We start from the raw sequence: 144,179 nt of genomic DNA on the forward strand, positions 1-144,179 counted from the left end.
CCCCCGATCCGAGTCACGGCACCAAATTTCATGCGCGTCTGTGTGAAGAGACCACCAAACAGGCTTTGTGTGAGCAATAAAGCTGTTTATTTCACCTGGGTGCAGGTGGGCTGAGTCCGAAAAGAGAGTTAGCGAAGGGAGATAAGGGTGGGGCCGTTTTATAGGATTTGGGTAGGTAAAGGAAAATTACAGTCAAAGGGGGTTTGTTCTCTGGCGGGTAGGAGTGGGGGTCGCAAGGTGCTCAGTGGGGGTGCTTTTTGAGCCAGGATGAGCCAGGAAAAGGACTTTCACAAGGTAATGTCATCAGTTAAGGCAAGGACCAGCCATTTACACTTCTTTTGTGGTGGAATGTCATCAGTTAAGGTGGGGCAAGGCATATTCACTTCTTTTGTGATTCTTCAGTTACTTCAGGCCATCTGGGCGTATACATGCAAGTCACAGGGGATGCGATGGCTTGGCTTGGGCTCAGAGGCCTGACAGTAACACGTTTTAACTTTGCAAAAAATGTTTTGGCATTAATGGGCTCAAAAAGTGAAAGGAAATGTGTAATGGAAAATCAAATACTTTGTTCATGAGAATGTTAATGACAAACCTATAAATCCCAAACTGTTTATCAACACTTACCATGGGGGCTATGACATCACTCACCACATGAAAAATAGAAAACATGAATCTGCTAAAGTATTAGTATCTACTCTCATTTGAGAGTACATTTGAGATACATACTGTGCATGAACACGAGGACTTGACACGTGCAGACGAGGAAAGTATCCTGTGAAGCATGGCTTTTCATTTGGATCAAATGACTGCCTCTCTAAATCTGCACTCTGCATCTCTTGTACACATACAAAAAGTGAAGTCGATGGGGTTCAGGGCATGCTGCTCCAAAATATGGTTCCTTGGCATATTGAATATTTTAAACGGAAGAAATTTGAGGAAAAGAGCAGAAGCGGGAAAGTGTCTCTGACTTTCCGCCAGCCTTCTTCCCTGATGCAGTTCATAAAACCTAGGAAAGATTTTCTGACCTTCCCCTGAAAGAGGTCATAGACTCTCATGTAAGATGTGCCCTCTCTATGCCAGGAAGAAAGGAACATCCTTATCCCTGAAAACAAAAGGTCACAGAAGGGAAACTGAACAAACCGGCCTTGCTGAGTTTCCCCAGTTTATAATCATCTTGTCATACTTTTCACCCTATTATATTTCTCTACGACTCTCCTCTCTTCATCAAACCCAGCATAAAAATACACAGGTTTAAAAAATACACAGGTTTAACTGTTTCTTCAGGTATTTATTTCCTTATGAAAGCTCCCATTTCATGTAAAATGCATGTTAAATAAACATGTAAGCTTTTCTCTGGTTCATCTGTCTTTTGTTATAGGGGCCTCAGCCATGAACCTAAGATGGAGAGAGGAAAAGCTGGTCTCCTCCCCTACAAAGCGATAGATGGTAAGGTGCCGGATCCAATGGCAGAAAAAAAGTTTCAAACAATTAAATGATGCCACTTTTATAGAAATGGAGTCAGATGCTTCATATTGGAAAACAGTTATTTTCAACAATGATTCCTTTTATTTTCATCCAATTCATGGTATCAAAGTAAAACATTTGGAATTTTATTTTGCTGACGGTAAAAACATCTGATATTACTAGAGTGAGATGTCATTGTAAATCCAGTTAAATGAATCAGTGCTATCATAAATTGTTTTTAAAAGTTCAAACTAAAGTTATCTTTGTGTCATAATTAAGTACAAATTTTGGTATAGCACAGTGTCATTGTAAAAGCATGTTTTTCTAAAGAATTATGGAGCAGAAATGTACTGGGAATTAGATGTGGTGCAACATGATTCATACTTGTACTCAAACAAGTAGTGATAATCTACCAATCGAAATAGTAGCAGTCACTAAGAATTTATAAATATGATATATACGTATACACTTAAAATATCTAAGCTATAGTTTTTGCAAAAATATGATTTTAAATACAAGGCAGTATCATGTGTTTTTCTCTCTTTGCTGTCTGCCATAAGGAGAATTTTAGAAATATTTGAGCATTGAAGAAATAATTTGTAAATCAATCTAAGTATCTTTTTGTTGAATTCTTTTTAAAAATTAGCTCTCTAAATCTGGGCTGAATTTGTCCAAATCAGTTAGAAATCTTTGATCAACATTTTCAATGAATAGAGTTTCAAAAAACTTTAGCTTTCCACATGTTTAAACAATTGGGATTATTAGTAACAAGTCTTAAAAACAAGAAGACACCAAAGTGTATCCCCACCAAAGCATGAAGAAACTAAACAAATTAAGTACGTTAAAAAGAGTATATTCTCAATCCTGATATGGTCTACAGAGAAGGTTCATTTCAAATTTATTAGTCATTAAATGCAAATTTGAAGAAAATATTGGACAATTTTATTTAAAGTTTTAACATAGCAAGACCATATAAGGAAAAGAAAACATTCTTTAGAAAAATAGAATGACATGGTATTTGAGACAAATGTGTTTTCAAAAAATGACTAAAGGGGTAATTATTCTGATTATATTATTGTAAAATTTCTACTTTTTATATATGTAAAGAAGTTTTAAAAGTTTTGTTTGGTGTACACAGATATATGTTATTCTACTTTCTAGAAAAAATATTTTTGAAATAGTGTTTGAAAATAATTATTTGGCAGATCCATCAAAAAATAAAAATGTATTTGTCAGTTAGTAAATTTTTGAAAAAAGATACCAGGATTTTTAGCACTTCATTTCACTCTTAAAAGTGTCCTGATTTGAAAGATGAATTCTATGGTATCAACTTAAAAATCACAAATTTAGAAAGGAGACTTTATTTGCTATAAAGACTCGCAGCCTACAATGTGGCCATTCTGACAGACTGAGAAGTGTAGCTTCTGTGAGAAGCCTCTGTCAGTTAGTGGGTACTTCGAGGGAGGGAAGGATGAGACATACATTTTGTTGAACAGGTTGGCCAAATATATGTATATATTCAACAGGTTACAGGAGGAGCTATGCAGTCTTTCGTCCAGATATTCATGAAGGGGGAACATGGCACGCATACTGAATAAACATGCATGTTACATGCATCTCATGCTTCCCTTAGGTGGAGACTTAACATTGAAATATATTACAAGTAAGCCCTATATGTCAAAAGGTGAAGCAGGGAAAGGAAGGCACTCAAATGCACAGCATCTGTAACTCGGCTGGAACTAGTCCATCTGTGGGTGGTCTCATAGCAGGAGAAAAATACTGAAACCAGTCTTTTATTCAATCAAAGCTGTAGTTCTGGCTTGTGGAGCAGGGGGCCTCAGTTAGTCAGCTCTGCTGGTGGATGAGCTGCAATTGTTTAATATTGCTTATCTCAAGGCCAGCGCGTGTTTAGCTGCTAGAGAAAAAGAAAAACCTTGTGGCAGTTGGAACACAGTTTCTTCTTTAACTGTAGGAGTCCATGACTTAACATGGCCTTCGGTCCTGTTTATAATGTGGTATCTCATTGTGAACAAAGAGTCTGTTCTGACAGTCTCGTGATCTCTATTTTAACATTAATGCTGGTCAGATGTTGTGTCTAAACCACAAAAGGGAGGGAAGATAAAGAGGTGCATCTGACCTCTCGTCCTGTGATGGCCAGAAACTCAGTTTTTAAAAGGTTTCTCTGGGGTCCTCTTGGCCAAGAGGCAGCCTGTTCAGTTGACCGGGGAGCTAAGGACTTTAGTTTCAGTTCTCAATAATCATCCTAGTTACACAGTCATCAGACTCACCACACCCCAAAGAAAATGAATGTTCTGTGGTGCCCCTTTCTAGGGTCTCATAGGATCAAAGTTTCCCCAGGTTGAAAGGGCTCTCAAAGAAAAGGTATGTTAATTCTCTTGAAGTTTTCAAATTTCAGTGTACCTAGGGATTTCCTTGAGAGCCTGTTATGCAAATTCCTGGTCCCTGGTAACAAGATTTGTGATGTAAGTCAAGGATGGGGCCCAGGAGTCTGTATTTTTTCCAAGACCTCACCCTCTCCCCAAGGGATTTCTTTAGAGATGTACCTGGTCAATTCTGAAATCAACTTCTAAAAGCTTTTCTTGGCATAGAGTAGAAATCTATGTCCCTAAAGTACCACCCACTAGTTCTAACAATCACATAGAAAAAAAAGAATGGATTTCTCTTCCTATGACAGACCTTTAAGTATGGGAGATGCCTGTCATCATTTCCAGAGTTCTATTTTATTCAGCCTAACTACTTCGGTCTCTTCTCCAACTCTTCTTCAATACACAACACACACACACATAAACTCATACAAGGTTACCGAGAATAAAACGTATGCCAACAAGTACAGATTAGGGTGATATGACTCAGGAACAATGTATGTGAAAAAGTTTAAAGATTTTAGCTGATAGTAAACTCAATATGCGTCAACAGTATGAATCATTACAAGAGAGTAGGAGAAGGAGCAGGAGAAGAGGAAAGAGAAGAGAGAAAAAAGGAAGAACAAGAAAAAAATCTCTGCCTCTGGTTGTTGATGGTATCAAATGAGATGCTGATTATGCAGACTTCCCCTAATGTACTCTGCTGTCATGTATATTTCTTTGATCAAATATCTTCCACTTCCTAGAATACCAGCTCCACTCCTCCCCTAAAGCAATGAGCTATTTTCAAAACCATTCATCTTTCAAGATTCAGCTCAAACATCAAGTCCTCAACTGCCCCGGGATAACTTACCTCTCTCTCCTTTAAACTCCCACTGTTCCTTACACAGCTCATCATACTCAATTGTTTACACATGGCTTACTGCACTTACCACCACCGCCCGCCCCCCTCCCCCCCGCCGCCTTCTAATGTGCTGCCTGCATGATTTCCTTAGATATTCTTACTGTTCGGTGTCTATCTGTCCTAGAATATGAGCTTCATGAGGGCAGCTTCTGTCTTATTTAATGCTATATCTCTGGTGCCTGGAAGAGTGCCTGGCACATAGTGAGCACTCCTGGGAAAATATAATTAAAAACGAAATGTCCTCCTAACCCAGAAAAGCTTTCTACAAAGGTAAAAGGAAAACTATTTTATTATTAAATAAGCATTAAACCAGAAAGTGATGCCCATCACAGGCAATCTGCTAAAGAAATGGCAAAGACCAGAAAGAACTCTCACTCTTTTATAGCTAAGGGGATACAACCCATCACCATTAGTTAGGCTTTGTAATTTGGAGTCAGACAACAACTGAAGTTACACCCCTCTCCTCTTAGGAAACCGGAAGCTAAAGCCTTAGCTTCCTTGATGATTACATCAAGGAAGAGAGGACGTCCAGGTCCTTGAAGAAACACTCCAGATTGTGAGGTAGCCCAGAGGCTTATTTAGCCACTAAAAAGATTCACATACATAGAAAAGGACAGGGAAACCGTTTTTCTTTTGGTTTTTTTTTTTTTTTTTTTTTGAGACAGTCTCGCTCTGCCGCCCAGGCTGGAGGTGCAGTGGCGCAATCGCCGGCTCACTGTAAGCTCCGCCTCCTGGGTTCACGCCATTCTCCTGCATCAGCCTCCCCAGTAGCTGGGACTACAGGCGCCCACCACCACGCCCAGCTAATTTTTTTATTTTTTAGTAGAGATGGGGTTTCACCATGTTAGCCAGGATGGTCTCGATCTCCTGACCTCGTGATCCGCTGGCCTTGGGCTCCCAAAGTGCTGGGATTACAGGCGTGAGCCACCGCGCCCGGCCAGGGAAAACATTCTGAAAGAGAAAAAAGGAGTGAAGAAATTTCTTCCCTTATTTTCGACAGGAAGATTTAAGCTTCTCATCATACATTTTTACTTGCTCTTTCTGCACTTAATCACTACATGTTGAAAAAGTAAAAACTAAAAGATGGTTTTCCCTGTAATTAACTATAAACACCTAAGGGCAAGAGCTATGTGGTATTTTCCTACACAACACAAATATAGTGTGCACTCAACAAATGTTTGTGGAAAGAGGAAGGAAGGAAGGAAAAGAGAAACAGGAAAGAGAGAGGGAGAAAGAGAAGGAAGGAAAAAAAGAAAAGGAGAAAGATGATTTTGACAACTGTAAAACAATCTCCACATTAAGGACTAAGCATTAAGGGAAGAGAATCAAATACCAGACAGATAAGCTGGGCCTATCATAGTAGTTATTGACTCTTCATAAACCATCTCTACATGTACATTTAGTTATGCATCGGGTAATGGTTGAAATAGATATCTAGGGTCCTTTCCAAAACTGGATTCTACAGTTCCTAGGACACGGACTTGGCTTGTCTCCAGTTGGCCTGCTTTTATAACCGCCCAGTGGGTTTTTCTTGTCCACTGCCCAGATAGAGCTAATTTATGAAGGCAGGGGAATTGCAATAGAGAAAGAATTTTACACACATAGAGCCAGCTAAACAGGACACAGGAATTTATTATTACTCAAATTGGTCTCCTCAAAAATTCGAAGGCTAGGGTTTTTCAAGGATAAAGAGACGGGGACACAGCTAGGCAATGGGTGCTTGCTGCTGATTGGTGGGGGTACAATCATAAAAGCGTGGGAAATGGTCCTCATGCACTGAGTCACTTCTGGGTGGGGTCACAGGAGCAACTAGTGGGTCCAGGTGGAGCCATCAGTGTCAGACATACAAAAAACTTGAAAAGACATCTCAAAAGCCAATCTTAGGTTCTACAATAGTGATGTTGACTGCAGGAGTAATTGGGAAGTAGCATATCTTGTGACCTCCGGAATAATGGCTGGCCATCGTTTATGACTACACTTAGCAGAATTCAGGATCCTATCCTCCTACTAGCCTGGTGGTCTCTCATTAGCTTTGCAAAGGTGGTTAAGCTTGCGAGGAGGGTATTATCATTTATTTTTTTTATTTCTTTATTTTTTATGTATTTTTTTTTTTGAGACAGAGTCTCGATCTGTCGCCCAGGCTGGAGTGCAGTGGCGCGATTTTGGCTCACTGCAACCTCTGCCTCCCGGGTTCACGCCATTCTCCTGCCTCAGCCTCCCGAGTAGCTGGGACTACAGGCACCCACCACCACGCCCGGCTAATTTTTGGTATTTTTAGTAGAGTCAGCGTTTCACCGTGTTTGCCAGGATGGTCTCCATCTCCTGACCTCGGGATCCGCCCACCTCGTCCTCCCAAAGTGCTGGGATTACAGGCGTAAGCCACCGTGCCCGGCCATTTAACCTATAAACTAAATGTCTCCCAAAGCTAGGTAGACCCAAGCCAAGGGATAATTAAGGGCAGTTTGAAGGCTAAAGGCAAGATGGGGGTTGGTTAAATCAGATCTCTTTCACTGCCATAATTTTCTCACTGTTACAGTTTTTGCAAGGGAGGTTTCACTTTTCTCTCCTCCTCCACCTCCAAAGCTCCCTCCTCTTAAGTAGGGAGAATTCATTCGCACGTTTTTCAGAGCTCTGCACTGTAATTCATTCAGATCCAGACATTTCGGCTCATTTACAGCGGATGCATGCTCTTGCATAATCTCTACACCCATCTTGGGCTTCAATTTTCTCTTAACAATGTTCGTTCTACCCTTTTCAGTCCAAAGATCACTCTCCTTGACAGAGAAGACAGGACTAAATGGGAGGAAAGGAGTTCTGTTTTCTTCACGTCATCCATCAACATCACACCACTGGCCTCAGGCAGCGAGCCTCTTCCTTCCTTATTCTTGCTCTAAATTTAAGAGCCCTCCGTTATCCTTACTTTCTTTTCTCTAAGCCTCAGCTCACTCTGGTCTTTGGTCCTTCTGATCTGTTACTGATCCCTGCCTTTCTTCAGCACAATCTTTGGCAGCGTGCCTCTTTCCACTTTTTGGCACATCTTTTTAAAATCCGAGTTTCTCAGTGGGAGTGTGCAGCCACCTTGGCTCCGAATGTCTTTTCCTTTTGTCTGCAGCATGAACAACATGTGTGATTGCAAAGATAGAATTATAATTTTGAAAGCTTACCAATTCTTTTGAGTTTCCTCTTGAGAAATAGAGTTAAAACAATCTTTTCTTGAATTCATTAAAACCTGCCTTCTCCAATTGTTGAGTACCTGTCTTAGCATTCCAAGCCTCCTCCCTGCTTGGCTAGCACAAACCTTAAAACGACACACACACTTCCTCAAAAGATTCCTTTATACCATAGAAGTGAAGTGCAGGAGGCAAAAAGATCCAATGGTTTTTCCTGACAATAGTCTCTGTAAAACATCTCAAGAAACCAATTAAAGAGGATGGTAGTAAACCTGAAATAAAAGGGAAAGTTGCTAAAGATATTGTGGTGGTCGAATTGATAATCCCTGCCAATCAATTATGCAGGGATAATTATGAGAAGGAAGGAAGACTGTTGAGGCCTGTAAGTGTACATGGCCAGGTGATCTAGAAAATGGTGATAAGGTAGGAAGAAAGAAGGACCAATATTTTTAGTAATGAAGAGAGGAGTTGAGAAAGTATCTTTTCATTTAAAACTAATATAGTATTTCCCTTGCTACTCTCCTACCTTGCATTCCCATTTACCTCTTAAGAGCATTTATCCCATCAGTTTGTCTACAACCTATCCTGTGAGGTAAGGTGGAGATAAGAGATTTGTCCAAGGTTTCAACATTAGTGAATGGCAGAGCTACATTTTCATATCTTCCAGAAACCCAGTGGTTCCCCTTTCTTTTCCAAAATGCTATGGCTCATGGCATTGCTAACCATCTGCAGGGATTAAAGGACAGGCATTGCCATCTCCCTTTTTGCCTATAAAGGGGCAAAGCCAGCCCTTTGGTTTGCATCAGCAGCTGCTGTTGGCGGGGTTTGGGTTTATTCATAACTGATTAGCTTAATATGATATCCTTATCCCAAGAATCTTTCTATCCTTGATTACCACACCTGGGGTTGGCCAATTAACTGGGACAAATTCCAAAACATTGAGAGAAGCTCTCTTCCAGGGTGTTTCTCCTCTCCTATATCTTGTCTCCCACTTCCAAGCAACAACCACACTAGTCTCTCTCTCTCTCTGTGTGTGTGTGTGTGTGTGTGTGTGTGTGTGTGTGTGTGTGTGTGTGTTCCGAGGTGAGCAGGCCTATACAAACCTACTTCCAAAGGCCAAGGAAGGTGAGGAGCTGAGGAAAGAAGCTGACAAGTCCAGATTCTCAGAATGAAATACTTAATAGGGATTTATGAACAGAAGCCATATCTCAAGCGGCTGCGAATGGTGGATCCCTACAGTACACTGTTACCCCACAGACCCACGGCTTACAAATCATAGGGAATTTGCCTAAGGGGAAGATATATGTGTTTACGATAACATCAAGGTTGTTTTGACCTAAGGGCAGGAATTATTGGTAATTATACACCCTTAACAGTAGATAAAATAGAAATTTTAGAGGCATTTTCCGAACTGGGGTTAATCAGAAGTCAACATGGCCAATTAGTATACAAGATGGAGTTACTCTAGCCTGAACATTCTTCCTCCTCAATGTCCCCCAAACACGTGCTTACCACCATCACTGCACCACTGTGGCTGCTTTAAATGTCCCTGCACTCAGTCCTTCACCAGCCACCACCATACTTATTTCTTTCCATCTGTAAACATTTTCCTCTTTTATCAAATCCATTCATTTACCAAATACTCATTGAATCACTACTATGTGCTAAGCACCGTTCAAGGAACTGGGAATACAGCATTGAACAAAACAATGTCCCCGAGCTCATGGAATTTTATTCTATAGTCTTTGAAACTCTTTATTGACCACACCAAATCTCCCTTCCTCTGAAATACTATAAATTTTGTATATATGGCCACATCACCATCAATGTATTTACACAGGCTAGAAATATGAAACTCATCTTCGATTCATCAGTCTCCATCTATATCTAGTCATTTACAAAGTCCTGACTTTATAAAATACGTCTACATTTACTATAACTACAATGTAATTTTTCTGAAGATACTTTCTGAAAGACAACCGAATCTCCAAATTAAATATGTAGGCTTCTTATCTTGATTTAATATCCTGAGAATTCCACATGCTCATTCTTTTGTCCTCATCCACACTCTCACGGCTCTAGCTCAGGACTCTCATCACGGGTCACCTTGAACTGATGTAATCACCTCCAGCCTCCTAACAGATTGCTCTGCTTCTGGGCTTTCCTCCCTCAAATCTCTTTCTTGGGTTCACTCATGATTTATTTAAAATAAAAAGCTAAATCTAATCAGGTCCATGTCCTGCTTATAACCTTTTAAAAGTTCAAGCTACTTGATATGGCACCAAAAGCCATTCGTGTTAGGTTTCTTATCTCATTGCTTTGCATAGCTTCTATCTCATTTTTCCTACATTCTCTCTCTCTCTCTCTCTCTCTCTCTCTCTCTCTCTCTCTCTCTCTCTGTGTGTGTGTGTGTGTGTGTGTGTGTGTGTGTGTGTGTGTGTGTGTGTCTAACTCATACTAAAGTTCTTTAGTGGCTGGTTTGTACGATATTGTAGTCTCCATGCCTAGCATAGTGCCTGGCCTATATTAGTTCCTTACTAAAGTTTGAATTGAACTGGGTTTTTGCTATTGTTTTGAATTTGTATGTGTCTTTGATCTTAAGCTTTCATATGTCTGTGTCTTCTTCAACTGTAGAATGTGTTCCTTGGGGGGATAATTAGGGTTATTTACAAATGTTCTTGTTCTCTTCCTCCTTTGTACGTTGCAGAAAATTGTAGGATTTTCTTTCCCACACCTTTAAAATTAGGAATAGCCACATGATTTGTTCTGGCCAATGACATGTGAACAGAAGTAGCGTGTGTCATTTCCTGGAGAAAGCATTTCCTGGAGATAGCACAGAATACTGCCACTATGTCCTCCTCTTGGTGTATGGAAAGCATAAGAACAGACAGAGCCTTTCTCAGTCCTTGACTAAGGTGAGCAGAGGCTTCTGCTGACCTGTGCATAAAGTGCAGCATGAGCAAGAAACTACTGCTAATCCAAGAAGAGGTGGGGGCTGCTTATTGTGGTCACCATAACCTTGCCTATTCCGACTGCTCCATTGCCTGAGGACAGGACCTGTACCACTTAACTTTGTGTCTCCATTGTGCCACATTTAAAACAGACTATAGACATATATTTAAATGTTGATTTCTGATTTTTCTTAATTCACAATGTCCAATTTCAAATATCCCTCTCCCATCAGTTTCTGTTCTCTCCATACTAAAGCACAATTTCTACTCATTTTAGCTCAACTATGGTTTCTAAAACAGAAATTTCTAATCAGTTCATAATCTGGTGCCAATCACTGGTGTAAGGTTTTGTAGGGAACGAAATGTCACCCCCGATGACTGACGACGATTCCTTCAGCTCAGCTGTGGTCAGTGTCCTCCAGGGACGGTGAGAAGGAATGTTCGGAGCACATGCCCTGCAGCTGAGCAGCAAAGCAAAGGGGTTGTAATAAATCAGCTTCCTAGGGGAGGTGTGTGTTGCAGTACAGCTGTCCCTGTAGCCTCTGTCCCAGCAGATGGCACAACATGGCAATAAATGTCATGAAAATGCTTCTCCCATTTGCCTTCATATGCCTTAAAAAAAACCCTTCACTTCTGAGCATGTAATTCTGTGAGCAGAAAAAAAAATGATAATCCTCTGTGATCCTTTTTAAACTCTATTGTTAAACAAGGGAATATTTTTAAAGGGAGGGAGGAATTCCAAATCAGAGCCCCTTCCTTGAAGGAATGCCTAACATGTATTTATTCTCTATGCAATCCTCATGGTAACTGGAGAGGCATATTCTTTCTCCACATGTAAATTTTATTATACCTCACTCCGATATTATTTCATGCACATCAGCACGGAGCTAGTTTCTAGATGTGCTAGTCCACTGAGTTATTAATAAAAACAAAGAGCCCACAACCTTCTATTTTCTTCTACCTGCTAATAGTTCCAGAACAATTCCTTTTACTTCCTCTGGCAGCCACACTTCCAAACACGTCCTCTCATAACTGGACAAACAAGTCCAGCTAATTACAACCTATCTGCTTAATATCCTGAAATTTAAAATTAAGATTGTAGGCACTGTTTTTATGATTACATGTTTTTAAAAATTAGTTTTTAGCCAGAGTTATCACAAAACTTTGAATTTTAACTTGAAATTTTTGGCTTTATAAATGTCAAGGGTTTTACTTTAAAATATGTCTACATTTACTATAACTACAATGTAATTTTTCTAAATATACTTTCTGAAAGACAACCGAATCTCCAAATTAAATATGTAGACTTCTTATCTTGATTTTTAAAAAATCGACCTAAAGAAAAAATGCAATGTTTCCTTTGAACATAAAGTATTTAGGGACCACAAGAAATGTCTCTAGTGTGAAAACATACACAAAAAAACATACAAATAATGTGAGTTCTTAGGCCTATCCTGTGAATGGAATAAGATCTCCTGACCTGTATTATCTACAACTGTTAGCAGCAGTGAATCCGTACTGGTTGCCCCAACCTCAATTCTTGCCTCCTCAGAAGAAATTCAACCAAGGGGCATAAGGCAGAGAGACTGAGACAAGTTTTAGAGCAGGAGTGAGAGTTTATTAAAAAGTATTAGAGGCCGGGCACGGTGGCTCACGCCTGTAATCCCAGCATTTTGGGAGGCCGAGGCGGGCGGATCACCTGAGGTCAGAAATTCAAGACCAGCCTGACCAACATGGAGAAACCCCATCTCTACTAAAAATACAAAATTAGCCGGGCATGGTGGCACATGCCTGTAATCCCAGCTACTCGGGAGGCTGAGGCAGGAGAATCACTGGAACCCAGGAGGCCGGGGTTGAGTGAGCCGAGATCGTGCCATTGCACTCCAGCCTGGGCAACAAGAATGAAACTCTGTGTCAAAAAAAAAAAAAAAAAAAAAAAAAAATTAGAGCAGGAATGAAAGGAAGTCAAGTACACTTGGAAGAAGGCCAAGTGAGCAACTTGGGAGATTGGGTGCATGGTTTGGCCTTTGACTTGGGGTTTTATATGTTGGCAATCTTCTGGAGTCAATGATTCCCTTGGGGTGGGCTGTCTGCATGCGCAGTGGCCGGCCAGCACTTGGGAGGGGCCGCAAGCCCAGTGTGTTTACTGGAGTTGTGCATATCCTTCTTGAGGCGTTCTTCCCTTACCAGTCGAATGTTCCTGTAAGGTCATGTATCAGTTAAACTCTGCCATTTTGCGCCTTAATGCACATGCTTGAGCTTTCTTGCCCAAATCCTGAGATCTTATCAGAAGCTGCTGATCACCAGTTTCAGGTGTTTCTATCTATTGGGAGACTGCCTTTCCCTGGCACTGCCTGCAACCAATTATTATTTTAGAGAGTCAGCTTAACAACTGGCTGGCCGGCTGGGTGCAGTGGCTCATGCCTGTAATCCCAGCACTTTGGGAGGCTGAGGCAGGCGGATCACCTGAGGTCAGGAGTTTGAGACCAGCCTGGCCAACGTGGCAAAACCCCGTCTCTACTAAAAATACAACAATTAGCTGGGCGTGGTGGCGGGTGGGAGACTGTAATCCCAGCTACTTGGGAGTTTGAGGCAGGAGAATCTCTTGAACCCGGGTAGCAGAGGTTGTGGTGAGCCGAGGTCGTGCCACTGTACTCCAACCTGGGCAACAGAGTGAGACTCCGTCTCAAAAAAAAAAAAAAAAAGAAAAACAACAAAAATAACTTGGCTGACCATCACCTGATGGTTGCCTGACATTCCTGGTAGGGGGTGCCTCTCCTGGCCTGCTCCTGTCTGCCTGACTATCTACTATAATATAACTAAGCCCAGTAGTAGGGGAAATCCTTTGTTTTGTTAAAATAGGCCACTGGGTAGAGGTTGTTGCTTTGCAGATTTTAGGATCTATCAACAAGATACCAAGAAGAAACCACAAAGGGAAAAGTGGTAAATCCAAATACAAAAGTGTTTAAAAGTTTATTAAACATTTTATTACACACCTGTATTGCCTAAAGTTTCTATAACAAACATCTTACATTGGAACGATTTTCTTGTTTTTATTTTCTACAAAAAAAAAGCGGGGGGGACGTTAAATTAAGCATAGAAATGGTGGAACTTTCGGATTTCCTGTCCAGTTACCTGAGAGTCAGGTTTTATTCCAATTGATTCAACATGGCAGATTAAATGTGAAAAGTAAAATGGTGGGCTCCTTTAGGCAGCAACTCTTGCTTCTTTCCTGGTTACCTCTGCCTACATAGATATTTGATTAAGCAAGATGTTTACACCCCCACACATATTCTAGATAGTTTTGGTCATGAAGTCACAATTGTCCATATCTGCACAATTTTTAAAAAATGGAACTACCCATCTGCACAAAATCTTTGGGAGTGCAGGGTAGGCCAGGCAGTGGAGGAGAAATTGACACCAACTTCCCTGAGAGCTTCCAAAGTAAGAAAGCATCCCTTTTTCCTACATCAACTCCTGGTTGCATGCTGGAAAATGCAGCAAGTGAGGCACACCAAGCATAGACGCAAAAATCGGAACACAACTGTAAGGTAGCCAGGCTGGCAGGTGTAGGGCCAAAATGGCTGCACACCACCACACTAAAATGTCTGCTACAGCCGCACATTTACAATCAGTTTGGTGATGTTTCCAACACAGGCTGGGGGATTGAGTTTCCCCCATATAAGGCAATGACAAGGATTTCAAATGGACCAAACATTTTATATTAGTTTCAACAGCACTAACACAGCTTCAGCTGGCGGAGGAGAGGGAAACCAAGAATATCCACATTATTTACTCCAGAGAAACTTCCTGACACCATCTGTTCTCTGTTACCCCCCACCCACCAATGTGGCCCTTTCCTAGTGCACCCTTGCCTAGCTCTGCGAACCCCTCAGTTGTGTCTCTTGGCCCAAGAATTTCAAAACCCCATGTTTTCCTGAATAAAGAGATTTGGAAAGTTCATTTCAACAGAGTGATTGGTAACACAGAAGATCTCTTAATGCTGCAAAGTATTATTAGTTGTCCAGCTGCAAAGATGATGTGTATTTACCTTTATTCTAGGATTGAATGTAATGCTTTTGCTATACAATGTGGTGGCTGGGGGACGGTGAGGCGGAGGGGACAGAGGGATTGAGCTAGATTACACAGCATAGAAAATCAATGCTCTTACACTCTAGGGTCTGAGAACTGGTTCAAGGTCACAGAAGTGAATAAGAAAGCCAACTGAACTAGCAATAGGAAATAGGTTGCACAGAGCAAAGAAAAAACAAGTTTCTGAAACATGTACAAACTACATATGATGTCTATATTTGTGTCTAGCTGATGTGTATACAAACATTGGCCTTTCTGGAGATAAACTGTCCCCCTCTGAAAATCAGGGTAACACTATTAGTAAGTCAAGACCAAAACAAGAGCCAACAGTAATGACAGTACTATATTTGATCTATATGGCCTGGAAAGGGGAATTAAAATGAGACCCTTCAAGAGAGAAAACCCCAATAACTTTTCATTAAAAATAAAAATGACCCATTTATACAGAAGGAATTCAAAATTTATTTATAAATTTGTGTAAAAGAATATAAGACCTTTTACATATTTGTACCATAAAGAAAGTAGGGATTAAAATCTAAAAAGACCCCCAAAGCTTTTCAAAACCTGATCTGAGAATTAGATAAGAATATGTCACTTAGAAAGACAAGCCTGTAGCACCCATAGCTCTGATTAACCTGAAAGCATCAAGTAACTCCCTCTTTTTCTACCCTACCAATATCACTCTAATTATACTTCCAATTAGAAAAATAATGTAGCATTTCCCTGGCAGTAGAGATTAAATATGAGTTCACGAATCAGCTCCTCCAAACATGCATAAATGAGGACAAGGAGAAGCCAGTCACTCCTGACTGCACGGTCAAGTGTGTGGGCAGTTGAAATTAAGGTAAAAACAGTGAGGCTGAACAAAATCACATTAAGAAAAAGCATCTCATGAGGCTTTTTGAGGTCAGTTGATGAAGGCCAGATAGGAGTCAATATTTTCTCATATATCCTGGAAGAAAAAGAAAACAAAAATTACTGCAAGCAGCAAAATAAAATTCAAAGCCTTTGTAGTCAAAAATGAAGTTCCTGCAAAGAACGCTCTTACGCATCAAGCTAAAATGACCGTTTTTTAAAATTAACAACTTAAATGACCATTGAAACGATTTTATTTTCAAGTCACATTGCATTTGATTCACAAAATAGTCTTGGTCAATAAGGTAATGGCTTGTCAAGTGATGTCTTATTGGCTGTGTTCTTAGAGATAGACTAACAGAGGTGACAAATATACAGTTCGAAAATGTTGTCACCCACCTACACAGTTACAGCAAGGACAGGATGAACACATGTGGAACAGAGCAATTTAAATGGAAATGTCTCAAGTAGGGTTACGCTGTATTATGCAGCAGAAAGGTGACTTCTAAGAGGACCTTGATGTAGGGAGATAGATTGATGAGTCTCCACTCCTACCATGTGCAAAGGGTCAAGAAACCTCCATCAAGCCTTCTGCAGTGCTGGGCCACGCTACGTATGGAATACACACCATTGCTGTTTCTTCTAACACTTTGGGAAATTAAAATCTCAGGTTGCCTCATTGGTCATAGGAAATGCTTAACTGCCCTTGAAGACATAGGATTTAGAGTTTCCACAGCATCCCAAAGAGCCTCACCTATTGTATCAGAGGGAATATTATTTAAAGGGATTTTTTTTAAGTGACCCACCTTAGGTGCCTCAAAAAAACTAATAGAGAACCCTAGAAAAATAAAAAAAAAAACGTATTTTTTACATATAAAAGCAATTATTGAAGAATAAATGTATATGTTAAGAAATATGAGAACACTGATTTAAATTAACAATGATTAAAAAATAAAAATCAATCCACCTAACATACACACTTATTGGGGACCTACTGCTTAAGTGTCTATATGACATTTCAAGAAACCACTGCTTCTTTCCATGGCTTGGTTTTATCATAATTTCTGCCTTCCTCCTTTTTTATTCTGTCTCTGGCTTTTTTACTGGTTCCGATATTTCCTCCAAGCCTCTGTGAATTGAGGCATAGCTTTCCTCTTTCATTCTTTGGAGAAGCTCAGTCCTCATCTATCAGTCTTTAAATGGTGACATAGCCTTAATTTAATAGTAATTTGAATATATTGATATAATTTAAGTTGCTAATTCTATATATTAATTTTGTCCACTTGTTATTTGCAGAACATGTCCTAAATAAAAGTTTAATTTATGGCCTGTCTTCTTACTTTTGTATGATATTCTTTTATGAACACGTTTTAAAATTTAATGTAGATATAGTTATTTTTTTGTTATTGTTGTTTATACCTTGGGTCTTACAAAATCCTTTCTCAGCTCTATTTTATAAACAGCCTCTCTTATTTTCTAAAATGTAAAAGTCTTCCTTCCTATTTATAAGCTTTAATCCAGTTAGAATTTTTTTATGAATTATGTCGGGACCTAATTTCATGTAAGTACTCAATTGTCCCCACAGCATTTGCTGGAGTCTGTTTCCCCCCAGTGATGTGCTCTGCCCCATCTGTCATACAAAAAACTAAAAAATTCAGAAATGTTGGGTGTGCTGGGCCAATTGCATACCGCATTAAATACACAATTAAGTCCCCATATATACTTCTTTATCTTTAGGAGTGAATTGGTTAGTCTCGGTTCTTTGCTTTGATTCCAATTTATGTGAATCTATAGCTTATTTGAGAGCTCATTCCTATCTATTAACAAGGTATAACTCTCCATTTATTTATTCCATAGCATCTTTCTACAAAATTTAAGAATTTTTTTTCTTTTCTTTTTTTTTTCTTTTTTTTGAGAAAGAGTCTCGCTCTGTCACCCAGGCTGGACTGCAGTGGCGCAATCCCTGCTCACCGCAAGCTCCGCCTCCCAGGTTCACGCCATTCTCCCGCCTCAGCCTCCCAAGTAGCTGGGACTACAGGAGCCCGCCACCACGCCCGGCTAATATTTTTGTATTTTTAGTAGAGACGGGATTTCATCTTGTTAGCCAGGATGGTCTTGATCTCCTGACCTCGTGATCCGCCCGCCTTGGCCTCCCAATGTGGTGGGATTACAGGCGTGAGATACCGCGCCCGGCTAATTTTAGAATTTTTTAAAAAGGGTCATTCATATTTTTGGTTGGATCTTTTTATTAGATTTTTTATTTATTCCTAATGTGTAGAAATGTAGTTTTTACACATTGATCTTATATCTACTAACATTGCCAAGCCTTTTTTTCTTCTAATAATTTGAATGTAAATTCTTTTGGATTTTCTATGTAAATAATTGTATCATCTGTGATTTATAAAGGCTTTTTTTTTTTCCCCTTTTCAATCCTTATATCTTACTTAACGGAAATGTTTTTAATGTATTTTTATTATTATTATACAGTTTTAATCCCTATATGAGGCAAAGAAATTTCCCTTCTATTCCTAGTTTGCTAGAAGATTTTACCACAAGTGAGTATTGTAATTTAGCAAATGCTTTTCCTGTGCTAATTGAGATGATCGTATGGAGTTTCTTTTATAATTTATGAGGTGAATTATCTCAGTAGGTTTTTTGTTTTGTCTGCAATAAGCCAAGCTTGCAATTCTGGAACAAATCCTATCTCATCAGGTTATGTTATGCTTTTTCATATTTATTCTGTCAAAATCTTGTGATTGTTTTGAATCTATGTTTATGAGTGATAGTGAGTCTATTTTTTTTCTATACGGTCTTTGTCTCATTTTAATTCAAAGTCATGTTTACCTGCTTAATCATTTTGGATAATACTTCCTTCTTTTTAATCAGAAAAACTTTCTAGACATTTGAAATAATCTGTTCTTTGAAAGTTTAATAGAATTTGGCTCTAATATGTATAGGCCTGGTCTTCGTTTAATGGGAAGACAGTAAGACATTGATGTTGATAGTGTTTGTATCATTCTGCATGCCCACCAATAATGTGTAAAGTACCCATTTCCCCACAGCCTTGCCAACAGAGTATATTGTCAATATTTTAGGAGGTTTTTTTTTGCCAAATAATTGATAAGAAATGGCATTTTGGTTTAATTCTTTTTGAAGTCCGCTTGGTTGTCTTTCATTATCTCCTATTTTTTCCTCATTATTTCAAATCCAATTTTTATTTCATCAAACGTTTTATACATCATGATTTTAAATTCAGTATCTAATCATTTTAGCATATGAAATCATCTGGCTCTAAGTCTTTCTGTTGTGTTTGTGATGTTGAATCACAACCACTTGTTTCCTTGTGTGTGTGTGGTAAGTTCCAGTTATTGTTTTATGCCTGGGATACACCAGTGAACACAACAATCCAATGGCCCCACCCTTGTAGAATGTGGAACATACAACACCACAGGGAGAGGCGAAGAGTAAACAGTCAACAAAACATACAAGGAAATTATGTTTTAAAAGTATGTTAGAAGTTGAAGAGTGCTATAGAAAAAGGGAGGGGAGCCTAGAAAGGGGACTGCAGGAGCCAGGGTGAGAGGACAGGCAGCAGCTTTAACTAGGATGCCAAGGTAACCTCACTGAGACCGTGGAATTCAAGAAAGTAAATGAAGGAGGACAAACCATATGGATATTTTGGAGACTAGTGTAGACAGAGCACCCAGTGCTCTCAGCAAGAAAGCTGGTGTGGCTAGAGAGAAATGAAGAAGGAGAGCAGCAGGAGAGCCAGAGGGCTAAGAAGGAGTCTGGATCATGCAGCACCTGGTAAGCTGCTGGAAGGACTTTGGCTTTTACTCCAAGTGATTTGGGGGGTGGTGAAAGCCATTGGAGGGGTATGCAGAGTCAGAATCTGACTTCTGTCAGTCTTGTATCGAGAACAGACTGTAGGTAAGTAATTGTGGAAGTAAGGAAACCATCTAGGAGACTACTGCAAGCATCTGGATGAGCACTGAGAGAGGCTGGAAGCAGGATAATGATGATGAGGGTGGTGAGAAGCTGTTGGACTGGATGTATTGGGAAGGAAGAGTCAAGAGGATTTGTTGATGGCTAGCTGTGTGGGTGTGAGAGAGGGATTGCACCGTTATGGAAACAGGAAAATGTGCAGATAGAGCACTAGGGTAAAGGGGATCAAAGTTTACATTTTAGACATGTTAAGGCTGAAATGTCTATTACACATCTTGGATAAGTAGAGATGTGTTGGGTAGGCAACTGGGTACACAAGTCTGGAGTTTGGAGGGTGGGGTCTGGGCTGGAAATAGAAACTTGGGAGTCATGAACATATAGATAGTATCTAATTTCATAAGAATGAATGAGGTCATCATGGTATTAAGTGAACATCAGTTCAGAAAGTGGTCCAAGGTAGATCCCTGAGGCACTTCACTGTTGAAAGGACAGGCAGATGCAAGGAATTCAGCAAAGAGGGATGAAAAGGGGTTATCACTGAGGTATATGAAAACCCAGGAGAGTACAGTGTCGCAGAAGCTAAGTAAAGAAACAGTTTCAAAGAAGAGGGAGTGATTCACCATGACAAAGAATGGCGATCAGTCAAAAGATGAAGATTGAGAAATAATCGTTGGATTTTGCAATGTGAACATTTTTAGTGACCATGAAAAGAACATTCTTTTTGATGGGTAGATTCTAAAACCTTGTAACAGTGGGTTTAAGAAAAAATAAAGAAATTAGAGATAGCAAGGAGAGGCACCTTTTGATGTTTTACTCTGAAGGAGGACAGAAATAGGGCAGTAGCAAGAAGGAAATGTGCTATCAACAGAATTTATGTTGATTTATGTTTTATGCTGATGGAAGTGTTCTAGTTGAGATGGAACATTCAGCAATTCAGTAGAGAGGAGAGAATATTATTAGAACAAAGTCCCCCAGGAGGTGGAGAAGATAAATCATAAAGCAAAGCAAGCACAGAAGTGCAGATGTCTGGAGGTCAACAGAGGTGAAGGTGCGAGCCTGAGGAACTTCCCAGGTTTCCCTTGCTGCTTCTTTTAAGTAAGGAAAGCACTGATAACCCCTTTGGACTTGGATATGCCCATCCTACTAAAAATTTCACCCAATCAGCCTCACTATTACATCATGAGGAAACAATGCTCCTCTCTTTGATCTGTGAGGAGTCTAAGCAGAGATTCATGGCTCACTAAGGCCTGCCAATAGTCATTGGTGAGCCAGATTGCCACATCCTCACATCCTCAGCAGAAGCCTATGCGATATCCATTTATGCTCTCCCATCATCTTCCCCTCAGTCCCAGATAGGTGCTTTCTAAGTTTTAAGAGCGGTTCCATAGAGAAGAAATGACAACCATACAGTGTGTTTCCAAGCCCTGACCAAAATCTAAATTCCAATTGTGTTTCACAACTAAGTTATACAAGCTTGGATAATGTCTTCAACTCACAATGGCCCATTTTCCACATGACTCCTACTCACATAGTGTTACAAGACATTATGTGTACTTTGTATCACACAATGCAAAGATCCTGCGTTTCAATTATTTTCTCTGTTCCATACTGTCCCTATTCTGAATGCCAGAGTGTACAAATGAGCATATATTACGGATAAATAGACACATCCAGGCAGCGTTCTCTGCAAATTTGCTTCTGTTCAATTATCTTAAATATGTATACATTTATAAAATCCACTCATCAATGTAAACTACTAGATTACTAGATGTCTTTCAAAGATACATGCTGTAAGATTTCTAACAGATTGACTTCTCAAACATGATCTTTTTTCTGTCAAGTATTTATTAAAGGAAGATCTTCTCTAGATTTTCTAGGTCAGCAAGCACTTGATTATTTTGTTGTATTTTGACCAGTTTACAGATTTCTATCTGATGTGTGTATATAAAGGGAGTGAGTGAGAGAGAGAGAAGGTAGTTATACACTTGGGCTTCAATTAAACTGTAAGACCTATGGTCTTTAGTTTTGATTTTGTACACATTGCAAACCTCACAATTATATATGTTCCAAAGCTTTGGTGCTCGTTCAATAATATATCATGCACACAAAATACATTAAACACATATTGCAACACAGTTGCAAGGTTTTCATCACAGAAATAGGTAAGGACATTTCATTTTTTAAAAGTGCCTTTTGCTATAGGGTTTTTAAAAAATCATTTCATAGTGAAAAATTACTGGTTTCTTTGATGTGTTAGTTTGACTGAAAGAATATATTACTAGAGAATGTTTATTATTTTTATAACCATATTTCATTTAAAATCTTTCTGAAAAAAAAAAACGTTCATTTGTTTTTTTGTAGGTCTGGGCAAGGGATGATAAAAACCCTTAGAGTCCAGGCAATCATGCTGAGAACAAAGGGCAGGTGTCATTTTTTACTGTGATTGGCCAGAGCTGAAATCAGGACTTTCTCCCTCTAGCAGAAGCTACTGTGGAATTTACAGTAATCCCCCTGGCTGACTGCCCATCACACTGCCAAACAGCACAACAACAAAAACGTAATATCTGGGGAGAAGGCCAAAACATATATTAAAAATTCTCATTGTTTTTATTCTTCAACATTGAAAGATGATTTTTTTAAGAGAAAAGAAAAAACTCACCCAGCTGTTACCGCTATTCATATTCCAACAGCCTCCAGATTGCTCGAGGCCACCTGGTTGACTTTTGCCTTGGAGTCGGTCCAGAAAAGCATTATTTACCCTTTAAAACAATGAAAAATGTGTGTGAGTAGAAAACTTGCTGCAGGGCTGAGAGATTTCTGAGAATCTAATGTGTTGTATGAACTGACCGTGGGGATAGCTTCCTGGCTTCAGCTTAGAAGAAATCCACAGAAACTTCTCTTCACACTAACCATATGACATGCTGTTAACCCCTCTTTACTGGAGCTGGTGTCAATCTTGGCTCAAGCCAAAGGGGGTACAAATTCTTAACCTGAGAGTTTCAGGCACTCATCTCCTGCCAGTTCAGCAAGACCCTAGTTCAAGAAAGAAACTACAGCCCTCAAAATCATGCCAGGTATGAACCTCAGAGGCTGGAGAAAGAAGCCTCAGCATGAACCAAAACATGAAGAAGAACCAAAGATAGCTCTATGGCATTATTGTTGCAAGATAGATGTCCTTCCCATATTCCCTGCACTCCACTGCCAGTCTTGCTAAAGTAAACCCCATATATGAAAAGCAGAAATGGAAGGTGAGCTTATATTATTTTATTTCTGGAGCTTGCTACCTGGTTGTTCACTTTATAATTAATCACTATAAATATCTGTTTTATGGACCTTTCTGTGTTTCATATTACAGTTTTTAAATTTAAAATAATAAATCACAGGTAACGTCGTGCTCTGAGTTGCCCACGTATGGCTGAGTAGAGTCAGGGACTTGGAAGCTGAAGAAATGGCACTGCAATAGGTACCCTATGATATCAACAGATTATTTAGGAAGTGCAGAAATAAGACTATAAGCTTCTGGAAAGCAGAAACACAATGCCTGGTGCATAGCAGCAAATATACATTTATGGAAGGAAGGGAGGCAGGAACCAGTCACATGAGCCTCCTGTTCAGTCATGAAGATTAGCAGAATGTGGTCATGGTGAGTGGCTACAGGCCAGTGACTGTGGGAGATTAGGGAACTTTGAGGCAAATAAAGGCTGGGTAGCAAAGTCAAAGGCTGGAGGGGGTTTCTGGCTGTCTGCACTTGCTCAGTGCTAGCTAAGATGCCAGCTGTGTGTGGGCTCAGTTGCTGTCTCTCAACAACTTTAGGTCCCATCGGGCTGTGGTTCCACCTCAGCTATTATAAAGCTTCTTTCCCATCTTACCATAAAATCTACCCAAGTGCCATATTCTAGTCAGCCTGCTTCACTGCCAAGCTCCATGTTTAAGTCACCTTCTCTGAATCTCTCAGCATGCAGATAGAATAGTATCCCACTTCGCTGGAGACTCAACTATCAAGAAAAGGAAAGTGACCCTGCTCCCCATTAAACAACACAACCACTGGTATCCTGGACTGCCTGCATGCCTGGAGCTGTTCTTATCCAGTCTTTTTGTCATTAACAAAGATGGGCTTTCACTCAGCATCCTCCACCCCACACCCAAACCACTACAAGGCTTGTTTGCTCTACCTCCTGAACACAACCTAAATTCACTCATTTCTTTCCATGGATACCATTCTAGTTCAAATTATTATATCTTCACCTTGCTAGTGCTTTCACTCCCACCTTCCGTAATCTAGTCCCCATACAACAACCTTACTAGATTATGAAAGAAATGTCTTCCTTTTGCTTAAAATTCTCCCATGACTTCCCATTGGTCTTAGAATAAAACTGGCTTATAAAAGGTTGTGTTATCTTGCTCCTGCCTACCTTTCCTCCCTCACTGAGTATCATTCTCTTCTTCACTCACTATAATCCCATCACATGGGGTGATGTGTGGTGGCTCATGCCTGTAATCCCAGCGCTTTGGAAGGCTGAGGCTGGTGCATCACTTGAGGTCAGGAGACCAGCCCAGCCAACCTGGCAAAACCTCATCTCTACTAAAAACACAAAAATTAGCCCGGCATGGTCGTGGGCACCTATAGTCCCAGCTACTCAGGAGGCTGAGGCAGGAGAATCGCTTGAACCTGGGAGGTGGAGTTTGCAGTGAGTGGAGATGATGTCACTGCACTCCAGCCTGGGCGACAGAGCAAAACTCTGTCTCAAAAAAAAAAAAAAAATTCCCATCACTTGGGACTCAAACAGTCCAAGCTCATTTGTACTTTAGAGCCTCTGCACTTGCTCTTCCCCTCTTCGTAGGCCATCTAAGTCCATGCATCTGCCCTCAGTCTCTATGTGGCTGGTTCTTCCTTGTCCTTTGATGTCACCTCTGCAGTGAGGCCTTCCTAAGTAACCTATCATCTCCAATTTCTTCCTTAACATCACCCTGTGATATGGTCCTCACAGTACACATCACCATCTGAAATAACAGTGCCTTTGATTGTTGACTTCCATTTCTCTCCTCCAGATTATAATTTCCACATGGTGAGGGACCCCTTCTGCCGTGTTTTGCCCTAGTCCCGGAGCCTAGAACACAGCCTTTATGGAGTGTAGTCTGATAATGTAGTTACTGAATGAAACAAATCTTCCTGGCACACATTCTTCACCCCTGAAAACAACATGGATGATGAGTGTAGACTGCAAAACAGCTCACTGGCAATTGCTCTCAATTCACTCAAACCCTGCGAAGACTGATGCCTTGTCATGAAGACATAAGGTAATGTGATTCACTTTTGAGCATCAGTTACTAAGAGGACATCAGAGTGGTTGAGCACTCTTTGATACTATAGGAGTGTCCTCAACTTGCCTATGTCCACAGCAGTGTGAGTCAACCAGAGATAATGGGTGGGAAAGAGTTTGCTTCTCTCAATTCCTATCAAGAATCTAAATGGGAGGGAAAAGAACCAATTTCTATTTTTGTTTAATAGTTTTAGAAAGTACGTACATGCTACTGCAGTCGAAATTGTGCTCTGGGTTTTCTTCTGAGGGTTAATTTGGATAAAAACTATTATTCAGGGATGGTTCAAGTTTGAATAAATCAATTCAGTTCATCCCAGTTTTCACCTCATTGCCCAAATCCTTTCAAGTCCTTGACCCCCATGCTCTGTCGTTTCTCTCTGGAATTTCTACTTGTCTTCTCCTACTCAAATAGTTACAACGGGTCAGGTGCAGGTGCACTCAAGCTCATTACAGGTTCATTGAAAAGCTTGTCAGGAATCTCAGTGCTTTCTATTATAATACTCAGAGTTGAGTTTTCTGCAATGTGAACTTTTAAACTGTAGAAAGCACGTTGTCCTTTTGATGCCAATAAAATCGTGCCTTTGGAGAAAACCTAATTTACATCCCCTACACACACACTATATAGCTTGTGTTGTTGCCTTGAGTAAGAATGGACACGGCTATTTTATTAAGAGTTCATTGAGTATGTATTCTCACATGATAACATGGGAAACCTCATTGCACACTTTAAAGGCAATACAAACGTAAGCTCTTTTCAAAAATTGATGAAGAGCATAAAATATATATTTAATGACTTGATCAGATACTTCAAAACTAATTACTGAGTTTATTATCTAGAAAAATCTCTTCTTGGATTAAATTTGGAGCTATACATTTATTGGATCTATTTAAGTAGAATCAAAAGAAAGAAAAAATAACGCATAGAAATTAAACAGCCCCACCAATATTTAGGTATTCAGTAGTACGGAAATAAAGAATGAAAGCCAAGATTCCTATAACAAAAAAATTATCTTTTCTACCTCTAATCAAATAGCTTGGGTGTTTATTAGGTGCCCATCAAAGATAAATATTACAGCAATGGAGCCTATTAATGTGACACATCACTACGTTTAAGATGCTTAAAGTCTTACAATTCAATTAATCCTCAGAAATCCAGAGAAATAACTGGCTACTACTAGCAATCAGTTTACAAATACAATATCAAGTGTTTTTTAAACAGGAAGTATTTTAAAGAGAAAATAGGGCAGGTGCGGTGGCTCACTCCTGTAATCCCAGTACTTTGGGAGGCTGAGGCAGGCAGATCACCTGAGGTCAGGAGTTCAAGACTAGCCTGGCCAACACAGCGAAACCCCGTCTCCACTAAACATACAAAAATTAGCTGGGCATGGTGGCACGTGCCTGTAATCCCAACTACTCAGGAGGCTGAGGCAGAAGAGTCACTTGAACCCGGGAGGCAGAGTTTGCAGTGAGCCGAGATCCTGCCACCGCACTCCCACCTGGGCAAAAGAGTGAGACTCTGTCTCAAAAAAAAAAAAAAAAAAAAAAGAGAGAAAATAATAAACAGCAATAAAATGGCTAAATTATGGCCTACTTTATAATAAATAAGTCGTTAGCATGCTTCCCCACCACCATCTTACCCAACAATATAGCCTAACCGACATATCAGAGTTTTGATATTTCCTTAAATAAGAGAAAAAACATATAATTCACATTTGTAGTTTCAAAACTATTTTGACTGGACTCTGGGGACAACATAGTTCAGTCAAATAAAAGTGAGCTCCCCGCCCACAGTTACAGGCACCATCAGAATAGGGAGCTTCCACTGAATGCTTTTTAAAGTCTCTCATTTAGAAAATGAAACCAACATAACTTAAAAATACAGTTTAGTGACAGTGGGAAGGTTAAATACGTTCCAAAAAGCCATTCACTATCAAAAGAATTTGTCCCTTTAAATTGTGAAAACCCTTACATTCTTCTCCAAGATACTCAACTACACCCCTAATGAACTCAACCCGTGTCCCCCTAGAAATCTTAGCATAATAATGGCAGACAATATGGTGCTTATTAGCACTGTCCCAACAGTAACATGATATTTTACTAGGTATTCTTAAGTCTGATATTAGGATTAAGATGGAGAGTGCTTAGACTATTTGAAAATTACTTAATGGTTCTACGATTTTTTTTCTCTAATGTGTCAATATTAAATAATGTTAGTGAGTTTTTGTCTGAGCTTTTGCACTCAAGTATGGGTATCTGACCGTCTATATTGATGTAACTGTTATAACGAAGTCTATAAATGGTAGACCATCGTCTCCAATTAGGATGTTTTGTCCTATGGTAAGCAAATTAAATATACCTTAATTGAACACACAACTTAAGAACATGAGTCAGTTTTCTAATGTGAGTTTATAATGCCATCTATCCAAGAAAATTGTGCATGCACATATGTACACACATGTGTGTACTTATATATGTAGCAGTTGGCATACCTCATACATATATCACGTCCCAATAACAGATTTAAAGGTAATACGCATTCCAAAACCATATTAATAATGTTATAATGTTTTCCTAAAACACTGTACAAACTTTCTAGGTAATTGATTTAACCAAGGATGCTTATTTTATTAGCCAGTTTTACCTCCTGTGTTCAGTCTGGTGGATTTTGGCTCTTTCTTGCTCTTGCTGCTGCCGTTTAAGTTCCAGTAATTCGCTCTAGGAACAATAAAAGTTTTAAAATATGGTTTTCAATTAACACGGTTGTACAGAAGACACCCAAATCAATTACATATTTAACCTCAACTGGTACAATATTTCATTTTTGAAACTTTTACTTAAGTACTATTTGGATGTGAAATTATTTTCTTATATACGTAGGTAGCAAATAACTGTGGCTTAGTCAAACAGAATAGCTCTGTGAGTGTAAAATTGCTAGATTAAAAGCCAATGTGCATGGTCAAGATACTAGATCAGTGGGTACAACACAAACAGAAGAAAATACAATGTAAGTCAAACTCATCTATGTCTTACAGAGAACAACAAATCAAATTAGTTCCTTCAGGAATATCACACAATACTATTTCTTGGTATTTCTCTAGCATTTCTTTCCTAATAAATTCACAGCAACTTACAAATAAATATTGGACTCAATCTTATAGTGTAATTCTGTTAATAAAACATTCTCCATCCTGGAGAATAAGCACTCACCTATTATTGATTAGTTACTTCTAATACCAGCAGAACTTTGAGATCTCTGGAGGAGATACTTTGCTTCATATAAATCACATTATTATAACTAAATCTTTAGCTTCCAACAGTCTGCTTATCTTCTTGGAAGAGGCAACTTAACTTCCAGACCTAGTTACTATGTTTACAGTATTATACCGAAGAACCAATCCCAGGATTTCTCTAATTTCCAACTGTCTACCCTAAGGCAGAATAAATTTTAATCCCATTTCAAAGACAAAAAAATGCAAAGAGAAGAAAATTATTAGGCCCAAGTCATATACCAGTGCCTGAGTCAGAGAGATTTTCTGGTAGAGAAAATACTGTCAAGTCTTAACACATACCAATAAAAGGTTGCTATTGTTGTTTTAACCCCAAACTTCCTTGATGAAAAATATACAAAAAAACCCAAAGTTCAGGCTGACATTTTATTAACTTTGTTCAAAGACCCTCTAATATTCCACAGTCCCCCAAAATAAAAAGACTTATTTCTTATACTGTGATATTCCAAATACATTGCTCATCAATCCTTAAAGCGCATTACTTAACCCTAATTCCTATATAACACTAATAAGGGGAAATCATTGAATAATATTTGAGTTTTTGAAATCAATGAATAATATCTGTCCACTCAATAAGCATTTGTTATGCACCTCGCTGCCAAGCTTTATGCTCAAGTCTCACTCTTGCACAATAGGATCATTTTTTAGTCTACCAAATATTAGTACTCTTTATTAGTACTACCAAGTATACCAATGTGAAAGAAGCTCCTGTCCTCTCCCTCGTCTCCACAATCATTTTCAATTCCTGCATGTGGTTTCATAAGTAATTATCTTCTTCTTAATAGTATGCATGTTTATTCATTTCTTAATTTTTATTATTATACTTTAAGTTTTAGGGTACATGTGCACAATGTGCAGGTTAGTTACCTATGTATACAAGTGCCATGCTGGTGCGCTGCACCCACTAAGTCGTCATTTAGCATTAGGTATATCTCCCAGTGCTATCCCTCCCCCCTCCCCCCACCCCACAACAGTCCCCAGAGTGTGATGTTCCCCTTCCTGTGTCCATGTGTTCTTATTGTTCAATTCCCACCTATGAGTGAGAATATGCGGTGTTTGGTTTTTTGTTCATGCGATAGTTTACTGAGAATGATGATTTCCAATTTCATCCATGTCCCTACAAAGGACAAAAACTCATTTCTTAATTTTTAAAAAACTGTATTATCTTTTGACTACCTACAATGGAAAAAAGATTGATGCCTCTATTACTACCTTCACCCCAATCCCAACTTCCTCTCATAGTACAGCCCCATCATCATTCTCTTACAATGTTTCTTTTTTTAACATTCAGTGTGGTAGGAGAGGGATCTAGAAATCCTATAGCTCCTCATTCAAGTTTCTAATTCATCCTCCTGTCTTCAGCTCTAGGCTTCAAAGGTACCAGATGCCTCTGATTCCTCAACTTAACCAACTTCTCTGTCTTACTGCTTCTTTCAAATGAGTACTGGCTTTTCCTGCTCCACTAAATCAGTTACCACTGACCATCTAGTTCCAGATTTAAAATTTTGGCTTATATCTTTGCTGCAGTCTACTAGTCTGTTCTTTTGCTCTTGTTGGCTTATGGCTTTTTAAAAAAATTCCTGTATTTTTAGTGGTATATGGGGAGAGAGTGATAAAACATAAGCAAATGAAATGCTTTTGATGTGCAATGTTTAACCAGAAAACCTTAATATTTTCAAATACAAGTTTTACCAGAATTGTATTACTTGATCCTAACAACAATTGCAAAGGTAGGCAGGCAAACAAAGTATTATGTGATAAATGAATGAGCAATATCATCCTCACCTTACAGATAAGGAAATGGGATCAGAGACACAGTTTTAGTAACTTGTCAAGAGCTAAATAGCTTATTAGTAGCAAAATAAAGACCAGGGCTTACATTTTCTTGTATCTAATAATCTTCTGCAGGATGCATTCAAAATAAATGGTTGGAATTAAGGATATCCTCATGGTGGCTCACCATACTCTAGTATAAACAGTCATGTCCAGAACTACAGGACCCATTCACATTCAAAAGTTTTAGCAGAATATATATAACCTAAGCACAAATCTAAATCCTTCTTGCCAAAGGATGCTGATTATTTTCACTTTCATTAATCCTATTTCTCCAAGGAGCAACTTCTGGTATCTGGCCCATTGTGAGTTTAATACAATGCATTCTGAACAAACTAACTCTCATTAGTTCTGGAGTATGACACAAAGACAAAAAAAGTATAAAATACATATATATATATATATATATGCATACTATGACATGTTACTTTAAAATAATTTTTAAGATACTTTTTTCAGACTTGGCAAAATGATCATGCAACTTGTCTGAGAAAAAAAATACAATCACAGCCATACAAAAATACTGGAAAAGAAAACAAAAAATGAGAAAGAACCAGCTTCATCAAACATTGAAAGATATCATATGAGAACACATGGATGGGGACAACACACTGGGGCCTGTTGGAGTGGAGGATGCACGGGGAGGGAGAGCTAATGGATGCTGGGCTTAATACCTAGGTACTGGGTTGATCTGTGCAACAAACCACCATGGCACATGTTTACCTATGTAACAAACCTGCAAATCCTGTACATGAATCCCTGAGCTTAAAAGTTGAAGAAAATAAAACTATAGTAATTAAAACAATTTGAGTCTAGGAAGAGACATGATACATATGGAAATGTAGTTTATCATAAAGTTGTGCTAAACCATTGCAGGAGACAGAGTTTCATGAATGATGATGGACTAGCCGACTACTGTAAGAAAGAGCAAAACTAGACCCTTAATTTCCATTAAATAAATTTTATAGAAGTCTAAGATTTGAGCCTAGAAGATGGGAATAGAAGTTTTCAAAGGTGGCACAGGTGAATTTATTTATAAACTTGGAGTGAGGAAGTTCCAGAAGTTATAAAAAGAAAAAGATTAATAAATTTAGCTGCATGAAAATTCAAACTTTGCATTTGGAAAAAATACCATAAAATTAAAAAATTAACTGTTAATGAATGTTTAGGATATGCATAGGCTAATTCAATTTTCATTTATTCATTCATTAAATATCTGAGTGTCTATTATGAGCCAGGCTTGCATCTACATGATAGGCTATAGTAGTGAATAAGATAGATGAGATCTTTGCTCCTTTAGAGTTTATATTCTAGAGAAAGGAAACCCATAAACAAGTGAGAAAAATATCCAACTATAATCCCAGGCAGAGGATTAAAACACACTGATGTGAGATTCAGTGGTTCAGTGACTATTTTAGGCTGAGACTCAGGAAATGTCCCAGAAAGTGGGTAAGGACTTCACATAAACCAATAAGGAAAAAACAACCAAAAAGAAAAAGGGCCAAGGGATAGGAACAGGCAGTTCACAGATAAACTACAGGTTGCCTGTCAGTTCAAAATGGTCATTATCTTCACTCAAAATCAAAGAAATATTAAAACGATGAGATAAAGTGTTTCTATTGTATTGACGAAAATCAGAAAAGTTTGACAGAAAACACTCTGGTATAGCATCTAAATTAGTGAAACCTAATTTAGTTTTTGGAAGTCAATTTAGCAATAAGCATCAAAACGTAAGACGTATACATCTCTTGCAGAAGTGTTCAAAGAGGTATGTGTATGAATATTCACAGTTATATTATTGAAACTGTAAAAGTTTAGGGAAACATGTTAACGCCCACCAACAAAACACTTGCACCATAAGTGAGACCATCAGCGCAATGGAATACAATGGAACAAAGACTAAGATGGATGTTTTCTAAGGTAGAGCAGGGGCTTATGGAGAGATCTCTAAGATACATTAAGTGATAAAAGATAGGTTCAGAGCCGTTTTCTTAGGACGCTTCTATATAAATAGAAAATATACACATACATTCATTTTGACTTTTATATGCTGATGTGTATCCAAAACATTTAATGAAAAACTACACAAGAAAATGTTAACTGTAATTAACACTGGGTAGCGGCGCTTGAAGTGTGAATGGGCAAGAAAAGGATGCTTTACTATCTTACATAGTTTTTGTTTTTTAACTTTTGAACCATGCGTATATATTATTTCCTCATACCATCAGTAGGAATTTATTATCAGTGTGAGAGGCCATTTCTGTTTTCTTATGCTTTCCTTTATTTAAAAATCCCAATAAATATGTAATTTTTAACACAGAGAGATATAAAACAGCGAAACACTACACATGAAGCTAAGAACTGTTAGGGAGGAAGAAAAGATGGGAAGAGAGCAACATACATCATCCTATTATGGAGGCAAGGAAAGGGGAGAAGAGATAAAGACCAGGAGGGAAACGGGGACGGGAGCTGATGAGGCATCACCATGCAAGAACATTGCTCCAGATGGCCGAACGGAAGGTGCTGGCATCGCTGCACTCAGGATTATTATCCTATAACTAGCAAAGCGTATTTACTAAGGAGAGGCTGGTTTTTCTTCCGTACTAAGAAGGATAATTTCAGCTAATTAATTTGTTCTGCTGAACTGACAGCCACCGAGGATGTGTCTGCATGCCTTATAAGCATATTCTTGGTTCATTTACTGAGATCCCACACAGAAGTTCAATATCTAGAGTTAAGCAAATAAAAAATAAGTTGTTCTTGTTTCAAGGACCAAGCTCGGGACATGAAAAGCATCAAAGTGCTCTAAGCAGGAGGACAATGACATGCAACATTTGAGGCATTGTTAAGGCCTGGCCTACTCAATGCATATTGTCACACGCCAACCATTTTCCAGATACCTAGGTTCATGCTAAAGGTACAGCTCCACCCTGAAATAAATCACAGTATAATGAGGCAGACACACCTAGAAACAACTCTGACACAGGGCAAAAAGAAATGAGTTGCTAAACACAAAATTAAGCTACATGACATGGGAATACAAGGAAGGAATGCAAACAAGAGAAGGGTGTTCAACACTTTGTGCATGTCTTATCACTGTGCTACGCAAATCCCTACATTCATACAGAGCTGCATACAAACGAGGGTACGTTGGTGATATGATAAACAAAATACCATCCTAGAGATTGAAAGTATGGAACTTCCTACAAACGTTGGCCAAGTGGTATGTGGTAAATGAGGACAACACTGCAAATAGCGCCACTGCCTGTGGCCACCCGATGCAGTGCTCACCCAGGAGGGCTGCTCTGCTGGGGAGCTGCAGGATGGCACCAATACCTCTGCTTCGAGCCCAAGTCAATAATAAGAAGAGGGGTTGCCATTTCCAGCAAGAGGTTGCAAACATCATTTCTCTGGGCTCCAATTGTCTGATGGTGCCCTGTTCTACAGAAGGGTCAACTATACAAACAGACAGGTGTGTGTAAGGCTGGATGCTTAAGAAACGTGACAAGGTTAGAGGGAAAACATGCTCCAAAGCAAAGTTTCAGTGTGGTAATTGAAGATGAACATGGGGTCATTTTAAAACCATGTCTGAATCCCAGCAGAGCATGTTCCGACATGGTTCAGCTTGACTGCTTTATGTAAACATGAAAATGCCATCGCCTGGCAAAACAAACTTCTCCCAGGAGAGCCTGTTCTCTCAACACAACAAGAAAAAAGGGATAGTGGAAGCAGGAGAGTTGAGACCATGAAGTCATGAAGTTCAAGAATGCCTTCCTTTGAAGGTTTAATACAGAAGAGCTTTCAGGGGAAGGAGGAGAGTTTAAAGAAGTCCTGGTTCTCAGGCATCCACAGTAATACCTTTGCCTTGAAGGAGAAAGATGGCCTTGGCTATCAAGAATGGGGAGAAAAGGCAGAAGCTACCACCCAAAATTTTCAGAGCACCAACCAAATCAAAGGAAATACATACTAATGGGTGAAGTAGAGTTTAAAAATAACACAAGTAATGTACACTCTCCCCTTACTATTGTTAGTTTTTAACTTTTAATTTTTTTAATTGACAGCTTGTACATATTTATAGGATACAATTTGATATTTTGATACATATGTATGTTGTAAAATGATCAAATCAGGGCACTTAGTGTGTCCGTGATCTCATGCATTTATCATTTATTTGTAGTGAGAATATTCCAAAGCCTCTTATCTAGCTCTTTGGTAAGGTACACTATCTTACTGTCAACCACAGTCACTCCACTGTATAACAGAACATCAAAACATATTCCTCTTATCTAATTGTAACTTTGTATTTGCTGTTGCTAGTTCTATCATTTTAACAGAGAGAGAAATAAACTTCCAGCTACAACAATCATGGAATCACAGCTCTACGTCTCCCACCTAAAAATATTTCCTACACAAAATGCAAGGAGGAGGTAGGTTTCAAAACTTATCTGCACTCTATTTTATGATCTTTGTTTTCATTTTCATATATGTGAGCATATTTCTATTATGTTATTAAAATGTGGTAGTAATTGCTGCATGGTATTTATTCCAAACTCCAAAACCTTCAAATCCTGTATCACTGAACAAACTGTTTCAAATTTCCCATTAATCTTATGTTAAAAATAAACAACCTTGTACATATATCTTGTCTGTATCTCTCATTATTTCCTCAGAATAAATGTATACCTTTAGATCTAATATTTTTACTTTTAGGAAACTCTTCAGAATTTGATGTTGCCAAAGTGCCTCTCAGTTTATCCTCTCACCAGTAATAGCACTTCAGTGTTTGTGGTATATATTGACATCTACTAGTGGAAGTTCTCCTTACCCCAACAAATACACAAATTATTATTCATATTTTTCTAAAGTTTAAATTTCATTATTTTTCTCTCAGTTGAAATTTAGAAACAGTATTTTCAAATTACCTCAAATTCCATTGAAATTTATTACTAGAATTTCATTAAACTTACAAGTAAACTTGGATAGAACTATAGTTACTGAAATCTTGAGTTTTAGCATTCGGGAACATTAGCCATCTCTGCTTTATTCGAATGGACTTTTATGTATAATAACCAAAACAGCACGGTACTGGCAAACAAACAAACATATAGACCAATGGAACAGAATAGAGAGTCCAAAAATACATCCACACATGCAGAGCCAACTGATTTTTGGCAAAAGGGCCAAGAACATAGGGGAAAGGACAGTCTCCTCAATAAACAGTAGTGGGAAAACTGAATATCCACATGCAGAAGGATGAAATTAAACCCTTTTCTCTCATCACATACAAAAAACAACTCAATTTGACAGTTTTCACAAAAGGCGTTAAAAAATAATCAACTCAAAATGGATTAAAGACTTTAAATGTGAAACCTGAAACTAGGAAAGTACTAGGAGAGAATATGGGGGAAGCTGGGCACGGTGGTTCATGCCTGTAATCCCCACACTTTGGGAGGCCGAGGCAGGCAGATCACTGCAGGCTAGGAGTTCGAGACCAGCCTGGCCAATATGGCAAAGCCCCATCTCTACTGAAAATACAAAAATTAGCCAGGCACGGTGGCACACACCTGTAATCCCAGATACTTGGGAGGCTGAGTCATGAGAATTGTTTGAATCCCAAAGGCAGAGGTTGCAGGGAGCCGAGATGGTGCCACTGCACTCCAGCCTGGGTGATAGAGAGACTGTTTGAAAAAAAAAAAAAAAAAAAAGGAAAAGAAAATATAGTGGAAAAGCTCCATGACATTGGGTCTGGGCAAGGAGTTTTTGGATAAGACTTTAAAAGGACAAGCAACAAAAGCAAAAACAGACAAATGAGATTACATCAAACTAAAAAGCTTCTCCACATCAAAGGAAACAATCAGCAGACTAAAGAGACAATCTACAGAATGGGAGAAAATATTTGTAAACTATACATCTAATAGGGGGTCAGTATCCGAAACACATAAGGTACTCAAACAACTCAACAGCAAGAGAACAAATAGCCTAATTTTTAAAATTAGCAAAAAGGGCCAGGCGCAGTGGCTCATGCCTATAATCCCAGCACTTTGGGAGGCCTAGGCAGGTGGATCACCTGAGGTCAGGAGTTCAAGATCAGCCTGGTCAACATGGTGAAACCCTGTCTCGACTAACAATACAAAAAAAAAAAAAAAATAGCTGGGCGTGGTGGCGGGCGCCTGTAATCCCAGCTACTCAGGAGGCTGAGGCAGGAGAATCTCTTGAAAACAAGAGGCAGAGTTTGCAGCGTGCCAAGATCATGCCATTGCACTCCAGCCTGGGCAACAAGAGCGAAACTCCATCTCAAAAATAATAATAATAATAATAACAATTAAAAAAATAGGCAAAAGGCCTGAGTAGCTATTTCTTGAAAGAAAACATGCAAATGGCCAACAGGTATATGAAAAAATGCTCAACATGACTAATCATCAGGAAAATGCAAACTAAACCCACGATGAGCTATTATCTCACCCCCATTACAAGGCTATCATCAAAAAGGACAAAAGATAATAAGCGACGGCAAGAATATGGAGAAAAGGGAGCCCTTACACGCTGCTTGTGGGGGTGTAAATTAGTACAGCCATTATGAAAAGAGGTATAAGGTCTCTCAAAAAATTAAAAATAGAAGTACCATATGATCCAGCAATCCCACTACTGGGTGTCTATCCAAAGGAAATAAAACAAGTATGTCAAAGAGATTTCTGCACCCCCATGTTTATTGCAGTACTGTTCACAATAGCCAAGATATGGAATCAACCTAAGTGTCCATCAATGGATAAAGAAAATGTGGGATATACACACAATGGAATATTATTCCACCATAAAAAGAAGGAAATCTTGTCATTTGCAACAACATGGATAAACCCGGAGGACATGTTAAATGAAATAAGCCAGGCACAGAAAGACAAATACCACATGATTTCATTTATATATGGACTTTAAACAGCTGATCTCATAGAAATAGAGTAGAATCATGGTTACCAGAGGCTGGGGTGGTTAGGAGGAAATGGTGAGGTACAGGGAGATATTGGTGAAAGGATATGTAATTACAGTTAGATATAGGGAATAAATTCAAGAGATCTATTGTACAGCAAGTTTAATGACAATAGTTGTAATTAATGACAATAAATAATGATCATTTATTATATTCTTGAAAATGCAAAGAATGTTAAGTGCTCTCACCACAAAAATGGTAACTGTGAGGTAATGCATTTGTTAATTAGCTAGACTTAGCCATTTCACAATGTTTATATACTTCAAAATATCATATTGAACATTATAAACACAAATAATGTTTTCTGTCTATTAAAATTGGACTTTTGTGGATTCCAGGAAAGTTTTTAATTTTTTTTAGTTGTTGAACAATTATTTATATAGCTGCTTTTTGATTAGATCTTTTTGTCCCATAACGTATTTTCTAATTAAGTTTTGCTTGTATTTGAGAAAGTTGTTGATTCTTGTATATATTTTTTAACCAAATCTTTTTTTTTTTTTTTTTTTTTTGGAACAGAGTTTCGCACTTGTTGCCCAGGGTGGGGTGCAATGGTGCAGTCTTGGCTTACTGCAACCTCCGGCTCCTGGGTTCAAGTGATTTGCATGCCTCAGCCTCCCGAGTAACTAGAATTACAGGCACCCGCCTCCATACCTGGCTAAGTTTTAGTAGAGATGGGGTTTCACCATGTTGGCCAGGCTGGTCTCGAACTCCTGACCTCAGGTGATCCTCCTGCCTCGGCCTCCCAAAGTTCTGGGATTACAGAAGTGAGCCACCACGCCTGGTCCAACTCTCTTATTAAACTCCATTTGTTCTCATTATTTTTTAGTTGATTCTCTTAGTTTGCACAGGCAAATTGCTCCCATGCATAAATAACAACCTACTTCCAATAATTAGAAAAGCTCTTTTATTTTTAGTTTTATCAAGTTGGTTAAAAAATATCCAAACCTTGTTCCATTCAGTAAAAACAGGGAATTTTTTTTTAGTTAAAAAAATAAGTTTTCTATCAAATAACTTTGAGTAGCATGAGGCTGGAATTCCCAGAATAATACTGGGTAACAACCAAGTTTGGTAGGGGTTGCAAACATCCTTATGTTGTTCATAGTTTTAGTTTTTCACCACTGAATATAATGTTGGTTATTGGTTTAGAAGACTATAAGTATGTTAAGAAAATATTATTTTTAGTTCACTGAAGTGTTTTTTAATTGATAGTAAAGATTAAAATTTATCAATGTCTTTTTGTGTAACTAAAGAGCCAAATATTCTTGTCACATGACCTATCCTATTGCAGTGATAAGATATAAAAAGTTTTAATATATAGCTACTTATCTTTGCATTCCTGGAATAAACTCTACTTTCCCTTGGTAAATTGCTATTAAGAGAAAAATTTCATCAGCTAGAATTTTCCTTCAGATGTTAATCTCTGTCTTTATAAGATTGGTCTATCTGTGAGAGACAGAGGGAGGGAGGGAGAGAGAGAGAGAGAGTGTGTGTGTGTGTGTGTGTGTGTGTGTGTGTGTGTGTGTGCGCGCGCGCGTGCGCACATGTGTGTGTGCACATGCTTCCTTTATCAGATTGTGACATCATGGGGATAGTGAAATAAACTTCTAAAATGTTTCATCTTTTTTCTTACTCTGAAATAATTTGTAAAGCATAGGGAAAAAAAATCTGTTCCTTGAAAATTTGAAGGAATTTGCTTCTAAAATTATCCAAGTTCAGCCTCCTGGGGGAAGTAATTCTCAGAAAACTTCAGAAATCACTTGCATTTTCATTGGTCTTTATGAATTTTAATTATGTGAGTCATTAGAGTTATATATTTTCCTAGAAAATCATTCACTTAATCCAAATTTTTAATTCATTAGCATAGCATTGTTTATAGTAACATAATTTTAATCTTTTCCAAATCTATGGTTCTAGTCCCTCATTTCTAATGACGTGTATTTGCATTTTTACTAATCTCTTCTTGATTAGACTTACCAAAGATGTGTGCATTTGTTGACCTTATCAAAGAACAAGCTGTTAGATTTTCATAAGAGCTGTTTCTTAGAGTTTTATTATCAATTTCTGTTCTTATCTTAATTACTTTCTTCAGGATCATTTATTGTTTTTGTTCTAAATTCATAGATCAGATGCTTAATTCACATCTTTTTTTAGTATTGAATGGATTAAAATGTTGTAATTTTGAGTACAGCTTTACATGAATTCCCTATAAAAGGCTCTCACTATAATTTTGTATGTGTTCTATAATAATAATTTTCTCTGTCACCCAATAGTTTGAGTATTTTCTGACTTTCAGTATTTTACTGATTCTTATATATATTTTGACTGTAAAATCAATGACTTTCTAAATGACTATAAAACCAATAACCATGCACAATCAATAAATGCAATCAGCTTATCACATATTTTAAGAAGTTTCTGAAAGAGAGAAAGGAGACAGATTACATTACCAGGGAAAACCAATGTGCAGGACAAATTGGAGCTAAGTCCACCTGCTTCTGAAGGAGCTCCAGGAGGGAATACTGGGACAGTCATTTAGATGATCAGTTAGAAAACTGCACTAAGAGCAGCTTGGTGGTGGGTTCTTTTCCCTCCCACACTTGCGCTACATAGTAGGCAGCACTATCATGGCCCATAAGGTAAGAAGTGAATGAGAGAGGCATGGCTGGGCTCAGGGAAACAGGGCAACGTCCCAAGTACCTACTGACTATAAGAGAACACGAGTCTACTCCACACAGAAGACAAGCTCCTACATACCTCATTCAGCAGCATATCCAAATACATATAAGGAAATAAGAATAATCAAACATTTGAGAAAGAATTCCATGGGAGATAAAGATTAAAATGGAAAGAAAAAAACAGTTAATATGGTAAATAGAAAACTTATGTTTGTATAGTTACAAATATACAAACATTAAATAAGATGAGATGAGAAAGAATATTGCACTTACAAAGCAGAACTACTTACCAAATCAGCAATCTTGGTAAATAAACATATTCAATATGTGCCAAATAAGCAGAATGAAAAGTCAAGAAAAACTTTAGTGAGCAGGATGATCTAGCTAAAGCTTTCGTCCAGAATCCAATTTAAAAAAAAAAGGCCAAAGGGATAAGAAGTATAAGAAAACAATGAAGGTATATACAGAACAGATCTGAAATGTCCAAAGTCCATTTGATAGATGTCCCAGAAATGGAGAGCAAAGACAATAAGGGTAAAGAGACATAAAAGAAAATTAGGAAGAAAAAAGGAAAACTGAAGAGAGACATGTATTTTCAGATTAAAAGAGACAACCAAAGGCTATGCAAGATTAGAAACAAAAATAGAAACACTGTGAAATTTCTTATAGTACAGGAAGGGGGAGTGGAGAGAAGAAAAAAAACAGTAAATAAATAAAACAGAAAATTCAGTGTCAGTAAAAAAAGAAAACTAATAAAAAGTAAATCATGCAGTAAGAATACAAATACATGCAAATACGCTACTAATCATAATAAATGAGAACATATCAAATCTACCCATTAAGAGATTCTGAAACTAGGTAAAAGGAAAACCAGACATTTCTTTCCACTCAAAATCTACTTTAAACAATGACACAGAGATGTTAAAATTAAGTGATTAAAGAAATGTCATGTAAATACTAACCAAAAAAAACTGGTAGAGGAATTATTAGAATCAGGCAAGATAGTCAAAAAAGAAATCAAGCTGAAAAATCATTAAATACAAAAAGTAGTATACTTCATATTGATAAAATCTATCCTAAAAGGTAGGCTTCCCTTAGTCTGATTGGTCAAAACTGTATCACATGTCCACAGAGAAACCAATCACAGTCAAGGAGAATGGAATTCTCATGAAGTTAGACCACTTTGGGAATAAATCCCTGGAGCTGGGGTAGCACCTGCCTTTTCTGAAACACAGTTCACGCAAAGTAGGATGGATACTTGAAGAAAAATCAGAGCTGTAGAGAAGCAGGCAATCAAAAATATTTGACACATCACTCTGAAATTATCACAATGCCTAATTTATTTCCTTGCAGCATTAGTATTATGGTTTGGCTCTGTGTCCCCAGCCAAACCTCATATTGAATTGTAATCCCCAATCTTGGGGAAGGGACCTGATGCAAGGTGATTAGATCGCGGAGGCGGATTGCCTCCCTGCTCTTTTCATGACAGTGAGTTCTCAGGAAACATGGTTGTTTAAAAGTATATAGCACATCCCCCTTTGCTCTCTCTCCTGTTGGCCATGTGAAGATGTGCTTGCTTCCCCTTTGGCTTCTACCACGATTCTAAGTTTCCTGAGGCCTCCCCAGCCATGTTTTCTGTATAGCCTGTAGAACTGTGAGCCAATTAAACCTCTTTTCTTTATAAATAACCCAGTCTCAGATAGTTATTTATAGTAATGAGATAACTGACTAATTAGTTACTACAGATTACTACAAGGTGATGAATCACTATAAAATTTAAAAGTATAATGTTGTATTTCTATGTCTCTTTTTAATTGTTTACTCCTCCCTTAAAATGTAAACTTCTGGAGAGCTGGAACCTTGTCTATCCTGATCTTAATTATAGCTTCAGCAACTTGCATAAGGCTCAGTATATAAAAGGAACTCAATACATGTTTGCCAATAGAATGAATGAATGGTGCTGGGAGAGATTGATCTGAGACAGATCAACCAAAATAATACAGTTTAAAAAAAAATAAAAGCCAGAGAAGGAAAGCTTTAAAGTGGTGTTAGTGTTACAGAGTTCAGGGAGAAGATAGGAATTACAAAAAGACCACTAAACTGTATGTTCAGAAGGGATTTTACATTTAGGAAGCAATTTCAGTAACAGCATTTGTGAATATAAACCAGATCATAAGGAATTAAGGGTGAGGTGGGTAATAAAGAAGTGGTTACAGTAAAATTACCTTTGTCTTTTTTTAAATTTGCTAGAAGCAGAAAAGGTAATATCTCTGAGGACAGCAAAATCAAGGAAGGGGTTAGCTGGTTTATTTTAGAATGGTAAGATGAGATGAGAAGTTCACGTGTGCTCTATCATCTTCTTCATGACCTACTGTCACCAACTGTGGCATATTTCTGACAAAAAAAGGAAGCATCCAATGGAGAAGAATGTATTGAAGATATAGAAAAAAGAGGAATTACAAATAAGTTTCTAGAAGAAGGAAGTGAATCACAGGTAAAGTATTTAGAGTTTAAACTTGAGGAGGCTCCTTTTGTCCCCAGAGCCAAGAGTAATTAAAAATGTGAAAGTCAGAGAGACACATAGAACAAAACTTATGTGCTGTCACCTAAACTTAACCTAGATTATTTACCTAAGAATTATTCCATAGTAGGTATCCAATAAATATTTGTGGAATGAATGGAATAAACAAACACATAAATGGATGCAATGATTAAAATGTATTGTGTTTTGTATCTTTTTACAGTAAACATGATCCTCCTGTTTTCTTAAGGTAAATCATTCAAGTGATAAGGAATGAAAGGTTCTACAAATAAAGAAATGCCTTCGGCCAGGTGTAGTGGCTCATGCCTGTAATCCCAGCACTTTGGGAGGCCAAGGCAGGTGGATCATTTGAGGTCAGGAGTTCGAGACCAGCCTGGCCAACATGGTGAAACCCCATCTCTACTAAAAATACAAAAATTAGCTGGGTGATAGTGGCATGCGCCTGTAATCCCAGCTGCTTGGGAGCTGAGGCACGAGAATCACTTGAGCCTGGGAGGCGGAGGTTGCAGTGAGCCAAGATCACGCCACTGCACTCCAATATGGGTGACAGAGTGAGACCTGGTCTCAAAAAAAGAGAAATGCCTTCAATGAACGTTTCCCAACAACAACACATCAGGCAAAAAAAGAGAGAAGCAAAAGTAAGGCAGAATAGATGGATAAATATCCTTGTGTAGTCTACTGTTACTGAAATCCCTAAGGATGGAATTATTTGTATATTAAAGCTATTAATTTTACTGAAAGCTACAGTAAGTTAAAGGAAATAATTTATGTAAAAGGATACATAATAAAAATATGTTCAACCAGTAACCAGAAAATATGTATATATCAATATTTAAGTCTAGAATAAAAACAAGATTAAGAAATAAAAAGTTTAATTTTCACTATCTAAAATAACTGCTCAACCTGAAAATTAAATCCCAGATCTAGTATCCTAATTTGTTAAGCATTCTGTTTGTCAAATGTTCTACTTTTAACAGTTTTTATGTTCCAAATATAGATATCAAACTTTTAAAAACACTATTTAAAATCCACTAGAAGTTATTTAAAAATAAATCATATCTACAACTGACTTTGCAACATTCACCTTAGTATGCTAAGTACCTCACAATTTTATGTTAAGTTAAAAGCTCATAGAAGCAGATGAACACTTTTATGTCATTTAGCAGACATCATTAAAAGTACAACATGACTATGTACCAGATTTAGCTTCTACTTGTTAACTACTAGAATCTTACCATAACATTGCCTATTTGATTGTAGATTTCAAGATTAGGATCTTGCCAAGACAAAAAGATATTTATTTAAAAAAAAAAACACTAAGGGATAAAAATGTTTCATGGTTCGTCTTTCTTACACAGGAGCTAAATAAGTAAATTTACAACTCGCATGATTTCTTTCAATGATTTAATGACAACCTATGGTGCCCAAAACAGCCTAGGGACACATTTATACCATATGCTGGGCGAAACTATGAATGAGAAAGGGGTTCCACACTGTTGGGAAGAAGATAGCACTCAAAAGGGTCAAATTATAGCAACACTAATGAATACAAATAGTTCATTTTTCAATGGAATTTTTACACACAATTGTTGTAATAAATTACCTTGTTGGGGAAAGACAAAGAAAACATAAATTAAACCAAATCAAGGAAATCAAAATGGGAGTTAGAATTCTAGTTAATTATAGAACTGAATATACAGATTTGAGAAATGTTCTATAAGAAATAGTGACAGGATTTGTTAACCACTAGTATGACAAGAGGAAAAGTTGGAAAATAATAATGAAGGGAAAGATAAATCATTTAGTTAGCTGGAGCCCCACCCCACTCCCTTTTTTTCTCGTTTAAAGGATCTGAAATAAAGTGGCACTTTGGAGCTAACCATGGGTCTTTCTCGTCATTCTCATTTCATGCTGAGCAGCTTCTGGCCTATTAAAAGCAGGTATGACCATCAAGTATGCCACTGACTATTTTCAGTTACCATACCAGAAATTCCACATTGTAATGAAGATTATTCTTTAAGCACTTTTCTTAGAAGACTCTGCATTCATTTCACTGATTTCCATTGCTCAAAACATATGGAATGCCTCACATATTTTTATACCCATGTAGCGTAACTTGGTTTTACTGTATAACTATTTTTAGTGAACATTTATGCCAGTTTCATAACTTTGCATGCCTACTTTCTTATGCATTATCATATTCTCTGGATACCATCTCTAATTTCATATATCTTCGGTTTAAAAATAGCAGTGATGGTGGTGGTGGTTTGTTTTGCAGATGAGAAGTTCACCAGTGCTCTGTCATCTTCTTGGTGACCTACTGGCACCAACTACGGCAGATCCACTGTGCATCCATGAGGCTAGGTACCGTGAAAGTTTTGACCAGAAGGAGCCACCACCATACTCTTAAAACACATCCAGAAACTCACCTTTTATTTTCAATGCTTGTATTCTTGTTTTCAGGATTTTCATGTGTCTAAATATTTCTGTTCAGAAATTCTTCAAAATTATCTAGTACCTCAAATAAAGAGTTAGCAATAACTAGTAGGGGCTTGTGAGTACCTTTTGATGTTGTTCATCCTTCATCTTTTGCAATTTTCTGTTTTCTTCTGCCTTTAGAGAATCTCTGTAAGCCCAGCTTCTGGCCTGTAAAGGTACAGAGAGAAAAAAAAAAAAACTTGATAGGATAAAGTGTTGTCACAGTACACCAAGCTGCCTACTATGGGCCCGGTGCTAATAACTCAACCTCTGTACTGAGCATATAGTAAGCTCTCCATACACCCTTGGTTATTAAGTGATTTATGCATATGTCTGAAAATGTCCCTTGGAACATATGAAAAGAAAACTAGTGTAAGCACAATCATCCTGCACATTTGAAAGGATGATCTAAATGTTTAATTAAGCTTTAAAAATATCCCCTCAGAGATAATCAACATAGTTTATTCCTTCTAGTGGAAAGTTTAGGACATTTTCAAGAATATTCCAACTAGCTGATCAGTCAATATTAAAGACAAGCAATAGTGGCACTGTCTTTAGAAGAACGGGCATGTCTACTGCTCATTAATGATATCTGATTAAGCAGCTTGTCAACTAGTGGTTGATACCATATAATTTCAAGGATGCATATTTTCTAAGCACTTGCATCCCTAATCTGGATGAAGCTTATTTCTACCTCTGAAAAGGAAAACAAAGCCTATTCAGGAACACATGACAACAGAGCCTTTGGAAAGCCAGCACATGCGGGAGAATGCCCTTCAGTGTCTCTGACCCATCACACCAGAGTTCCACACCCTGGCATAGTGACCATGTGTTCTGACATTTATGGCATTTCAAGTGTTCTGTTTATTTGTCATATGCTTTCTCTCCTTCACATTGATTTGCAGCCCCAGCTTCTGTAAGGCAAAGAGCTAATGCTTAGGAAATTACATGGATCTCATAAAAAACTATCAGCAGCTTCATGGCAGCAGGTTACATATTTCAGACCTAGTTCTCAGGACTAATAATCCATAAAGTTCAGGTAGGCTGGTTCCCCCTTTTTCCAGCCTACGTGAACTTTTATGTAACTTTTCTCAAGCACTTAGTTCATTCTGCCATTTCTGTCACTATAAAAACCCATATCCCATCAAATAATAAGAACCACTTCCCAAAAAAAGAGAGAAGCTTTCAAAATGGTATCATCTATGGCAGTGCCAGTTAGAAAACTGGAACTTCCTGTGTTCAGAAATCCCTGGTTTATACAAACCCTGCTGCACTGGGCAGGTAAACATACATCCTATGACTTTCTCTTATTTGCATCCTAAACTCAAGGGGACTGTGCTAAGACATAGAAGGGAAAAGTGATTCTCTGACAAGCCCTTCTTTTTATAATAGAGAAGGCTAGCCTTTATCACAAATATTCCATATAAGACCTAGTGAGGAAGGGAAGAAGGGAGGGAGGCAAGGAGGGTGAGAAGAGAGGACAGGAAGGAAGGAAAGGAGAGAAGAAGAAAGGAAAGAAGACAGCTTCTACTCAAGATATTAAAAGATAGAATAAAATATTTAGTTAAAGCAAAATTACAACTTGAATGAGGGTATCTAAATTCTATTTGAATAGCCTCCCTTTAAACTTGTCATTTTGTTGTTCTTTTATTAGAATACACGTCTTAGTTTTTGACTCAGAAAAAAGTGGTTATTAAATACCTTATTATTAAATAAGGTGCCTTATAAAGGTCCACAGAAACTGGGAAGTCACGTGGCATCCGAACTTATGAAAAGTTCAGGTACTTGCAATCCTAATGCTTGCTTACCCAGCTGTGATCCCTAGGCAGGACAGGAAGTTTCTGTTCAAAAATAATAGAAGGGAATAAATTGATCACTATTTTTCTTAGCTCTAAACACCAGAAATTTCTAAGTCACTGTATTCACATAATTTGTCTAACATTGAAATATTCATTTAATACAATACCAATGCTATATTTTATCATTCAACCAAAATACACCTTTATTTATCCTCCCCAAAAGCTATGTTATAATGTACTCATTCTATTAACAGTGTTTAAGCCTCCTCTGTGCAAGCACTGTGTCAGGACACGATCCCAGACCTCAAGCATTTACAGCTTAGTGTGAAAGTCAAACGAGAAGACTAATGGTTACAGTACAGCGTGATAGGTGCTATGATAGAGGAAGCCAAAAAGAAGGATATTTAATTAAACTAGATTGAGGAGACATTCCAAATCAAGTAAGGCTAAGTTATATTTCAAAGAGTGAGTAGGAATCAGACTATGCAGGGAGAAGAGCATCACATAAGCAAATGGAAAATAGCAGTGCATGAGTTTGCTAGGCCTTCCATAATAAAGTATTGTGATACTGGTGGCTTAAAGAACAGAAATTTACTATCTTATAGTTCTGGAGGCTAGAAGTCCAAAATCAAGGTGTCTTCAGGGTTGGTTCCTTCTGAGGGCTATGTGAGAAATATCTGTTCCAGGCTTCTCTTTTTGGCCTGCAGACTCCCTCTTCATCATGCATCTCTTCACATCATCTCCCTTGTATGCATGCTTCTGTGTCCCGATTTCCCCTTTTTATAAAGACACTTTTCATAATGAATTTGAACCCACTCTAGGAGCCTCATTTTAACTTATTTCCTCTGTAAAGATGCTATCTCTGAATAAGGTCACATTCTGAGGTGCTAGGGGTCAGGGCTTCCACATAAATTTTGAGAAGTGTGGGTCTCAACCCATGACAAGCATTAAGTTCTCCTTTCAAGATGGTGGAGTAAAGATGTTCCTGTTCCATTCTCCCCAAAATTACCCTAAACAAAGCAGAAAATGAAATACACACAAGCTCTATCTTCCAAAACCAAGAGATCCATATTCACAGAGGGAAATCTATGAAGACCAAGTAGATAAAGAAACAGTAAGTGACTTACAGAGGAAAAGAGCAAACCTGAAGACTTGCTGGAAGGGGCTAGAGGACACCTATGGGGAGCCAGTTCTCTCCACAGAGCAACACGAGGGCCCAAGAAATGGATGCACCAGCTATTGAGGAAGACAGATGGATAACAGGCAGGTAAAAAGGAAGGAATTACTAGATAGTCTCAGTAGAAGCCCTTCACCCCCATTTACCTGCTCCTGCTTTGAAAATGCAGGTGCTAATTCACCAAACACCAACAGGAAATGAAAAGTGTATTTTCTGGATAAACTAAACCAGGCATACGTGTAAAGACAGCAGCAGTGGACAAATGCCAGGCTGAGAATGAAATGACTCTATAAAGTCCTGCATACTGACCAGTGAGCCTCTGAGTCCCTCTCTTTGAAGTTTTTTTCTGCTTCCTGTACTGTTTCTTCTGAGAAGTAAGAAGTGATATATATATTTTTAAAGTAACAAAGAAAAAAGGAGGAGTTTGGAGACTTTTTTTAAATCTCCCCTTCTTCCCCCCAAAAAAACCAAATCAGTAAAATATTTAGAAGATAAAGTCAAGAAAATATGCCAAAATATGGAAAAAAGGTAGTCAAAGATAACTTACAGGAGAAAATCTCTAAAGTTAGAAGATAAATCCGGGAGGTCTACAATTTGAATAATAGAAATTCTATAAAGAGAAAATGAAAGGATATAAGTCAAAGATAACGCAAGAAAATCATCTAGAACTAGAGATGAATTTCCAGACTGAAAATGAATTAAAAAAAGACTTTCACACTAAATCACATCATTACAGAATGCCAGAAAAAGAAAAGATGATATTAAAGTATTTTCAGGGGAAACAGAGAAAATCCTTCATATAAAGCCTGAAATTCAAATGGCCTTGGATTTCTCAGGAACCAGCATTCAAAGTTAGAAGAGCAATGCCTCAAAATTCTGGAGGAAAATTATTTCCAGTTTGGAACAGTCATCAACAAAAATGCAAGCAAAGTATGAGACCTGAATAAAGATAGTTTCAGACATGGAAGGACCTGAACATGTTTACCTTCCATGTGTCTTCTCTTGGGAAGCTACTAAGTAATATGCTCCACCAAAACAAAGAAATAAAGCAAGAAAATAGAAGAAATGAGGCCCAGAAATCAGAGAACCCAACATGGGAAGGCAATAAAAGCAATTCCCAAGATGACCTTAAAACAGTGATTCTCAACCTTGGCTGCACATTAGAATGGCCCGGGGAGCTTTTTTAAACCCTGAAGCCCAGGTCACAATACAGCAGGCTCTCTGGAGGTGCAACCCAGGTATCTGTGATTTTTAAAGCTCCCTAGGTGAATCCAGTGTGCAGAGGAGGCTGAGAACTACTGTGTTAAAGGAAAGTCCCAGAACAACAGCCGTGCGCCAGGCCTACAAACACCCAGGACAGGTTAAAGCAGGAGGAAAGAGGGATCCAGGAGGGAGAGAAAAAAAAAAATCCACAAGTTATCTGACAGGCATAAGTTGGAAAATTGTTTAGAAATTTGCATCAAGAGGCATTTTGTAGAACAGTCACAAAAGCTGTCAGAAGACAGTCAAATGTTCAAAGGAAACTAAGAAAACGTTAAAATAAAATGTTTAAAGAGTTGTACAGAAGATATAACCAGAGTATATCAACTGGCTTGGCAGTGAGAAAATGTGTATATAGTCATAATAGGGAAAGCTCAAATTACTGAATAATTATGAGAGGAAGAAATGAGTTAATAAGGTCTAAAATTGATTAGTCAAGAGATACCAACACATATTAACAGATATTCAGAGCTAACTAAGAAAAGAAACAGGCGGGGGTTGCATAATGGCCCCCCAAAGATGTCCCAATCCCTGGAATCTGTGAATGTTTCTTTATGTGACAAAACAGACTTTGCAGAAATTAAGGATCTTGAAGTGGAGAGATTAGCCTGGATAGTCCAGGTGGGCCCATTGTAATCACAACGGTCATTGTAAGAGGAAGGCAAGAAGGTCAGGGAGGGTGCAGAAGGTTGGGTGAGATGGAAGCTAAATTGGAGCAATGCAGCCGTGTGCCAAGGGTTTGGAGGGACAGGGGACAGATGCCCCCTGGAACCTTCAAAAGGAACCATTCCTGTTGATACCCTCATTTTAGCATTTTAAAACCCATTTTTATCGCTGACCTCCAGAGGTGTTAAGAGAATAAATTTTTGTTCTATTAGGTCACTACATTTGTGGTAATTTGTTACAGCAGCAAAGGGAAGTGTTCAAATGTTGGGGTGGAAGTGGGATTCAAGCGGCGCAAAGGGACACATATTAAGTATTTTATTTGACTTCTTAATGAATGAGCATGTGACACGTAGATAAAAATTACAATAATCAACCTGCACTGAGTGCTCACAGTAGTGTGAGAGAGGATAGCTGGAGAGGCATGAGCTATAGAGCTTGGCCCCTCAGACATTAACGTGCACACACATCTTCCATGGATTGTATTAAATGCAAGCTCTGATTCAGGAGGTCTGCAGTGGGGCCTGAGATTGGTCTGCATCTAAATCTTTGCTCCTGATTTCAAAAGCTTTGCTTCCCCTTACCTTGCTTGCAAAAGCTTTGCTTCCCCTCACCCCTTTGCAGAAGCAAAGATTTAGACTCGAGGCCAGTCCTCCAGACCCTAGAGGACTAGAAAGGGGCCATTCTAAAGAAAGAGACAGAATCTAGAATTAAAGGAGAGAGGGAGGGACAGAGAGAGGAAAGGACTTTGTGCCTAAGCTAAGACATTTTGATTTTATCCTTGAAGATATGGGGGACCACTGAATGATTTGGGGAAGTGAAACACCAGGATAAGATTTTTTCACGTCGTTATTCTTCGTTGAGGAAGTAGGGGCATAAGGCCGGGTGCGGTGGCTCACACCCGTAATCCCAGCACTTTGGGAGGCCAAGGTGGGTGGATCATTTCAGCCCAGGAGTTTGAGATCACCCTGCGCAATGTGGCAAAACCCTGTCTCTACAAAAACTACAATAGCTGGGCATCGGGGTGCGTGCCTGTGGTCCCAGCCACTCAGGAGGCTGAGGTGGCAGGATGGCTTGAACCTGGGAGGTGGAGGTTGCAGTGAGCCAAGATCACGCTACTGCACTCCAGCCTGGGTGACAGAGTGAGACCCTGTCTAAAAATAAATAAATAAATAAAAAATGGGGGCAGCAAACCAGAGACTAGAAACCATTTCATATTTGACTAGAAATATGCAGCGATGGTCGCTGAGGAAGGTCTGATGATGCTGGTACTTCTGCCTACGCACACAATACAGAGAACTATATTAACCCACATGTAAAAGTGAACCCTGTAAATATCTCTTGTCTGAAGTCCTAAGCCAAAAGGAATTTTCTTGTAACCACTAAAGGATTTTTCTTGTAATCTTTTACATTGACATAATTTTCTAGTATTTATTAAATCCCCATCTGCCAATGGCAGATCCACTTTTAAAGGAGAAAAGTACAAGAGGAAAAATCTTCTCAGGAAAGTTACATTAGGTAGTAAAATTAAAGTATTAAAAATTATATATAAATTCTTCCAGCTCATCACACCCCATATAGATGGCAATCACATAGTGTTCACATTCTATATGTTGACCATAGCTAAAGTAAACTGCAGGTGTCCTCTTTTTACAAAGAAATGTTCTTCACAGAAGTGCAATGTACATATTTGATTTTCCTACACCATTAGAAATGATTCTGCAAAGCATTCTCAGAAGAATTCTATGCATATGGATGAGACAGAATGAGAACAGTATAATATGGGTAAAAAGTCAATTAAATATATTGAACACTGAAACTGTATTAATAGTTTGGGGTCAAAATCGGAGCAGCTATTGCGTGGAGTTTATAAGGAACCGTCCTGGGTCCAATCCCGCTCCATATTTTCTATTAATAGCTCTGAGGATCCTATGACAAATGCACTAATCAATCCACAGAAAATGCAGCTCTGGGAAACATTGCTAATGCTTTGGACGACAATATTAAAATTCAGGACGATCTTGTTAAATTGAAGAAATGAGCCAAAATCAATAGAGCAGCACACGCAGTTCTGCCAGGTGTTCCACATCGCAGGATACAGGGAGCCCTCAAACGGAAAGGAAGACCAGCCCGGTAGGCGAAACTCCAGTTGGTAAAGCTATCCAACTCCTGTTCTCCCTCTCCCTCCCTGACAGCCACAAGGATATCGAGACAGGTGTTTAGGGCTGTCATCTACACATGATTTAACTCCACTGCCTACAGCTTCTCAACTCTTTCCCCCAGAGCCCAGCAGTGAGGGAAGAGAGATGATGAATTTCCTTTAATATAAGTTGTAGGGCCCACACTGATGAATTTAGACTTTAGAACATCACATTAGAAGCAGAAAAAAAAAATTAGGAAACAACTAAAGATTTCTAAGTAGGAGTATAATGACCTCTTCCTAAGGAGTGTCATAATATCTTCCTGACATTTAAAAACATGGTCTCTATTGAGAAAGGGGTAAGGGGAGATGAAGATGAGGGTTCTTTAACAACTCATTTAGCTACCCAAACTCTGAGAAACCTGAGACTTTAAGAAACTTAAATTCATCTTTTCTTTCAGCTACAACCTTATCCAGAGTCATCCTTAATTACACTTACTTTCTTGTCCCCAATTAGCAAGTCAATAAACAAGCCCTACGGCTTTCACCTTCTAAGCAGTTTTCTGACCTGCACTCTCTTCTCCATCCTCTCCCCTGCTGTCCTAGCTGAAGTCTTCATCATTCTTTACCCAGACTGATACAGAAGGCTTGGGGGGGCCTCTCTGCTTCTCTATTCCTTTAGAGCCCTCCTTCGCAATGTTGACAATGTGATCCAGAATGAAAACACAAATCTAACCTTGAGTTTTCCCTGTTTAAACATTTCCAATACCTTCAGTGCTCACAGAATGGGGTTTAGGTGGCATGCAAATTTCTGCGGTGGTTTTCTACCAGGAGCACCATGAGCACGCAGTATGCGGGGCATTTCTACATGTCTCATTGGTAAGCACTGTGTGGGGGCATTTCTAGATGTCTCAGTGTCTGGGTGGCGCTACTGGCCCTTCATGCCCAGGGCCTAGGGATACTAAGCATCCTGCAGTAATCAAGACAACTCACACAATGAACTGTCCCACCTGAATTTCCAGAGGTGACACCATTGGGAAAGGGTCCTCACGGTTCCTGCTCATTTCTATATCCTTCTAGCTCACTTTTCTGCACTGCAGCTACATAACTCTTCTTCCGCAACACAAGCCATGCTTATTTCTTGCATTTATACCTTAATGCTTGCTCTATGTGTCTTTATTAATTCTGATACCTGGAAAGACTCATCACTTTACTGATTCATAGTTTAAGCTTCTGCTCTGGTGTCATTTCCCAAGAAGCATCTAACGCACATGGTCTGACTTAGATGCTTCTTCCTGATAAGGCAGTAGTGCTTTCTTATTGTGATATGCTCTGTGCTCAGCAGTTTGCTTTAAAACCATTGGTGTTCTCCTTTACTAAGGTTCATTGGGCAGAAACTGTAGGCACTCAGTAGGCCTTATATAGACCTATGAATTTAAAGAATGGAAGGAAGAATGGAAGAAACGATGGACGGATGGATGGATGGATGGATGGATGGATGGATGGATGGAAGGAAGGAAGGAAGGAAGGTAGGAAGGATGGAAGGATGGATGGGTGGATGGGTGGGTGAATGAATGGCTGGGTGAGAGGAAAGACTTCTCTGAGGCTGTTTTAGTCCAGGTGCCCATAAAATAATACGAGCATTATTTTATAGCTCAGGCAACAGTTGAGGTCAAAGTTTCAGATCAGGTCATCTGTCTTTAGTTCCAGCATTCTATGATGTACAAGTCACTCTATATCCCTAATCTTCAGTCACTAAATACCTCTATAAAATGTGCCAGGCAGCACCCTGCATAGCAATTCACTTACCCATGTTGAGGATTGTGGGCCACAAACAGCACTTTGACAGGCACTTCTGTCTGGCGATTCTGTGTTCAGTTTGCTCAAGAACTCAGCGGTTTTGCTACCAGGAACACAAACAGGTGTTAGTGCCTTCACAAAAATATGAATATAATTCTTTATTTTTCCTTTGGATACTAACCTAGACTTATTTGGGTGATGATTAAAATTATCCTCAGCAGAACAGAAAGTTACGCTGAGAACAAGGTGTAGCAGAAATCAAAACAAAATGCTATTGCAAGATTGCATTCTTCAAGAACAATATTACAAAATTACAAAACTAGGTTTATGAAATGTGAACTTACGACCTCATTTTTTCCACTTTATATTACTGACATAAATACAAGTCCTCTCTCAGAGCACATTCCACAGCATGCAGCCCTAATTTCCTATCTGAACATTTAATGCTTAACACTCAGACTTCAGGGTGGAGCTGTGGAACATTCACGCCCTACAACATCTTGCTTCACACCAGTTTTACATTAAGCCCTTTACCCTCTCATCTGCCTCATGGCTTTGGCCGCTGTTAGGACACACAGACCCTCTAATCCAGTAGCTCTTTTCCATTTATGGATCACGGAGCCCTTTTGTACTCTGAAAGCAAAAGTGAACCCTCTGTTAACAGACACACACACACACACACACACACACACAGTCCTTTGCATTTTGTTTCAGAGAGAGGATAAACCCTCAATAGGGTTTATCTATAGAGGTTAAAAAGTGCTGCTGATTCTAGACTGCATTTCTAATATCTCTTTTTAGCTCTGAAAAATTGACCTAGAAATGTCCTCAGTTTAAATAAGAAGTTCTCTGTTTTTACCTTAAAAATCCAAACCACCACCCCAATTTCCCCTATCACTTATGCCAAGCATAGAACACTGGAATTGTTTCCTAGCCCTTACCTCAGCGCCTGGCCCGTTCTGCCTACCCTTGATTAATTTCTACCCCTTTGTCCTTTTCTCATGTAATTTGTGGGATTTTTATCTCTTCATTGCACATTCACAGCCACATACCTCATTGAGCACTGACTTATATTGCACCAGACTTGCGCAGCCTGTTCCCATCTCCCTCCCTCCTCCTGCTAGCCCTCTGCTTCCCCCTAATATTTTAAGCCCAATGCAAAGATCTGATTCATCAAATACTTAGGACATGGGCATCAAAGGAAACACAGAGTATCTGGTAAGAACAAATGGCATCCAGTGTAGGAGGAAAACAAGGAATTAGAAACTAAACAGGTGCCAGCATCACTTCAAATAATTACTTAGGTAGAACATGGCATTTGAAAAAGGTCAGAAGCTTGATCTGGGGAAGGAAGAAATAAAAGTGAAGCGACATACAGAACACCCTGAGAAACATTCAGCAGTTGAGACAAGCAGCCTTTCCATTTGTCTTAGATTACTTATCTTGCCCAAAATAGACAAGGAGACTAATGAAGTCGCAGAGTGTGGAAGCTGCCCCACTGTCTGGGGCTTTATGAAGTCATCAGTCAAAAGTATAAAAAGAAGAGGGATGCCAGAAGTTTGGATGAGATCTCTGAATATCCTAAGCCAAGTGCAGGCCATAGGAGAAAGCAGTGAAAAAGAAACACTGTGACAAGCAAGGAAGAAACTTCAGACCAAGTTGACAGGCAGCCCCTCAGTTTACTGACTGCCGCTTCTTACCTGCCAATGCCAAGCACAAAGCTGCCTGCATAGCCAGCCTCTATCTGTGGTCCTTGTGCCAATTATCACTGCCCCACTCATGCCGCAGGATATAAAGCAGAGTGACAGGGTCACAGGACTGCCAGAGGAATACAGGTAGGGGCCTGCAGAGGATGCGGATTACTGCCAAGTGATCAACTATACAAAGGAAGTCCCATGTTACGACACTAACTCATATTTTTCTACTATTAGCATTAGTCCCTGGTATATAATAAAATTTCCATATATTGGCTGAACTGAAGTGGGATCCCTGTAGGTAACTCTGGTTATATTTAACAAAAATAAGATGTAGAACCTGTTTGAGGGGCAAACGAAGGAAAACATCCTCGTGGGAAGTCCAGCTGGACTAAGAACCCTGGACTCTAGCACGTTTTCACCTTGCCCTTGGGGGTTCTTGGTATTATCACTACCGTGACTCTACTGCCTGTTGGAGAGGGGTGGTCCTCTTCCACTTTGTCACTCTGATCCAAGCATAAAAGATTTCTTCCTCTATTCTCCATAGAACAAAATAAAATTTACTTATGTCCAACTTAGGATCTTTAAGGGTCCTTCCTGCTCATTCTTACATTGATTTCTATGGCATATCCTGAAAGGTCCCTTCAGGAAAATCTCGCCTCAACAGAATACAGTTGTAGCAGACTGCTAAATGGTCATGAAAATTTACATTCTCCTCTTCTGGCCACACAACTTGGCTACATTTCCTAGCCTCCCTTGCAGCTAAGGTTGGCTATATGATTGAGTCTTGACCAATGGAATGTGAGAAGTGTTGAATGCCACATCCAGTACTAACTTATTAGAAAATTCCCATGCATGTGCCTCCATACATTGTTCTCCTGGCTGGAACAGAGACAGCCCTCAAGGAAATGCTGGAAGTTGTGCATTGAAGGTGGTGGAGTCTCTATCAGTTTTGGTTCCTAAACACCGGAGTGGAGGAGGCTGCCTTTCAAATTATGATACAATGATATTTTAAAAAGCAGTCTATGCTTTTTGTGAATTCACTTATATGTAGTAAAATTAGAAACACTTGCCAAGTGAGAAGAGCAGCTCCTGGCATCCGGGAACTGATCTGATGCTCACGTCTAAATCTCAGTGTTATTATAAACTGATCTGATCTGACACTGAAGTTAAGCCTTGTTCCACTGTTGGATGTAAATAGTCACATAGAATATCCACTTCACACAAGGTCATCATGCAATCTACAAAGTACCAAACATCATCTCCTCTAAGTGAATGACCACTACTTCTTCACTAATTACAGCTTCATAGTCACTCTAGGTCCTTCCTATAGGTAAGATTTATTGAGATACCCAATCATAAAGTTGTCCCCACATTCTGATGTCACCCAATCCAGAGCAACTCCCTGCCTCCGTAGACCCTCCCCAAAATTACCCAACCAAAGCACAAATCCTGTAGTAGGGTCTTTCTAACACTTTCTCCCTGAGATAACTCACCATTCCCTATGGTATGCATTTTCCTTTGCTGCAATGAGTAATAAACCCAACTTGTTCAACTACAGGTATGTTCCTGGTAGTTTTTGGTTAAAGCACATTGACAAATGTTACATACCAGGAGAGTGGTTACTGCTAGAGAAAGACAGAGAAGGAAGGGATGAGGGTGGAGGGATAGCTAGCTGTCTCTGTAATATTTATTTTTTTTAATTAACCAAATATAAGTAATAACAATATGAGCTTAGTGGTTGATACATATTTTCTGTGTGTTTGAAATGTTTCTCAAATAAAAAGGGGATAAAAAACCCCACACAGACTATGGTGGTGTTTACTAGGGAAAGACTTGGCAGATACCATTCCAGATTTCATAGAACAATAGTTTCCAGAATGCCAGTGGGAAGACCAGTGTGGGGCTGGCTATATGAGAATCATCTGTGGTGCTTCCTAGAAATTACTGGACTCAGGCCTCTGACTCTAATTGAGCATGTCTGGAGTGGGATCTGGGAATCTGCGTTTCTTAAAAGCACCCCTGGTGATGTTAAGAACTACTACAGTAGTACGGATGGATATTCAATACGCATAATTATCTTAAGTCTACATGACTCTGACTTATGAATAATTCATGTTATACAACACATTTGGAAATAAAACCTCAGCGTGTCTTAGGAACTGTCTGTATAAGTACAATCTAATAATGCATTCTACATGTACTTTGCAATAGCTTCACAAACCTGAACTTTGCCACCATGAGGTTTAGGTAAATAATCATTTGTACATGCATGCATGCATTCATGCAGGCAACAAATATTTCCTGAGTCTCTGCCATGTGTTTAGCAATATGGGTTATAGGACAATCTAAAGAAGTATTATTTTGCTTAAGTCAGTTTCACATAACTGGGTATGAGCAAATGACATTCGCACACCTATAAGCACTCACAGAGCCTATGTAAGTAAGAGAGTGAGAGATAATCTATTCGGATACACAAAACCCATTTAAGAAATCACAAGAACAAGATTTACAAAACAATACATGAAAGTGAGTAGTAATGCTGGGAGAACTTTGTGCTTAATCAAAGTAATCAAACTATTGCATACACTTTACAGAATTCTTTCCCTTCATTTATCTGGTCTTTAATGATTTAACTTTTAATTGCAAAAGCAATACATAAATACGAGTCAGAAAATAGAATAGAAATTAGATAAAAATATAAAGAAAAAAAGTGAAGGTCCTACTTAACACCTCTCTCAACCTGACTCCTTTCCCCAAAGCACAACATCATGAATTGTCAGGTATGTATCCTGATTTTCTATTAATTGATAAATATCTATTTAAAATTACATACAAATGAATAGTGGTTTACTTTGGGGGAGGATAATTAGGATAAGGCAGAGAAGGCCAGCTGTTCTCTAAAATGTGTTTCTCTGCTTCCTGCATATATAGCTAGACTACGTTTCCCAGCTCCCACGCAATTAGATGTGACATAGGAGCACATATCTGCATTCTGGCCAATGAAATGTGAGTAAATGTATGGGCCAGGCTGAAGTGATCCACATCAATAACCTCTCACAGCATTCTTAATACTCTTTCCTCCTTCTATCTGATGATGGTACCTTAAGTGAGCCTGCAAGGCATTTGCAAAGGAGAGTAGAGCCACCTTTTGCCTGCAGCTTTTAATGCCAGGGGGCGAAAGCTAACCTGACTCAAACATCAGCCCTGGATCATTCCACAGGAAAGATATAAACTTCTTGTTCTTTAAGTCACTGAAATTTTGGTGTTTATGTTTTTTAACTACAGCTTTTCCTACCCTAAACTAACAGACTTTTTTCTTTAAGTGGGATACTATATTTTGTTCTGAAAATAGATTTTTGTCATCTAACCACATCTTTGAGATTTTTCCATATTTATAAATATATATCTTATTCCTTTTGGCAGCTGAATAGCATTTTATGATATGGATATAATGCATTTAACATTCTAATGGATGGATATTTATAGTTTTTTCCAGTGTGCATCCTGGTATATACATCTTGTGCAAATACATAAATATTTTTCTAAGATATACACCTAGAAGTAGAATTTTATTCTAATATAGGTTCCCATAAATAGATATGCAATTTTTTGTTTTTGTTGCTTGAGACAGGGTCTCACATTGTTGCCCAGGCTGGACAGCAGCCTTGACCTCCTGGGTTCAAGTGATCCTCCTACATCAACCTCCCAAGTAGTTGGGACTACAGGAGCACACCACAATGCCCAGCTAATATTTTTTTTAGAGGTGGGGACTTGCTGTGTTGCCCGGGCTGATCTCAAACTTCTGGCCTCAAGTGATCCTCCCACCTCAGCCTCCCAAAGTATTGGGATTACAGGCACGAGCCACTGTGCTCAGTCTATTCACAATTAAACCATGCTTAATAGTGCCAAGCTGATCTACACAAATTTATATTTTCACCAAAAGTTAACTTTATGAAAGTGGCAATTCAGAACCATGGATAACCTCCTGTAAGTACTAATCCTATCCTGTTTTACACATTCCTATTTATCTCGGTCACCACCGCGTGTCCCAGTCTCACCTATCACTCAATATGACTCAGTATCTCAATCCCACACTGCCCCATATATCTACCACTTAAGCCCCCACACCTCCTCTAGCCTTCCAAACCTTTCCAAGGGGGCAAAAATCTCTCAATCTTTAACCAAGAGTTAACAACTCAGGATTCTTAACCTCATATCAGAAAGTCTCCCTCAAATACAAAATCACCATTAGGCAAACATCCAGGTAAAAAAAAAAATGTTGGCAAGATTAATTTACATAGGCTAAAATCACTGGGCAAAAGTTTGCAGATAACAGGATATTAGTATAGTCTTAAAATATCTCCCCCAAAACATTCATCAATTATAAAGAGAAAAACAATAACTTAACAGTGGAAATCACCTTACCAAATGATCCAAGTAAATATCACCAGTGATAAGGATACTGACCATCATGTACCCTCTGATGCGATGCACTGAGAAGGATATGGCAACGCTTCTGTAATTTTCTTGTTGGAAATTATAACTTCAAGCTATTCATGAGAAAACATCAAACAAACCCAAATTGGGGGAAGTCTACAAAGTAACTATCCATTACCCACTGAATGTGTTAAGGTCATGAAAGAGAAGGGAAAAAATGAGGTACTGTCACATATTGGAGGAAATTAAGGAATCATAATGACTGGATGTTTTATGTGATCCTGAATTGGATCCTGAAATAGAAAAGGAGCACTGGAGGGAAACTGATGGAATGTGAATAAGGTCTGTAGTTTATATTAATAGTATTGTACCAATGTTAATTTTCTGATTTTGATCATTGTACTATGGTTGTATAAGATATTAATGTTAGCTAGATGAAGGTTTTATTGGAAACTATTTTTCTACTATTTTTGTATCTTCTAAGTTGGAAATTATTTCAATATAAAAAGTAAAAAAAAAAAAAAAAAGAGTCTGCCTCATTTTCCCACATTGTCTGAAACCTGACCACCTCTTGAGAACAGTACTTCCCACAACCCCCTGAAATGGAACTATTTTACTTCCCATATACATATTCCTTGGTGCCTGAAAATGAAGCAGACATCCTGTTTGCTCCCAATCTACTTCCAGACCATTACTTCCCCCATCATTTGCAAAACATGTTTGCTCCTGTAGTACCCACAACACAGAATACACCATCCTCTTTGCCATTGTCATCCTTCAACCTTCTGGTCAACCATCTCTCATTTGTTTAAGATTTCAGCCTTTGGTGCACCCAGGAGGTGTGGGTATCATGTAATTGGCAGTTGGTCAAAGCTGGTGCCAGATCCAGCCTCCTGAAGGAACCATGTCCTGCAGCTTTGGGTGCCACTCGTCATGTCAGGCATACACTGCTGCCCAAGAGGAGCTGCTCTTTGAATTCTCTGTGAATGCTGGGAGGAGGAACACCAGAGCTGCTGGCTGAAAATTGTCCAAACAAGAGGAATACCCCCCTGCATGGACTTCTTGGTTCTCTTCCTGCTCTACTGGCTTTGGTGCTAGTTGGTTATGTTATGACGTGTTTTTGCTAGAAAACTCATGATTTGAAATGCCTGATCAGGGCAGGAGCACAGATATTTTCCTGTATAATTCCAGAATGTCTTCAGAAAGCCATGTAAAGATTGCTTCATTACCTCTTCCATACATGAAACCATACCTTCATTATTCTTCACCTGGTCTTGCAAGGGATGGTAAATACTGAATATACCTGGGAAATACTTAGCTACCGTCAAAAGCTAGTTCTCCTGTATTACCTTCTTCTGCCCTATCTGCTTCTGATTGTAAACCCATTTATTTCCACCCTAACTTGTGTAACTGATTCTGGCATTATAAGAAAAGCAAATGAATTATTTCTTGAAGTTTATGAATTCAGTGATGTTTCTAAAGAGGTGAGGTGCTCTACTTATGATTTACGAACACCAGCTCGATCAAAGCACTGACTGCAGTGTGTGCACCGTTTTGACCATCGTTAGGTTTGGGTGAACAACTGCATCTGGGCTTGGAACACCAGTTATTAATACTTTCTCATCTACCTCTTGATGTTGACGGCTTCGGCTGCTGCCATGGCCATTGTGAGCACTGCATTTCTGGTCGATTTGGTGGTATTGTTGGATTTGTACTACACTTACACTGATGACCTTGGACACTTCCAGTTTATGGACTTGATTTTTCTTATTTAGTACCTGTTCCTGACCTTTCTAACAATTGTCTTCATGCTGGGGTTGTGGTTGGGGGGGATGTTGTAATGGTCCTGAGCTTCCTCCTGGGTAGCTACCTGTGCTTTGCTCTGTACCTGGTTGCCACCAACCAGACTACTAATGAGTGGTACAGAGGTGACTGGGCCCCATGCCAGCATTGCCCCCTCATGGCCTGGCCCCCATCAGGAAAGCCCCAAATCTACCAGAACATTCACTCCCATGGGCTCTGGAGCAAACTTTGAGAGATCTTTCTACCTGCCATTCCATATAATGAGAGAAAGAAGAAACAAGAATGGAAGAAGTGTCACTGCCTTTTAAATATAGTATGCATTTATTATTTAATACAAAACCTTCAGCCTTCCTCCCTATCTTGACTACTGTCAACATGGATATCCTATGTGCTGCCCCCCACCACAGGCTGTGTTTCTTGATTTCTTGATCTTCAGTAGCTCTTCTTCACTCTACCTCAGCCACACTGCCAGGGCCATACCCTGGACATTGTTGTCATGAATAAATGTCCTCTCTCCAAACTATCTGACAAATTCCATTCCTGAATACAGCTTTCTGTCATTCCATGTTCTTCTTTCAAGTACTATCAATATAACAACATTCCAGTCTCTCTGGGATTTCCAAACCACTGATTCCCCACCTCTTTCTAACCATCAGCTCCCATCTATTTTAATTCTTGTGCAGCTTAGAGCCCATAGTCCATTTTTTAAATCTTTCCCTTACAAATGCCTTTCTTCCTCTTCTCCCTGCTTCCATCATATATGTCTGGAAAAATCTCAAACTTAGATCAAGTCAACCATCTGCTTTCTCTGAGTCTGCACCAGAACAAGTAAATCAAACTTGGGAAAAATAATACATCTGGTGTTTTGGGATGGGAGGTATGAAGAAGGAGGGAGTGGTAAAGTAGACTGGCTTCAAATGAAGCCCATTAACTCTAGCTTCATCCTACCGAATTCTTCTACTCCATTTCACTCATAAATTCTTTTTTTTATTTTTTATTTTTTTGAGACAGAGTTTGCTCTTGTTGCCCAGGCTGGAGTGTAACGGTGTGATCTCGGCTCACTGCAAACTCCATCTCCCGGGTTCAAGTGATTCTCTTGCCTTAGCCTCCTGAGTAGCTGGGATTACAGGTACCCGCCATCATATCTGGCTAATTTTTTGTATTTTTAGTAGAGACAGGGTTTCACCATGTTGCCCAGGTTGGTCTCAGACTCCTGACCTCGGTGATCCACCTGCCTCAGCCTCCCAAAGTGCTGGGATTAGAGGTGTGAGCCACCATGCCCGGCCCACTCATTAATTCTTCTCCTGTACCTTTTGTTTGTTCTCAGTTCTCAGCTGACAATCTCCTCATACTTCATTGAGAATAGAGAAATAAGTCTTTCATCTTCTCAACACGAAATCTTTTAAGTCTTCCTGTATCTGTACCTATCTTCCTTTAACAAAAATGTAAAGACTGCTTCCTCAATTATAAAAGGAGAAGTACTCTCCTTTTAATCATTGACTAATCATTAAGCATTGGTTATGTATACTCAGGAACCTATTCATATATTCTTAAGTTTATTTCTTCTGTCATCCCCTTGTGTCTAGTCTTCCCCTCCTCTCCTGGATCATTTCTATCAGCATACAAACATGATCAATTTAAGAAAACTTTTGATTCCGTAGCCTCATCCAGTTACTGCCTCATTTCATTGTTCTCATTTTCAAATTATTCAAGAGTTACTGATAAACGCCAAATCTATTCCCATATCTCCATTTACTCATAAGTCCAATTCAATCAAGCTCCAGCCCCATCATCATACCCAAATCATTTATGTCAAGATCACAGCCACTGTCACTGGTCCTTCTCTCATTTGACCTTTCAACACTAGTAAGGAATTGACTAATTTCTCCTTTCGGAAATATGTCTGTCCTGTTTTCCATGATACCACACTCTTAATTTGCCCGACTTCTCGGATGTCCTTTCGTATCTACCCGAACTCTACATGATAGAGCTCCTCTGTATTTGGTCCTGGGCCCTCTTCTCAAACCTGCAATTTCATCTTAAGTGACTTTATCCACTTTTATGGCTTTATATTTACATGCTAATAATTCCTAAATTTATATTTCCCACATATCTGCTCAGTGAGACCAAATTCATGTGTACAACTGCCCATTTGATATCTCCAAACCATCTCAAACTTAAACTCTTGATATTTTTCTAAATATGTAAACTTAAACTTAACTTAAACTCTTGACATTTTTCTTCCCAAACCTTGGTTTTCACCTAGTAGCCCCCATCTCAGTACATGGCATCACTACACCTCCAGTACTTCAAGTCAGAAACTTGGGAGTCATCCTTGATTCTTCCTCCTTCTTCATCCCCAATATCAATATGTCCTATTGAACTTACATACAATATGTAGTTATAGTCATACGTCAGAGATATTGTGAGTTTGGTTCCAGACCACTGCAAAAAAGCAAATGAAATATTGCAATAAAGTGAGTCACATAATTTTTTTTGTTTTCCATTCATATAAAAGTTGGGTTTACACTAGATTGTAGTCTCTTAGGTGTGCAATAGCATTACGTCTTGAAAAATGTACACATTAATTTAAAAATACTTTGTTGCTAAAAAAAATGCTAACATCTGAGCCTTTGGTGAGTTGTAATCTTTTTGCTGGTGGAGGCTCTTGTTGATAACCTGCTGACTAATCAGGGTGGTAGTTGCTAAAGGCCAGAGTTGCTGTGGCAATCTCTTAAAATACGACAGTGAAGTTTGCCACATCCATTGACTCTTTCTTTCATGAAAGATTTGTGTGTAGCATGCAATGCCGTTTGACAGCATTTGAACTTTGTTCAGAATGGAAGTCAGTCTCTTAAACCCTGCCACCACTTTATCAGCTAGGTTTATACAATATTCTAAATTTTAAGTTGTTTAATCAATGTTCACAGCATCTTCAACAGGAGTAGTTCCCATCTCAAGAAATCCCTTTCTTTGCTCATCCATAAAAAGCAACTCCTCATCCATGGAAGTTTGATCGTAAGATTGCAGCAATTCTGTCACATCTTCAGGCTCCACTTCTAATTCTAGTTCTCTTGCTATTTCCACATCTGCAAGACTTCCTCCACTGAAGTCTTGAGTCCATCAATGTCATCCATGAGGGCTGGGATCAACCTCTTCCATATTCCTGTTAACGTTGATATTTTGACCTCCTCCCATGAATCACAAGTGTTCTTGATGGCATCTAGAATGGTAAATCCCTTCTAGAAGGTTTTTAATTTAGTTTGCCCAGATCAATCAGAAGAATCACCATCTATAGCCTTTAAAAATCTATTTCTTAAATAATAAGATATGAACATCAGATTTATTCCTTGATCCATAGGCTGCAGAATGGAGACTGCATTAGCAAGCATGAAAACATTAATTTCCTTGTATATCTTCCAGGCATCTCAAACTTAGCATGTTTGACCTTGAACTTTTGATATTTTTCTTCCCAAACCTTGGTTCTTGGTTTTGATATTTGGTTTAGAAATACTGCCAAATATCCTAATAGGTATTAGAACCAAGGTTTGGGAAGAAAAATATCAAAAGTTTAAGTTTAAATATGCTAACTTTGAGATGCCTGGGAAATATACAAGGAGATTAGTGTTGTTTTCATGGGTGATTAGGTGCATTGTCAATGAGCAGCAATATTTTGAAAGGAATCTTTTCTTCTAAGCAGGTCTTATTAGTGGGCTTAAAATATTCAGTAAACCATGATGTAAACAGAGGTGCTGTCATCTAGGCTTTGTTGTTCCATTCATAGAGCATACACACAATTTAGCATACTTTTGTAAGGGCCCTAGGATTTTCAGAATGGCAAATGAACATTGGCTTCAACTTAAAGTCACCATCTGCATTAGCCCCTAACAAAAGTTAGCCTGTCCTTTGAAGTAGGTATTGACTTCTCCTGTCTAGCTATGAAAGTCCTAGATGGCATTTTCTTCCAATAGAAGGCCGTTTCATCTACATTAAAAATTTGTTGTTAGGCTGGGTGCAGTGGCTCACCCCTGTAATCTCAGCACTTTGGGAGGCTGAGGTGGGCGGATCATCTGAGGTCAGGAGTTCAAGACAAGCCTGGCCAACATGGTGAAACACCGTCTCTACTAAAAATGCAAGAAATTGGCCAGGCATCTTGGTGGGTGCCTATAATCCCAGCTACTCGGGAGGCTGAGGCAGGAGAATCACTTGAACCTGGGAGGAGGAGGTTGCAGTGAGCTGAGATCGCGCCACTGCACTCCAGCCTGGGAGACAGAGCAAGACTCTGCCTCAAAAAAAAAAAAAAAAAAAAAAAAAAAATCTGTTGTTTAGTATACACACCTTCATCAATGATCTTAACTAGATCTTCTGGATATCTTGCAGTTTCTACATTAGCACTTTCTACTTCACATTGCATGTTTATATTATGGAGCAGGCTTCTTCCCTTAAACCTCATGAACCAACCTCTGCTAGTTTCTAACTTTTCTTCTGCAGCTTCCTCATCTCTCTCAGCTTTCATAGAATTAAAGAGTGTTAGGGCCTTGCTCTAGCTTAGGCTTTGGCTTAAGGGAATGTTTTGGCTGGTCTGATCTTCTATCCAGACCACTTGAACTTTCTCCATATTAGCAATACAGCTATTCTGCCTTCTTATCATTCACATGTTCACTGGAGTAGCATTTTTAATTTCCTTTGAGAACTTTTCTTTTGCTTCACAACTTGGCTAACTAGTGCAAGAGGTCTAGCTTTTGTCCTATCTTGGTTTTCAACATGCCTCCGCACAGAGGTTAGTCATTTTTAGCTTTTGATTTAAAATGAGAGACGTGATATTTCCTTTTACTTGAATGCTTATGGGCCATTGTAGGGTTATTAATTGGCCTAATTTCAGTATTGTTGTGTCTCAGGTAATAGGAAAATCCAAAGAGGAGAGAGAGATAGACACGGGAACAGCCAGTCAGGGGAGCAGTTAGAACACACGCAACATTTATTGATTAAATTCACTGTCATTTGTGGTCAGGGTTTGTCGGTCCCCAAAACAATTACAATAGTAACAACAAAGATCACTGATCATAGATCACCAAATCAGATGTAATTATAACGAAAAGATCTGAAATATTGTACAGATTACCAAAATGTGACACTATGACACAAAGTGGGAAAATGGCACCAATAGGCTTGCTCAACACAGGGTTGCCACAAACTGATAATTTATAAAATTTTAAAAAATGAAATATCTGTGAGGTGCAATAAAGCAAAGTGCAATAAAACAAGGCATGCCTGTACTTTTCTCTGCACTGACATCACTTAAGCTGAGCCACCACCAACTCTTATCTAGACTGCTGCAGTAACATCTTTAGTAGTTTCTTCATTTCTTCTCTTGCCTTCTCAAATCTATTTGCAACACAGCAACTAGAGTAGTCATTTCTTTTTGAAAAATAAAAATCTTCTACAGGTTATCCCTGTGGCTCGAAAAACATGCAGACTCTGTGCCATGGCCTGTGTGGTCCACTTGACCTGCCTAGCTCCTGCCTGTCTTGTCAACTTCGTCATCTCTTTTTTTCACTTCAGCCCGAACATACCAGCTTCCTTTCAGGTTGCTGAGTACCCTATATGCCATTGCCTCAGCCTAGAACTTTCTTTCTGGTTCTCAGTATGGCTGGTTCCTTCTCATCCTTTTGTCTTCAGTTCAAATGTCATTTTCTTGGAAAGTCGGGTCCTACCTATCATGCTAAGGAGATGTTGCCTTCCTAGTACCATTATGCTCTCTTACCCTACCTCTAACACTATGTTCCTTCATAGGAATTGTTCGAATCCTACGCAGTTATCCTACACAGTTCTTTGTCAGCTTGTCTATTTTCCACATTTGCTCATGGAGCCATATTTGCTTTATTCATAATACATGCCTAGAACCTAGTATAGTGCTTGACACACACTTATCGGTGCTTATCAGTTTAGAGGATTTTTCTGTTTGGGGTTTTTAAGAGATAGGGTCTCCCCTGTGTCACCCAGCCTGGAGTGCAGTGGTGTGATCATAACTCACTGCAGCCTCTAACTCCTGGCTCAAGTGATCCACCTGCCTCAGCCTCCCAAGTAGCCAGGACTACAGGCACGTGCTACCACACCTGAATCATGCTCATTGTTGAATAAATGAAAGCTCCTTTCTTAATGTGAAGTATTATCAATCCATTGATATTTTTGCCACTGAAATAATAAAATCTATATTTGTGTTTCTCTAATCATTAGTGAAGCTGAATATTTTGATTCCTATTTCCTCTTTTAACTGCTTGTTCAAGTAATTTGCCAATTTTTGAGTTGTTATTTTCTTATTATCCTATAAACATTCTTTGTGAAATTAAGCCTTTATCCATTATGTTTGAGGCAAATATTTTTTCCTAGATTATTATTTACTTAAAACATTCTTCATTATATCTTCTATCATAGATTTTAAAATTTTTATGTACTTAAAGCTATGGTCTCTCTTTATGGCTTCTGAGATTTGTATATTGCTTAAAAAGGAGTTTCTACCCTCAAAGTATAAAATCATCCTTCACTACATTTTTATTGTGTTGATTCAATACAAATTGTCAAATTGTCTATTCTTTTGACATTGGTTTGAAAGAAATACTTTCATTCGTAGTTAAAGTCCTAAATACTGAATTTTTATATAAACATGGGTCTACTTTAGATTCTCTATAACATTCAATAATTCAATTCATAGATTGATTACAATGCCAATAACAGTTTGTTATTCCAACCAGCTTTAAAGTTTTTAGTCTTTTATCTCAAAGTAATTTCAGTTTTGGTTTTAATTTTTCCCCAATAGTCATTTTTAAAGATAGTTTAAATTTTTTAATTAAAAAATTAGCTGGGCCTAGTGGTGCACACATGTAGTCCCCCTACGTGGGAGGCTGAGGTGGGATGATTGCTCAAGCCCAGGAGGTCAAGGCTACAGCAAACCATGGTCATGCCACTGTACTCTAGCCTGGGTGACAGAGCAAGACACTGGAAAAAAAAAAAAAAAAAAAACAGAAAAAAAATGTTTTAAGTAAACAGACTTTATAATTTCATATTGCTTAATTTCTAATTTTACTCTATTTTTCTCAAGGACTGTGGCTTTCTAGGATTTGGGGGGTTTTTTTTTGGAGGTTAACAAGAGTCTTTGAGGCCTTGAACATGGCCAATTTTGTAGTAGATTTTAGTCAGTCTTCTTAAAGTCAGTATTTATAAAGAATATCTGTTTTCATATATTGGGTACATTTTATGTCTATACAATTATGCTTAGCATTGTTATTCAAATCCTCCTTTCTTTACAGAGTTTTTTGGTTCACTTGGTCTGTTAATTTCTATGGAGAATTAGTTAAATAAAAGGAAAATTTGGCAAATCCATAGTCTATATTAGAGACAAATAGTTTTTGTCGTATGTATTTCAAATCTATTTTGATAAAGATTTGTGACTCACATTTTCCTTTGGATTATATATTTCATCTGCATAAATATCTTTTATCGTGTTGAATGTTTTTCACCTTGAATTCAATTTGTCTCATACTAAGATTGCTTCTTTTGTTAACATTTACATGTATAACTTTGTTTTCAACTCTTGATTTATAGATATTCTTTGTAATCAAATATAACTAGATTTGTATTTTTTAGGCAATCCAAGAGCTTTTATTCTAATAAGATAATTTAGCCTGTATACCTTTTTTGTGAATGCTGACTTATTGGACTTAATATTTTGCTTGTTACTTTTTATTGAAAAATTCCCCCTTCTTTTCTGCCTTTTATTATAAAGGCAGAAATTGATGATCAAATTTTTATTTGTTGTATTATATGTTTTTGTGTTATTTATCCTAATTTGTACATATAATTAGCATATAATTAAACATATAATAAGCACATTTATTTTTCTATGAATCTCTGGAATTGATACCAATATCCAACATTCACTCATACAACAAAGGAAAAAAACTTATTGTAGTTCATATCCCTGTCTCTTCCTTGTGCCTCTTCTAGTGCTAAAATCCTCCATGATTTTAATTAGATCCTGTTGATTCTTATTTAAACAGAAAAACAAGCACATATTTGACCAAAAATGTCACTGTCTTCTTTGTTCACAATTGTTCTGGTATCTATGCCTTCCTCTTTCTTGGATTTACTATTTGTTTGACTAGCATTCATTTTCATGTAATTTTTAAAATATGGCTCTTAGAGCTCACATAGAAGTGATGAAGTTGGCTATGCAGATGGCTTGTCTCCAGGATGGGGACCACATATTCCCCCAGGTATAGCATGTTTACCAGAAGCACTTTCAGGGCCCCAGGGCCTTCTTAGTGAATCTTATGCATCAAGAAGAGGTTCTCAGGCTCTATTGTTGGGGGTAAAGGCTGGAGTTGGCTGCTCACTTTCCTTCACTTCTTCCTCTGCTGTCCTTGTTGGAGTTACACTGTATTCAGCGTCTCTTTCCAAACACTATCCTGGATCTCTTATGTGGATTGTATCAGTTAATCTTCTTCTGAGTTAGCAGTTATTGTTACCCCCTACCCCAGGCTATATGTGAGGAAACGAGGCCCCAAGAGGTTAAATAATGTTCTATTAATGAGGAAAAATGTTATAATTTAAACTCAGGCAGTCTAACCCCCAGATCCCCTGCCCTCCCAAAAGGAGAACATGGATGGTACTAGGTTCCAGTGATAAGAAAACCAAGTGAAACTATTTTGTAAAAAAGGAACTAGTCAACTTTTATTTTTTACCAATTATTAATTGCATACAGAGAAAGACAAAAACTGGCCTGGCCAACCTACAGAATGGGAGAAAATTGTTGCAATCTATCTACCTGACAAAGGGCTAATAACCAGAATCTACAAAGAATTTAAACAAATTTACCAGAAAAAAACAACCTCATCAAAAAGTGGGCAAAGCATATGAACAGACACTTCTCAAAAGAAGACATTTATGCAGCCAACAAACATATGAAAAAAAGCTCACTATCACTGGTCATTAGAGAAATGCAAATCAAAATCACAATGAGATACCATCTCATGCCAGTTAGAATGGCGATCATTAAAAAGTCAGGAAAAAACAGTTGCTGGAGAGGATGTGGAGAAATAGGAACACTTTTACACTGTTGGTGGGAGTGTAAATTGGTTCAACCATTGTGGAAGACAGTGTGGCAATTCCTCAAGGATCTAGAAACAGCAATATCATTTGACCCATCAGTCTCATTACCGGGTATATACCCAAAGGATTATAAATCATTCTACCATAAAGGCACATGCACACGTATATTTATTGCAGCATTGTTCACAATAGCAAAGACTTGGAACCAACCCAAATGCCCATCAATGTTGGGCTGGATAAAGAAAATGTGGCACATATACACCATGGAATACTATGCAGACATAAAAAAGGATGAGTTCATGTCCTTTGCAGAGACATGGATGAAGCTGGAAACCATCGTTCTCAGAAAACTAACACAGGAACAGAAAACCAAACACTGCATGTTCTCATTCATAAGTGGGAGTTGAACAATGAGAACACATGGACACAGGGAGGGGAACATCACACACCAGGGCCTGTAATGGGGTGGGGGGCTAGGGGAGGGATAGCATTAGGAGAAATACCTAACATAGATGACGAATTGATGGGTGCAGCAAACCACCGTGGCACGTGTATACCTATGTAACAAACCTGCACGTTCTTCACATGTATCCCAGAAATTAAAGTATGATAAAAAATAAAAATAAAAAACTGGCCTGGCACTCACAGCTAGGCCTTGGTGTTCTCCTGTTGAAAGTAACCAATGTTACATAATGTCAATATCAGAAAAGGTCACTGTGACTATAATAGCTCATAACAAAAACAAGATCACTCTATAACATGTCTGAACACAGAAAAATACATGGACCTTATACAAACTATAATAGTGACCAAAGATCCCAAAATTATGGCTAATATGACTGACTTCTGCTTCTTTATCAATTACAGCATGAGTCTCACTCTGGTCTTCCTTCCTTCTAGATGGAATTGATTAAGACACCTCATCATAGACCTACCCCTGCTTCCTGATAAGATCCAATTCAGAGCAAAGCTCTGCTTCCTTAAATCTTCCCCTAAATCACCTACGTATTAGTCTGTTCTCACACTGCTAATAAAGACATGCCCGAGACTGGGTAACTTACAAAGAAAAAGAGGTTTAATTGACTCACAGTTCCACATGGCTCGGGAGGCCTCACAATCATGGCAAAAAGTGAAGGAGGAGCAAAGACACATCTTACACGGCGGCAGGCAAGAAACAGTGGGTGCAGGGGAACCGCCCTTTATAAAACCACCAGATCTCATGAGATGTATTCAGTATCACAAGAACAGCAATGGGAAAGACCCACCCCCACGATTCAATTACCTCCGGCCAAGTCCCTCCCACAACACATGGGAATTATGGGAGCTACAATTCAAGATGAGATTTGGATGGGGACACAGCCAAACCACATCAACCTGACACAGACCCAAATGCTATAAGTCCTTTCTGACATCTAAGATGGCCCATGGTTCCCCATGGTGTGGCTAAGGAGTCTGGAATTCATTTTATAGGCAGTAGGAATAGGAGATAATCAAATCTGTTTGACCAGTAGAGTGACATGACTAAAGCTATGTTTCAGAAAACTAAACTTGACAAAACGTGTAAGACAATGAAGAGACTGGTTGCAAAGATAGTAACAAACTCATTGCAGTAGTCCAGGGGATGACAAGAAATCACAAAAGACACAGGCCATGATTCAAGTGGCATGTGATAATACTGACATCAGGGCAGTGGCAGTGGGAATGAAAATGAGGTAACATACACCAGGATATCTGCAGGGAGAATTGATAGTGGGTAGAGATTGTGATATGGTTTTAACCATCAACATAATTTTACATTCAATAGGTAGGAATTCCTCTGACCAGATTTTTCATAAGCTGTTCAGTCTTATTCTGAACAAAATAGATATGAGATTTTTGTATCTATAAGTTCACTTTATTAGCATAAGATAGAAAGTTATGAATAGGATGACTTTCTATTCACCTTACCTGGATTATAAAATTCAAGGCTGGATTTAAGCCTACCATATGGATAAGGGATCAACTGAGCCCTTAAGTGTCTTTCAGAAGCTCCCATGAAGGGCATTAGAAGTTTTGTGAGCATATTGGAAGGCAAACTTGGTGCCTACGTGTGCATATTCAGCTGACTTGCCTGGATTCTCAGCTCTAGGAGACTAAAATAGATGAAGATGTGCCCTATAGGAACTAATCACACTATTATTCATATGGAAGTAAAAAAGATGCATGGTTTCAATGGCAAAAATGAAGAAAACTTTCCAATATTAAAATCAACAGGCTGAGCTCAAGGTGGTGCAAGGTAATTTAGAAATAGGAAGACCCTATTTTGGAATGGGCTTGGTTCCAAGAGCTTTTCCAACTGAGGTTTTTAGAACTGAGCCCCTTCTCCCCTAGAAACAATGTTGGAAATTGTACGTAGGAATAGAGTGCAGCCAGGAGAGGTCACAAAAGCCCACCTACCCTACAGTAAGTTTAATTACGGTACTAATCCATGTTGGGCCTGGGAAGAGGAGGTCATTCATATATGCTGATCCCAGAGAAAGCAGACACATTTCCTCGCTTTACTTTTGCCTATTCTAGCAAAATCCAGATATTGGTAGGAAGAAATAGAAGTCAACTGCCCAAGTCTTTCTCTCTGAGCTGTCTGTCCCACCCTCTCCAATAGTCCTCTCCACAGGTAGCCTGTGTTTCTACAGTGCTTACCACCCCTATGTACTTTGAAGGTCAGGAATATCTGAGCACCGTCTCCTGTCAGAACAGCAGCGGTATTAGAATCTCATAGGAGCACAAACCCTATTGTGAACTGCACATGTGAAGGATCTGGGTTACATGCTCCTTATGAGAATCCAACTAATGCCTGATGATCTGAGGTGGAATGGTTTCATCCCAAAACCATCCCCCTTGCCCCATTCATGGAAAAATTGCCTTCCACAAAGCCAGTTCCCTGTGCCAAAAAGGTTGGGGACCACTGCTTTATATACACTATAAACACAGATAAGTAAAACACTACTCACAGATGTAAGGGACAATGGTTACTCTTGCCTCACTACAGGCACACGGGCATAGATTCTTTCCACTTCCCCCTCCTCCCTCCTCCCCTGAAACACAATGTTGTATTACTCAAGAGGTGGTTTGGCCAGTCCCCACTAAAAACAACATTTCATATGAATTTCAACAAAAAGATATTCACAAAATGTGTTATTTTATTACCTGTACTTTTAACACATATCAGGCACTTCAGAACATCTAGAAGAAAGCCCAGACATTTCAAAAAAAAAAGTACTTAGTATTGCCAACCATGTATACAGTAGTGAGGAATAAAATACACACACAAAGCGATGGTTAAAATATGAAAATGTCTCCTAAATATGATCAGTCTAGCATGGAGCCTTCTTTTCCTCCTTCTCAGGTCTTCCACCCCAAGTCCTCTTATCCACTGAACAAACTTGGACATGTCATCCCTGATGTCACTTCCAGAGGTGATCTCACAAATCCATTTCAAAAAGTCATCCCAGAAGACATTTTATATGATTTTTTTAAGAGGTGAGCATTTGCAAGATGTGTGATTTTATGACTCTTTTATAATTTGGCAAAGCCTATTTACATCTAGAAGGGCTAGATGTAGCAAGTGTTCTTTTAAAACTTTGGGGAGGTCAGTTGAGAGCAGTTTTTCCTATGACGTACACAGATCTTCTACATAGGACCAGTACATTTTTCCAAAGACCAGTGGGCCTTTCCGTTGCCCAAATATGGCTTATCTCCTACTGTTTCTCTTCTGATATGAAGGTATGGTAGATGGGAGATCAACCCCGCCTGGTGGCTTCTAGCAGTTTCACCCGTCAGGGCTCTGCTCACCTTCTGGACCGTTAAGGCCTTGGTCCATTGTCATCAATAACGAGGCAGGCCTCACCCAACTTGGACAGAGTGGTCACCCCAGGCCCCGGTCCTGCTGGGTTTCAGGCCAACAGAGGTGGCGGAGTTGGGTCCGTCTGCAGACCCACCTTCCAGGCCTCACACCACAGCGCTCTCCACGGTGTTCCCGCAGCTGCCAGGTTTCCCACCCTGCACACCGGCGCCACCCAAAGCGGCTGCATCCTGAAGGCTTCATCTAGGCCAGGCAGGGTTAGGCCGGGAGGCCCAGCAGCCAGCTGGGTCTGGGCTCAGAGAGGCGGCTGCCTGATGGTCAAAGAGGTGGAGTGGAGAGAGGGGTCCTCCTCTGCATCAAGGCCTGGGCCCTGCCGGTGCACAGCCATGGCAAGGGCTCCAGGTGCCTGCAGAGCAGAGGCTTGCTTGTCCTTGGACCCCAGCTTTCCTGGGAGGGCCATAGGGGAAGTGGCCATGCTTCACTTCTCACCAAGCTCTCTGCAGGAACTCCAGAGTGGCTTGTTTTTTTGTTGTTGTTTGTTTGTTTTTTGTGTTTTTGTTTTTGTTTTTTTTCGGTGAGACAAGGTCTCGTTCTGTTGCTCAGGCTAGAGTGCAGTGGCGGCATGACCATAGATCACTGTAACCTCAAATTCCTGGGCTCAAGAGATCCTCCCACCTCAGCTTCCCAAGGAGCTGGGACTACAGGCATGCACCACCACTCCCAGCAAATTTTTGTATTTTTTGTAGAGATGAGATCTCCCTATGTTGCCCAAGCTGGTCTTGAACTGCTGACCTCAGGTAATCCACCTACCTTGGCCTCCCAAAGTGCTGGGATTACAGGCGTGAGCCACAGCACCCAGCCTCATAGCAGCTTCTTATTACTTTATTTGATTAAAAGAACAAAGCACTTTGTATTTTAAAACCATATGAATATATAATCTGTTACATTTAATGTGTAAACAAGAGATAAAATCCCAAGCCCCCCAACAGACTTAATGGATTCCCTTGTAGCCACGTGGATTCCAAAACGAAAAACTAAATGCCAAATTCTAAATGCCCCCTCCCTTTTGGAGTTTAGGCACAACTAACCAGCACATTAAAATAGACGTCATAGACTGCCCTAACAGACTCTTTGTGGCAATAAGATAACAAATTCCAACCTGACTCCGGTACAGCATCACATGACAGATAGCAGACCCTGAAGGAAATAAAAATTTTTTACCCCAAAATATATTTCTTTGGCATATTTTGAAATGGCCCTGTAAAGCTGTCTTTTGTGGGGAAAATTTGCATATGTAGAGACACTCTTACCCCTTCCAGGTCTTCCCCAGATCAAGGAGAGATAAGTGAGAATCTGTTATCTTTAAGGGTTGAAAAGAGAGGCTTTGGCCCAGGCACGTGGCTCACGCCTGTAATCCCAGCACTTTGGGAGGCCGAGGCAGGTGGATCACATGAGGTCAGGAGTTCAAGACCAGCCTGGCCAATATGGTGAAACCCCTTCTCTACTATAAATACAAAACATTAGCTGGGCATGGTGTTGCATGCCTATAGCCCCAGCTACTGGGAAGGCTGAGGCGGGAGAAATCGCCTGAACCCAGGAGGCAGCAGTTGCAGTGAGCTGAGATTGAGCCACTGCACTCCAGCCTGGGCAACAGAACAAGACTCCGTGTCAAAAAAAAAAAAAAAAAAAAAAAAGAAAAGAAAAGAGAGACTTTTCTTTTTTGGTCATCAAGTGGCTGTTACACATGAATTTTAAATTGTTAATGTTTAAAATGTAGCCAATTCTTATATCTCGAGAAAATTCTTAAAAGAACACTTTTTCCTAATACCCGCACACAAAATGAATCTGTCCTGCTTCACTCACATTCCTACCCTAGCTGAAATTCAAACCTCTCTTAACACTCATCCAAAAAAACACAATTGGAAAGATGACTACACCCCGCCCCCACCACCAACAAATTACCAATTAAAATTTTAAATGCTGAGATTTATTTTACCCAATGTTTTAAAGAACCTAAATCATAAAATCCTATCATTGTTTTTTAAAAAAGGCTTATCAACTGTTACTTCACATCTTCCATCTAATAGAAAAGTCCACCCAAAGGTATCACACATGAATTTTTATAAGTAGTAAATAATTACAGAGACTAAAAATAACCTTGAAAGTTAGACCAAGGCTAACTGCCGATTTCTACCCTCTGTTTTCAGGCTCAAGAATCCTAAAACTAATTCTAAATTATGAAATTGGAGTCTGTCCCCAGCCAGAGTAGCAGACTTAATGCACCATTAATCTGTTCTGCTCTCAGCTGCTCGTTGAAACAGTCACAGTCATTCGATTTTTAGGGAAAAGACAGTACTGCAAAAGTACATTCCAGAGGTCTTTTCATAAAAACCATCCTGTGTGCTCCATCTGCATGTGCAATCTGCTTGTGTATTTTCAGCCAGCTTGCACGGGCAGATTAATGCGTACAATTAGAAAGCAACCTCACAGGCATTCGATAAACTGCCTTCATTATTACACTCAGGAGAGTCCCTTTGGATGTCAATAAAAGCCTAGTTTTCTGCCTGTTAGCTAAATAATTGACAACACTAAAAATAATCAGAAGCAAATGAACGAAGTCAAGAACAAGGTGTTAAGAAAGAGCACATTAAGATTCTCATGGTGGTGCCCCAGGTTGCTATCATGAGCTTTATCTCCAGCAACTTGGATTTATAGTCCGCTCAAGTCCATGGTTGCCCTCTCTACAGAAAAAAAAATACCATTCCTGGTTTGCTGTATGAATCACACATTGCAGCATGGTGAAACTAGCAAAGTATTGACTGGTTTGAGAGAATTTCTTATGTATGTTTCTATTTTATGTTCCTTCATTTAACAGTTTCAGGAGAATCTAATTTGGGAGGTAGGGGTAGGCAGTCTGGTTGGTCTGGCAAAACCTTTGTGCTGTTAAAAATCCAAAGAGGTGGCTGGGTGCAGTGGCTCACACTTGTAATCCCAGAGCTTTGGGAGGCCAAGGCGGGTGGATCACTGGAGGTCAGGAGTGAGACTACCCTGGCCAACATGGTGAAACCCTATCTCTACTAAAAATATAAAAATTCACTGGGTGTGGTGGCATGCACCTGTAATCCCAGCTACTTGGGAGGCTGAGGCTGGAGAATCGCTTGAACCCAGGAGGCAGAGGTTACAGTGAGCCAAGATCAAGCCATTGCACTCCAGCCTGAGTAACAGAGCAAGACTCCGTTTCCAAAAAAAAAAAAAAAAAAAAAAATCCAAAGCACTTTCCTAGACATTTTTTCCACCATACACTGATTCTAAGGAGGTATGACAAAAACTTGTCATATAGACGATCCATCTTTTATAAATCTCTTTTATATTTCTAACTACATACTTGCTGTTTATTTCATGAGTTATTGGTCTTTTAATTTCAAAAGTAATTCAAAACATAATACTATTTCAAAGAAGAACCTCACACATATACCTCTTCTTGTGTTTCTCAATAGGCTTTAAAAATCAATTTGAGATACTTCTCAATTTTAGCCAAACTCTGTTTTTCCTGGTTAACTGGGACTTTTACAATAAGCAGAAGAAAGAGCAGGAGTGAAATGTGTGTGTAATTGAATTCAGCTCCACTGATAGCAGGCCAGGTGGCTGAGGGCAAACTTCTTTTTTCTTTACAGAAAAAGGGTGATTGATTTTCTGTATTTAGTAAAACACAAACTCAAGAAGCTGGAACTATAAAAGAAAGGAGGTTGGACGCACAACTTCTAATGTCTTTTAAAACTTCAAGAATCTCTTACCCTTTACTTTGCCATATTTAGAACTCTCCAGAGAATGAACCCATTCAAGTATCCAGTCCTGTGCCCAAGGCCCCTCACTGTTAAGTAGGTCTTTCCTCTTCCAATGTAAAACTAGTATGCCACAAGACAATGACATTTGTTCTCATTTGTGACTCTAGGCTACTAAAGTTGAGAGGTGAAGCCAGCTGGACTTCTGGATCAGGTGGGGACTTGGAGAACTTTTCTGTCTTACAAGAGGATTGTAAAATGCACCAATCAGCACTCTGTAGCTAGGATTGTAAAACGCACCAATCAGCGCTCTGTGGCTAGTAAGAGGTTTGTAAAATGCACCAATCAGTGCTCTGTGACTAGCTAGAGGTTTGTAAAATGGACCAATCAGCACTCTGTAAAATGGACCAATCAGCACTCTATAAAATGGACCAATCAACAGGATGTGGGTGGAGAAAAATAAGGGAATAAAAGCTGGCCACCCCAGCCAGCAGCGGCAACCTGTTTGGGTCCCCTTCCATGCTGTGAAAGCTTTGTTCTTTCACTCTCCACAATAAATCTTGCTGCTGCTCACTCTTTGGGTCTGTGCCACCTTTAAGAGCTGTAACACTCACCGCAAAGGTCCACGGCTTCATTCTTGAAGTGAGCGAGTCCAAGAACCCACCAGAAGGAACCAACTCCAGACACAAAGCCACCAGCCCAGCCCCTAATCTCTCTCAACTCTTCAGGCTGAGCCTGGAAATCAATTCTCATTCATTCTCTACCCATGAAAGGAGAGGCAATGATACATTCACAGTCTTCATCTGGTGCCTCCCTGCCACCATATCTTTCTGCAAGACAGACAGTTTCTCCTGGTACTTAGCTCCTCAGCTTCCCACCAGCTCCTCACTCAAATGCCGCCTTTAGAAGAAGAGTTGGGAGAGACAGGCTAAGGATTCTGTGATGAAAATGAGAGTGATGCTCCTTTTAGCTAAGGAGGATGACATCACTTACCAACACTTTCATCCTACCCCATCCCATCTCCCATCTATTTTCTGGCCTGGGTAGCAGAAACACAGTACCTAACTCGCTAAGGAGCAAAGCAGAGGGTTGAGAAATGTCTCTTCCATTCCTGCTTCTGAATCTTAAAGCAAGAAGGAGCTGCTTATGATAGAGGCAGGATAATTTTAGTGGCATGAGAAATCAGAAGATACTGTGCTTAGAGGGGGAATATGTTGGAGGGTGTCACAAATATGCTCACCCCAACATCAGAGTGATCTTAAATTCTGCAAACAAGGAACAACAATGGAGCGAGAGAACAGGCGGCAGGCAGTGAATATTTCATATGAAAGTGGAGGGCCCATTACTGGTTCTGGTGGGACCAGAAATTTGTGTACAGCCTCCATAAAATAAAAGTTATATGATCCTATTCAACAAGGACCTCTGTAAGAAGGATCGTTTCAATTTTATGTCATTTACATATTTGATTTAATTCTTGCAAATGGCCTATAAGATATTATCTGTATTTAAGAAAAAAAAAAAAAACACTGACATTCAAAGAGTTTTAGCAAGAGCTAGGACTTTGAATCCAGATCTGCTTGGTTCTATTTCTACCACATTTAGAATTAATGTAGGGCCAGAAATAGGATTCTTTGGTTTTGTCTTTTAATCAATGTGCAGGTAACCTGGCTACCAAGAGTTAGGACATGAGCTTATCCTTAAAGCCTACATAACAAAGTAGATTACGTTATAAAGCACGTAGTAGTTGCCCTATATCTGTTAGCTGCTGTTGTTCACAAATCATACTGCAAATTACCTTGGTGTATGACCACCAGTTGAGACTTTTGCCAATAACTACTAAATGATTTCTCAATTCTTGTCTAGAAAAAAACACAAGTGTATAGTGGTCCTCAGTCCATCAGATAAATCCCTGGTCAGTTTAGACGCTGCTTAGGCACTTCAGTGCAAACACCCTATTCCTTATATTGGTATCCTGGACGTCAACATAAGCAGAAGTACCTTGGATCACCAAAGGATCAAGTCTTCCAAGTTATTTATAATGGGGAATTTCTCGAATTTAGTGTTATTGACTACTAAAGGATACTTTGGTGAGTAGACATGTCTCTCCCACCTTACTTGCGTGGTGACAGAGTTCAATTACATAATTAATACAACAGCCAATAATCCAATACCAGGTGTTTTGACAAGTTACCATCATCTGAATTTAAAACCTCTATGAACAATCCGCCTATAAAGGCACGAAGTTCTGAAAACATTAACTTACTATTGCTGATGCTCTCTAAATGCTTCTCTTCTAAGGTTTTCTTGAAGCCTTTTTTTCTCCTCCAGTTTATTGCTCTGAAATTGCAAATATCAAAACATAACTTATTAAAGATGCTTTAAGCAGAGTCATGATGCTAAAGTTACCCAAGGTCCAAAATCCTAAGGTTCAACTGGCCTTGATAGTCTAATACAGTATCCTGCTAGAGGCTCCAAGATGGTACTCCCTGTCAGACCCATGGGCACTGCACTGAAAGCCAGGAGCTCCAAGTTCTTTCCACAGCTCCCCTCTCCCAACTTGATTGGTATAATCACAGAACCAGCATTTTGCGTTTTTATTCTTTAGTTCAAATGATAGCAACATTTATTTTTTAAGCAGAGCTTTCAAAATGTTTTAATGAAAACATGAAATTTCCATACCAAGTATGTTAAATTAAAATTATAATAAATGGTTAAACAGCTCATACAAAATTTATATATACACTCAAATTCTACTAAAGTATTCGAGAAGAGATTTTCAGTAAGACAACCCAACTCCCTTCTGACTTAGTATCAGATACTTAAAGCTGTTGAGGGACTGAACAGCACATGTCATAAAAAAAGCCATCCACTTGAATAGAAAATAGTTCTTTTTTTTAATTAGCTGTTTGGAGAGCCTGGAGATAAAGGCCTTCATATTTGATATTACTGTCACCATGGCTCTGGCATATTTTAATCCAATTTAAATAACCCAGGAATGTTTACTTTTTGCTCACCATGACACACTGTCATTTTTTAACTTGCTATGACCTATGAAAAACAAGTAAAATTCCTAGACAACAAATTTAATGGAGAGTTGAAACACATTCTACTATCCAGGAGGATCATGAAGTTTTAAATGAATCCAAGAGAGACAGTAAGGAGCTGGGGTTGCTTTAATAAAAATTGGATTTGCCCAGAAGAGGACCAGTGAAAGGAGAATAATGGAAATCATCACTTTCAAGCCCAAACATAAGTCTGGTTCCATCTTTCAAAGAAATGAAGAAACTGCTTGTATTGTTCATTTCCATGAAAGTCTTCGTTCACTCAAAACTAATTACTAGTCCCATTTTGAAAGGCAAAATGGATGATGATTTCAGTTTCAGAAAAAAACTAAAGGAAATTTACTACAGTCAAAGAAAATCAATTATAAGGCAAGCAACTGGATTATTAATGAAACACAGAATTGTAGGAGGCAGACTAATGGAAAATTGTAAAACCAAATAAACATGATTCTAGTCTAGGAAAAAATCCTGACTCATGAGCACAAAAGTGTTCAATTGTGAGGAGTTCCCTGCCCTCCAGGGTGGGGACTGGGGGGTTGTGGTGGATCTAAAAGGATGAAAGACAGCAAGTAAGCAGTAAGTGTTGATTAAACCAGTATTCAGAATGCTACTCAGAGAACAGTGAGAAAGCCAAAAACAGCTAGAGACAAAAGGCTGGATTCCTTTAGCAAGGTTAGAAATTGAGACCACTGATTTTAACCTTTTCGCTAATAGATTCCAACTCACAAACAGTCATACAGTAGCTAAATTTTATCCAACAAAAGTCTGTTTATGGCAGGGCGCGGTGACTCACGCCTGTAATCCCAGATCTTTGGGAGGCCGAGGCGGGCAGATCATCTGAGGTCAAGAGTTCAAGACCAGTCTGGCCAACACGGTGAAATCTCATCTCTACTAAAAATTTTAAAATTAGCCAGTCGTAGTGGCAGGCACCTGTAATCCAAGCTACTTGGGGGGCTGAGGTAGGAGAATCTCTTGAACTCGGGAGGCAGAGGTTGCGATGAGTCAAGATCGTGCCATTGCACTCCAGCCTGGGCGACAAGAGTGAAACTCCATCTCAGAAGAAAAAAAAAAAAGAAAAAAAAAAAGTTTGTTTATGCCTCAGCAGAAGTTGATAGTTGATGAAGAAGTATTTTGGGTGGGGGGAAAAAAGTAGTAGTAGTAGTATTTCTGGAGTAGTTGAAAAATTGTATTCAATCCCTATTCATATCAAATGCCTGTTATATGCTCGGTACCATGTTAGATGCTGGGAATACAGCTACGAACAGAGAAGTGCCCATTCTGGAAAATGTTACAGCCTCATTGGGGACACAGACAAAAAAGAAATGATGGCAGTATGCTAAACACATTAGGGGACAGCAGTTTGCAAATAACAGTAAGAATGCAGAAAAAGCACTTATATGGATTGTCAGGAAATGCTCTCAAAAGTTCCACAGTAACTCAATGCCTACTTAATGTTAGACTCCATCCTGAGCACGAGAGCCAAGAAGTGGAATAACACTGGGAATGTGGTTTCTAACTCTGGGTAAGCTGCATGTTATGAGGGTGCTTCTTTCTATGGAGAGTGGACTCACAGCTTTCTTCATATTCCCCAAAGAGCTGATGACCAAATAAAAGGATAAATACCATGGCTCTAATGAGAGATAGAAATTCTATATCCAACCCAATCTTAAGCAAGAGTGTTTCAGGAGGAGGAGAAGGTAGGAACAGGGTTACTACACTCCATTATATGGGTTGTTCAGCCCATGGGGTCCCAGCAGGCGGGAGGGGAGTAGGAAAGGAAAAATAGAGCCAGTGTTCAGCTCACCAAGATTTGTACTGCAGCAATGTGGCTGCTTTAGCGCAGAGGAGGTGTCTTTTTCTGTGTCTCACAAAGGCACTATCTATCACCGGTCTGAGCACCCACAGAATTGACCGCCTGGATGGAGAATTGGTCTCTAATTTGCACAAAGGCAACCATGGGCTGGTAGTAACCCTGGACAGGAAAGGGGCATTCCCAGAACTTACGTTTTTAATATACAAAGGTACAAGAGAATATGTTAGCTCAAGGAAACCCAAGAAGCTCATGGATAAATTGAACAACGTTTGTAGAGAGAGGAGTAGAAGATAAGGTTGAGAAAGTAAGAAGGAATAATTATATAGGAATGTACGTGCCAAGTAAAGGAGTTTGGACTTTGTGAAACCCAACAGTAAGCCATTATATTAAGCAGGAAAGGAAGTGGCTCACTCTTATAGCAACATGGAGGTTAAACTGCAGCAAGGGCCACAAATACACGAGAACCCCTGGGGTGATTCTCACAGTAATCTAGGCCATAAATTACAAGCCCCAAGTTAAGTCAGCAGGTACAGGGAAGAGAGAAGAAAGGACAGTCTTCAGAAAAACTTAAGGGACAGAAATAATAGGAAGCATGATGATAGGGATATGGGATGAGTAAGAAAAGGAGGAAGAGTCTAAGATTACTATCATTTAAGAGCATCAGAATGAACATATGAGTTCAATTTTGAATTTATTGGATTTGAGGTATACTTGTGGAATATTTAGGGAGAAATATCAAGCATGCGGTAAAATACATGGTTCTGGAATTTAGAAATATGGTCTGGCCTGAAGATATGGACTGCAGAAATCAGTACAAACAATAACTAGATCATTAAATGTGGAATTTTTCATCTAAGGAGAGGGGGCCTAGGCCCAGCAGTATCAGAGGAGACCAAGGGATGGGATCTGGTAAGCATCAATAGTGGAAAAACAAGTACAAGGAAAGGATCCCAGGGACATTCAGGAGGGTGGAATTTGAAGGACAGAGTACTTAATAGTTAATTTTAAATTTTAATTTTATTTATGTATTTATTTATTTGAGACAAGGTCTTGCTCTGTCACCCAGGCTGCAGTGCAGTGGTGCCATCTGGGCTCACTGCAACCTCTGCCTCCCAGGTTCAAGTGATCCTCATGCCTCAGCCTCCTGAGTAACTGGGATTACAGGTATGTACCACCACACCTGGCTAATATATGTGTTTTTGTAGAGATGGGGTCTCACCATGTTTCCCAGGCTGCTCTTGAACTCCTGGGATCAAGCAATTGGCCCGCCTTAGCTCCCAAAGTGCTGGGATTGCAGGCATGAGCCACCACACCCAGCCTTAATATTTAATTTTACACAGAATAAAAATAAGTGAGGAATTTAAGAATCTTTACTGGGATCTTCTCTTTCTTTCTTTTTAAGAGCTGGGGTTTCACCTTGTTGCCCAGACTGGTCTCAGAGCCCTGGGCTCAAGCAATCCTTCTCTCTTGGCCTCCCAGTGTCCTGGGATTACAGGCATGAATCACTCCGCCCAGCTGGATTTTTCAGTTAAGAACACCGTTGGTGATCTTAGGTAGATTAGAACCAGAGAAGCATTAGAAAGAAAAGCCAAATTCAGCCCACCAACAAATGAGGAATCAGAGAAGGAAAGGAATCAGAGAAGGTAAGTTCTTAAGCTAGCTGATCCATACATCTCCGGGGGAACATTTTTTTTTAAATAGAGATTCTTTGGTTCAGGTGATTGTCCACAGACTGACATTTGGGAACCAAATATGGTAGAGGAGTCTTTCAAGAAGTTCGAACCATAATGCTTGGGACAGAGGAGTTGAAAGCAGACCACTATGTGGAAAATTTGTTTTTAAGGTGAGAGATCTGAGTAAGATTAAATCCTGAGAAAGAAAAACAAAAACAAAACAAACAACAAAACAAGAAAGTGAGAGGAGAAAGGGAGCTTAACTGATAGAGAAGCAAGGTCCCTGGGGAGACCGGAGGGAAGATGAAATGGTGAACACATGTGGAAGAATCCATGGTACCAATGAGGAAAAGGACCTTCTGATTCCTCCTGAGATAGGATGGGGGTAGGTGCAGCAAAGGGAGAGTAAGAAAAGAGAAAAATAAAGATACTTAAGGCTGGCGACCTTTATTTCCTATGAAGTGAGAGACAAGGTCACGTGCTGCAAATGAAAGGAGAGCATAAGAATATAAAGCCAGCAAGGATTTTGGTAGTTGGGTTTGGTTCCCAGTTACAAAGCAAAGAAAAAAAAATGCTGGGCATTGGGCATTGTGAAAGACCCAGCTGAGATCAAATCTCAGAAATGTAGTGTGGCAAAAGAAAAAACAAAAGTCACATATGTTTTTCTCTCCAGCAACTTCATTCATGTGGGTTTAGTAGAAATGAAATAATTGAACCCATCCAATTCATGCATAAAAATAATAATACTCTCTATGCCCGCCTTCCAAGAGGTTGATATAATAGATTCCAACGAGATAGTGTTAAAGCACTTCTTTACATTTATAATTAGGTTAGGGTACTTTACTGAGTGCTTACCAAGTGCTAGGTATTGTACTAAGGGCTGTGCATATATTGCATCCTCTAGTCCTACCAGTCTCACTATTACATTATTATACCCATTTTACAAATAAGATAAGTGAAGCACAGAAAAGCTATCAGCCTACACTCTTAGTACCACATGTTTATTTCAGAGATATTAACATTACAACATTATGGGGTTAATTAGTGAGATCCTATTACATTTCAATAACCAAAGGCTTAATGCTTCCACCAAGTCATCTACAAAGAAATGCATGATGTACGAACCACATTTCTCGGAAACACTGATGTTCCCTGAAAGTTTTCAGAAATGGAAATGTTTCCCAATTTATATAAACAACATTGAAATAATTTCCTCAATGTTGAGTTTACCCCTAAAATTGTTCTTAAACTGTTAGCCCTTGCTACTACTTGCTTCCTAGAAATAAGAAAGCAACAAGTGTGATTCCTTTAACATGTACCTGTATGCAGCTCTGCATCTAATATGCATAACTTATTTTCTACCAGTTAGTTCCTACTTCACCGTATAGCATTAAAACTAACTGTGCTTCTCAGTGTCTGCATAAAACACTGTGACTTCCAGTGCTTCAGATGACTTTCACAGCCATAGCTTACTGGAAAGAGCAAGGAAAGGGCTTGGAAGCCACTCAGATCTTTAGCTGGTTTCCTGAATTCTCTGAGGTTATGATACCAAGAGGTTGGGGAATCAAATGAAGTATAGTTGGTCCTCCTTGTCTGTGAGTTCCATATCTGCTGACTCAACCAACTTCAGATGGAAAATATTCAGGGGATGAGGAATAGATGGTTGCATCTATACTGAATATGTAAGACTATTTTCTTGTAATTATTCCTTAAACAATACAGTATAACAACTATTTACACAACATTTACATCATATTAGGTATTATAAATAACCTAGAGATGACTTAAAGCATACAGAAGGATGTACATATGCTATTGCAAATACTACTCCATTTTGTATAGGATTTTGGTATCCATTGTGTTGTGGGGGGAGGAGGAGGCAGCAACCAATCTCCCATGTCTAAAGGATGGCTGTATCTGGAAACTATACAATACCGTATATTATCTCAAACATATGTAGATCGAAGGCAGAATAAGATGAACCCAGGAAATTGAGAGAGTCTTTAAAATGGAGTTAGAAGATTTTCATATTTTAGGTTTGTGGGTATTATGAAAGTCTAGGAAAATAAAATTATTATTTATCATGTGATTATGGGGGGGAAATGTGATTTACTCCCATAGCACTAAATTTGGGTGAAATGCTTGCTGTGGGGAGTTAGGAAAACCTGTCTATTTATACTGAAAGAACCAGTGGCAAAACACTTGCATCTGGTAGACTGCTTTTTTACTCTAATGCTCTAATGTCTTAGAGACGTTGTCTCTGCTTTATAGATTTCTTGGAAAAGAAATTAATGCATCATTATAAAACCACATGAGTAGTATTAGTTTCCTATTGCTGCTATAATAAATTACCACAAAGTTAACAGCTTAAAACAATACAAATTTATTATCTTACAGCTCTGGAGGTCAGAAGTACAAAATGAGTCTCAATGGGCTAAAATCAAGGTGCCAGAAAGGCTGTGTTCCTTCTGGAGGCTCGAAGGAAAATAATCAGTTTCCTGGTCTTTTCCAGCTTCTAGAGGCTACCCACATTCCTGGGCTAATGGCCCCTTCCTACATCTTCAAAGCCAGCAGTGGTGGGCTGAGTCTTTCTCCTGGTATCATCTCTTCGTTCTCTATCTCCCTCTCCCAATTTTAAGGATCCCTGTGATTATACTGGGCACGTGGATATTGCAGGATACGCTCTCTATTTTAAGGTCAGTTGATTAGCAATCCTAATTCCACCTGTGACCTTAATCCCCTTACCCATGTAAGGAAACACGTTCCTAGGTTCCAGGGATAAAACGTGGACATCTTGGGGTGGAGCATTATTCTGCCCACTACATGAATTATAATCTATTTTTTAAATCAATAAATATCATACACACAATAGGCCAGCTATTTCCCCAAATCTTTGCTCTCCCTAGCCCTCTGAGGTTTGGCTTTAGAACGTGGGTGGTAGGGGAGGGTAAGAAAATACCTTTTTCATTTAGTGCTAAGCAGTGGTGTGCTGGTCAACATTTAATCAGGTCTAGCAGGTAGGAGGAGGAGGGGAAATTAATCTGTAGCATTTATTGATTTCCACATCGTAAATATTTTCCACCACAGTCAGTTTCAAACTGACAATGATGAAGCCAAGTAGCTCAAAAAAATCCTGAAAATGTGACAATGCTCACAGTACAAGGCAGTACAAGGAAGCTACAGAACATCACTAGAAGTATATATACTGTGACAGATTCTAGTCTAGGGAATGCAAGTTACATTCCTGAACTGAATACAACTCAAGTATACCAGTGCTGTCTCCAAATTTCCCTTTGTACCCATAGGATTAACTCTTCCTGGGCCCCACTGACATGACTGGATACTAAAGAGCTGCTTGACTTTCACAACTTTCTGTCTATTAAGGATCAAAAAACATGCACAAATGCTGGCAAGGAATCCAGTCTACTCTTCCCTCACTAAATGCTGCACACAGAGATGACGACCAATCAGAATGAGACCCAGTGTCCCCTGACTTCTTTTGGGAGAGAAGGAAATGAAGGGCAGAAGGGGACCAGCAGCCAGTGGGGGAAGACCAGAGACAAGGCTAGAGGCTCTTGGGTGGCAACAGGCTGCTTGGATTCTACTTGGCTCAGAGTTTACTGGGCAGCAGCCATTTGCCTGGGGAGGAGGGCAGCGTGTTTGCAGGCTGATGTCCATGTGTGTGTTTGCTGTGCATTTTAAAATATAAGTGCTCCATAAGCACAGCCATTATCACTTCCCTCGGCCATTTCCACACTGGCAATGTGAAATATGTCATTTCTAGATGGCTAATGTTCATTTTTCTTATCTGACACAAGCTACTAACTAGGCTCACATTTAACATGAAAAGCTACAGATTTATCTACAACAGGGAAGGCTAGGATCATGGTGACAGTGCAGGCCAATCAGCCAGAGAAATCACATCTGTGGAAGAACAAGGATGGGTCACCCCTTCTTTTGCAAGGTCATTTAAATTAATGCTCCTCGAGCTTTTATGTGCACAGGAATTACCTGAGGAGCTTGTTAAAATGCAGATTCTGATTCAGTAGGTCTGAGGTAGGGCTCAAGATTCTGGTCTTCTAACAAACTCCCAGATGATGCCAATGGTGCTTGTTCAAGGGCCATATTTTCAATGGGAAGGGTCTACAGATCAACTCTCTCTCCCCATCTCTCACATCCTGGCAAATTTATGCCAACAGAATTATAGTTATCATATTAGGAAAGGGAAAAACACTACTTTTAGACAATGTTTAAACAGTTTAGGCCAGGCATGGTGGCTCATTCCTGTAATCCCAGCACTTTGGGAGGCCAAGGCAGGTGGATCCCTTGAGCCCAAGAGTTCGAGACCAGCCTTGGCAACATGGTGAAACCCGGTCTCTACAAAAAATACAAAAAAAAAAAAAAAAAAAAAAAAAAATAGCTATAGTGGTATTAACCTGTAGTCCCAGCTACTCAGGAGGCTGAGGTGGGAGGATTGCCTGACCCCAGGAGACTGAGACTGCAGTGATCTGTGATCACACCACTGCACTCCAGCCTGCACAACAGAGTGAGACCCTGTCTCAAAAAAAAAGAAAGAAAACAGTTTCAACCACAAACATTTATGAATAGTGTACATTATTGACCCATGAAGAAATTAGCTGTAAATGACCCACACGCCAGCCAATTATGGGTATTAAATGACAACGAATAAATGATCTTTAGGACAAGAGGTTGCAATACAATAATTATTAAGGGTCTGCAAGCCTCTTCACCCTGTTCCTGGTGATGACTTAACAATTGTCTTTGTTCTACCTGAAATACAGGCTATGCTCCGTAAAGGGAGTGCCTCCTCTAAAATCACAAGACCTAAGCGTGAATCTTCCTTTGAAGGATAAAATGGAAGGAAAAAAAATTGGATGAGGAAAAGAAGAGTGGGGAATAGAAACAGAGAGAGAGAGAAAGATGGATAAATTTTTAAAGTTACTATAATAAAAATCTTCTACAACGAAACTATAATTGTTGATCAGCAAATGTGAACTAACCCTCCTCCTCACCTTCTCTCTCTGAATTGCCTTCATTTTTTGGAGTTCAGCTTCTTCAGCTTCCTTCTTGATTCTTACAGATTCTTCTCTTTTTAGCTAAATTGTATTGAAATTACAGAGAACAAAAACAGTTACCATTTTTCAGTCTGAACTGTGGAACACAAAATTATGATGAAAGGCAAATTACAGTATTGTTTGTGCTATACCTCACCATGATTATAGGTTGTTACTTCAAGCTACTTAGATCACAGAGAATGGCCGGGCTACGTCTTCTGCCCGTGAAATTTCTGTCTTTGTGTTTCTTCCTTGGTCTGTCTCTTTTTCAATGTCTCTGTCTTTGTCTATCTCTGTCTCTCTCTGTGTGTATGTGTGTGTGGTGTGTGTGTGTATTGGGGAGGGAAAAGGGAAAATAATTTTTCCTGATTACAAAACTCAGTGTTCATTGTAAAAATCGCTGGGAATCTTAAATATTTTTTGTACTACTTCCATGACTGGCATGCAGTAAACAAATCCATATTCTTAGAACCAAAACATTCCAAACATAGTAGACTTTAAACTATAGTTAAACATAGTTAACTTAAATGAAAAAAATAATTCCCTTAATCAAGGGTCATGCTGAGTGATAAAGGGCTTAGGTAAGAATTGAAGGTATCCATCTCTTCACTTCTCACTTCCTGAGAGCTTTGATATTGAAAGCTGCCTTTTGCAACTGGTTGGAAGGTTTTATACTTTTGGCAAAGTTACTGTGTTATTTCACGGTTATTTGAAAGAGCTGGTACTCATATTCCTTACCAAAATTCAACTAAAAGAGATGAATTCTAACCTTTTGCTGGTATTTAGATTGCATCAGCTGGAGTTGTTGTTTCTGTCTGACTTCAGTTTCTGACTGGCTTCCACCTTAGGAAAAAAAAATCCATGAAGGTGAAACATAAATATTAAGCTGAAATGTCAGCCATCGAGGACTAATTAATACATAATAAATCTATAACATGAGTTCCCTTAACATTCTCATGCTCTTGCAAATAAGAACATAACCAGTTTTCCAAGAAGACCTTAAAGAAGGGGAATCACTTAGAAGAAAGAGCTGGATAGAAAGAGGAGGCCATATTTTTAAAACAAAAGAGCACTTTTACTAAGGTTTTTCAATCATGTAGGTATTAAAGTTTTCACTTGGATTGAAATCATACCTAAAGGTCTGTGCTAAACAGAAGAAATAGTGCCTGTCTTGGAAACTGTAGAATATTCCTCCTGCTTGAATATGACCATGCCCGAACCTAGTAAAGATGGTGATCAAAGGTGCTTCCATTGCTTTTCTTCTTCTAACTCTATTGCCTTATATTCAAGCAGCAAGGCTCAGGAGGTTCTCAGAGGTCTTGCCACTAGACAAGCATGTAGTCTTTATAACCCAGTTTCTAAAAATACAATGGGAATATTCTAGTTAGTAACTGATCATCAATCCATACTATTTGTTGTTCTTTCCTTATATAGTCAAAATAAAAATATGGATGTTAGATTATTTACCTGCTCTCTCTTAAACCTAAAAGAATTTGGGGCCAGAAATCCTGGCAGCTTGACAATCATCTAAGAATTGCCATTTAGGGAATTCTCAGTGTTTATGCAAGCTTGGTGTGCGTATTATAAAGATTCCTTCGAAATAATTCTCTGGTGCTTTGGTCACTAAAAGTGTCAGCTCTCTGAAAGATTCACTCTCACAGAAGATGCATTCAAACAATTTGTGTTCACTATAAATCTTATAATTGAACTGAGAAAGATACCATAGGGACTTTTCTTCTGAGATCTGAAAGATATATAAGGCCTGTTTGGTGTTGGCCCTTTGACTGCTATTGTGGGGGATGGGGGATGCTTCTTTCAAAACAGTAAGGAATGTTGACACTTAGTTCTCTAATGTTACAGCAACTTTTAGTATCTCCTGCAACCATTCCAATATTGTAAGGGGTAGAGAAATAGAGGAGGAGTTGAAAATTAGAAGAAATGGAGAGAGCCAGATGTCTAAGCATTTACAAGTTTTGTTCAAAACTCATCTCAAAGTTTAACACATTCTAGAATTTTCTTTTCTACCCCCAAGTCCCTCCCACACACACATACCTGACTAACCCTAGATAATGCATATAACAGGAAGTCAAAATGAGAATCCTGCTCATTTTCTGCTAAGGCTTCAAGACAACAGATGCCAAGCACTTCAAATTCCAAAGGGAGGTAACGGCCCCTCAAAGCAGGATCTGCAAGGAGGTAACTGAAACCTACCTTGGGGAACCTTAACTAACTTCAGCCTATAAAAGAGGTTGGTTAGGTCAAAGGGAGGCAGAAATCTGAGCAAAGATGTCATTCTGAATTCTATGTCTTCTGTTTTGAGGAAGGAGAAATCTTCACACCAGATGAGCAGGAGAAGTTTAATGAAAATCAGCTGGAGACCTCAACCTGCATTTTTTAAGAGTCTGAGGGTCTTATTGGATTCATGCCTAGAACAGTTAGAGCCTAAAGGTATAAGGCTGTTGTCCATTGGCCACTGAGATGAGTCCTCAAGAAGAGGTAGCTACATTACAAATGGCCCACATTCACAGTTTATGAAAAGAAAGAATGCACAAGTATTTCCTGTACTTTTAATGTGATTCTCATGAAAGAGAATGCCAACCTAAAGCCATCTAAAGGGACTTGCCTATGAGGGCCATGTCAAGAACAACGGAACCCTAAAAGGAGTCTACCAAGAGCCAACAGTGAGGCCAAGCCCTGCCGACAGGAGAGGAAATCGTCTGTATCACGGAAATCCAGGTGGGAGATGGGTGGCAGAGAGTGGGGGATGCTGAAAAACTCGAAGAATCCCAGGAAGAAGAATGAGCAGTCAGCGTAAACCTAGGCTCAAAGAAACAAGGATCACTGCATTACGAACCCCGACCTCTCTTATCTCCCTCCACTTCCCCCTTCAATCCTAGAAAGGTCAGAATCTGGGAACAGAGCCGTGAATAGAGAAAAGTCCAGCCACACCCTGTTCTACCTGCTGGATTCCTACCTGAAACAGGCCCGGGTTAGAGAAGGGGAGAAGCTCTCATCTCCATTAGTAACAGAATTTTGATCAGTACCTAAGACTGAACATTAATTACTGAAATGAGACTGTTTTAGGCCTAGAATTAGCTAGGTCACTCTACTGTTTGAGAGAGACCAAAAAGCTTTAATTTCTTACATCATCCAAAAAGCCTGAGAAAGACTGGTCTCGCATAGCCAATCTCAGGGGCCAAGCTAGGAAAGATTAAAGCTGTTTTCTGATTGTACCCTTCGAGTCTGGCTCATTTGCACAAAGGAGGCACTTGAGATTAGCCCTTTTCACGAAATACAGTGGGATGATGATAATATTACTATTACTTCCTCTCATTAAATAATTTCCAAATTAGATTATTTTTACCTATGTTCTTGGTGGGGGGCAGGGTGTGGGAAGGGAACTTCTCTAAAACTATCACAACCGTAAGTGGACCCTGACACAAGACATGCTTGTATTAACTAAATCTGTGGACACTGTGTGTCCAACCCTTTACATTTTCAGCTGCTGATAGAAGAGAAAGAGCAAAGAAAAGATGTGAATGATTCCCATTAGGTGGCATCCCCTCTGAATGATTCAAACACCGGCAAAGGCGGCCCAGACAATTCATCACACTGGCAGCACCTGCTCCAGAGGCCCAGAGGTCTCTATCTGTAGAATAAAAACACAGGTGATGTTTCTCTTATACCCACCACCGGGTTTCCAGCTCACTCTCATCTCCCTCTTGGAACTGACTCTCCACTCCTTTTCTTCAGATTAACATTTAATTGCCATGATTAATATGCTTGTGCCAGCATTTACTCCCATCCTGACTAGTGCTATGACAGGGCATATGCAGCGCCCCAGGTAAGCTTTTTCAGAGTCAATCATCTAAGAGGCTCTAAATTATTTGGCAATTAAGCCATCACTGTGTTCCCATAGAACTCTGGCATTACAGGTTTGCTACTTGCAGAAAATCAGAAAAAAAAAAATATATACACACACACACACACACACACACACATTAAATGCATTCCACCCAAGCAGCACAATGACCAAACTACAATGGACATTCACAGACAGACATATGCAAGCTGCTTACAGGATCCATAGGTGGCCGCGCCCTCCCTCATTCCGGCAGCGGCTGTGCTTGCTTACCTAGCCGTCTGGGCACCAGGTGAACTGGTTTAGCTCTGTTCTGCTCCTTCCACTTCTCCAGGTTGGCCAGCTCCTGCTCCGCAACTAAGCCAGGCGAGAAATATCAAATCGTCAATTATTAGTCTTCTAAAAGAAAACCAGTCCTTTCAAAGCATAAGAAACAACTATTAGAAGGCAATTAACTACATGTGAGCATGAGTGAACAAGGCTTTCAGGTTAGAAACACAATATTCAGCCCTGGGCCCGGCCCTGTGGCACATTCTCACCAAGAGTCAGCACAGAGGGTTCGAATTTGAAAAACCACCTGGGCTCCTACTAAAACAAAGAAGTATAGATTTTCCTACCATTCTGGCATTTTTAAAACTCTATATCGAGTTAATTTTTAAAGTTACCTATAGAAAATGTGTGCAAAACTAGAATATTTTCACGTCAATAAGAACTTTCCACACATAGGTAAACATATCCCCAGAGAATTCTGATGCCCATACTTGCTTTATCTTCAATGCTCCCAAGCTTACTGCGACTCTAGGGAATGAGGGCTCGGTGCCACAGGTGGAGACCCTTGCTCTGGTTTCAGGCACTCCAGACCACTGTGCAGAGTCCGCTTCCTGGGGAGCAGGGCTCATTTCCTAAATGTTCACTCTGCACGACAGCAGAGGGCGCCAGAGAGAAACTAGTTCTGTCACTCCAGCGCCTCCCCTTATCTCCTCATGAGACCTGTTTCAAATGTCCATTACTACAAGAACAAATTCTGAAACATTTCAAAATCCAGACCACATTGAGACTTAATCTCCTGTTGAGTATTTAAATCAAAAGCTTGTAAGCTACCAGAACTGCTGGCAGTTCCCATAGTCCCTGCATGGGTGTGATTGTCATATTCTGCACTGACCCCCTGTCCCACCCGGGGCTACATGTCCGGTGGACTCTTTAGAGAGCTTTTTCCCTTTTGTGCCTTTCTGTCCATCATTAGTCATGAAGTTAAATTTCCTACCAATCATCTAATAAAGGAGACCATCGAATTTCAGCATAGCCCCACAGCTGGACTTGAGCAAGCCTATAATTTCTTTGTGAACTAAATGAACTTTAGTTCTCTTCCACCTCTAAAGGATAATGCTATAACTTTAAATGGCAGCATTTATATTTACTGTACATCAATTAAACATGTTAGGTACACATTAAGTACAGAGAGCACAAAACCCAGTAAGATGTGGTCCCTAAACTCAAGGAGGTTTATTGGCAATAAGTGTAAAGTTGTTCAAGCCAACAGAAATCCAGGATCTACCATCATGTCATGAGTTCTGTTACTAATGTAGAGAAACAAACTTAGAAGTGTTAATAGTAGAATATTTTTAAAGGTATAATCAAAACTGATGTTTAAAAAAAAAAAACCTTGATAAGATTTGGTGAGTCTATATAAATGAGAAAATAAAAATACTTCACACCAAAACAAACCAATTGTAAAAAGAGAGAAGCATTCTGAATGTTAAATGAATGACTATACATACTTCTTTGTATCTCATTTCTCCGGTTGATATTTGGTGCTATCAAGGTGTATGCACTTGTGCTAAAAGGAAGAGAAAAAAAATGCTTATTACCATGAGAAACTACCAATGCATATAAGCCACCAGATATTTTTCCTTCTATTATACTGTATTTATGATCATTACCATCAAATAGGCACTATGAAAGATAATCTTCTTAAGACCCTGATCTGTTCTCTGGGACCTCACAATCTTGATGTCAAAGTAAAACAAAGGACATGGCCAAATATGAAAATATAAAGCATTCGACGAGTGACAAGTGACTAGTTGGTGTACTGTCCTTGTAGGGCTCCACCATTCCTCTAGGTGGTGCTTGTGAGTAAATTCCTTTAAGATTGCTTTAGATTGGCATTCTCTTCTGTGTGACCACACTGGGGTACGGGAAACATTGGTACATTTTTTGTTCCCACAGACTGATCCTAGAGGCCATTTGCAATGCAGCCACCTCCTCTTGATGATCTGAGTAACTAACTGGCTTTTAGGCTTTGACTTTTCTAGGCCTATGTCCACTGGTCTCTTCTCCTAGGGACACAGGTTGAGCATAATCAGGGGCTCGGAGAAGCAAGGAGTCATTTCAACCAGGCGGATCAGGGAAGACTTTTTAAGAAAAATATTCACCTCTGTGACACTAGGAAGCTGTTAAAATATTGTGAGCTTTTGAGGGCAGAGAGTGTGCTTGATTGATGTGTATTCCAAGCTCCTGGCACAGTGTCTGGCACAAAAACATTGGCTGCTTGATAAATGTGGGCTGAATTAAAACAAAATGATGCTACAGACCCAGCCTGTGAGTCTGTGTGGGGGTGGCTCTTTTTTGAGATGATGCATGTGATCCCACAAGAACATGAATACTCCGTTAAGCAAAAATATAGCACAGCAACAGACTGCAGCATACATGTAGGAACAGTTTTAAGAGAAATGCTGTGGATAAACACAACCAGCTTATAACTGTAGGATTTAAGGGAGGGGGGGGAACCCACCCAGATACTCTTGGAAGTCTCTCTCTTCTACCTGAATACACAATTTCAATTTCAAATCTTTGCAGATTAGCAAAGATTGAACTGTAGAGGCCAAAAGCACTGATCAACAGAAGCCATTTCCTTCCTTATCTCATTATTTCTCTAGCAGCTAGCCTTCAGCCAGCTTCAAACTGGGCTTTAATTTTAGACTTGTAAATGTGAGGTGTGCAACAGCCTTTGCATGCAAATGGGGCTGCTGGATGCCCAATTACATAATGTATATCAGCAGACGTTGCATGTGTAGCCTAGCATGCATACAACGTTATGAATACAAAATTAGGAGACTGCCACTGGAAATTAATCCCTTGTCCATTGCACATTCTTTGTACACCCTAAGAAACATTTTTCACTTCTGAATTGCCAGTACTTTTTAGGAGCTTGGAAGCTGCAATCCCGTGGTAGTCCCTGGAAACTTGAATATGATGCAATGGTGAGCCATGCTACAGAGACTGAAAGTTGAAACATGAGATACGAGACGTAAATGCTAATCATGAAATTGCTACACAATCTTCAATGTCTGCTAACATTGTGGTATAGAGCTTCTCTCTATACCACAAATTTGACTATACTCCAGACCAGTAGTTCTCAGCCTTTATCGTGCATCATAATCACCAGGAGGGCTTGTCTGCGAGCTTGAGAGTTTCTAATTCAGTAGCCTGCGATGGGGTCAAATAACTTACATTTTTAACAAGTTCCAAGATGATGCTGTTCTTGATCTAGGTACCACACTTGGAAAACCACTACTATAGAGCAATCAAGCTATCTTAGAACATTTGGGATAAAAGAAAACTTAGGTATTCATAAATCACTGGTAAAGACACAGAGGTTGAATCTCAGGCCAAAGATCACCAGGTCAATTGAGCAACAGTGATGAGACTCCAGTCTAGGACTTTTGACTTAGATCAGTTATCTGTCTGCAGCTAACTTTTCAACTCAATGTGCAAAGCATAAAATATGACCATCCTTTAACTTTAGTCCCTTGATAGACTTCCAAACAATGCAACCTACTTAACTGGGCACTTATTATGGATTTATTGTATTAGGGGCTTGTAGAGAGTGAGGGGAGATTCCAGAACAGGGATACTAATCACTTTAACAGAACTTACACTTTAGTTAGGAACAAGTCAAGAAACCACAAAAGCACCCCACGAGAATATCCAACCACTCAACATGAGTTCTGGATGGGGAAAAAAACAAAAATAAATAAATAAAAAATAAATTAAAAAAGAATATCCAAACAAGTCTTAAAGTGGGAATGATGTAAGTACTCAAAGATCCAAAACAGTGGAGATTCATAGAGACCTCAGAAGAGTAAAAAACTGAATTGCACGAAATAAGAATAGTAAGTTGAGGCTTAAAGAATAGGATCTGAAATAGCAAAAGTGTTTCTTTGCCAGGACTTTGCCAAAAGCAGCTTCACAGAGAATTTTCCAAGTCCATGAGTCTCTCTTACGGAAATTTTGCAAAAGGTTTGGAGAGAAAAATCAATTCATTTGTAAAAGATTGTATTCTACAATATCTAATCTGGTCAAGTTTTTAAGTCCGACATCATACTAGAATCTTCCGTCTTAAGAATAGGACTTCAGTCAATCTATGGCCAATGTGTGTAGCTTACAGGTACCTAATAGAGAAACATAAAATAAAGGGAAAGAATTAGCTCTGAATTTAGAGGGTTTTTACTGAAAACATTTTAGCATAAACCCAGGCAGTGGTCCCAGTAATAAACATTTTATGTAAATTTTATGTGAATTCCTCAGCAACCTTCTTAGCAATATTTTATTGACTGAAAATGCCAAATCTGAAACATGTTATAATAGTCCCAAGAAAGCATTGCCAAGTAAATGGTAAGGAACTTAGCTTCTATTTCTATTTCTTAATATAGGAAGAAGAGCTTAAGTCAAAGGATATGCTTTTTATTTTTTAATATCATGTGTCAGAGTGTAATGCCTTAGTAGATACAAATATTCATCCCTTCTTTCTTAGCTTTCTCTTGACATGAATAGCAAGTATAATTTATTAATGTTTTCAGCCAATTAGTTTCTACCCACAGCAAAGGCCTTTGCTGTTTTAACCTATGTGCTATCTCTTCCAACAGCCTGACTCTCAAAGTTGCTAATCTAGACAAGCCCAACAACCAACATTTCGCATTCTTGTCATTTCCTGATTAAGCAACATTCAAGCCACTGAAATAAATATATATATTTGAAAATGAGTCTCCTTAATTACCTCATTGAAATTTAATGAAAGATCTCAATTTGTAAGATTATTTTCACTTTCCAACAGCGCACATCCGTGAGATATACTGAGGGAGAATATATGAAAGAACAGACAAGATAAAATGTTTTTCTGCACCATAAGAAACATAAAATAAAAAGATATTCAAGAAATGTTTGGCCAAGCGTGGTGGCTCATGCCTGTAATCTCAGCACTTTGGGAGGCTGAGGCGGGTGGATCACTTGAGGTCAGGAGTTCAAGACCAGCCTGGCCAACATGGTAAAACCCTGTCTCTACTAAAAATATAAAAATTAGCCGGGTGTGATAGCACACGCCTGTAATCCCAGCTACTCGGGGTGCTGAGGCAAGAGAATCACTTGATCCCAGGGGGCAGAGGTTGCAGTGAGCTGCGATTATGCCACTGCACTCCAGCCTAGCCGATAACAGTGAAACTCTGTCTCAAAAAAAAAAGAAAAAGAAAAAGAAAAGAAATGTTTTCCTGGCCGGGCGCGGTGGCTCACGCCTGTAATCCCAGCACTTTGGGAGGCCAGGGCGGGCGGATCACGAGGTCAAGAGATTGAGACCATCCTGGCTAACACGGTGAAACCCCGTCTCTACTAAAAATACAAAAAAATTAGCCGGGCGTGGTGGTGGGCGCCTGTAGTTCCAGCTACTTGGGAGGCTGAGGCAGGAGAATGGCGTGAACTAGGGAGGCGGAGCTTGCAGTGAGCCCAGACTGCGCCACTGCACTCCCACCTGGGCGACAGAGCAAGACTCCGTCTCAAAAAAAAAAAAAAAAGAAAGTTTTCCTTGTGAGGTCTCTCGAGTTACACAACTGCATCTTGTGTGTACATTCTTGCACAATTTTTATAACTTTTTATCAATAAGTACTCTGAAAAAATGTTATGTTGAAGTTATCAAAAATATCTTGGCTGGCTAAAAGTATTACATAACAATATCCCCTGGTGTGTACAAACTGCACCAGATGTAATTTAAATTTGTAATTAGGAGCAACACTGGTTTGACCGAAAAAGAAATGCAGTTAACAGCAAAAGTTCGGAAAGAGAAAATTAAGTGAAAAACATAATTTCAAGCAGAATAGTAGACATGTAAAGTCTACAGTCCTGCAAAAAGTTGAAGTTTTCATAGTTCAAGAAAATCTTATCCTTGGGTATATATAAATTGAAAAAAAAAAGACTTAGAGATAATCAAAGGCATTTGGATACTTATCTTTCTAGATAAGACATTCCATATTGGTTTTTGTTACATGACCTTCAATGTAAGAATCTGAAACTTACTGTTTTCAGTCAACATTGAGTCAAAACTTTTGAGGCATTTAGGTTTCCAAAAGTTTGTTCATACATAGATCAAATTCCCAAGAATAATAGAAAATGACAAGACCAGGCCGAGCGAATTACCCTTGACCCCTAAGCCTATATTATACCACCCCTGATCAAGTATTCCACATCTCCAGTGTGGAAACATTTATGAATTGTCTTTGGCCTCAGAAACTACAGAGGCTAAGATACTGCCTGCACACCCAAGAAGCTGATGTGTAATTGATTAGTTCTTTCATCAGTACAACTCATTGCCTCTGTTAGACGGCTGAATACAGACACAGTGGGTAAAGACAGATAAATAAGCAGGAAATCATCGGGGCCTTTGTTTATAGGATGCCTTTAAGAAAATGAGAGGCATACACACCCAGGATCCCCATGGCTTACTGAGATATTGTAAATTCATGCAAACTAGAAAAAAAGTGCTGCTTCTTTCAGGTGGAGGTAATCCCACACTAAGATACATGGTTTGGTATGTATCTCAGCCACAGATCACACCTTAGCTGGGCAAGTGTGTGTAGTCACCAATCTGCACAACCATATAGAATCGACCTGAGATGATGTATTTCTTCACTTAAACACACACACACACACATAAGTAAAAGCCACACAAAAAAAAGTTAGCAAGAAGGAGTCACACTAAAGATATAAAGAGTGTATATGAAGCACAATATTGTAGAGACTCACCATCTTTAAGAGGCCAAAAACCAATGATGGGACCATCGTTGAGATGGAGACCAACTGGTAGGTATACTTACAAAATGTCTTGTAACTACTTCCTCAGTAAAAATAACTAAGAAATTCATATTTTCAGAACATAGAGATGTCAGGTCTGGGATTTGATTGGATTCCATTTACAAGCTAATAAGTTAGCCTGTTACTGTTTCACAGACACTGGCAGAAGACATGAAATTCCTGGATCAGAGACAAAGACTTTATTACTGATGGCACAGTAGGCAGCATGAGCACCAGCTTATTTACATCTATTCTCTCTGGCCTCCAGTCTTATGATGGGCGCAACAGGATGGATGCTGCACACATGGTGTGTTTGCATTGCAGCTGATAAAATCCTTCGGGAATACACCATTTTTACAGCAGATAGTAAGTGAGCCTGGTCTTTGTCCTGGGAGAACAAACCTTATCTCTCAAGGTTCCCAACTAAATAAATAACTCTAAGAAATAGGTTAAAGAGTGGTCTTGGCACATCCAACAAAACATAAGTGTACCTGAGGCCCTAGGGGGACTCTCTTTTCCAGCAAGAGAATATTTAGTATTAACATTCATATTAAGAATGGCTTAATGATAAAGAAATTGCTATTGGCAGAAAAACCACTTACTTATGAAATCTGCTATATATTTTCTCTTCCCATTATTATTATTAATAGACTTAGAATGGATTATGTTTATGTCTCAAGCCTTACTCAAGGTTATCTATAACTTAAAGGAAAAAATCAGAAATGCAAGACATAGTGATGTACTCCAAAATCTGTACATAGAACACTTAGAAATGAAATTCATGTTTTCTGATTTTGAAAGAAACACACTTGTAAAAGAAAATTCAGAAAACTATTTTAAAAACATTTAAAAGTCACACATAATCCCACCTCTCAAACACTACAATTACAATTTGATTTGGGTGAATTTACTTTTCATCTATGCTCTATACATATTATTACACAGTTGCAAACATATTTTAAGTACAGCTGTACATCCTGCTTTCATTTATAAGTGGTTTTCCTAATTTGATTATATATGTAACATGCTTAATTCTCAATGGCTACGTAGTATTTCATGATATTGGTGCATCATATAACCACTCAACTATTGCAACTGTTTCAATTATTCACTATTATAAATAATCCTACAGGATGTACAAAGCATAATGCTTTCAGCAGAACATTATCCAGAAGAAAACGCTAACAGTCCTCTGAAATCAATACTCTGAACAGGAATGTGGGCTACATTTAAACTTTTCTTCCTTAGATATCCTATTTACATTTCAAAAATCTGAGACAACATAATCATATGATTAATTTCCACTCTTGTGTGTGACATCCTTTATTCTTTAACCAAAAGAGATGTAGGCCCTACCCAACATTCACTCTCACTTCCTCCTTGCTAATAGCACTTCTATATTATTCAGACAGAGAATGTGCCCAATTAAAAGACTACAGCCACCAACCTTCTGTATAGTTAGGTAAAATTATGTGATTAAGTTTGAGAAATTGAGATATAAGTGGAAGTCACAGAGAGAGATTTCTAGAAAGCCTCCTTTAAGTGGTGGTAGACAAATAGAAAAAGCTGTTTTGTTACTTTCCTTCTTCCTGGAAGGTTGATGTGGTAGCTGGTGCTCAAGCAACCATCTTAGTCAATGAGGCAACCTGAATATGGAAGACATGATCAGGAATGGCAGAGCAGAAAGTCAGAAGCAGTCTGGTGCTCTGTGACCATGAAAACACCACATCAGTGGTAATCCGTTGCTGTACTGCCCAACTTCAAACCCTAATTCTGTTATTTCCTATCTGTACAACTTTGAGCAAATTATTCAGTTTTTCTATTTTTTCACCTGTGAAATCGGGATAACTATCCACTTCATAGGATATAAAGTGCTGTGAACCCTGAATATCTGAGGCAGGCCTCAGTTAATTTATAAAGTTTAAAGGCCTGGTGTGGTGGCTCATGCCTGTAATCCCAGCACTTTGGGAGGCCATGGCAGGCAGATCACGAGGTCAGGAGATCGAGACCATCCTGGCTAACACGGTGAAACCCCATCACTACTAAAAATACCAAAAAAAATTAGCTGGGTGTAGTGGCGGGCGCCTGTAGTCCCAGCTACTTGGGAGGCTGAGGCAGGAGAATGGCGTGAACCCAGGAGGCGGAGCTTGCAGTGAGCCAAGATCACGCCACTGCACTCCAGCCTGGGCCACAGAGCGAGACTCCATCTCAAAAAAAAAAAGAAAGTTTATTTTGCCAAGGTTGAGGACGCACCCATGACACAGCTTCAAGAGGCCCTGATGACATGTGGTCTAGGTGGTCAGAGTACAGTTTGGTTTTAGACATTTTAGGAAGACATGAGACATCAAACAACATATGTAAGATGAACATTGGTTTAGTCCAGAAAGGCAGGACAACTGGAAGCAAAGATGGGACAACGCATAGCGGGGAGGGGGCTTCCAGGTCATAATAAATAAGAGACAAACAGTTGCATTCTTTTGAGTTTCTGATTCGCCTTTCCAAAGAAGGCAATCAGATATGCATTTATCTCAGTGAGCAGAGGGTTGACTTTGAATAGAATGCAAGGCAGGTTTGCCCTGAGCAGTTCCCAGCTTGACTTTTCCCTTTAGCTTAGTGATTTGGGGACCCCAGGATTTCTTTTCATTTCACAGTTCTGAGAACAATGCCAGAAAATAACAAATATTCTATTATAGTTTTCCATTATTTGTATTAGATCATCCCTAGACTACCTACCTTCAGACTTATTTTATGGGAGAGAAATAAACAAAGCCATAGATACTTACTTAAGATAACTAAGGGGACATCTACTGCATTGTATGTAATTATAATAACTATATATAACATATATGACATCTATTTTATATGTAACAACTTAGCCCTGAATCACTAGGACATCTCCTTTCTTCATGCTGTGACTGATTCCCTTTGCTGCATCTTCTTTCATAAATATATATCATTAAGTTTTTTCTAATTATTTCTTTATATCCCTGTTTCTGGCTCTTCCTTTTAACAACTGTATCCTGGTTCCTGATTCTTTCCTTTGAATAATAAGGACCACTGCATGAAACAAAGTAGTATTTATAAATAATACATCTTAAAAATTAGTACATATTTTTTCTCCTGTAAATGGTAGCATGATTCTGAGCCCAGGCTTTTTTCATTAAATTATGTATTAACGTATAACATACCTACAGAAAATGGCACAAATTTTAAGCATACAGCTTCATAAGAAAAGTTCTTTTACATTCTCCAGGTTCCAAAAGAGAAAAGGAAAAAAATAACAACAGGCACAATGAGCTTTAGAATATCACCTAAAATTGTATTTCCCCCAATGTTTTAAGAAATTTTAAGCCGGTGGGGCACAGTGGCTTATGCCTGTAATCCCAGCACTTTGGGAGACCGAGGCGGGTGGATCACGAGGTCAGGAGATGGAGACCATCCTGGCTAACACGGTGAAGCCCCGTCTCTACTAAAAATACAGAAAAAAATTAGCCGGGCGTGGTGGCGGGTGCCTGTAGTCCCAGCTACTCAGGAGGCTGAGGCAGGAGAATGGCGTGAACCAGGAAGGCGGCGGAGCTTGCAGTGAGCCGATATCGCGCCACTGGACTCCAGCCTGGGCGACAGAGCGAGACTCTGTCTCAAAAAAAAAAAAAAAAAGAAAAGAAATTTTAAGCCTAACAAGCAAAGTTATATATTATTAAAATGAATATCCATATACTGTTTACTTATATTTACTAATTGTTAATGTTTTCCCACATTTGCTTTTTCTCTTTTAACCATATGAAAATAAGCTGCAGGGTCATAACACATCATGCCTAAATATTTTAGCATGTATCTCCTAAAAACAAAAACAGTCTCCTACTTGAATATAATACCATTATCACACCAAGAAATTTAACATTAATATTGCCTAATAGTCTATATTCAAATTTCCAAATTGTTTCCATTTTAATATTCTTCCCTACCTTTACCTCATCCTAGATCCAATTATGGATTACACATTTCTATGGTTTGACCTGTGTTTGTAGACTCCTATGAGCTCAGACAATTTCCTTGACTTTTTTTTTCTTTCTTTCATGACTGACATAATTGAAGAGTTCAGGTAACTTTTCTTATAGAATGCTTCACAATCTGGATGTAAGGAAAAGATTATTTCCTCATGATTCGATTAGGTTAAACATTTTTAGAAAGAATACTAGATAGGACATGTTATCCAAGATGCCACTGTGAGAACAAAGGTTGTTTCTTTGTGCAACTAAATAATAAGCCAATGTGAAAAACAAGATCCATCTATATGATGGAGTGCAATCACAGTTTAAAACAAAGATTAGAAAAAGAGTATCTGTCACCTTCTATTGGCAATAGAAATCAAAGGGCATTGTATTGTCCATTCTCATGCTGCTAATAAAGACATACTTGAGACTGGGTGATTTATAAAGAAAAAGAGGTTTAATGGACTCACAGTTCCACATGGCTGGGGAGGCCTCACAATCATGGTGGAAGGCAAAGGAGGAGCAAAGGCATATCTTACATGGTGGCAGGCAAGAGAGCATGTGCAGAGGAACTGCCCTTTATAAAACCATCAGGTCTCATGAAACTCACTTTCGAGAACAGCACAGGAAAAAACAGCCCCTATAATTCAATTACCTCCCATGGGTCCCTCCCACAATACATGGTGATTATGGGAGCTACAATTCAAGATGAGATTTGGGTGGGGACACAGCCAAACCATATTAGGCATCATGGCCCTAGGTTTTCCACTTGGAATCAAGAGTCAAAGAGTGCAACCTGTACTTTAGAGATTTCTTTACACTAAACTCTTTGAAGTGTTTATTTCTAAGGGTCAGAATTGCAGGGGACTTTCACATTCTGTATTATTTTTGAAATGTTTGAGTTTTTATAACAAGCAGATATGACTTTACTTTTATAATCAGAGAAACATATTCTGAAGATTTTTAATAGAGAAATATTTCATATAAAGATTTCTTATAGCAGGGGCTCAGCTTTTCTTACAAGATTAGGTAGCATAGGTTTCTGCTTTCACTAGTACCATAATAAAACAAACAATGGGCAATACTAGCCCTTGAGTTTTAATGATGGTAAACATCTTCAGTTTTTCTACAGGACTTTAATGGATTTTCTTTTTAAGTCTTCATATTTGCAGGGGGTGGAGGACAAGGAATTACAAACATTACAGAACAAAGGAACCATCATCAGCCGATTCTCTGATATAGAATAGACCCTTCAAATGCAGTCATCTCCCTTTGATTATTTTCTTTCCTCTTAAGCTTCTGTTTCAGATTCAAATACATTCTGAATAGATGCAATTAACCTTAATATGTATAACCTTACAGCACTCTACTGACTTTGAAGTAAGTAACCTTACTGTGTAATTGAACTAAGTTTCTTTTTTTCTCATTTCTGCTATGGTTCTACTGATTATTGTTGGTAATATGTGTTTTCAAGCTTTCATCATCCTGTTGATTTATTGTTTCACCGTTCCAGCTGCCAAAGACTTTTTAGCAATTCCCATTCATTTTTGGTGATACTGTATTTGAACAAAAATGATTGCTCCCCAAGGCTTGGCAGACCACAAATGCATACCATACTGAGGAATGGAATCCAGTGCAGAAAAGTTGGAAATTCCTTCTAAACAGGACCATAATTTCTACCGTCCTGCACAAACAGGAATGTAAATTTGATCTAATCAAACCAAAATGTTTTTTTTCTTTTCATCCACTTTGTCTCTTCTGTCATGCATAGAACTGTGCTTTTCAAACTGTAGGAGGTAACCCTCTAATGGGTTATGAAATCAATTCAGTGGATTTATTTTTAATGCACAAGAATAGAAACTGCCAGAGTACATCACATATAATAAGGGTGAAAATTGTTTTGTGAAATTTTTTCAGTTATATATACCCTAATATATACTCAGTCAGGTACTAGGTCATGATGTCAAATGAATTTCTCACTGTAGGCTATGATCAGAAGTCTGAAAAAAAAATCACTGTAAGTTACTATGTTGTTGAGGTTGCACAGTGAGAGTGAGATAACTGCTCTAATGTCAGAGGTGTCTGAACCAGAGAGATTCCATCTTGAATAGGGGCTGGGTAAAATAAAGGCTAAAACCTGCTGGGCTGCATTCCCAGTTAAGGCATTGTAAGTCACAGGATGAGATAGGAGGTTGGCACAAGATACAGGTCCTAAAGAGCTTGCTGATAAGACAGTTTTCAGTAAAGAAGCCAGCTAAAACCCACCAAAACCAAGATGGCAACGAGAGTGACCTCTGGTTTTCCTCAATGCTACACTCCCACCAGCACCATGACAGTTTACAAATGCCATGGCAACATCAGGAAGTTACCCTAGATGGTCTAAAGAGGGGAAGCATGAATAACCCACCCCTTGTTTAGCATAAAATTAAGAAATAACTATAAAAATGGGCAACCAGCAAGCCTTGGGGCTGCTCTGCCTATGGAGTAGTCACTCTTTATTCCTTTACTTTCTTAATAAACTTGCTTTCACTTTGCTCTATAGACTTGCCCTGAATTATTTCTTGTGTGACATCCAAGAAACTTCTTTTGGGGTCCAGATGAGGACCCCTTGCCAGTAACACTAACACAAGGCTACCAAGCTCACCTGTCATTTGTGAAAAGCAGCAGAACAAAGGGAATCCCCAGAGAAACTTTTCTCCTGCAAAGTACTTCTCTATTCAAATCATTTTAAAGCTATGATGGGGTTCACGACATGTTATCCCAAAATATGGCACCTTGGTATTTGAGAAAACAGCAAAAGGAGGAAGGTCTCTCTGACCTTCGCCCATCTTTTTCCCCTGAAGCAAGCCATAAAAAATTTCTCTGACCTTCCTCTAAGGTAGGTCATAATATCCTCATTTCAGAGGGATCCTCCCTCCTCCCTAAACCCATAGGAAAGAAATGGAGACATACAGACACAAAGAATTTGAACAAACAGGACTTGCTAAGCTTCCCCAGTTTCTGTCATTAGACCATACTCCTTTTTGACCAATCATACTTCTATACACTATCCACTCTTCATCAAACCTAAGCATAAAAAGACACAGTTTTCCCTGGTTCTTTGAATCTTCATTTTTGGATGCTCCTATGTCCTATAAAACTCATGTTAAATGAATGGGTATGCTTTCCTCTTGTTAATCTGTCTTTTTTTATAGGGATATCAGCCATGAACCTAGGGATAGGTAAGGAAAGAAATCTTCCCCTCTCTGCAACTGTAAATGTCACATTACTGCTTCGATATTACCACTCTCTTTAGCCTATAGAACTTCTCTTTTCTTAATGTCAATATAAAACAATGATAGGGCTGGGCGCAGTGGCTCATGCCTATAATCTCAGCACTTTGGGAGGCCAAGGCAGGTGGACCACGAGGTCAGCAGTTCAAGACCAGCCTGGCCAACATGGTGAAACCACGTCTCTACTAAAAATACAAAAATTAGCCAGGCATGGTGGTGGGCACCTGTAATCCCAGCTACTCGAGAGGCTGAGGCAGGGGAATTGCTTGAAGCCAGGAGGCGGAGTTTGCAGTGAGCTGAGACCACGCCATTGTACTCCAGCCCGGGCAACAGAGCGAGACTCCATCTCAAAAAAAAAAACAAAAAAAAAAACAATGATAAGACCTTAGCTAGCTGTATTATCAATCCTTCATCTATCCTCCATCTATACATCATATTCAAGATCCAAAATTTGGTAGATAGACATAGGTTTGAATACTGGTTCTGTCACTCAAAAAGCCATAAGATCTTGGAAAATCATTTCATTTTCAAGACTCAGCTTCCTCATCTTTAAGGTAGCAAATGGCTTATCATGAAGAGAATATTCAATAATGTACCTGACATACTTAACACAAGGTCTAGCACATGGCTAATCATGGAAAACACATGGGCTACTAATTGTTATTTTGGTTTTAGTCTCTCAGGGGTACCCAGTTTAATTATTTCAGATCATAACTAATTTACTTTATGCTACAACAGGATTCCAATGCTTCATTACGCTTCTCATTTCAAAAATAAGTCAAATAGTATTAGTATTAGTATCTGATAATCATAGAGACATCTACCTAGCTCATTGAGACATGTCATTAGGAAGAGTTAAATACTATCTGTTGCTTTATAAACTTTCTGCATGCTAGAGATTGACTTAAATAATCCCCTAATGAATAACCATCTATATTGAGCCATCAAGATTACTCATTACAATCAATCACAGATACTCTCTTCCAATGTACTATTATTTCATAACATTAAAAGGAACTCCAGCATTATCCAATTCTCCATCTCCAGGGAAGAATACTAGACTGATGCATTCAGGCCACTTAGCATCTATAAGCAGAATTTTATTCTCATAATCATATAGAGAAGGAAATTGAAAATCTGAACATTGCAGTGAGGAAGAAATAGTGAAAACAGTTCTAATATGCTCTAATAAGTTTGTTAAAACTTGTACTTCATTTCAGAATATTTTATGTGGCTTATTCAGATACAAATAATGTGAGTCAAAATGACTTAAGTTCTGTCTCAGACATAAGAAACCATACTTCAGGATTTCAGAAAATAGACACTAAATAGTGATATTGATAAAAATTTAACACTATAACTTAGTGACTTTATTATTGTATATCCCGCCTTGTATTCCATCTTATAATTACAAAATACTTTACAAAATTTAACAATGCTTTTTAAGGAGAAAAGAGAAAAATCAGGATTGGCCATGATGAACTGCTCTTACCAAACCATCATTTATTCTCCTTTTATCTCCCTTGAGAGTTTGGGGATGAAGAGAAGGATTACAAAGATTATTTCCTTCCCTCAAGCATAACAAACTGGTGGGACGCATTAAGGTTGGATCAAGGAAATTAGGAAATGTTTTTCTGGGCCCTGAAGGAGGAAATGAGAAAAAGAATGGGTTTCCCCAATCTGCATAGAGAGCATGCCAACAACAGACATAAATAAGATGTCTAAGTGTTGAGGTTGCAGTAGGGTGTTTTAGAGACTGTATTAGTTTGAGTCCTTCAGAAGCTGACACCAAGATGGGGTTAGACAAGCAAGAGATGGATAAGGGGGAATGCTTGTGAAGGATGAAAGGGGGAGCAGGGGTAGGGAAGGAAAGCTTTGAGAACAAGACTGGGTCTGATTACTATTGCCAAAACCTAAATAAAAGACAGTGAGAGAGGCCCTCCCAAAGAAAATCATATTTATTCTGGATTGAGCATTGCAATGGGAATACAGTGGGTATATTCAAGAAGGCAAAGGAAGACAAGGGTTTTTTAAGGAAAAGTGAGGAAAGGAGGGTGATACAAGTTGTTTGAGACAAATATCCTTGGCTACAAGAATCAGCAAGGGTAGAATCAGTCCAAGGCTGGACAGACAGTTGCTAGGCAGATGTCCTTGCAGAAGTATTTTTTGTGTAAGGTTGTAGCTTTTGTGCAAAGTTGTAGTTTTTGCAGAGCCTTTTGTGAGAGTTCTTGTTATCAGGCATATGTGCATGAGAATCTTCCCTTCATGGCCCCAGCTCCACGTGTTTGACACAAGTGACCTCATTTTGATTCTGACAACTTTCATTCTATGAAAGGACCAAAGGAAAGAGGATTGAGTAGCAAGATCCTCAGTGTTACACAGTTCTGAGAAAATCTTGGACACGAATATGGGGAGTCTTCCAGCAAAAGTTGCCTAATAGAGGAGTCCTACATGGGCCAGGAATAGGCTAGCACTAAAACCATCCCAAGAAAATTGTATAAAATTGAGCAAGAGAAAAACAAAACAATAAAATCCAACCGGGCTTGCAGCAGCAATCATTAAGCCACCTTGCCCTTTGGTCCACTTCCTTGTAACTGGTTGTTGCTCGCTAGCCCAGCTTTGAGCTGTCCAATGGACAACCCCAGATTTTCTAGCCCCTCACCCTCCATGAATCCCCTTAAAAACCCTTGCCCAGAACCCACAGAAGGAACAAATTTGAGGCTTGAGAATTCCTCCTGTTTCCTCACTGAGAATGTCGCGATGATTAAACTCTTTCTCTGCTGCAAGTGCCATTGTCAGTGTATGGGTCTGTTGCTGCACAGAAGGCGTATAAGCCTGGCAGTCCTGCAACAGCACTGGCACCCTGGAATGCTCAGCCATTGCCTGGGATGGGTGCAGCACAAGCCAGCACTCACAGGCAAGGTGTAATGGATCCAAAAGGGTGGCAGCTGGGGCCGTCAGCTGACTATGCTCCCCACTGTAAGTTCTTCTGAAGACAATCTGAATAACAAGTTTCTCTGGCTGTCCAGAGGCCATTTAAACTCCTGTGATATAATAAAAAATAAATATTTAGTCATGGTTCCTGGTTCCTGGGACAGAGGTCCCAAAACCCTGGGGATTCCCAGAGTGCTAAGTGTCTTTTGTATGCTAATGACTGTTGGTGAGGTCCCTAGACAGCTAGCTTAAGAACCGAGACTGGTAGCTAGAAAAACCAGCTATGCAACTGGAGGGTTAAAACTTTTAGCCCCTGGCCGGGCGCGGTGGCTCACGCTTGTAATCCCAGCACTTTGAGAGGTCAAGGTGGGTGGATCACAAGGTCAGGAGTTCGAGACCAGCCTAGCCAATATGGTGAAACCTCGTTTCTACTAAAAATACAAAAAAATCAGCCAGGCATGGTGGCACATGCCTGTAATCCCAGCTACTTGGGAGGCTGAGGCAGAAGAATTGCTTGAATCCAGGAGGCAGAGGTTGCAGTGAGCTGAGATCACGCCACTGCACTACAGCCTGGGTGACACAGCGAGATTCCATCTCAAAAAAAAAAACTGTCAGCCCCATCTCAATTTCTGGGGAGAGGCAGGGGCTGGAGATTTAATCACCAATGGCCACTGATTTAATCAATTATGCCTAGGTAATAAAGCCTCAATAAAAGTTCTTGAACTATAAGGTTTGGGAGTCTTCCAGGTTGGCAAACACATCAAAGTATCTACCTAGAGTATGGAAACTCTTCACACCCCACCACCTACCCCTTCATCTCCCAAAAGATGCCTTACGCATCTCTTCCACTTGACTGAGTTGTATCCTTTATGGCAAACCTGTAATCATAAATATAGTAATTTCTGCGAGTTTTGTGAGTCACTCTAATGAATTATCAAAACTGGGGAAGGGGAGATGCATGGGAACCCCCAACTTTGTAGTCTGGTGGGTAGACACACAGGTAGCCTGGAGATTCCATTTGCAGCTAGTGTCCGAAGTCTGAAGTGGGGGGCAGTTTTGTGGGACTGAGCCCTTAATTTGTGGGGTCCACACTAACTCTGAGTAGTTAGTGTTAGAATTGAACTGTGGGACACCTAGTTGGGGTCACAGTTAGTTGGTGTTAGAATGACATATTTGATGTCAGGAGAAAAAAAAACCACGCAACTCCTAATGATCCTGTAGACCAAAGCTCAAACGTCACCTCTAAGGAAAGATCTTCCTGCTCCCAAGACCAGCTCAGACCCCAGCTTTCCTTGCAAGCTTGTCCAGCCCAGGGCCCACAAGGTGCATGTAGCCCAGGTGGCTCAGGATGGCTTTGAATATGGCCCAACACAAATTCATAAACTTTCTTAAAACATTGAGGTTTTTTAGCGATTTTTTTTTAAGCTCATCCGCTATCATTAGTGTTAGTGTATTTTGTGTGGGGCCCAAGACGATTCTTCTTCCAATGTGTCCCCAGGAAGCCAAAAGATTGGATACCCCTGCTTTAAAGTATACATATTTATTCACATATTAATAAATGTCTGTCCCATCAATTAGACAGTAAGCTTCATAAGGGCTTATTTTGTGTTGAATAGTTATTTGTTCCTAGTTTTTAATTAGTTCTTTTAAGCTAGAGATCCTCTCATTCCATGGTGGTTACGAGGATTGAAAGAGTTAATATACATAGTGTGCTTTTACATACTAGGTACTACGTAAGTGCTATTATTATTATTGCTCATGTTGAAGTCTCTACAATACTAATATGAAGTAGGCCACAAAAATGTTAAGATTAACATAATTTACATACAATTCAGCTCAAGTTAACTGTAAAATAAAACTCCATATTATAGGTTCATTTTCAAAATATCTTTTTATTTTCTTCAAACAGCATCAAGCTAAAGGACCAGGTATGGTTAGACAAGTACATGAATGTGAACTCAACCCTATATTACTAGCACGGGCAAGATCCCATTTCCCAGAATTGGATAAAACCAGGTAAATGCATGTCTTTGTCTTATATTTATCTAGAGGTGATATAAATAATGTAAAATATTTACAAACAAGCAGAATATTAAAAGGAAGGACAAAGGTTTACTTTGGATTAGAAGTTTGTGTAAGCTTTTTTCTCTTTTAATTTGTGTAGACAGCTTTGATATTTAAGGACAAGACAAAAATCACCAAGTAAAAATAATTGGGAAAGCCAGTATGAATTAGTAAATACTTACAATAACTTAAATCCAAATTCCATCAAGAACTCAGTCTTGGCTGGGCGTGGTGGCTCACGCCTGTAATCCCAGCACTTTGGGAGGCTGAGGCAGGCAGATCACAAGGTCAGGAGTTTGAGACCAGCCTGGCCAATGTGGTGAAACCCCATCTCTACTAAAAATACGAAAATTAGCCAGGCATGGTGGCATGTGCCTGTGGTACCAGCTGCTCGGGAGGCTGAGGCAGAGGAGTCACTTGAACCCGGGAGGCAGAGGTTGTTGTGAGCTGAGATTGCGCTGTTGCACTCCAGCCTGGGCGACAGAGCGAGACTCTGTCTCAAAAAAAAAAAAAGAACTCAATCTTGTCTGAGAGTCTATCAGAGGTACTCAGAATAATTTAATATATTGATAGCCACAGATTTTTACTAGTATACTTTGTTTCTATGCAAATAGGTGGTTTATTTATTTATTTATTTGAGACAGGGTCTCACTCTGTTGCCCAGGCTGGAGTACAGTGGTACAATCATAGCTCACTGTAGTCTTGGAGCTCCTGAGCTCAAGCTATCCTCCTGCCTCAGCCTCTTGAGTAGCTGGGACACAGGTATGTGCCACCGTGCCCAGATAATTTAAATTTTTTTCTTTTGGAGAGACAAGGGACTCCCTATGTTACTCCTGGACTAAAGCAATCCTCCCACATTGGCTTTCCAAAGTGCTGAGGTTACAGACACAAGCCCCTGCGCCCGACCACAAGTAGGTGTTTTAAACCAGTGTTTTTTTTTTTTAACAAGGCACAAACATTCGACTTAAGTGTGACAGCATAGTACTTTACAAGGAATAAAGTTATGTTTTACACATATACACGTGGAAAAATTAAAACCCTATGAAGTTGGTATTGTCTTATATTAAGTAATGAGGAAACTGAGGCATAAAGTAGCTAAGGATTTTGTTCAAAGAGCAAGTGATGGTATAATCAGAACTTGAACCCAGGTCTACCCGGCATCAGAGCCCATATTCCTAATCCCCACACTGGGGCTGCAGGAGGAAATTAATGGAAGGATGCCCACAAAACAAGACAAATCTTTTACCATATAAATAAATTCACATTATGAGTGGACAAATGAAACTGTACTATTAAAGCACTTTATCCTCTTTTTTCCTTTTTTTTTTTTTTTTTTTTTTTGCTTTTTGTTTGTTTTGTTTTGTTTTTGAGACAGAGTCTCACTCTGTCGCCCAGGCTGGAGTGTAGCGGCGCGATCTCGGCTCACTGCAAGCTCTGCCTCCCGGGTTCACGCCATTCTCCTGCCTCAGCCTCCCAAGTAGCTGGGACTACAGGTGCCTGCCACCATGCCCGGCTAATTTTTTGTATTTTTAGTAGAGACGGGGTTTCACTGTGTTAGCCAGGATGGTCTCCATCTCCTGACCTCATGATCCGCCCTCCTCAGCCTCCCAAAGTGCTGGGATTACAGGCGTGAGACACCACGCCCGGCCTCTTCATTTTTTTTAAATCAGAAAGTGTTTCTAATTTTTATCCCCAAAATAAATAAAGCCTTCTTTATTTTGGGGCAGGGGGTAGGCAGCTAATTCTACTGAGATATTTGCCATTCATTTTCCTTGGTTTTCCAACTTCATTAAAGGAAACAAGTGAGAAAGTGAATCTAAGTAACTAATGGAGATGCAACAAAAATTCAAAGTCATCCCAACAGGATCTCAGACATCAAACCCCTAAAAGGGAATATATAATTCTGTACTTACTGCAACTGGTTCACATGAGAAAAAAAAAAAAAAAAAGGAAGACTCTGTGAGAGATAACTAAACACTTCCTGGTATTTTTTAATGGTTTATTTGAAAATCTTTTCAGGAATCGCAAAATAGTGTACAGTGAGGTCTTCAGGGTATTAAGGCCTGGATAACCCATGAGAAAGCTGCCTCTTTCTGGGCAATTTGATCTGGCAAGATTCCAGGGTAATTACAACCAAATAAGAAAACAGATGCAACAGTTAATACTTATGCGATGATACGAGCTTAAAAATAAATGGTTGTATCTAAATAAATGCTTTTTAACAGAAAAAAGTCATGCAAATCATGTTCATCATTAACTATTCATGGACACGAGACCATATATCTATGACCTTTGTTACTGTTAAGTACTATAGCTTGTAGATACGTGGGTTACTTGAAAGTAATTGGCTGCTTCTATTGTGGCGAGACACTAATTATTCTGAGGAGGAAAGAAATGCAACAATCTCTAATTGATTTCCAGATTATCCACCCCATCTAAGGGTAAACCTAAGCTAAATAATAATATTAAAGGCCTGGTACTTTCCAAAAGCTAAGGGATGAAAGAAAATCTACTGTTTATCGGCCATAAGGTTATATACTGTTTCTTAGCAACCAGGGTTTGTCTTTCAGAGACTAGAAGTCGATGAAAAAGGAGAGACTAAAAATAAAACCATTTGGACAGTTCCACTTCACAGAGGCAGCACTTCAAAGGCAGTGATGTTGTGATAAACCATACTGTTGAGTTAAAGAAGTTCATTCCATTGGCTAGAAAGAGAGGCTCATGACACTTGCTTAATAAGTGTTTCCCGGATACTCACTGCAGTCCCTGAACCAAAGACCAGGAATAAAAGCTACCTATCTGTTCCTGCATAGAGCACATATCAACATCAGGGATGAGAGGTACTATGGTCACTCACCTCCTCACTCTGTCAGCTCCACTCCTCTGGTTATAAGAGGCTAGTTTATCTGGGAGTCTTCCTGGGGCGTAGGCTTGCTCCTACCTAGAGGCAGAATTTGAACCTTCTACCCCATATCACATTTCTTGTTGACCCTTACCTGTTAGTGTCTGATATAGTAATTCCGTTTAGGACACCAAGTTTTGTTTTTCTGTTTTGTTTTGTTTTGTTTTGAGACAGTCTCGCTCTGTTGCCCAGGCTGGAGTGCAATGGCGCAATTTCCTCTCACTGCAACCTCCGCCTCCCCGGTTCAAGCGATTCTCCTACCTCAGCCTCCCAGGTAGCTGGGACTACAGGCGCGTGTCATCACACCCAGCTTATTTTTTATTTTTAGTAAAGACTGGGTTTCACCATGTTGGCCAGGCTGGTTTCGAACTCCTGACCTCAGGTGATCTGCCTGCCTTGGCCTCCCAAAGTGCTGGGATAACAGGCTTGAGCCAACGCGCCTGGCCCAGCACCAAGTTTTTAAAAACAGTAAGGGAAGTTATTTCCATACTGGTTGGAGTATGAGTTCTAGAGATACCTGGAAAATGACATCTTACTGGATGCCTAGGCAGTTCCTACACACCCATATCTTTCAATCCTGTAGCCAGTCACAAAAGTCAGGAAAGTAGTGTTCCTGGAAGGAACCGGGCTGGTTATTTACCAAAGGACTGCAAACTAGCCTACTCAATTTATAAGGTACGGCATGGATACTTTCATTTAAGCAAATGAGCTTTCATTCAGTCAAAATCCCTGTTGTTGGGCCTCTGTGGTTTTAAACTCCAAGGACCAAGAAGGTGCTTGTGAGTGAGTATGTTTGGGGCCCGGGCTCCCGCCCCGAAGCCAGGTTGTTAAAATACTCACTGCCTCTGGCCCGCGTGCACGACGCTCTCCCGCGAAGGGCTCTCAGGGGCTGCCTCCAAACCCTCTCTCCGGTCTTCCACGGGGCTCAGCTCCCCTTGCCGCCCAGAAGAGTCCTGGGGATCCCGGGTCGGGCGGGAGGCAGGGGAGGCGCCGAGCCCGGAGCTCATCACTCTATGGCGGGTGTACATGGTTCACAGCCCGCGGGTCCCGGGCCGCCGTCGCTGCGGGAGGGATGCGGCTGGGACGCTTAGCGAGTCTCAAGATGGGATTCCAAAGTGCAGAGGCAGCGGTTTTAACAGCTGAGTTTCGGTTTCTCAGAATCAGCAGCAGACTGCGCCCGCCCCAGAGAACTTCCCCACGTATTCTCCACTGAGGCCGGGTCCGACCTTATCGCGGGTTAACAGCCCAGGATGTTGACTTGAGCTGGCTTGGTCGGCTACAGGTGAGATGGTTTAAAGTCTCACAATCACCTCAGAGGTTAATCAGAATAACTGGGATCAGCCACGGACACCTGGTGAGCGATTAGCCCGCAGAGTGACTACAATCCTGAAAGATACTTGAGAAACTGTTTAACAGGCAACTCTAATTTGAGGTTACCGCTGGATATTTGAGACTGTAAAAAATATATTAACCTTATACCAGAGATTAGGTCAATAACTAAAATCATCTCAACAAAATGTCGCCTTTTATCAGTAATGACTGCTGTGTGGCTGTTACCAATGCACATACTTTCAAGTTAGAGGAAATGGAAACTGAAATCAAAAGAAAACAAAAACCTACAAAGCCGGAGAAGTAAGCTAAGGTAGACATGATTCTCCAGGCAGCCTTGCTAAGTAATTGACTAGAGATTCGAGAACTATTAAAAACACCTGCTCTGTGCAGAACAGTGTGCAATGGTGATGTGGGGACATTTTAAAATATGGATGTGTAAGGCTCAGTTCCTGTAGGTTCAGGGGTGAGCTCTGGCATTCATATTTTTGAAAAGCTCCCAGATGATTCTGATGTGTGCCAGGGTTGGTCACCAGGGTCACAATGCCGTCTACACAAAGAAGAGTGAAGGCTCTTCCCTCATGTTACCTGCATTCTAGGAGTATCCTAGTAGACAGGTAAACAAATGGGAATGCCACTTTGGGATAAATGAAATGACAGGCAGTTGTGGAGGCACAGGGAAACTGGGGATTAGCCCTCTGAGTAATTCAGGAACAGGGACATTTGAGAATGAGCCACCAAAGACATAGGAATTCACCAAGAAGAAGGAGATGCTATGGCAGAGGCTTGTCACTTAAAATGACATGGTGTGTACTTAATTCCAGGGGTTGTCATGTGGCTGGAGCACCCCAGTCCTAGGTCAGCAAGACAGGAGCTGGACTGTCTTCCTTATATTATTGGTGCTTAGAACAAAAAGACACATACAGGTTTGATAGCTAATGAAAGAATGAAATTGAAGGGTGGGCAAGGGTGGGACAGGAGAGGAGAAAATAATGACAAGGAACATGGTAGGAAAGGCAGTCAGGATTTCTATGCCATCCTAAGACATTAGGGTTTTGTAGAGTAGGCCAGAGTTTCACAAATTTCAGTAAGCATCAGAACCACTTGGAGGAGGGTGCGTTAAAACAGATTTATGGCCAGGCACGGTGGTTCACTCCTGTAATTCCAGTACTTTTGGAGGCCGAGGCAGGAGGATCACCTGGAGATCAGGAGTTGAAGATCAGCCTAGCCAACATGGTGAAACCCCACCTCCACCTGGGTGACAGAGAGAGACTCCATCTCAAAAAATATATATATAGTTTCTGATTCAGGTCTGGGATGGGGCCCAAGGATTTGCATTTCTAACAAATTTCCAGGTGATACCAATGATGCCAGTCTCAGGATCACCCTTTGGGAACCACTGTTGTAGGCAATGTGGAAGGCACAGGAAGTTTTTCAATAGGGCAGTTACTCAATAATATCTGTTTTACAAAGTTAGCTTCTAACAATGTGAAAACGGAGATTGAAAGATGAAGAGATTGAAATCGGGAAGATAAATTCAGAGCCTAGTTACGTCTAGGTAAGAAATACAGATCTGAGCTAAGGCAACCCAGAAAGTGGGGAGCAAAATCAAGACATTTCACATGGGCAAGGCTCAGTTGCTCATGCCTGTAATCCCAGCACTTCTGCAGGCTGAGGCAGGAGGATCACCTGAGGCCAGGAGTTTAAGGCCAGCCTGGGCAGCATGGTAAGACCTCATCTCTACAAAACAAATAAATAAAACATAAAAGACATTTCACATGAGAGATTAGCATAGATAAAAACTAGATGAAAGAGAGAATTGAGTACTGGAAGGCAGCAGAGAGAAGGGGAGATGGCTTTTATAGTGCTTTGAGACCAGCTTTGCCACATACTGGCCACACAACCAAGGCCAAATCTCTTAATTCCTCAGAGGTCCAGTTTCCTCCTCTGCCTCATGTGGGTATTGTGAGGAATAGAGATCATCCACATCAGTGGTTCTCAAATGGAGTTGATTTTTCCTCTAGCAGACATCTGGCAATGCCTGGAGATATTTTTGATTGTGAAGCCTCAAAGTGGGGAGGTGCTACTAGCATCTAGTGTGTAAAGGCCAGGGTTGCTGCTAAACATCCTACAATACACAGAATAGGCCCACATGACAAAGAGTTGTCCTGCCCCAAGTGTCAACAGTGTTGAAGTTGAAAAATCCTGATCTTCACAATATGCCTACCTTGCTCTCCCTCTCCCTCTCCCTCTCCCTCTCCCTCTCCCTCTCCCTCTCCCTCTCCCTCTCCCTCTCCCTCTCCCTCTCCCTCTCCCTCTCCCTCTCCCTCTCCCTCTCCCTCTCCCTCTCCCTCTCCCTCTCCCTCTCCCTCTCCCTCTCCCTCTCCCTCTCCCTCTCCCTCTCCCTCTCCCTCTCCCTCTCCCTCTCCCTCTCCCTCTCCCTCTCCCTCTCCCTCTCCCTCTCCCTCTCCCTCTCCCTCTCCCTCTCCCTCTCCCTCTCCCTCTCCCTCTCCCTCTCCCTCTCCCCACGGTCTCCCTCTCCCTCTCTTTCCACGGTCTCCCTCTGATGCCGAGCCAAAGCTGGACGGTACTGCTGCCATCTCAGCTCACTACAACCTCCCTGCCTGATTCTCCTGACTCAGCCTGCCGAGTGCCTGCGATTGCAGGCGCGCGCCGCCACGCCTGACTGGTTTTCGTATTTTTTTGGTGGAGACGGGGTTTCGCTGTGTTGGCCGGGCTGGTCTCCAGCTCCTAACCGCGAGTGATCGGCCAGCCTCGGCCTCCCGAGGTGCCGGGATTGCAGACGGAGTCTCTTTCACTCAGTGCTCAATGGTGCCCAGGCTGGAGTGCAGTGGCGTGATCTCGGCTCGCTACAACCACCTCCCAGCCGCCTGCCTTGGCCTCCCAAAATGCCGAGATCGCAGTCTCTGCCCGGCCGCCACCCCGTCTGGGAAGTGAGGAGCGTCTCTGCCTGGCCACCCATCGTCTGGGATGTGAGGAGCCCCTCTGCCTGGCTGCCCAGTCTGGAAAGTGAGGAGCGTCTCTGGCCGGCCGCCATCCCACCTGGGAAGTGAGGAGCGCCTCTTCCTGGCCGCCATCACATCCTGGAAGTGAGGAGCGTCTCTGCCCGGCCGCCCATCGTCTGAGATGTGGGGAGCACCTCTGCCCGGCCGCCCCGTCCGGGATGTGAGGAGCGTCTCTGCCCGGCCGCCCCGTCTGAGAAGTGAGGAGACCCTCTGCCTGGCAACCGCCCCGTCTGAGAAGTGAGGAGCCCCGCCGCCCAGCAGCCGCCCCATCTGGGAAGTGAGGAGTGTCTCCGCCCGGCAGCCGCCCCGTCCGGGAGGGAGGTGGGGGGGTCAGCCCCCCGCCCGGCCAGCCGCCCCGTCCGGGAGGGAGATGGGGGGGTCAGCCCCCCGCCAGGCCAGCCGCCCTGTCCGGGAGGTGAGGGGTGCCTCTGCCCGGCCGCCCCTACAGGGAAGTGAGGAGCCCCTCTGCCCGGCCAGCCGCTCTGTCCAGGAGGGAGGTGGGGGGGTCAGCCCCCCGCCTGGCCAGCCGCCCCATCCGGGAGGGAGGTGGGGGGGTTAGCCCCCCGCCTGGCCAGCCGCCCCGTCCGGGAGGTGAGGGGCGCCTCTGCCCGGCCACCCCTACTGGGAAGTGAGGAGCCCCTCTGCCCGGCCAGCCGCTCCGTCCGGGAGGGAGGTGGGGGGGTCAGCCCCCCGCCTGGCCAGCCGCCCCATCCGGGAGGGAGGTGGGGGGGGTTAGCCCCCCGCCTGGCCAGCCGCCCCGTCCGGGAGGTGAGGGGCGCCTCTGCCCGGCCGCCCCTACTGGGAAGTGAGGAGCCCCTCTGCCCGGCCAGCCGCCCCGTCCGGGAGGGAGGTGGGGGGATCAGCCCCCCGCCTGGCCAGCCGCCCCATCCGGGAGGGAGGTGGGGGGGATCAGCCCCCCGCCTGGCCAGCCGCCCCGTCCGGGAGGTGAGGGGCGCCTCTGCCCGGCCGCCCCTACTGGGAAGTGAGGAGCCCCTCTGCCCGGCCAGCCGCCCCGTCCCAGAGGGAGGTGGGGGGATCAGCCCCCCGCCCGGCCAGCTGCCCTGTCTGGGAGGTGAGGGGCACCTCTGCCAGGCCGCCCCTACTGGGAAGTGAGGAGCTCCTCTGCCCGGCCAGCCGCTCCGTCCGGGAGGGAGGTGGGGGGGTCAGCCCCCCGCCTGGCCAGCCGCCCCATCCGGGAGGGAGGTGGGGGGGTTAGCCCCCCGCCTGGCCAGCCGCCCTGTCCGGGAGGTGAGGGGCGCATCTGCCCGGCCGCCCCTACTGGGAAGTGAGGAGCCCCTCTGCCCAGCCAGCCGCCCCGTCCGGGAGGGAGGTGAGGGGGTCGGCCAGCCGCCCCGTCCGGGAGGGAGGTGGGGGGATCAGCCCCCCGTCCGGCCAGCCGCCCTGTCCGGGAGGTGAGGGGCGCCTCTGCCCGGCCGCCCCTACTGGGAAATGAGGAGCCCCCCCGCCCGGCCAGCCGCCCCGTCCGGGAGGGAGATGAGGGGTCAGCCCCCCACCCGGCCAGCCGCCCTGTCCGGGAGGTGAGGGGCGCCTCTGCCCGGCCGCCCCTACTGGGAAGTGAGGAGCCCCTCTGCCCGGCCACCACCCCGTCTGGGAGGTGTACCCAACAGCTCATTGAGAACGGGCCATGATGACAATGGCGGTTTTGTGGAATGGAAAGGGGGGAAAGGTGGGGAAAAGATTGAGAAATCGGATGGTTGCCGTGTCTGTGTAGAAAGAGGTAGACATGGGAGACTTTTCATTTTGTTCTGTACTAAGAAAAATTCTTCTGCCTTGGGATCCTGTTGATCTGTGACCTTACCCCAACCCTGTGCTCTCTGAAACATGTGCTGTATCCACTCAGGGTTGAATGGATTAAGGGCGGTGCAAGATGTGCTTTGTTAAACAGATGCTTGAAGGCAGCATGCTCGTTAAGAGTCATCACCACTCCCTAATCTCAAGTACCCAGGGACACAAACACTGCGGAAGGCCGCAGGGCCCTCTGCCTAGGAAAACCAGAGACCTTTGTTCACTTGTTTATCTGCTGACCTTCCCTCTACTATTGTCCTATGACCCTGCCAAATCCCCCTCTGTGAGAAACACCCAAGAATGATCAATAAAAAAATAAATAAATAAATAAATAAATAAATAAATAAAAAAAAAAAAAAAAAAACAATATGCCTACCTTATAGCCCCAGTAATTTAATGGTTGCTGTCTTTACGGTGACTTTTAGCTTTGTGACTGGATATGAGGTAGAACCATTAACCTAGAGGAGGGACAAGGTTTGAGGGAAGTTCTAAAAGTCTGTTTAGGTGCTGTTGGGTGTAAGGTACCAACGGGGTGAGAAACGCAGACCTAGAGATCAACAAAAAGAGGAACAGCATGGCCTTTCTGGAGGCCATCTTCCACATTGTTCTTTACTAGGAAAATACCCCTGGAACTCTTGTTTCAAAGGAGAAAATTATTTTGGTGGTTGGATGAAATTTAAAGTTTGAGGAAGGGAAAACCCACATTGGGGGAAAACTGATCCTCCTAAAGGAGCTGGTAATAGGGATGTTGGCCTCAAGAATACACTTAGTTAACCATATTTGTTTCACAACACAACCACATGTCACACCAAAGTTTCAAACCTGAGATTTCTCACTCCATTCACTTCTTGTTTTACCTGAGATTTCTCACTGCATTCACTTCTTGTTTTGCCACATTCTCAAAGTGTTTTAAAAAATGTGAATGTGAGGCCGGGTGCGGTGGCTCACACCTGTAATCCCAGCACTTTGGGAGGCCGAGGCGGGCGGATCACGAGGTCAGGAGATCGAGACCATCCTGGCTAATAACAGTGAAACCCTGTCTCTACTAAAAATACAAAAAATTAGCCAGGCGTGGTGGTGGGCGCCTGTAGTTCCAGCTATTCCGAAGGCTGAGGCAGGAGAATGGCGTGAACCTGGGAGGCGGAGCTTGCAGTGAGCCGAAATCATGCCACTGCACTCCAGCCTGGGTGACAGAGTGAGACTCCATCTCAACAACAACAACAAAAAAAAGTGAATGTGATTTATTATGGCAACAGACATCTACAGGCTCCTTTTGGATGCCCGAGAATGGGCTACTCGTGTATCATCCATTCTTTCACCGTAGGTGTGTGCATTTGGGCGAAAATATGGGCTGGCCTTTTACTGGAGTTGTTCTTGGGTGCGTTCTTCTATAGCAGTGGCTGGTGGAGAGAAGCAGAGGTGAGTGGGGAGGGTCCTGGGCCCCTATCCCCATTTAGCCAAGTACTTTAGCCCCTTATCTCTTCTACTCACTGGGCTACTGCCTAATTTTGTTTGAGGCAAGAATTCAATGGCTTTTAAAAGTTTGAAAAACCACCATACTAGACAATTACCTAGGAATATGTTTTAAGAGACATGAGAAAGAAGTGAAATCTAGTGGGATTGTTACCTTACCTGAAATTTGGCCAATTAGAGATTCATTTAGGACATGTTTTTCTTTTCAAATGAAACTGCCTCTGGGAAATAATCATGTATTCATTCCTTTTGGTAAATGAGTTTAATCTGAGCAAAAGACATTTTGGCTGGGGAAGAGGAGAACTGAGTGAAAAGAAAAAGGATTCCAAAAGTTGTGTAAAGAAAAACGTAAAATGAGGCATTGTTGGGGAATGGAAATTCAGAAATACAATGAGCAATTTTAGCCAGCCCTATGAGCTTTAAGAGAGAAGATTAAATCAAAAAGAAACTTTACCAATTTATTTTACTGCAAGCATGTCTAAGTGTGTCTTCTTTCAAGAAAATAAATGGGAATATATATCTGATTTTTAAATTAATTGCCTTAGATTACTCCTGCATTAATATGTACAAATATATAGAGAGATACATAAACTCTAAGACTTTTCTTGTCATAAAATGTGTAAATGGAAAAAATCTTAGTTTTTGAAAATTCTAAAAAGTCACATTTCCTTAAATTTGATTCTTCAGTGGAAAGTTAGATTAATCTAAGAGATTTAGGACAGCAGTTATCTAAAGGTTTTTTTTTTCTCTTCTAACAAAGGAGTTATGTAAAACTCTGAATATTTGGTATCTCCTCATTTTTAGTGTGTGTGTGTATGTATGTATGTGTTTGAGCATACTTGTATTGTGACAACTTCATGTGAAATTCTTCAAATCCTACCATAGAATTGTGGAATGGTACAATTATGAGTCACCATAAGTTCATACAGGAAATATTTTTTGAATGATAAGCATATATCATTCTTTGCATCAGACCCTGGAGCTACAGTGGTAAACAGACAGAATCTTGTTATTCCACCTTCATATTTAAGAGCATCTAACCGCTTTATTTTAAACAAGGAGACAGAGGCTTAGAGAAGCCAAATGACTCACCAACACTGTGCACAAACTAGTGGCATAGCTGGAACATAAATTTAAGTTTTCTGAGCCCCAAGTTTAGCTTTTCATATTTTGGAATATGATTGTGACAAAATGTCTCTTTTGACAAAATTCAGAATTCGGCATGTTTTTTACTTATAATTATCCCAATGAGCAGCTGTGCATTACTTTCTAAAATCAAAATGACTATGTCAAAGTTTCTGAACCTATCAGAATCAACATTAATAAAAACCTTAACACTCCAATATTTACCCCTATAATTACATGATCAAATGATCTCTACAATGATACTGTTTTATACAACTTGTCAACATTTCATGAATTGCAAATATGCTATATTTGGGCTAAAATGCCTTTTCTTTAACAGTGTTAAAATAGTGAGCCTTATAGTGTAGTGCAAAGAATTCTACTTAAGAATGGAAAGATACACTATTTTTCGGATGACAATGTGTACTGTCACTTGGGGAAATGAGGAATGTAGAAATGTGCTTTAAATGATATTTCCTACCCTCAGATAGGTGGCTGAATTTCCTTGTTTGTAAATTCAAATCTGAGGAGTAGGTAACAGCTGCCATATCTGGGTTCTAACACTGTGTATTAGCTATCACAAGATCTCTGCTAGCTGCAGGAATGGAAGGAATTTCCCTTAACTTTGGGGAAACTTCTGTAGACTCAGTGGCATTGACAGGGAGATTACCCTGAAGGGTTTCTTTAGCTGTGATAAATGAATCAAACAGAAACTCTCTAAAGTACTCTTCATTTTTTGTGTGTACTTTTTTTTTTTTCATACAAAGTCTCACTGTCGGCCAGGCCAGAATGCAATGGCATGATCTCAACTCACTGCCACGTCTGCCTCCCAGGTTTAAGTGATTCTCCAGCCTCAACCTCCTGAGTAGCTGGGATTACAGGTGTGCACCACCACACCCAGCTAATTTTTGTATTTTTAGTAGAGACGGGGTTTCACCATGTTGCTCAGTCAGGCTGGTCTCAAACTCCTGACCTCAAGTGATCCGCCTGCCTCAGCCTCCCAAAGTGCTGGGATTACAGGCATGAGCCATCGCACCCAGCCTTAAAGTACCAGTTATTTTTACCCAATATCTGTTCCTTTTCCAATGATGCCCCTTCTTAGGGAACTCCTAATTGTTCTGATGTTTTAACTCCAAGCCAACACTTTTGTGAGCTTCATAGTCCTTCGTAAATATCACCAGGTATGTAAGAAAACATGTGGTAGAGTGGAAAGAGTAATGGCCACAAAGGCAGAAGACCTGAACTTGAGACCTGGCAAAGCCATTTAAAGAGTTTTGTGACCTCAGGCAATCATTGAAACTCTCTGAACTTTAGTTGCTTTATTTGTAAGATGGAAATATTAATCATAATAACCCCACCTGTCCTATCTACCTTTTAGAAGCTTGTGAGGGCCATAAATTGCACCTTGATGCAATATAAACTGATGTTATAATTTTTGAGTTGTCAATGTAAGAGCTTTATATATTTTTTCTAATAATACTTAAATTTGTCCTCAAAGAATTCTTAACTTCAGTTTCAGTGGCTTTTGGTTTTAAATTGCTAAAGCATTACAAAGCTATATCTTTAGTGGTTTTTTTTGTTTGTTTGTTTGTTTTGAGACGGAGTCTCACTCTGTCGCCCAGGCTGGAGTGCAGTGGCTCAGTCTCGGCTTACTGCAAGCTCCACCTCCCAGGTTCATGTCATTCTGCCTCAGCCTCCCAAGTAGCTGGGATTACAGGCAGGCACTACCACACCCTGCTAATTTTGTATTTTTAGTAGAGACAGGGTTTCTCCATGTTGGTCAGGCTGGTCTCGAACTCCCAACCTCAGGTGATCCGCCCGCCTTGGCCTCTCAAAGTGCTGGGATTACAGGCATGAGCCACTGCGCCCGGCGAGTGTTTTTTATCTTGAAATCCCTTTCAGAATAGAAATAAAGTAGTGTTTATAGTTTTACTTACCAATATAGAAATGCCTGGCACAGAATATAGTTTCCAGTGAAGCTGGAACTCTGTTGTCATAACTAGGAGACACTGGGCATTCCATAGACATTTTGTGACAATGTTCCATCCTGATATCTTCTGGTAGCTAACAAGAGTTTCATTTCTGTGGATAAGGCCTTGGGTTCTCCTGTTTGACTTGACTTAGAAAAGGAGTCGTATTAGGAATTTCCATGACCTTTCATGTTTCCAGGACTGGGATATAGGGCTGGGATTCTCCATAGGCACATCACATGGGTTAGAGTTCCAGACTTTTCAGTATAGTCCACAGTAGCCCACCAATTATTAGGTTGGTGCAAAAATAATTGCAGTTTTTATCATTAAAGATAATGGCAAAAACCACATTTACTTTTGCACCTACCTAAATATATGGCTCCTCTCCTTGAATTACCAGTAAGACAGTCCTTGACCAAGAGAGAGTGATGAGAATGGTTAAGGTAATGAGGTTACAGGCAGTCTGAAGAAAGTGAGTAGTCCCTGTGTTATCCATCAATGCAGGACACTTCTCCAGGTGGCCATGGACCAATCCATTTCTCCCTCATTTCTTGCGTGTGGTTGTCAACAGAATGTGCTGGGAATGTTGTATCCTGAGATAGAAGGAAACTGGCTGAAATAGCCCAGGCCTTGTTTCTGTCCCGCCTAAGGAACATCTTGAGTTAGAGAGGGACTGCCTGGACAGCCCAGGCTTTGTTCCTCTGTCCCCTAGAAGCGAGATGTCCTTCAAAGCTTTGCCCAGTGACATGGCCTCTAAATTGCATAACCCAGGGCAGACTGCTTTTCGGGGTCCCTCAGCTGTGCTGCAAGTGGGGCATGCACAGTCAAGACTGCATCCTCCCTGGGCAGCTTTCTTGAGCCTTGGGGACTTGTTCACAATGGATCTGAGACATCTTCTGTTCCTTACTATCTGTAAGTAGTAAACCAGTTTCATGTAACTTGTGTGTGAGTGTATTCTGTCTCATTAAACTCAGACGAGTACATAACCAGTATATCATGGACCTAAATAGTAGCCCAGGATGCAGTGGGCATAAATATATCGACTCCTGTTTCTGATGTATGGCATAGTGAACTTTGCTATTCTCCATGCAGTGGAGGTTCTCACTCAGGGTTAGCGATTAGTGAACCTGCTTCACAATGAAGAGCTTGCTGTTCAAGCTTCTGGTTTTGTCAAATAGTCCTGTGTTTAGATTTTGGCTCTACTACGTACAACTGTGTGACTTTGGGCAAATTACTGAACATCTCAGGGCCTCAGTTTCTTCTCCTGTGAAATAGGAATAATATTTACATGACCTACTGAATAGCGTTGTTGTATACATTAGGTAAGTATGAAATGCTTCATATCATGTATCCAACATAGTATATTCAATAAATGTTGTGATCATTATTATTTAAGCTCTGAAAAAACAAAGTGAGCAGGGCAAAATACTTGAACAAGCACTTTACACACACACACACACAAATATCCAAATGGCTAACAAATATATAAAAAGGAACTTCATTTGTCACAGAAGAAATGCAAACTATAACCATAATGAGATATCTCTATACACTCAACAAAATGGTTAAAATGAAAGAGAAAGACTGTTTTGGGCAAAGAGGTGAAACAACTAAAACAACTCTGCTAGTGGACTTGTAAATTAATACAACCTTTTTAGAAAACAGTTTAGCAGAATCATCTAAGGCTGAACATTTTTATATCCAGCAATTCCATTCCCAGATGTCTAACACAACTGTGTACATGTATTCATCAAAAGTCATATATGAAAATGTTCATATCAGCATTATTCATTGAAATGTAAAACTAGAAACTACTCAAATGCCTATCAACCATAGAGGAATAAATTGCAGTATATTCCTACAATGTAATACTACATATGAGGAGTTGCTATATTTGTTATTCTGTAAGTACTAGTTGGCCATTATCTTACTTCCTCAGGCCATCCCCATGTGTTGTTGGACTTCCGTCTAACTCATCTCACTTACATAACTTACATTAGTTAAACTTTAGGCTCAGCTGCAGTTGTAGAGAATGAAAATAACTATAGTTTAAACACATGGAAGTTTGCTCTTAGATACCAGTCCGGGCATATGCAGGCCAGGGGCTAGGATGAGGACTTAATGGAGTCAAGGATCTAGACTTCCCCATTTGCTCCACTCTGCCTTCTCTACCGTGTTGCTCTTACTTGCCTCCAACACATACACAATGTAGCCAGTGAGAAGGGGGAAAAGGATACTGGAGGGCAAGTTCATTCCCTTTAAGGGTACAACTTAAAGATTGCATACAATGCTTTTATTTACGTTTCACTGGCCAAAATTTAGTTGCATGGCCAAACCCAGTCACAAGAGAAACTAAGAAATGTGGTCTTAATTAGATGTAGGCATGCTATAGTAGCTAGCCTCCACAGTGGCCTCCAATGGCTCTTGCCTTTAGGCATTTATATCCTTATGCTGTTTGTTTCCTCCAACATTGAACAGGACTATCTGGTGTAACCCTCAGCCTCCATTAAGTTGACTACAATTCTAGTTGACATCTTGACTGCAACCTGAGGCAGAAACATGCAGCTAAGCTGCTCCTGAATTTCTGACTCTTAGAAATTATTTGAGAAAATAACTATTTAATGTCGTTTTAAGCCACTATATGTCAGGATAATTTGTTATAAGCAATAGATAACTAAAACAAGAATTGAGGAGAGGAAATTAAAGTGAAAAGAGAACAGGGGTGGGTGTGGTGACTCACACATGTAATCCCAGCACTTTGGGAGACCAAGGTGGGTGGATCATCTGAGGGCAGGAGTTCGAGACCAGCCTGGGCAATATGCTGAAATCTCTTCCCTACAAAAAATACCAAAATTAGCCAGATGTGGTGGCATGTCCTGGTGGTCTCAGCTTGGGACTTGGGAGGCTGAGGCAGGAGGATTGCCTGAGCTCAGGAGGTCGAGGCTTCAGTGAGCAGAGATCATGGCACTGCACTCCAGCCTGGGTGAGAGAGCAAGATCCCATCTCAAAATAAGAAAAGAGAATGGGACGTGGTGTATGAAATTTTAGATAGAGTGGCCAGGGGAAGTATTAATGTGGCCTCTGAGTAGGGGGGTAAAGAATGTGTGAGCACAGGAAGAGTATTTTGGGTAAAATCGTGTTTATAGTCCAAGTGTTTATCAACCAGTATGCCACGGGCACTGACAAAACAGAATAGGTGCCCGAAAAAATAAACACTGAGACAGGTCATAAACATTCATCAGGGCCTCACATGGAGCCCCAGCTGCATATCAGCTGTGAGTAGAGGGAAAAGAAGTCAAAGACCCTGGGGTGGGAGAGTGGCTGTGTTTGATAAACCACAAAAAGGCCAATGTGAGCAGAGGGAGAGAGCAGGAGGAAATGAGGACAGAAATATAATATAACATAACATGTGGGCCATACAGTATAGTGTCATTTAAGTCATAGTAAAGCCTTTGGCATTTATTCTGCATGAAACGGGAAATGTTTGAAAGATTTTGTGGAAAGGAACAACATGGTGTTATATGTTTTAACGTGATCACTCGGGCTGGTATACTGAAAATAGACTGAAGCAAAATGTTATAGATTGAAGGTTTGTGTCCTCCCTAAATTCATGTGTTGAACCCTAACCCCCAATGCGATGGTATATAGAGGTAGGGCCCTTGTGAGGTAATTAGGTTTAGATGAGGTCATGAGGGTGGGGCCCTCATGATAAGATTAGTGGTCTTATAAGAACAGGAAGAGAGACAGATCTCTCTCTTTCCATGTGAACACAGAGGAAAGGCTGTATGAGGATAGTGAGAAGGAGGCCTTCTGCAATCCCAGGGGAGAGTCCTCACCAGACATTGACCCTGCTAACACCTTGATGTTGGACTTAAAGTTTCTAGATATGTCAGAAAATAATTTTTAGTTGTTTAAGCCACTCAATCTATGGTGTTTTGTTATGTCAGCCCAAGTTGACTAAGACAAAAGGCAAGGGTGGAAGCAGGGAGACTGGTTGGGAGGCTGTTGCAATAATTCAGATGAAAAATGATGGTGGCTTGGGCCAGCATGGTGCAGCAGAGGTGGTGAGAAGTGGTGAGATTCTGGATATATTTATAAAGTACAATGAACAAGATTTTAAAAGTAATATGAACAAGAACAGATTGGATGTCAGGTGTAGAGAAAGAGTCAAGGATGATATCAAGGTTTGGAATTTCAATCGCTGGCAGGATGGAGTTTTCATCAGCTAAGTTGGGGAAGGCTGTGAGAGGCATTTCTGATAGTGGTGGTGAGCCAGGGTATAGTCATGAGTTCATGTTTGGACTTGTTGTTTTGAAAGCCTGCTAAATATCCAAGTGGAGTAAGTTATTGAAGTGCAAGTGTGGAATTCAGGGAAAATGCCCGGATTGAAGATAAGAGTTTGGAGTATAGAGTATAGATAAGAGTATAGAGTATAAAGTATATAGAGCAAGATAAGAGTATAGAGTATATCCAAAGCCAAGTGATTAAATGAGATTACACAGTAGTGAGTTTAGATCAAAAAGAGTTTGGGTGGCCTTGTCCACAGCTGTAAATTGTAGGAGCAACTTTAACACTATCAAACGAGAACTAGAATTCTCTCCCTGCTCACTCCACTTTCAGAAGTTTAGTTAATAAGAGTGCATGGTTTCCAGGTTAATGAGCTGGGCCAATGTTCCAGTGGCATAGGGTCAACACTAACAGTGTAAGAACAGACAGACATATCTAAACCTCTAAATCTGAAGTCCAATCGAGAATATTGTCATGGACAAGGGGGAAATGCTGTTGACTAGCAGCTGGAAAATCAGTTATTTGTCTTCCAGATCAGTGGTTCTCAATGTTGGCTATACTTTGGAATCACCTGGCAGGCTTTAATATCACTGAGGATTGGGTCCCACCCCAGGATTCCGATTTAATTGGTCTGAGGTGCAGCCTAGACTCTGGGAGTTTAAAATGTTCCCAGGGGATTCTGAGGTACAGCCAAGGTTGAAAACCACCACGGTAGCTAAAGAACGCTACAGTTAATAAGTCATCATTATCAGCACCTTTACAAGCAGCTCCTAGTTTGCTTTTTGTTCAGAAAGATGTTAGAAGTGACTAAACTATGACAGAATGACAGCTCAGGAGGCTAAAAATAGACAAAGTAACTGGGCACGGTGGCTCACACGTGTAATCCCAGCATTTGGGAGGCCGAGGAGGGTGGATCACCTGAGGTCAGGAGTTCAAGACCAGCCTGCCCAACGTGGCAAAACCCCGTCTCTACTAAAAATACAGAAATTTGCCGGGTGTGGTGGAGGGCACCTGTAATCCCAGCTACTTGGGAGGCTGAGGCAGGAGAATCGCTTGAACCTGGGAGGCAGACGCTGCAGTGAGCCGAGATCACACCACTGCACTCCAGCCTGGGCGACAAGAGTGAAACTCCGTCTCCAAAAAAAAAAAAAAAAGTATAGGGAGAAGCATTAAACATATATTTTAAGTTGTTGCTAAGCAGGTATTTCTCAGAACATTAGGCCAAGACCCCAAGGATGTGTGGAAACAGAATAACAATTTGGGCTTTTTTGTTTGGTTTGTACCACAGTAGGTGGTGTGCAGTACAGCAGAAGAATCATCTACTGGTTTGTAAGGGAAGGATCACAAAGCATGGACACAGAGTGTATCCAAACATAAGCAATGTGAGTGAATTTAACACTTTTCAGAAGAACGTAGAATAGGTAAGCATATACAAATTCTTTATTTTTATTTTTAGTTTTTCTTTTGAGACAGAGTTTCACTCTTGTCACCCAGGCTGGAGTACAATGGCGCGATCCTGGCTCACCTCAACCTCTGCCTCCCGGGTTCAAGGAATTCTCCTGACTCAGCCTCCCGAGTAGCTGGGATTACAGGCACCTGCCGCCACGCCCAGCTAATTTCTGTATTTTTAGTAGAGCTGGGGTTTCACCATGTTGGCCAGGCTGGTCTTGAACTTCTGACGTCAGGTGATCCACCCACCTCGGCCTTCCAAAGTGCTAGGATTAGAGGTGTGAGCCACCATGCCCAGCCACAAATTGTTTATTGATATAAGACATTTTTAACCGTTTGAATAGTGCTTTCAGAGTTCCTTCAAACATATTTCTATGTTTGTTTGCCAGAGTATAGCTCCATCTGAACCCCACTCAGTTGACCCCAAAAAGGTCACGCTGTTCTTGTGGCTATAGTACAGGGACATCATGTTGATGAGACAGGTAGGTTTCGTGGCACAGAATTGTGAAAGATAAAAGTATTTTGAAGAGCAAACCTATATCACCCTAAGTTTCTTTTGCTTTCAATAACTTAACATGACTCAATGTAGAGAGGACAAGCAAAATGCTAGAAAAGTGGTACAGTTTGTACTATGTCAGCATTAGATTTGGTGTTTAATTTAGGTTAAGACAATCCAGCAGACTTGGTCCCAGAACCTCGCATATTCACACAGAATCTGGCCACAAAAACAAAGTTGAGACCCAAATGAAAACTATGTTTTCTATTTCTTAGTTGTTTGATAGCAATGTGTTTTCTGAGGCAAAAGGACTGGGATCATCACGCTGTTGTTCCTTTTTAGGGTGTATATAATCCAAGAAAAACGTGCTGCTGGGTTATAGAATGCTAAGGTTGAGTTTTAAACTCACTGGGAAAATAAATGTAGCAATCAAAAGTATCCTGTTGTAAATAGTAATAGGTGGATTAGCTCTTGGGTACTATCAACAACCTGTGCTTCAAACCAGATGTTTAATTCTGGCTAGAATCCTAAACTGTGTTCTAAGGAGATGACTGACACTGGTATTTTAGGAATGTTAAACAAGAATGTTCTCTGTATTGTCTTTTCTTCTTAAAAGCTACATGACCTTGAGCAAATTACTCAACTCTTCTTAAATTCATTTTCCTTTTCTGTAAAGCCTCTGCTATTTGCTTTTACATGATCTCAGGGACAAATGTGATTATTCCACATGAAAAATTATAAAGTGCTTTTTATAGTTAGTATCTAACAAGTTAACAATGGCATGCTGGATAATCTGCACTTGCAGATAGTATTGTAGCATGCATTAGTGAGATGGTACCATTTTTAGAGATAATGTGAATGTTCCCAAGAGAGTTTAAAGATCAAAAAGAAATTTTACATTTATTACATTATCCTGATATAACCTGTGAAGAATGTTAGTTTTTCAGTTTTTAAAAATGACACAAGCAGCTCAGAATTATTGTGCAATAATTAATATGCACACACATATTTACATATTGTACAGTAATTAATATGTACACACATATTTATGTACATATTTATTGGGCTACTGCTATGTGTCAGCCATTGTTAAGCATTTTCACCTATGTTATGTTAGTTCCAAAAGCAGGCTTCAAATCTAACTCATTAAACTCTCTAATGTTCTCTTTACTAGCTAACTCTCTATTTTATCATATTGGGCATTTTAAAGGAGACACTATCCAGCAAAAAAGTGAGAATTAAAATATATAGTAACATCATACACAAGGCTCCCATAGGTATATGGATGAAAGATACATGCAGAGAAAAATGACAAAATATTCTTTTTTTTTTTGAGACGGAGTCTTGCTCTGTTGCCCAGGCTGGGGTGCCGTGGAGCCATCTCAGCTCACTGCAACCTCCACCTCCAAGGTTCAAGTGATTCTCCCGTCTCAGCCTCCTGAGTAGCTGGGATTACAGGTGTGTGCCACCATGCCCGGCTAATTTTTGTATTTTTAGTAGAGACAGGGTTTCACCATGTTGGTCAGGCTGGTCTCGAATTCCTGACCTCGTGATCCACCCACCTCGGCCTCCCAAAGTGCTGGGATTACAGGCGTGAGCCACCGTGCCCGGCCAAAATATTCTTTATACATACACAGTGCTGAGGCTCCGAAGCCCATACTGCAAAATATGGCGCTTTAACATGCTGAACTGAAGAAGCCTCAAGGTCTCTCTGACCTTCCCCACTACTGCATACTGTCTCTCCTAAAGCACAGAATGAAGTTGAAGTTCCTTTATCTGCCTAAGATCCAGACCAACCCAAAAGAGCAATTGTTTCTTTTTTTCCCCTCCCTGTAAGACCAAGATACAACCATACCTGAATAAAGCCTTTCACGAAACAATGTAATCTCTGTTCCCTGATCCATTCCTTCTCCCTGGTAATCCCCTCAACAGAATTCCTCTTTTTCCCCCTCCCATAACTTGTTTTGCCAACATGGTGTATGAACTTCTGAATCCCTGTTGGGGGATGAGTAATCACTTTGTGGTTCTCCCTATGTACAGCTTAAAAAATTCCTGTGCATTTTCTTGAATTACTCTGCCTTTTGTGAGTTGAATTTTTAGTGAACCTTTAGAGGGCAAAGGGGAAGTTTCCCTACAATAGGAATACATTGTTATAAATCTCTTTCAGATGACTTTTTAGAATTTTCAAGTTCAGAAAATTGCATACCTAAGAAGCTGATGTTAATGCAAGCAAACAAAGGATTTATATTGTGACCAAATGCAGGTTTAGCCACTGGCTGCTTGCAAAATCCAACAACAAGGACGAAGTGCAGTACAAAGAAGGTGACTTCATTTTTTGAAGCTAGCAGTGGTGAAGTGGTTCAGGCTCCTGCCTTAAGAAAACCACTTTAAAATTCTCAGGCAAAATGCTAGGGTTTAAGAAGTGGGGAGGTGGTGAGGCAGTACAGGTCTACATGACCTGTTCCAGTGACTTGTGTTATTGCCCCAACTGGTGAATGGGCTGTCACCATCTCAGGCTTGTCCAGGTTGTCAGTTACCTGCAGCCTTGAGGTAATCTCCTGTGGGGGAGAAGTCCACAGGCACCTGATTGTCTCAAGACCCGGTCTCTGGAACTTCTTCTTCTTCTTTTTTTTTTTTTTTGTTTTTTAAATTTGAGATGGAGTCTCGCTCCATTGCCCAGGCTGGAGTGCAATGGCGTGATCTCGGCTCACTACAACCTCCGCCTCCCGGGTTCAATCGATTCTCCTGCCTCAGCCTCCTGAGTAGCTGGAATTATAGGCGTGTGCCACCATGCCCAGCTAATTTTTGTATTTTTAGTAGAGACAGGGTTTCACTATGTTGGCCAGGATGGTCTTGATCTCCTGACCTCGTGAAGTGATCCGCCTGCCTCAACCTCCCAAAGTGCTGGGATTACAGACGTGAGCCACCACGCCCGGCCGGTCTCTGTAACTTCTAAGCATACGTAACTAGATAAGCTAGCAAGGCAAGCTTATGGTGGAAAGAAGGAGAGTAATTATTATTTTATCACTAAAAAGTTAATACAAAGGGCAGCAGAAGGAAAAGGGGGAAAAATCCTTAAAGCCAGGGTTCTCAGTTATAGTATTAGTTTCTTAGGGCTGCCATAGCCAAGTACTACAAACTGGGTGGCTTAGAACAACAGAAATTTATTCTCTCACAGTTCTGGAGGCTAGAAGTTCAAAATCAAGGTGTTTGCAGGGTTGGTTCCTTCCTTCCAGGAGGATATGAGGGAGAATCTGTTCCATGCTTGTCTTTCCGCTGCGGATGTTTGTCAGAAATATTTTGGCATTCCTTGGCTTGCAGCTGCCTCACAGCCAGCTCTGCCTCTACCATCATGTGGCTTTATTCCCCATGTGTCTGTGTATCTCCAAATCTCCCTCTCCTTTCAAGGACACAGGTTCACCCTAATCCAGTATGACCTCATCTTAACTTGATTACATCTGCACAGGCCCCATGTCCAAATGACATCACATTCACAGGTACCAGGGGTAGGTTTTCACAGGTTTTCAACATTTCTTTTGGGAAGGCACAATTCAACACACAGAGGGTTTTTAAAACTTTTTTTTGCTGAAACATTTGAGTGTAATTTGTAATCACATTGCCCCATTACTCCTAAATACTTCACTGTGTATTTTCCTTTTTTTTTTTTTTTTTTTTTTGAGACAGAATCTCACTGTGTTGTGCAGGCTGGAATGCAGTGGCATGATCTCGGCTCACTGCAACCCCCACCCCATGGGCTCAAGCAATTCTTTTGCCTCAGCCTCCCGCTCAGCTAATTTTTTGTATTTTTAGTAGAGAAAATACAAAAGGAATCTCACTATGTTGCCCAGGCTTGTCTCAAACTCCTGGACTCAAGGGATCCGCCTGCCTCAGCCTCCCAAAGTGCTGGGATTACAGGCGCGAACCATCACACCTGGCCTACTTCAGTGTGTATTTTCTAAAAATCAGGACACTCTCCTACATAACCACAGTATACCCATAAGAATCAAGAAATTAACATGGATGCCTATTACCATCAAAGACACAGATTCCATTCAAATTTTGCCAATCGTCCCAGTAAATTATTCATAACAAAACAAACCAAAAGCAAATTTCTTCCATGTTGCATTCTTTCTTCATGATCTAGGATCCAATCTAGGACCATTTAGTTGTCCTATCTCTTCTCTTTCAAGCTGGAACTGTTGTCAAGTTTTTCCTTGTCTTGAATAATTTTGATATTTTTTGAAGAGTACAGACTCATAACTTTGCAATGTCCTTTAATATGGGTTTGTCTGATGTTTCCTTAAGATTCCAATAAGGCTCTGTATTTGGACAGGACTACCACAGAAAAGATGCTGTGCTTTTCTCAGTGCATCATGTTGGGAAACATAGTATGTCAGTTTGTCCCATTATTGGTAGTGCTATTATCACTTGGTTATGATGGAACATGCTGGGTTTCTCTACAGTGTGGTTATTGAATAATTAATAAACAGTTGATATGCAATTTTCAAGGAGATACTTTGAGGCTATGCAAATATCCTGGTCCTCATCAAACTTTTACCCACTGGTTTTAGCATCCATTGATGTTTTCTGCCTGAATCATTTATGATTGTGAAATAGTAATTTCTGAATCCATCATTCCTTCTCTACTTATTAGCCTGCATTCAGCTGTAAGGAAGAGCTTTCCCTTTTCCCTTTGGTATTAATTTATACAAATAAGCACTGGTGGATATTTATTTTATTCAATAGGTTATAATTCATTACTATCATTACTTTGATTGTCACATTTGAACAGTGAAAGCCGTTTCATGCTGGCCCCTGTATCCTTTTTTTTTTTTTTTTTCAATTTTTTAAATATAGAGATGGGGTCTCACCATTTTGCCCAGGCTGGTCTCAAACTCCTGGGCTCAGACAAATCTTCCCACCCAGTCTCCCAAAGTGCTGAGATTACAGGCGTAAGCCACCGTGCCCAGCCCCCTGTATCCTTTTGACACATCCTTATCATTCTTTGAGTGCTTCTTTTGCTTTCTGGTATAAGATGTTCCAGATTTCTCTTGTACTTTTCCTGCCTCAGCCATGAAAATACCCATTTCGACAAGGAGACATGTTTCCTTTTAGTGGGGAGTGGTATTTAGAAACCAAGATTTGGGTGCAAAGTATACTGCTTTTTACTAGAGTGTCATTGCTTCTAGGCCCTTTCAGAAGACACATGTAGGAAATATGTGTATGTATACATGTGTACATATGTCTCTATTTCTGTATCTATCCATATAGATATCTATTAACCCACTGACAAAGTATAGATAGTATGGTAGACAGAATTCTAAAAGCGGATTTCCTGAGATTCTTGTCTCCTGGTTATTCAATCAAACATTAAAGTAGGTACTGTAGTGAAGGGATTTTTGCAGGTGTGATTACAGTCCCAAATCATTTGACCATAAGATGAGATTATTCAGGTAACCCTGGTCAATTCAGGTGAATCTTTTAAAAGCACAGAGTTTCCGCCAGCTGGGAGCAGAAGGGAAGTCAGTTAGATTTGCAGCATAAGAAAGTTTGATGTGCTGTTGCTGGCTAGACGATGGGATTAGAGAAATGTGATGAGGAATACAGGTGGTCTTAGAGCTGAAGACAACAAGATAACAGAAACCTCAGTCCTACAAATGCAAGGAACTAAATTCCGCCAACAATGGCTTTGAAGGCAGATTCTTTCCTAGAGCCCCCAGACAAAGGCCAGCCTGACTGATACCTTGATGTGGGTCTTGTGATGCCCTGTGCCTAGAACCCAGCTGAGCCCTCCTGGACTTCTGACCTACTGTGAGCTAATAAATGTGTGTTGTTTTAAGCTACCAAGTTTGTGGTAATTTGTTACATCAGCAATGGAAAACCAATACAGATAGATATTGATATAAAACTATAAATTTACACCAATTCTAATCCAATGCCACTGAGCTTTTCTAGTTTCCCCTTTTTCATATCTGTACCTCCAAAAATTAATAACCTGATTCCCACTATCTTCAAGATATTTACTTATTTGCTCAATCTCCTCATATGTAAACAACCTCTTTACCACGTGGATCGTCTCCTTGGCCTTGGCCCCACAGCACACAGTGGTTGTACTGGTTAAGTGCCCCTCAATCCCGATCCTATCACATATAGTAAATCTTACTGTTTGAGATGGCTCCCAACCAGACCTTATCACTCACAGGGCCTATGCCAGCCAAGTTGCCCCTGGTCTATGGACCCATGGATGATTTATATTTATGTATATTTTACTTTATTTAGCATCATTTCAGGTATGTACCACTTCCTACTCTAACAACATTATCACTTCCACTAATATGAAAAGGATTTTCTAAGTCCCCATTGTTCTAAGAATTGTATTAGATAGGCCAGGCGCAGTGGCTCACACCTGTAATCCTAGCACTTTGGGAGGCCGAGGCAGGTGGATCACCTGAGGTCAGGAGTTCAAGACCAGCCTGGCCAATATTGCAAAACCCCATCTCTACTAAAAATACAAAAAATTAGCTGGGCATGGTGGAGGTGCCTCTAATCCCAGCTACTCAGGGAGGCTGAGGCAGGAGAATTGCTTGAACCCGGGGAGGTGGAAGTTGCAGTGAGCCGAGATCGCACCACTTCACTCCAGCCTGAGTGAAAGAGCGAGATTCCATCTCAACAACAACAACAACAATAATAATAATAATAAGTATTGGCTAGATATTCTGAAGCAATTCAACATGAGCAATATGATGGCCACTGTCAGGCCACCTTTTTTTTTTCTTTTTTTTTTAGAGAGGGGGTCTTGTTATGTTGCCCAGGCTAGAGTGCAGTGGCAGGATCATAGCTCACTGTAGCCTGGACCCCCTAGGCTCAAGTGATCCTCCGACCTTAGCCTCCTGAGTAGCTGGGACCACAGGTGTGTGCCACCATGCCTGGCTTTAGGTTGTTGTTGTTAATTTTTTTACAGATGGGGCTCATTACATTACCCAGGCTGGTCTCAGACTCCTGGGCTAAGCAGTCCTCCCAAAGTGCTGGGATTACAGATGAGAGGCACCATGCCCAGGGAGGCCACCAATTTTTTTTTTTTTTTTTTTTGGTCTGAGATGGAGTCTTGCTCTGTTGCCAAGGCTAGAGTGTAGTGGCATGATCTCAGCTCACTGCAACCACAGCCTCCTAGGTTCAAGTGATTCTCCTGCCTCAGCCTCCCAAGCAGCTGGGATTATAGGCACCCGCCACCACGCCTGGCTGATTTTTGTATTTTCAGTAAAGACAGGGTTTCACCATATTGGCCAGGCTGGTCTCGAAATCCTGATCTCATGATCCGCCCAACTTGGCCTCCCAAAGTGCTGGGATTACAGATGAGAGGCACCATGCCCAGGGAGGCCACCAATTTTTTTTTTTTTTTTTTTGGTCTGAGATGGAGTCTTGCTCTGTTGCCAAGGCTAGAGTGCAGTGGCATGATCTCAGCTCACTGCAACCACAGCCTCCTAGGTTCAAGTGATTCTCCTGCCTCAGCCTCCCAAGCAGCTGGGATTATAGGCACCCGCCACCACGCCTGGCTGATTTTTGTATTTTCAGTAAAGACAGGGTTTCACCATGTTGGCCAGGCTGGTCTCGAAATCCTGATCTCATGATCCGCCCAACTTGGCCTCCCAAAGTGCTGGGATTACAGGCGTGAGCCATCGCGCCTGGCCCCATTTTTTAATGTGGTAAAGTACAGAAGAATTAGGATCCTGAATGGATAGCTGAACTTTTACTTTGCCTGACAGTTTTCTTCAAAAGCTGATAGACTGTCTCGTCTGTTTTTTTTTTGTTGTTTTTTCTTTTAACACCACTCAATGATCTCTCATGTCATTTTGAGATGTTTTTGTAAACAAACATACTGTGATATAAAAAACATATATTTAGTCTTTGTCTTAGTCCATTTTCTGCTGCTGTAACACAATGCCACAGAGTAGGTATATTTATGAAGAAAAGTAGTTTATTTGGCTCCTTGTTCTGGAGGCTGGGAAGTCCAAGACTATGCATGGTGTCAATATCTGATGAGGACCTTCTTGCATCACAGCATAGTGAAAGATGTCACATGGTGAGGAAGTATGCACACAAGAGAAAGAATTGGGGCTAAATGTATCTATTTATCAGAAGCCCACTCCCATGATAATGGCATTAGTCCTCTCATAATCTAATCACCCCTTAAAGGCCTCATTCCCAATACCATTACATTGGCAATTACATTTCAACATGAGTTTTGGAGGGAACATTCAAATCATAGCAGTCTTCATTCACAGTTCCTGGCACAGAGCTCCTAATATCCTTAGAATTCCTGAGTGATAGGAGTGACAGGAGCATCTTTTGTTACTCACAAGAAGCTCCTTTCAACCATACCATATTATAAACATAACATAAATCATATCAAACATATGACATAAACCATATCAAACATATAACATAAACTATATCATAAACATACTGAGTTTATGATAATAAGGTGACTCTTAGATAATGGAAGCTAATTGTCAGGGAAGCCAACCATGTGTTTAGGGAGTTGGCACTTATAGCCCCACCCCCTAACCTTCAGGGAGGGGAGAAGGGCTGGAAATTGAGTTCAATCACCAATGGCTAATGTTTTAATCAAGCATGCATATGTAATAGAACTTCCTATTACTATTTTGTAATTAAAAAACCCTTACGTTTATTAAAATGTAAACCCTAAACAACAGGATTTGAAAAGTTTCTGGGCTGGTGAACACGTTGAGATGATGAGAGGATGGGGTGCCCGGAGAGGGCATAGAAGCTCTGTGCACCCCTCCTCCTGATACCTTGTCTTGCGCATCTCTCCCATGTGGCTGTTTATAATAGTTATATCCTTTATAATAAACTAGTAGTAATAAATAAAATGTTTCACTGAGTTCTGTGAGCCATTACAGAAAATCCTTGTACCTGAGGAGGGGGTCATGGGAACCTCTGATTTATAGCCAGTCAGTCAGAAGTACAGGTGGAAACCTGGGACTCGCAATTGGCATCTGAAGTGGGGGCAGTGTCATGGGACAAAGCCCATAACCTGTGGGGTCTGCAGTAATTACAGGGTAGTTAGTGTCAGAACTGAATTGTAGGACACGCACTTGGTTTCCAGGAGGGTGAAGAATTGGTTGGTATGAGAAAAAACCCCACACATTTGGTATAAAAAGTGTCGTGTGGGTAGCCAGAAACGGTTTTTCCTTTTACAGCCCGTGTGTTTATTAGGAACATACTTTCTACACATTTCTTCTCTTTTTAGGACAGAGAGAGAAGAGGGAAGAGCTGAATTTGAAAAAATGTAAAACATAATAAATTTTAATTATAATAGGTAATACCCAGAACTTGTTTTGCTATCTAGTAGAAAAAGCCCTCCTCTCTCAACTATAAATTTGGCTGAGAGACAAGGACAAAATAATTATATATTCACCTCCATCTTTCAATAAAGGCAGAAAGAGCTTTCCATTTCAAATTTGTTTTGTTTTGTACCACATGTGGGTTAATTAGATAAAACCATGTCATGTGCCAGATTCAATCAGCCTGAAAATAATCAGAAAACCGAGTTTGGCATTGTTTATGCTGTTTTGGCTCAGCTAGACAAAAGCACAAAATGTAAATTGGCTCCAGAAAGCAACATATGTGTACTGGTGCCAGCTTTTCTTTCATGGGATTATCTCTAGCTGGCACCTGAGCAGCAGAGGCTGCTCTGGGTGACCATTAGACAAATCTACATGATGTAGATACCCATTTTCCTCAATTAGACAGTGGACACCATCATGAAGGGGACTTATTTTACTGCTTTGACATAGGCCAAAACTAGCTTGCCAACTATTGGCTGTCAGTCAACTGAAAATACAAGTTAAGGTTAAAAAATGAACCCACATTTTTGTTTGGCATATCCCCTTGTGGCTTCCTTTAAGCTCATTTCTTGATTTTTAATTGGTTGTAAGATTAAAAATAAAGGCTGGGCATGATGGCTCATTCCTGGAATCCCAGCACGTTGGGAGGCAGAGGTGAGAGAATCACCTGAAGTTGGGAGCTCAAAACCAGCCTGGCCAACATGGTGAAACCCCATCTCTAGTAAAAATACAAAAACTAGCTGGGCGTCATGGTGAATGCCTGCAATCCCAGCTACTCAGGAGGCTGAGGCACCAGAATTGCTTGAACCCAGGAGGCAGAGGTTGCAGTGAGCCAAGATCGTGCCACTGAACTCCAGCCTGGGCACCACTGCACTCCAGCCTGAGCGACACAGTGAGACTCTGTCTCAAAAAAAAAAAAAAAAAAAAAAAAAAAGATTAGAAATGAAGCCCTGAAACCACTCCTCAGCCGTATTTCCTTGTTGTATGCAGTTCAGTGAAATATTATTAAAGAGAAGAAGGCAGCGCATTTCACTGTCTTCCTACCTTAAGGTGGTTTTTTAGTGTTTCAAGGGATAAATATTTTAGCAAGTATTCAAGCAATCACAGAGTGAGAAATAGTAATTTCAAAGACCTCATCATCTGACTGATGATGATAAGCTCTGCATGAGTTGGTTTTCTCTTCTCTTTTTGCTGTATAAACTATTCGACATTACTACACAGAAAAATAGCACTATATGTTGTTCTTTTTATACTTTTTTTAAAAGAATACTTTCTAGAATATTCTAGAATGTGGGATGGGTGGTGATCATTGTCTCTAGTATGAATTAAACTCTTCTTGCTTAGGTCACCAGTGATCACCTAGTTGCAAATCTTATGGGAGCATTTTATCCTTACTTGACTTATCTGTGAGCACCTGGCATTTCTCACTATTTTTTTCTTTTTTTTTTTTTTTTTTTGAGACGGAGTCTCACCCTGTCACCCAGGCTGGAGTGCAGCGGCCAATTTTGTATTTTTAGTAGAGATGGGGTTTCACCGTGTTGGTCAGGCTGATCTCGAACTCCTGACCTCATGAGCCGCCTGCCTCAGCCTCCCAAAGTGCTAGGATTACAGGCGTGAGCCACCATGCCCGGCTCTATTTCGTTTTTTTAAAACTTACTTTGTTTCCATGACCCCACTCTCTCCTGGCTTCTT

At 40.3% G+C, this 144,179-nt stretch overlaps 1 protein-coding gene and 1 pseudogene across 3 annotated transcripts; one reads left to right on the plus strand and one right to left on the minus strand.

Annotated features, from left to right (window-relative positions):
• Positions 1–15,403: 15,403 nt before the first annotated feature.
• On the minus strand, positions 15,404–117,634 carry EPSTI1 (epithelial stromal interaction 1). 3 transcript variants are annotated; one of them, XM_055360063.2, is made up of 12 exons: positions 116,999–117,309; positions 95,657–95,715; positions 94,152–94,235; positions 90,786–90,859; positions 89,975–90,058; positions 80,657–80,730; positions 53,735–53,828; positions 44,971–45,054; positions 27,728–27,801; positions 22,425–22,524; positions 16,627–16,658; positions 15,404–15,917 (listed from the first exon to the last, which is right to left on the minus strand). In XM_055360063.2, exons 1-12 carry the CDS (start codon positions 117,184–117,186, stop codon positions 15,665–15,667), a joined length of 1,200 nt encoding a protein of 399 aa, XP_055216038.2. In that variant the 5' UTR covers positions 117,187–117,309; the 3' UTR covers positions 15,404–15,664. The 3 variants fall into 3 exon arrangements, with proteins under 3 accessions (XP_055216038.2, XP_004054485.3, XP_063553376.1); XM_004054437.5 differs by lacking the exon at positions 16,627–16,658 and having other exon boundaries at positions 116,999–117,634; XM_063697306.1 differs by having other exon boundaries at positions 15,404–16,658.
• LOC109029289 (palmitoyltransferase ZDHHC4-like) lies at positions 60,913–61,634 on the plus strand (annotated as a pseudogene).
• Positions 117,635–144,179: the final 26,545 nt, after the last annotated feature.

Source organism: Gorilla gorilla, chromosome 14, assembly GCF_029281585.2.
Source record: "Gorilla gorilla gorilla isolate KB3781 chromosome 14, NHGRI_mGorGor1-v2.1_pri, whole genome shotgun sequence".
Lineage (NCBI taxonomy): Eukaryota > Metazoa > Chordata > Mammalia > Primates > Hominidae > Gorilla > Gorilla gorilla.

Coding starts and splice junctions, on each gene's coding strand:
- EPSTI1 (XM_055360063.2), bottom strand. CDS start 117,186: ATGTACACCCGCCATAGAGTGATGAGCTCCGGGCTCGGCGCCTCCCCT. Junction 94,236..95,656: donor GAGAAATGAGATACAAAGAA/GTATGTATAGTC, acceptor CGCCTGGCTTAG/TTGCGGAGCAGGAGCTGGCC. Junction 27,802..44,970: donor AGGATGAACAACATCAAAAG/GTACTCACAAGC, acceptor TATTGTTCCTAG/AGCGAATTACTGGAACTTAA.